Source organism: Clinocottus analis, unplaced genomic scaffold (assembly GCF_023055335.1).
Source record: "Clinocottus analis isolate CAN_PGR_092001 unplaced genomic scaffold, fCliAna1.0.p SCAF_18, whole genome shotgun sequence".
NCBI lineage: Eukaryota > Metazoa > Chordata > Actinopteri > Perciformes > Cottidae > Clinocottus > Clinocottus analis.
In genome coordinates, this window is record NW_027175909.1 from 2911810 (window position 1) to 3040318 (window position 128509).

Here is a 128509-nt window from a genome sequence, read left to right on the forward strand (position 1 = left end):
GCAACCCCGCACACAAAATCTGATCTTCATGTGGAAGCTTTAGTCCGGAGGGGTCTGACTTTACTCATCATTTACGTTATCTCGGCCGACGCTGACTGCGATGACTGACTGTTGCTGGTGTGTACTGTCATTCAGGATTATTAGACTCCAGATAGGATGAGGAAGAAGAAAAGCGAAATGTTTTGAGGGGAAATGGCAAAGACATTGTTCCTGTGTGAATGTCTGACCTGATCTGCCCCCTCGTGGATGTGCTTCTTCATTCAGTTCGTATGATGTCTTCCATAAAAGGTTATTCCACATGTTCTGTGTGTTTCTATGGCTCAGTTTCTGCTTGTTACACACATACAGTCTGCAAAGTACACTTCAGACTTAGGTTAGGCAACAAAACAACGAGGTTAGGTTCAGGAAAGGATTGTGAAATACTTGATCAGGGTGAGGCTACAAAACTACTTGAAGATTGTGGTTTGGGTTCAAATAACTGCAGAAGAGTTGAGGACAGAAGTTATGTGACAAATAAATCAACATTGACTCATTTAACACACGGCAAGAACAGCGGCTTCCTGGGTAAAGGCCAGCGATTGTTTGTCCCCCTTCTGCCAGAATGTGTAATTTTCCTGGTTCGTAAATACTTACGTATGAATTATCTTTGAATTACAGTGCATTGTTTTGCATAAGTATACGTATAAACTACACATGAGAAGCCTGACTTCAGGTCTCAGGGAGACGCAACTCAGAACATCTTCAGCTGTGATGTTTTTGAGCCAAATATATGGGCGAGGTTTAATTATGAGAGTTATACAAATCAAATTGTTCTGCGGAAAAAGTGGGCGTGACTTAGCGATGCAGCGCTGAAGGACTGTTCCAGCAGCACATCCCTCACTCACGTTGTCCGATCACGTGATCATTCACTCATAGGATCCTCAAAAAGAGTGTTTTCACATTGTCATTTCATAAATTATCATAAAAATATTCATGGTGGCCCCTTTTACGGTTGACACATGATTTGAATTTGCAGACTATGCTCTATGAACACCACCATGGTGGCTGTCTCTGCATTACAAGCCGAATGATTCTCAAATATTGGTCTCCTTGAAGACTCTGGATCATTACAATCAATCACTGCACAATTATCCCCATGTGGCTCAATCTAAACATCACTCAATACGTCTCTAAATGCAGCAAACATTGTTCCATAATGCGGAGGCTGAGTTGCGTTAAACGGTGATGTCATGCATGTTTTTGAGAGGCCCGTGTCCTCCAGAGGTGTCCCTTCATCCCCGGCCCCCTCATGAATCTGAATCCCAATCAGCCCATACAGTGATGTTGCTACGCCTGCTCATCCTCCTGAGGTGTCTCCATCCCTGCTCCATTTAGAGCCTGAGCCCGGCTCGGATCGATGCCTTTCTCCAGCCGCCCGACATCAATTATTCACCTGATCAGCCCTGCTGCTCATTAGATGACTAATCTGGGAGGGTGAGGAGAGACGGGACGCTTTGAAACCTGAGACCGAGAGGCAGCAGGGAAGGGAAGGGCGGATCACATCACCAGATCGAGCGAGAGAGAGAGAGAGAGAGAGAGTGAGATGGAGGGAGAGTTCATAGATGTGGGATTACCGATTTGTACATCTAAGTCCTGACATCCAGGAGGGTTGATAAATCTTTGATGAAACCGTAGAATCACTTTGATGAATGTGCACACGTATCACCAACATATCGCATGTGCAGACAGAGGCTTCACGGATGTTAGTGTATTAAGGCTGACTGGCAACTGAGCATGAACGGCGAGAAGTGAGAAGGTGGGAGTGGAGCTTCCGTCAGCCAAAAGATTGCATGTTGCACTCACATTACACCCCACCTAGGTTGTTCTCCAGAACATCTGTGGTCAGTGTGGGTCACATTTTTACTGTCCTATAAATCTCTCCCTGGCATTCTCGCAGTGACGCCACTTTTGTTATTTTCCATCTCCCTCCATGTTGTTTAGCGGTTTCGTTTCCTCCCCGTGAACTCAGTGCGCCGGGGTCAAGATTAAAGAGCTAAACCGGTACACACACACTAAGCGAGCACATTTCTGTTTACACATACCGCTTGTCCCTCACCTTCCTGGCTCCACCTCCATCTTCTTGGGGCTGCGGTTGTGTTGAAGGGGGTGCAAGACCCAGAGAAAGAAAGAGAAAGAGAGCAGTTCTCCTTCTTTCCCACTGATCATGTACAAGCAGGAGGGTAGTGGGGGGGTGTCTTTGATCTCCCCTGTCCCCCTGAGAGCCACGGTGAGGTGGGAGTGCAGTGTGACGGCTGCGGTACGCGTTAGCTCTGATTAAAGGGAAATATGCATCACCGTATAGCGCTTTCCTTTTTATCTGCGCCTGCGATGCGGTGCGATGGCGATGTTAGATTGGGCCCCGATATGTACTGATGTCGCAGCTTTATCTGTGTGTTCCACCGGAGCTGAAAGCCACCTGAAGTGGAGTCACTCTCATTTGAAACCTTTGAGTCCATGTAAAGTAGTTTGAGGAAGTTGAGCAGTCGACGTAAACCTTGCTGAAGTTGTTTTGTGCCGGGGAGTCGCTCCTTTCTCCCGCTCGCTCTCCGCCAGGCTGCCGCTGGTCTGAGCAGCGGCAGAAATCGCACCAGAAGCGCCCTTTGACCTTCGATACAGGGTCATTTGCCTCCAAATCAATTAGAGCTAAGGACCTGCATTCCACACTGCTGTGGCAACGACTACCAGGGCTGGGCCTGCCGTCGAGCAGGGAGCGTTTGGTAGTGACGGCATGGAAACAAATGGACGCACTCTCTCACCAACTTCTTTGTCCCTCGCTGTTGTCTGTGAAGTTGCAGAGCGGGTTTGTTTTTTGCTCTAAATGCATCCTGCAAAGCAGAAAAGAAGTCACGCAGAGGGGGAATGGAGATACTAATGTCATCTCCATCTATAAAATATGAAGCCGTCACAATGCATAAAACCCAAATTGTTTTTGTGCTCATCTCAGAACACAGATGCCTTTCTCTGAACCCACCGCCATGCGCCTACTGAAAGCTAGCTTTTGTAGTCGAGGCTCGTGTGGTTCTCAGCTGGTAAAAGAAACGCAGCGGCGTGCATTCAAATCAAAAAGGTAGAAACACGTTTGAGAATGTTTTGATGCTATAGCAGACAGATGGAAGGACTGTCGGGAGGGGAGGGGCTACAGAGGTACGGCATATGCAGGCTCCTAAAAGCCCTTTGGCTCACCCACTTTGTGTGACCCTTACATACTGCACACACCTTTCCAGTGAAATATCAATTAATTCCATGCTCTGAATCTCTTCTGATGAATACGCAGGGACACGACCCTCCAGTCTGCCTCAGCGCTTCACTCAATCTGTCCTGGTTTGCTGCAGGAGATGAGGCCTTTGCATCTGCAGGGTATTACGCAGGCAATGCGGTTGAGCTGGGGCCCATGGGTGGATGGCGGGGGCCACAGAGAGAGCGGAACGACTGTCAACGTGTCGGACAGAAAACCAAGACCTTTGGAGTGATTCAGATTGACACCTCAGACGTTCGCCTGTGTTCAGACAGGAAGTCACAGAAACTAAAAGGGTTCATTCTGCTACGCGTGGAACTGGAAAAAGCAAAGCCCAGCGCGCCATGTTTCTAACTCAGTAATATCCTTCTACAGAAACTATAGAATCTATGAATAAACTATAAAAAAAAAATCTTTGGAGTTTTCAGATATGCAATGATGATTTCCAGGTAAATACCTTAAAGGCTGAGTGACCGCTACGAGTGTGAAACGCCTTGACAAAGCAGGTCAGGAAAACAGGGAGGTGCGCCTGTGAAGCCGGATGCTGAACAGATATGTGACTCCATCACTTGCTCCTTCGCTCACTTTTGCTTTATCAGGATTTCATTTTTTTTAAAATTCTGGCAAATTAGCGGCATCAAAATAGGAAGACAGTTGTAGTAAAATCCACTTCTTTCTTGATTTGATTGGCGGCCTGGGGCGAACGTGACATTGACAAGCAGTGCAACTCTGCAGAGACGTTGAGAAAATCCAAAAACTTATTTGTGGTGAAAATGGACACAAAATGCAGGAAAACTACGATTTGTAGGCGACATTTCTATCGTTGTGTCTTAGTGTGATTGAGGCTTTAGATCAACTGTGCGACCTTGACCTTTGACCATCAAAATCTATCCAGCTCATCCTGAAGTTCAAGTCGACATTTGTGGCAAATTTGAAGAAATTCTCACTTTGTGTAAATGAGATATTTCATTACAAGAAGGCACCAGACGGACGACCACCTGGAAACATGCCTCGATAGTCCAGGTGAGGTCGAAACACAGCACACACAATGTCCTCAACAAAGCATATATTTATTCTCATAAACATCAGGTTCTTCAGGTACACAAACAGTCACAAACACAAACACTTTCAGTCTTTTTTTCCTTTCTTTTTTGGACACAATCAACGTTAAGTGAGTCAAACACATCACATCACCTAATGTGGGATTTTTCACTTTCCGACTTGTGCTAACAGTGACAGTCATGTATGTTGCTCATCTAACTGAGGAGAAGAAAGAGTCTGACGCTTAATCCTGTCACTTCCTGGTTTGTGGTGAAGGCTTGAAAACAAAGGACAGTTCACTGATGAACACTCAAACATGGCCTTCACCGGACAGCAGTAGGCTGTACGGGAGACGACCCACTCAGTGCGACGCGTACACATCAGTGCTTTGCCCTTCATTCACAGTCCTACGCTTTGTGTCAGACACATAAGGACAGCTCTACATGGCTTTTGTTGCCAGTGTTGGCAATGATAAATGTATCTCTTGTTTGACAGAACACAGCAGCTGATTCACTAGTTACTCTATGTAAATATATATATATATATATGTATTTTTTTCAATATATCTATGTATTCTATCTATGGAATAAGTCTATATAGCATATATATACTTTTGGTAGGGTTTTAAAAACATTCAGGTACATTCACTTGACCCTGTGATGTTCTTTTTTTTCTTCATATGAAAGATAAACACAGACACATGTTAGAGATACTTGCCATGTAGTAATGGCCTCCTATCAGGAAACAAGACATTAAGCATCCCCCAACTTAGAAGAAGCAAATAAAAGTCTCAGTGCCGGCTCTTTAAGGACCAACAACAAACATAAATATACTAAAAGACCCCTGTATTAATCTAGAGTATAAAATAGCATATTTTCTGGACTTGACAACAGTTTATATTTACTCTAATAATAGAGTCTGGGTGCACACAATTCCACAGGTGCATACATAAGCTGGCAACAACAGGTAGGCAATTCGATGGTTTCCTTTGCGTATTGACTAAGTCAACAAAAAGTATTCTGTCAGTGGTTAAAAAGCTTAATGCAAAACTCACTTCTACAATCACTAGTGTGAATAGACCCTTGGCATATCACAGAATACACAAATAGGCATTAATCAACAAGTCAAAGAGTACTCGGCCTGCAGAGGACCACACTGACGGTAAGCCACGCTACGCATGAACACAGATGTTTTTCAGAAGGCCACGAGGATGTCACTTGGGTGCTGGTTAGGAAAGTGTTCCTTCATGGGTCCGGGCTGCCGGAGGACCCCAATACTGCCCTTAAATCGGACTGTGAAAGTTCAAGTCATAACTGAAATATTGATCTTCTGTAACAGGAGCAATGTTACATAAAAGGATTGTGTACACATGCTGAATAGTTTCAAACCGTAAGAATCCAAAGCCAATAGGTTAATTGTCAGTCAGTGTGCCAGTAGACAGTTTGCCCTTGTTATGAGATTGACATTTCTCAGTATTTTAAAAAGGGTCAGTCCACACAAATAAAAAGAACGAACATGTGCTCACTTTCCCCGCGTGCCATCTTGCCGTGGACAATTTGGTAGTTTCAGTTGAGCTAAAGAAGATCTTTGAGATTTCTGCCTCGGGCCCAATAAAAGTGGAATTTAGTTTGTGGTGCTCACAGTATTATACAAAAAATATTTCCTGTGGATAATCCACAGCGACAGGGATACCGTTTCCACAATAAGATGTTGTCATTAACATTTTAACATTTTATTATTGAGGTGGAGGCAGAAATCTCAGCCCAGATCTCAAAAAACCGGTGCTCATAAAATGAGATTTATGAATGTAACTACAGTTCTAGGAGTTCTGGATCACGGTCAGACTCGCATATGGTCAGGTCAAGCTGTCATACCAACAAAGTCCACTGCGACCATCAGATGACGTAGGGTGTACGGCCCAATGCAAAACCCTGATGCCATCGAGGAACCCGTTCCCTCACACCACATACCCCACTCTCGATCCATTTCAATCTTCCTAACCGACAGACGACGGCGCTTTAGCTCCGTATGAATTATACCAGCAAGGTCACGAGGAATCTTTACCGCAGTAAGGAAAGGAAGCCGTTGACAGCATTGCCATTGACGTAGCATGATGAGTAGCCATGCTACTTAATAGTGAGCCAAGTTACACAAAGCCTGCCAGGTTGCAGCTGCACAGATGTCTTTGCGAGACCCCTTTCGAGACGTGGACGCACTTAAGAGTAGTTTGGCACTTCACGTCACTAGGTGCAGGCAGGCCCAGCGACCTATCAGCGCGTAGAATCACATCCACAATCCAATGAAAAAGTCTTGGAAACTACCAGCATCAAACGACGACTGCAGGAAATGCAGAATAATGGCCACTGAGCAGCTCTCTGGTACCTCACCATGTGTTGTGCATCACTTGGGAAAAAACTTCCAGAGATGAGCGGAGAGGAACCCAGTGGAGGGAGCCCTCGACTGGTCATGGGATGACAGGCTTCCACTGGTCAGACAAACACAGCACGAGGTGATTTAGATACGTGTGTGTCACTCTAGATGAGAAAGAAGGAGGCACCACGGCTGCTCATGAAGCGCTTTCAGAAGCAGTGGAAACAACGGCTCAGTCTCACTAGCTCTGGGTGGAGACTCCAGTCTTTCTGTGGCAGCCCTTTGGCCGGAGAGCACATCTACTGCCCTGTTGTGAACGCCTGGGAAAGGAATTGCCCTCAGGTTCAGGTAATGGGGAAAATGGACACGTTGTGACACTGCCTGGGGCTGATATGAGATATGAGAAACTGCTGAAGTGCTGTCTGTCCAGATGAGAACATGCTTGTCCTTCAAAACTGGGAAAAAACGCTGCAGTGCCAGATATTTCTCTGAGCTGGAGCAAGTATATGCGATTTGATCTTTGCTGCACACTCAAATGGCCCTTGAAGGTCCTGCGCTGCCAGACTGCACCACAACCCAATAGAGGAGCGCCGGTCTCCACAACCTCGCAACGTGAAGGGATTACTCCCAAAAGAACCACATTGATCCGGCACAAGGCCTCAATGTCCGGCAACAAAAGCTGGACACCCTGACGTTCTGGCACCGATGCCACGTCGGATCAAAGTGGAGCCCATTGAGCCAGAATTAAAGGGCACACAAGTACAGAAAGACCCTGAGGCACCGAATGACATCAGTTTAAATTGCCCCTGTAAGGCCAACCTCAGGAACTGCCTGTGGTGTAGTGTGTGGGTCTTGAACGTAGGCATCATTAAGATCTATTGACACAAATCAGGACTCCTGTGAAACTGACGGGACAACATCTGCCACCTGCAACATTTGGATTGGTCAAACCTTTCAAAACCTGTTGAACCCCTTCAGTTCTCAGACTGGATGAAACCTTCCTCAGAATAGCACAGCATGAAACAAAAACACCAGTTTTTAGTTAGCGAAGAGCCGCCGGTGTATTCACCGGTCTAACAGTAGTTCAGCATGAACCGTAACGGTGAGGTTTTATATAAAACCGGTCTCTGCTGCACGATGAAAACTAAGCACCAACTCTCAGGTTGTGAAGCAATAAGCGACGAGCCAAATTGACCTGCTATCAGGTCACATAATAGCAAAAAAATAGAAGGAACATATTATTTGATGCTATCAGGGTTTGTACTGGGACGTGCAGCATAGACTATCGCATAAGCACAGGAGGCGTTGTTGGTAGAACGACTCGACCTGCGTATCTGTGAGATCTCCAGTGCTAACACGCTGTCTGCATGGCTAAATACCATAAGACGTAGAATTTGGGAGAAATCACCCTTTGACAGTATTACTGTGTCAGCTAGGTTATAAATTAACCCTTTGACAAGATTTAAATAAGCAGTAGAAAACAATTATCCAACAGGAAATTAAATACATACTTTCAAACAAATTGTCCAAAAACCAAACAGTGCATTGAGAAAAACAAAAAATGAACAATAATATTATCTATAAAATTGAATTCTCTGACCTTGAAAGAATAATCCTTAAGAATTCTAACACTAAGATCAATTCTCACCATTGGCTTCAATACTTTTACTTTTTTTTTAACAAGTCAAATGCCTCAACTGGTGAGAGATGAAGCTAGTGATAAAACACAACAGAAACTCTCCATCCCTGTGATGCTGATTGTTAGGACTGAGTGTGTGTGTGCGAAGGAGTCACTGTAAAGGGCTCAATAAGGGCTAGGCTGGATAATGTGGGCTTGGAGCAGGAGTGTCCAGTTCCCCGTCTGCCTCAGCCTCTTCCTGGCCGGAGAAGGAGCTCAGTGCATCCCACAGGAGGCGGGGCTGCTCACAGTGGTGGCGACTCCTCCAGTGCTCCATAACCCCCTCTTTAGTGTCCAACACCTCGCTGCAAAGCACACAGTTAAAGTCAGCACCTGCTGCAAGGACCCCAAGGCCTCCACCCCTATCTGGTGACGAGAGGATCTCGCCGTCCTCCCCCTCCCTACCATGGTGGTGGGACATGATGTGCCTCTTAAGCTTGGAGAAAGAGAAGAACTCCTCGTCGCAGCTGCCACACTTGACCAGGTTGCGCTTCTCGTTGAGCTGTCGCCAGTAGTGGGCAGCGTGCTTTACGAGCTCATTCTCAGCCTCGCGGCCAACCCGCACCAATTGGCCATCGTGAAGTGGAACCTGGGACTCCTCACCGTGCACATGAAGCAAGTGCATCTTCATGTCGGCAAAAGTGGGAGTGATGGCCTGGCAGCGGCCACATTTAATCTGCAGCTCCACAGGGTCTTCGCGATCCTGCTCTTCTGATGGATTTGGGGAGTTTGCCCTTGTGAGGAAAAACAACAAACAATACTTTGTTTACAACTTTATATAGTTATATTTAGCCATTAAATGTGCATGTTGACATCTCTAAATAAAAGTAGCTATAAAAAAAGGGTAAAGATCACAATGAAGTAGGTGCTTAATCAACAATCTCACCCCTCCATATCCTCATGTTGGCTGATGGACGGCTCCACGGTCAGCACCACCTTGTGGACCTCTCTCAAATGGCTGAAGTAAACCCCTACATATCCAAACGCTTTCTCACAGAACTCGCAGCTCAGGGAGCGACGTGGGCGTACATCGGAGTGGTGAAGCTTCATGTGGGTGCTCAGGCTGCCAGAGTGAGCGTACGCTTTGCGGCAGACTGGGCAGACGTAGGGCCGGCTGTTGGTGTGGCTGTTCATGTGGCTCTGGAGGTGATGCTTGAATTGAAAACAGCGGCTGCAGGTGGGGCAGCGGTGGAGCGGACGGCTGCCGATGAACACTCGCGAATGGGAGGCACCTCTCAGGTGGAGGGTTACTGGGGCTGGTTGGGCAGGACAGTCCAGGGCCTTGGTGGTGGTAGTGGTGGGGAGCTGATGACCAAGAACGAGCTCCTGTTCTTGGCCATCTGGGGTTATGGCAGGCAAACTCACCAGTTGGGGAACTGTCTCCATAACCAACATGGGCTTGGGTCGGATGCTGCGGTACTTCTTTGAAATGTCAACTTCCTTTTGTTTGGAGCCTGCAACGACTGCTGGTGGTTTTTCTGGTACCCTTCGACGAAAGAAAGACAAAGACCTTTTCTTTCTGGCTTCAAATGCTAAGATGTCTTCCATAGTCTTTCTCTTCCTCCCCCTCTTCTTGCCAGGTGGTTTCTGGAGGGTTCCCAACACAGGCATGAGTGTGGTCTTGGCCTGGGGCTGCAGAGTGGATTTTGGCACCTGGTTGTGACCCAAGGCGTCAGCTGTCTCGGGGATCTTGGATGTAGGATCTAGGGGGATGTTGAGTCCGGTCTGGCAAGAGAAACCCTGCTTCTCTGGGGACAAACTGCTGAGCTTGGCAGCTGGGATAAGGGTGCTTTTCATTTTAGAGTAGGGCAGAATGGGCAGTTTACCTTTCGGTGGAGACGGGATAATTTGGACTGCTTTGCTGAAGATGGTCGAGGACAGGACAGTGATACTGCTCTGGGACTGGGCTGCGACTGACTTAGATTGGCACAACCTCAGTGTATTCTTACTTTCTTCCTGGGATTTGACTGGGGAGCCTTTGACAGCAGCAGGGGGGAACTGGAGACTCTGAACAAGACTTGTTGTAGTAGTTCGTTCAGAGCAATCTTGTGCTCGCTCTAACTGAGAACCCGGGTACAGGACAGCATTGTCTGGGAGCACAGCAGTGACAGAGATGTCAGAGGAGGCTGGGTCAATCAGAATGACCTGCTCTGAAGGCTCCTCTTTGGGCACTAGGGTGTCCTTTGTGTGCTTGCACTCTTGCTTTTTTTTCATCACTGTTGATGCCCCACTTACAACTGACATGGTTAGCGCTGTCACAGCAACCTTGGAAGCTGTTTTCACCCTTGCAGATAGTGGTGGTGACTTGACCTTATCGGTGATCCCCTTGCTCCTCACTGACTGGTATCTGGGAATGGGCAACTTGAGGTTATTTTGGGTGTGTTGCTGTGGTTGCTGCGGTGTCTGAGATGACACCGAAGGGGGCAGTGCCACCAGAGAGAATGTGCCATCCTGACCTGCTATTTGCATCAGTGCATAGTTTTGGGTGGGCACAATGATGGACTTGGGGCTGGAGGCGGTGTTAGCCTCAGGGAGGGCAGAGGGAGGCTGGCAAGACAGGACCGCAGGGGAGGGGGAGGGCACCACGGCCGGGGCCTTGGGGGCGATGCTCCGAAACTGAAGGCTCTTCATCTGAAAGGCTGGACTCACTGGCTACCAACTGAAACACAAGCACAAAAGAAACAGTTTTATTAGGTTTTGCAGCGATACCAGATAGCCCTTTCAACCTTAACTTACCATATTAGCCCTAACCCTCTTATCTCAAGTTTCAACATCAATAATAAGTGCCACTATTGTAACACTGTATGATTGCAGTCTTAAAATGTGTTTAATCTAATAGGTATTATTAAGATGGCTACATGACTTCCTCTGGTCTTTTTTTTTTTAAAGCTTCCAAGATCACGACTGTAAATGTGACCCACAGCAAAAGAGTCAGTGTTTTTGATGGCATCGTTACTGTGCAACCCAAGCAGGAGAGAAGCAAACACACTGTCAAAAATACAGGCATCTGCACAAGTGTGACAAGCTGTCCTATTACCCATGTCTCTCTGGTCACACACAGCGTACTCTCTCCCCCAGGCTAAGGACAGACTGCCCCTTTGATTTGGGCTCAGCATGCAGCCGTGGTACATGCTGGGGCTCTGCGGGGCGGGCTCCTTATTGCCCCCCCCCTCCTACCTCACTTCCTGGAGAGATCAGCCAGTGGAGCGTGAAAGCTGCCAAACGGCAGGATCTTTACTAGATGAAGAGGGGCTTCCCTCGCATCTCCCCCTACACTGACCATCACCACAACCTGGCCAGAGGCAATGAGGCTGCCCCCGAAAGAGAAGCAAAAAAGCAACAAAAAAAAGCCCTGGCTTTACTTTATCATCCCCTGTTCACAAATAACTTTTCATGGTTATCCAACGGGGATGAGGCCTTTCCACTCAGTGGATCGGCATTTTGACTGTTGATACAAAATACTGCTGAAGTCTTTGAGGAAACTATAACCTCAGGAGTGAGGTTTTAAACAAGTCTATATTATATAAATCTTCCGTACAGTTTCCATCCATCAATCAAAAGCCACAGGTATGGCTTTAAAAACAAAAAGGCCAATTTCCTTCATTTATATCAATACTGAATCTTTATTTCAAAAGAAGAGCGAGATTACAGAGGAATGCATCAAAGGGCCTAATTGTAAACAGCCTGTGAAGTCTGAACTTCACATTATGACCCGACTTCCAAGAGCAGCGTTTGATACCGGCACTCCACTCTGTAATAACAATCAGCATTAAGTGCAACAATCTGGAGGTGTCACAAAAGGCAAATACTCAACAACAGAATTTTTCAACAGCCTCGCCCCCCCCTCCCTCCTCTCCGCGTATTCACTTTCAAAGCGGTCTGAGAAATACGCTTTATGCATTAAAAAAAAGACTGAGAAGAAAAGAAACTCTGCAATGGGCATATTGTTTAACAGCTGGAAGTGTTTCTGTGCGTAGAGATTATTTATACAGTACCCCTACCGCATTACGACTCCATAAAACTGGAGATATTCCTTCTCTGTGTGGATAGTTGACTCCAGGTTGACTGTGACTTTGGCTGAAGACCGAGTGGAATAAAACCGTGGGATGTGTGTTCCCCTGGGCATTTTATGTGGCTCTAGAAAGTGGGAGTTTGGGGGTAGAGGCAACGCTTTGCGATCCATTCTACCATGTGAAAGTTTACAGTTGGACACGAGGGGGGAGAAAAAAAAGTTGCGTATCAACAGCTGGAGAAGCAGAACCAGTAGGCCTATAATCCTTTTGTCACAGATGATTCAGCAGACGTCACCTGACACCAAGTAACTCCACACAAAAACAAAATCTGTTTTAATATGCCCCTTTGTCTTATTCCACCTGGAAAAGCAGGAATAGTACGCAAGCAGCACGTCTTGTTTGAACTTGGAGACGGCTTAAATTGTAAGAAAATCAATGCCGTTGATGCTAGACAGTAAGATAACGTTGAATTCATCAGCAGAACGGAGGAAGCACTTAAAGCACAAAGCTTGTCCCGCCAATTTTTCTCATTACTATGTAAATGTGTTCAGGAAGGTGATCCCACATCTAATCTGATCATGTACACAGATTGTTTCCATCATGTACTGTCCTTGCGCTGTTGTGTCTACAAGCGTCTGTACACAGACGTGTTTGCTCAGACGGACAGACGCCACCATGACGGGCCTGTAGCAGGAAGTAGAGACGGGAGGAAGTGGACAGACAATATTACTAATCATTTCATTGAACTGATCCTTGACTAATCAAAGTATACATGGACATATGCGACTGTACTGACAATGTTACCAAGCTGATCTTCAGCAGGCTTGTTTGACATGTTCAATATCTTAGTTTAGCATGTTAGCATGCTAACATGTGCTAATAAACACGAAACACAAAAGTACAGCTAAGCTTTAGGTTTTTGGACATGAACTAAAATATTGGGACACTTTACATTTTTTACTTTGAACCAATGTCAATTTGGAAAATGCAATTTTGGAATTTATATAAAAGCTTTTGGATATATTTTTTTGTTTACATAAAGCCATTTTCCAAATGTTTACACGCCTTTGCACAGAAAGAGGAATTAAAACCCGTGGGCCATAACGTTCACTCCCTCACCTTCACTTCCAGGAGCATGTATCGACAAAGGGTTAGAAATAAGATTTAGACACTCTCTAGAGGTTGGTATCTTTACTTGCCTCTGATTTAATAACAAAGAAGGTGGGCCACATCAAGAGTCTCCAAATTCAGGAGTATTTGAGTCTTGAATACATTGCTTAATCATTTGTGAATTCAATATAAAACGTGTACAGCGTAGGACAATCCCAGAATATATGGAAATGATTTGCCTCCATTGAGCCCCATTGTCTCCCAACATGTTAAACTCATATTTGTCTCCTGGTATGGGGTCTCCAGGTAATGTCTTTTATGTCTTCAGTATTCCAATCTATGGACTTAGTTTAGGACCATTGAAAACTGCAAATCTCCCCGCAAGCCTCCTCAAAAAGCCACAATCCTGCCTCCGTTACTCATGTTTTAATGCACATGGGTGTTTTATATTTTTTTTGCATAAATGAGAGCATTGTTGAATGCAGAGATGGACTTACAGTGCTTGATGTTTAACCAAAGGCTGATTTTAGGTTTTCATAAAACTCTGATTATTTCTGAAAAGTGCAGACTTATTAACTGCAGAATCTCTGAAAAAGTTATTCTGCCGATTTGGTGGCAATCCACGCAGTCGCTGCTTTCTCGCAGTCCGGCCTGGTGAAGAGGAAGACCAGCTGACTGCCACTCCTCGAGCCCTTCCGCTCATATGGTTGAAAATAATAAGGGAAGACAACCGAGTAATCCTCAAAACTGTACTTCCATAGGATGGTTCATGACAGGCCGAGAGTGCCTTATTGTGAAGCATAACATTTACTACAAAAGTGTTTCCAAAGTCAGGCTTGGTTTAAAAACGTGTATTGGGAGAAGACTTGGTAGGAAAAAGCTGCGAGGACCGACTGCATCTGTAACTGATCTGGCAGCAGCTGGTATTTTCATAGAAAAGCCTTTCACTGACTCCTGGAGGCCCTGCAGCTTCCAGCTCAACACATCCTCGCTCTCTCTGAGGTCGACCACAGGAAGTACGCCGATACAACAGGTGAGCTCTTCTGTGACGATGATTATGACGATAGAGCATGGGGCAGTTGCGATGAGGATACAGACTGTGTGTGCTTCCATTGCACAATCAGCATATCAAACACTTCTTCTCCAGCTCAGTCCCGTGGGAGATGGTGGATGAAAAGGCCCTATTCACATGAACCAGTACATTGTCATGTACCAGTGAAGGTCAGCATCCTTCTCTGCTCTTCCGAGGTGGTTTCTTGTTCACTGTGAGACTGAGAGGAAAAGAGACGAGCTGTCTGAAAGAAAGACAGAGAGCTGAAGATGCGTCAGAGCCAGGCCTTCAGTGCATCTGAACCGGATGATCGAGACTCAGACGGGAGAACGGCAGAGACGCTGCGGTCAATGCAGACGCGAAGCAAAGGCTCGTATTAAATCAAGAGTCCTCCAAGTGGTGTTTTCCCAAAAAAGCGACAATTCAAAAGAAGACAAAGGGCTGCAGTGGCCTTTATCCTCGCGTTAAGGAGTTCTAAAATAATCTATGCCATCTGTATTTTTCAAAGCCACAAAAATGACAGTGCCATTATTCAGCAGTTTTGAAATGTTTTCAGCTCACAACTTTATTGCAGCGGTTTCCAGAGAGTTCCTCGGACTTGGCTGAGGGTCGGACAGGCCTTGTGGATCGTGACCTGCGTGTGTGTGTGTGTGTGTGTGTGTGTGTGTGCGCTGGACGTTACAGTATATCGCACCGCTGAACGTGCAACGTCTGCAAATTAAAACTTTGTTGCTGCTCGATACTAAACTAAAGCTCTCACGGTTCTCCATGACTCATCTCGTGTTTCTCATTAATTCCCTGCAGTCTAGGTAGGCCCACCACTAATTGTTTATAGGTCTCGCGTCTTAATTTTGCTCCTGAAGTGTGCCAGATTGCTCAAAGGTTTTAGGTGTAAATACCTGTATTTGTTCACATTGTATTTTTTTTCCTTCTGCAACATATTTCAAATTCAGTTTTCCAAATAACGCCCAGTAAATTGAATTAGCCTCCAATTGAGTTTTACAGTATCTAGAGATACAGTATCTTCAGGATAATAAAAGAGTACAAGGTGGACCGACCTCACTTGTGTGCTACATTCTAGAAATTCATATTTCTAAAAACATGTTTTCTCTTGTTAAAGTATGGGTTTCTGTGTGTGGCCAAAAGGGAAAAAAGTACACCTAGTCTATTAAATTTAAAACGCAACATAGCCTCAGAGGACATCGGCCCATTAACCTGTTTCAGGGCCTGAAAAAGCCCTGAAACCTGTGTCTGACCGCCTGCTACTGAGGTCTGACGGGGTACTGAGGGGTATAACACAGCGGGGCGAGGGGAGACATGTGCAGGGAGGTCACAGATGCTACTCAATCTGCCGCTGGATTTGAAACGCCAACCGCTCTAATCTGACTGGGGGCAGAGGTCAGGGCTAGGGTGACGCAAAAACCTGGTTTCTGGAGAGAATGTGAGACTGAGGGAGCGAGAGAAGAAAAACAAGGTGGGGGTGTGATCCACAGAGACAGATTATCAGGTAAAGCCAGAAGGGGTGAGAGGTGAGGATCTGCTGTTTATGCTGGAAACGGGTCAGGGTTGAGGAGGAGGGCAGTGTGGGGACGGACCAGGCATCCACCTGGAATGGAATGAAACACACACACACACACACACACACACACACAACTTCAGCTCACACCCTCAGACCTGGACCAGCGTCACGTGCTGAGGCACTCCTGCCCACACCGATGGGCCGAACCGCCAAAACAACTTGCCTATTGTTAGCCAGTAATGCGATTCAGCGCGAGGCGAAAGGTCCGCTCTGTGAAAGGCAAAAGCACAGAGAGTGTTTTGGTAGAGTCTCACTTTCTGGCCCACTACCGTTTCAACTGCAGGTCCTGCAGTTTGCGCCCACAAAGGTGTATGGGAAGTAGATTGTGGAGAATTTGGGAAGGAAAAAAAAAAAAGAAGAAATAATCAAATGTGAAGTGTTTTTGAGGAAAGCAGAGCAGGGAGCAGAGTAGAGGTTTGTTATCTCCCTTGTAGGTGAGAGCAATGCTCATCTGGGACTCGAAGATAGAGCCTGGAGATGGAGGGGGTCTGGAATGGTGAGTGTGTGTGTGTGTGTGTGTGTGTGTGTGTGTGTGTGAGGGAGGAAGGGCCAAAAAAAAACCCAGCAGAGGCCAAGCTCCCCCAGGTTTTAGCCCAGATGAAAGGCCAGGATCTGGGCTAGATAAGAGGGCAGAACACGGGGGGTCGGGGCCAGCCGGCTGTGAGAAGCCATGTCCAGCGGCCATGTTTCACCAACCACCTCCATTCCTCTCCCTCCCTCCCTCCCTCCCCCTCTCTCTCTCTCTCTCTCTCTCCATCTCCCTCTCACACACACACACACACACACAAACACAACATGTTGGATTACTGAATCTGAGAGATAGAGGTCGTTAAAAAACATCTATTTGTTAAAAAATAAATAAATCTCTCGCCCTTTTCAGGCCTTTATTAATACAACAATAAAAAGGGACATTCAGAGAAGCTTGCCGTCCAAGAGGGAATTAGATCATTCCATTTGTTTTTTTCCTCCCGAGTGAACTTAAGCGTTATCTGTGCTCGATTGCTTCTTCCTGCATGCATGCTAACTGCTCATCTTTGCTCCCCAGCCTAAGGTGTGTTTATGCGAGTGTGTGCGTGTGTGTCTGTGCGTGCGCAGGGGAGCTAGGGGTCTGGAGCGAAGGCGGTCATGGGGAAAATGGAATCACTGTTTGCAGAGGTCCTTGTTTCATCCCAGAGCTCTGCTGAATGTGAGGGCCAAGGAGAGGGAGAGAAGGTGAACACACACACACACACACACACACTTTTTTTTACCCTTTCACTGCGCAACCAACAGTAAAATAAAATAGAACATTACGGCATTTTATGGTATTCATGGCATGCGAGTGCAGACACACGTGCACGCACAAACACGCACACGCAAACAGTCATATGTCATCCACTGTCACCTGAGCAAATCAATGCAACTGAGAAATCCATTCCAATTAGGGTCCCGCTGCTCTGCCCTGCATGTGGATGTAGATTAATCGATAGAGAAATCCCACCGCTAACCTGCCGTCCCTCTTGGAGAATACGCTTAACCGAGACTGCGGCCGCTTTGCTTCTATTGAAATCAAAAAGGAATAAAAAATAAAAAAAGAGTCACTTTTTGTATTTTACCAAGGGAAGGCAAAAACGCCCATCCCTCCATGGCTTAAGGATTTTAGAATCAGCGGTCACTGCAGACAAGCTGGACCCTCGGTTGAAAAAAACAAAAAAAACAGCCTCTTTGAAGGCAGGATGCTGTAAAACCCTGACAACCAACGGCCTTTGACCCCGTGTCCAACAAGGCCATGTGTCCTCCCCGGGAAACTGTAACGTCCTCAATCAACCGTGCTCGCAGATGAACCAAATGAGCGCACACACACACACACACACACACACACACACACACACACACACACAGTGTCACAGTCACGTTGCGCACAGATGACATGGCTGCCGGCTCAGAGCTGAGTGGCGTCGACGTGGAGCGGAGGTGACAGCAGTGTGTCCGAGAGCGCGTGTTCAAGGTCTTTGAGTGTTGACGCGCTCCTCCCACCTCAGGCAGCCAGCACTGTGTTAGCCATGCTCGACACTAAACCTTTACCTGACCTTTCCCTTCGCCATGACATTTGGACCCTTCTGAATAGGTCAAACCGCACTAAAGAGTGGCGGAGAAAAGGGAAGGGAGGTGGAGGAGGAAAGAAAGTATGAGCGCGGGGAGGACTGAGGGCTGTCGGTGCAGGACGGTGACAACCGACGCGGCTTGGGAATAACAACCATCCGTGACTGATGTTTGTCATTCCCAATTCTCAATTATTGCTAAAATTCCACTTTCACAATTAGACCATCAAACAGAAAGGGAGCATTTTCTGCTTGCTTTACTCTCCCATCATTCAGTGTGACAGCTCATGAGGAAGGGCCGTTTAATCTGCTGAACTCCAGTCTGTGAAAAAAAACACTGGCAGAGTCCAGGATTTGGTTTCAGAAATGTGCAGAGTCACTGATGTCAGGAAGCTGCTGCTGAGAGTACATTTTTGTCGAGTGACCAACAGGAACAGGGCGGGAAATGACGATGTGCTGGTTAAGATTGCCCCAGAAGTAGATAACACACATGGAAGAAAGGGGAAACTGGTGGATCTATGACATGCGAGGTGACCTTGGACCATCCGCCTCAGCAGATGAAAACATGCTGAGCTCAGTTGGGTGAAACAATGTGTAAAAAGTAAAAGCAAAAGTGAACAGTGGTTTTTATTTACTTTGAAATAGTGGCCACACATATTTTAACATGGAATGACATTCCTAGGGATGCAATGATGACCTGATTTAACCAGCGGATTTGTGTGGACTTGGACCAATTAATCACCGTCTGAGAGGCGTCACCCGAAACACCAGCACCTTGTTCCCATTCCAGCTGGACAAAACGTCCCCGATACAAATGCTGCGACCACCAGCTGGTTGGAACTATTGGTCACAAAGACCAGCGAGGACAAAAGGAGTCAGTTGCAGCTCGGCCAAACCACAAGGTTTCAAAATCTTGAGGAGGCACGCACAAGGTCAAGTCACACTTGACCCTTCACTAAGCCCCTCGCCCCGCGACTCCGTCTCGTTGTCAGAGCTCCGACGAAGCCCTCACTGTCACAAACTGCACTCTGAAGAAATGTCATCTAGCTTTTTGATGTTGTGACTTTTCCGAGAGAGTCGCCCAGACGTTTATCTAAAACGGCGGGATGTTTCACGTAGGAGTTTCAGCGTGAGAGGTTTGATATCAAATGGACTCTTGGTTTTTCTCATTGGGAAGGCAGAAGGCAGGGGTTTGTAGTTTTGTTTAAAGTCACTGTCCACGCTACCCTTTCTTCATTAGTCTGCCTCTCCACCCAGGTGTCCCATTTACCATGGCAACCAGTGACACACAGGTGTCAAACACACACACGCATGCACATGATGTGCATGTGTGTGTGTGTGTGTGTGTGTTTCACCTTTAACGTCAAACACGGAGATGGGAGGAGCTCACATTTCATATGAACCTGAATGATGTCACAGGTAATATTGGCATAGATAGATAGATAGATAGATAGATAGATAGATAGATAGATAGATAGATAGATAGATAGATAGATAGATAGATAGATAGATAGATAGATAGATAGAGCTATGTCTTTCGGCAGCAGACACATGTTAAAAAATTTCCATTATAAAAAAACTATTATAAAAAAACTAAATCAGCACGTGTAAACAATCAGTGTATGTTCAGTACCTAGCGTAGCTTAGCGGTGCTAACACTCGTTAGCTATGTGCTCGCGCTAATATTCGCTCCACATGTTTCTTTTACAAAGAACGTAACGTTGTAGGAACATATGTTTCTTTGCAACCTCTCCAGGTAACGAATATGACTATGAACAACCCATAACCATGACGAGCTCCAATTCCACTAAATCAGCAGAAAAATGAAGAAAATCTGAAATGACTGCGTGGGAGTCGACGCAGCAGAGCCAGGTAGTTGTCTGGGACAGCCCGCATTGGAGGTCAGCCGCATTGATTACATAATTGTGGAGGTTCGCAATGACGAGAGCAAGTAGCCTGCAAGCAAGTCGACGAGAGCAAAAGGCCTCCACGAGGCCTAAAGGGTACGCTTCATTCAAACTGAAGCTTGTTGAGTGAAGTCTGAACCCCTTTTTGTTGAGAAAGTGGGGGAGTAAGCCGACAAGTTCTGTGACTTTCCAAAACACATAATCCAGGAATCACGCAGCGTCACGGAGGTGTAAAAGTAGTCGGGGTCCTCACTAGCGATGCAACGGATCATCAAACGCACGGTTCAGACTGGATCGCGGATCAGAGTCACGGATCGGATCAGCACAAAAATATTTATAATCTGCTTAGAGTTTAGTGTAAACAGGTCATAATTCATCTCTAATATCCATGTTGCTGTGAAAACCTCCTTCAAACAACTGGATTTATTCAAATTTCTCATCAAATTTATATTTTACGAGATTACATGCAACGTTTGACTTTACCTTGGCTCAATATTAATTTCCACCAAACAGAGCCTGAACGCATCATAATGAAACTGAGTGGAACGAAACCTTTGTTCTCATCCCGCCAGTTTAAACACGGATTGATTGGTTGTTTACATTGTAACATTATCAGAGATCAGAGACGCATACATTATGTCCTGCTCGCATATTTTACTGAATATCGGCGGATTTGAAGCATACAGAGAGCTTGAATCTCAGGTGGTCGTTAACAATGCTTAAAGTGGCACAAGGACACACAAAGTAGGACGGAAGAGTTGACACAAAAACGCATCATGCAGCAGGACCAACACAACAGGTTGAACACCCCGCACAAGAGAGGACCTGTCCATTCCCATCTGGCTCCGCCCTCTTGTCCCGCTTACACAGTGACAAAATGCATTGCCCGCTAAAATTCTCTGATACGTTGACGTTGATTGCAAAATATATATTTTTCCGCCGTGCTGGCCTCGCCAAGCAAGGAGCGATGCCATTGCAACCCTTGACCGGGACGCTAAGATAACACCTGCGTTCCCGGGCCCACCTTAATGATCACTCAACGCGATGGGAGAACTTTAATGGGGGCCCTGGAAGGAAGGAAGCTGCCAGCTTGCTAATTTTAGGCACTCTGCCTTTTCTAGCGTTTCATCTGAGATGCAGAGAGGAGGCGTAGAGAGGCGGGAAAGTTCTCTGTCTCCCACTTTCTCGACTTTCTGCATCATGTCTTTCTAACTATCATTACCCTCTGCATCCACGATGAGAGAGAGTCTCATAGCTCTTTGATTCTCTGAATCATTTCTCCCTCTCTTCCTGTTCCCAGCCCTCTCGCTCACGCTCTCTCCTCTCTCTCTTCCAGGCTTTCTCTGCCTCTTTCCCGACTCCCTTTCATTCTCACCTCCCTCCCCTCCTGTCGGTACCTGAGTAAATAAACAGTGTTGTGTGGGATGCTAATTAGAGCCGGTTCAGGGACGTGACGAGCCCAGAGACGGATAAACAGCAAGGTGAGGGAGGAGAAGAGATGAGATGGAGGGGCGGGGGGGGATTGTGGGGGTGGAGGTGGAGGTAACCCACCCCAAGGGCAACACAGCGCAGACACAAACACGTCAGCTTAGCGGTGAAGGACAGACAGGAGCGGTTTTGGCTTTCAACCCAACTTAGGGCGGCTTTGAAGCGAAGGGCGGCAGCAAGGTAGAGGATTTTGAAGGGGATGCGACGGAGCGAAGGGCACGAGCAGAGAAGGGGGCACGTGGTGGAGCTTCAGCCGCGATTAGAGGAAGAGGGAGCGTCGAGCCAACTTCCTTAATGACGGATGCTCCAAGAGACCGGTGTGAGATCAAAAGAATATGCAGATGATCCCAACCGTTCTTCTCCCGTTGAGGTGAGCCCGGGCTTCCAAAAGCAGGTCAATGTGAGGCGGCTTTACTTCGTTAACATAAGATGGCCTTTCTCGGGGTGGAGGGTACGCTGCTGGTTACTCAGGTGTCAAGGTAGCGGTGAACACAAACAAACATAACTTGTTGTAACCAGGTGGCAACCTACGGCACTGCCAAGTGAAGCTGATGTGGAAGCGTCTTAAAGCTGCATTCTCTCTAATGTCCATCAGGGGGCGACTCCTCTGGCTGCATGAGAAAATGACTACTTCTCTCAAAGTTCAGTAAACATTGTAAACATGAGTTTAAGGTCTAGTTTCAAGTCTTCTTCAATTCAGCAAGAATTGAAGAAGACTTTACTGAATTATGGTCATTTAGAGTCCAATACACCATAAAGCAGGGCACGCTTCAGGCAGGCCGTTTACTTTTTTCTGTTTTATTAATTCTTCGTTCACCAAAGGGTCAGGCAAGAAAAAAATGTTCTTCACCAATTCAAAGTAACACAGGGCGAGTAATTGATATTTGAATGGTAATTTTGGGGTCAAAGTATTTCTTGAATTCTTATACAATAACATTAAACGTGACACTGCAGCAGAACTGCAAACTTCAGACTTGGACTTAAGATACAAATATGAGGACTTGAAACTTGTAGCTCCATTTCACAGCATGAATTTAGCTCAGAACTTTCCATTACCTGAGTCTGTATGAAATATATCAGGCTTTGATACGACTGTGCTTGTATATTGTACATTTTACACTTTAGATGTGCTTAAATAAAAAGGCAAGAGTGCAGACGTCACGTTTGTGTGCTGATGCGTCGGGGAGCAAGGTAATCGTGTCATTTCGACTGTTCGATACCTGAAAGATCTTCGGCTGACTTGCACTCTGCTTCTTCGGACAGGACTTGGACTCAAATAACTTGAATCTGCTCAAAAATACTTGAATCTGCCTGAAGTCAGCCGTACGTTAAAAAACCACAGGAGGCTGCTTTGCTTCAGGTGCGAAGTGGACGGATGGAATAAACCCAGGTGCAGGCAGCTTAATAGACCCGTGAATGTGAAGGCCAGCGTTACATTCAACACACTCCCCCCTTATTCTATTCTAATTATGGTTTCTGCAGATCTTCGGTAGGCCGAGCTCAGCGGCCGACGGTGCTGCGCTTGTATAAAGAGCTCCCGGGGGCGACTGTGTGTTTAACTGTGAATGTAAAACAAGTCTTTACTGGGAAAAACAGCACAAAAGCTCAATCACCTTTTTATCTTGACCCAAACAAACAATTTTTAATCATTCAAAGCAATGTTCATTTGGTGAATCCTTCGTGTCCCCGTCTTTGTCTCAAGTTAATGAATTGAGCATCTGCTCAGGTGTCTTTGTTGAGTTATTAAAACCGTAGGAAACGCTGTCCGGGAGGATCAAAGCCAGCCTTGGACCGTAATGATCACTGATGCTGCTGTTAAATTAACCAGACAGGAGCGCTGTTCACTCTAATGGGGGGTGGGGAGCTCACTCCAGGATGGACCAGGTACAAGAGAGGAGGAGGAAACCTCAGCAAGACAGGACGTTAAGAAGAGAATCGTGTAAACACCGTCTTTAGTGTTACTCATGATGTTTTATGATTAAAAGACATCTTATGATCCCGGATTACGGACAGATTGGTAATGACAGGTGCTGGGGGGCATTGCGGGGGGACCTTGCCGTTACAAGGGCTTGCGTAAGCTTTTAATCTCACGTTAAATCCAGCGCAAACACTGATGGAGAGACAGAGAGGGGAAGGTAGAGTGGATCACGATATATATCTAAGAGATTGCGGAGGAGAAGGGGAAACGGAGGGAAATGAGATGGCTGGATAGATGAGCTATTTTTATAATGAGGTCAGTGTGAGCTGTGGGATTTCATTCTCCTGGGAGACACACACACACACACGCGCACACACACACACACACACACAAGGGAACTGTGGTGATGTATCTCTCCTGAGTGGGGCTGCCTATGTCCACTGGAGGAAGAAGGAGGAGAATATGAGAAGGAGACGGGCAAGAATATGACGAACCCAGATGTCAGAGAGGACTTTAATTTTTGTTTTTAAATTTTATCATAACCGGTCGGAGCGGTTTTATTTCCTCCTCAGGTGCGAGACCGAGAGGGCTGACGTTATCTAACAAACTGACATGTAATCGTCTCGCGTTTTGTGTCCCGACAATAAAACAGATTCCTCCACTCAGATGAAGCCCGCTGCGCCACGTCCTGTAAACGTCACATCATTACAGGAGACGCTGCTTCCATAACGAGTACCTTTTTGTATCCTAAAACAGCTGATGTTCTTTAAAACATTTTTTAAATAAATAAAAAGGGGTTTACCGATTGGATGATCTCCTCAGCTGCTCCCTCGCTCCTCCTCTTTTAGGGTGGTGCCCACGTTGTGGTCCTGTCCCCCTCTCCACACTCCCCCTGCAAAGACATAAAACATTGACCTTTAGACACAAAAATCACAAGGTTATATATTACTCAAGCTATAAATAATACAACTAAAAAAAACTATCACAAAAACTTAAGTCATTGTTATGAAATGTCCAATATTGTTATTTAATTATTTGTCAAAAGTATTGTTATTTCTGAATGACATTTAGTTACAGTTTTAGTTTCATGATGTCAATTTTTCATAACATTGGAGTTCTCATTAGTGCCCGCCCCCTCAGCTTTTTAGCCTCTGTTACCAAAATTAGCCACTTAGCTCCTGATAGCTACAGCAAAAACACCACAAAAGTACTTCTGAATCCAGCAACTAAAGGCTAGTGCTGTAAATACACAGAGAGATATACATACATACACACACAGTTACAATGTACTTAACTTCTCTCAATTGGGCAAAGTATGCTACCTAGCGAGCTAGCTGAATTGCTTAGCACGAGTGTTAGCAGCTGTAGCTAGCTGGTTAGTTCATTGGCGTCTCATTGGCGTTGTGATGCTGAGCATTTTCTCTGTCATTGCGATGAAAATGGGAATGAAAATTGTTTTTCAATGAATTTCCGGTTTCTTCAGTATTTTAAAAACATTGTTTAAATATAGTTAATGATATGATTACCATTAACTATTAATTTATGCTTCAAGTGAAACTTCACCTCTCGAGGCAGCCGCTGAATGAGCAGAGCTGTGACTGTAATTCTTCACTGAGGTTACAAGAGAAGCTAGAAACATGGACGCATGCGGAGAGGCCACTACGAGGTGATGGTATTCTGTTAGTCCTAATCGGTGTCAGAGTCTATGTCAGAGTGGACCTCTCATGGCTGCATCAAGACAGCGGATGGCTCTTTGAGTCAAATTCAATCATTACATATTTTGTATGCAGTTGAATCATTTAGTTCCTAGCTTTAAAAAAAAAAAAAAAGAAGCATGGTGAAGTATGCAATTAATCATGTCTAATCTAGTATCGACATATTTTGGGCTCCATAAACTATTGCCCCCAAAAAATCTGGGACGTCTACTGTAATATTTCTCCCATGCATCCTTCAGAGGATGGAGCAGGATTCCTGGAGGCGCCATTTGAAATAGTTGAAGGGCGTCTCTCGTGTGATCTGTCGCAGCGAGGTATAAAGAGTAACGCGGTGCGACGACAAAGTACATACAGCGGCGACAAGACTCGCACACGATCGAGGCACCGCACGGCCCGTTTTTACAAGCGCACGCAAGCACGCGCACACACATACACACACACACAAAGTCTCCCATGTACCCCTTTTTGCTCTCTCTAAATGCCTGTCGCCTTGGCCCTCCATTAAGCCGAGCGCTCGTTTAGCCAGTGTCTTGGCAGTCGGGGGACTCGGGGCTGCCCACTCAGTCAGATCCAGCCGTATTAAATAAATAAGGAGCGCTCTTCTGTGTAAATTATTCATTTAACACGCCTTATCCTCTTCCAACAACCTTGTTAGAGCAACTCAGGAGTGGAAGGGGGGGGCAAAGAGAGGAGGGGCGCGAGGGTGGAGGTGGTCGGGGGGCAGACACCGCGGCTCATGTGCGACTCAGCAGAACCTGTGGTGCATCTCTAAGCTCTCTGGGCGTTCAGTCGTAGGGGGCCCTAATTCGCCCTGACACCTCCTTTGTTTCAGGCAGGAAAGAGCTGCATACACACAGCCGCACATTTGCCCCGCATGCACACACACACACACACACACACACACACACACACACACACACACACACACACACGCATGCACAAAGTTGAAGAGAAAGAGCACAAGAAAGGGGGTTTTTAGTGCATATTCATAGAATAATCATTCTAGTTGTCTGGATAAATTATTGAGAAACGGGAGTCCAGGACACGCCGTGCTGGAGCCGCGTGCTGTTTTTGTGTGCCGCCTGAACTCAGAAATCAGACAAACGCAGCGAGTCATCCACTCTAGACAAGCGGATTCTAACGAGCCGGGATGGGGTCGCGCACGGGAAAAATGCTCACCGTGAAGAAAACAACCATTCCCCTCGGGGACAAACGCACAGAGCACCTATCGTTTGTGTCAAGTCGGTGACGTCGCTCGGTGTTCCCCGAATGGAAGAATTATTACTATTATTTAAAGAAAACATTTCTTCAAGGGATCCTCAGGTGTACGATAATTAAAAAAATATTATTCTTTTTAAAATATTGTAGATCACGAGGGCAGCTCTTTCATTTTCAGGCAGTTTCAGAAATCAAACTGCAATAAAAAACCTCATTCGTAATACTTGAAAACTGCAGTGATGCTTTCAATGGCAATCGCAAAGGTTTTCATTAAAATAAATGTCTGTTAAGAATCCATCTGTGGCCAAATTAGGTAACACATTGGCGATTGAGCGTATTGCGTTATTTAAATAGTTGCAGGACTACAAATTGGGTTTTTGTGGCGACAAGCGGGGGAAAAAATATGCTGCACTAAATTGCTGCTCAAATGCATTTCACTGGCGAAAATGTGACTTTTATTAGCAGTCACAGTCATGTTGCGCCACATCCACAAGGACTGAGGTCTTGTACTCTGCTTTCGAAAGAGGATGTTGTTCATTCCAGGTAAGAAGAGGGGCGTTAAATGTAAAAGCGTTCACTGCCAAGTCTGAGTACTATGATTTACCTCCAACCTGTAGTGCGATCACATATCACGTTGAAGGTAGTTTGTAGAAAAGGGCATTCAGTAAACATTGTAAACATGAGTCTATGGCCTCAATCTCTAGTTTCACGTCTTCTTCAATACAGCATGATGTTCATTTAGTAAATTATGGTCCAACAGACCATAAAGCAGGGTATGCTTTAGGGAGGGGGTACGCAGTGATCGACAGGGCGCGACCATGACGTTGTCCAGTCTGGGAGTGTGTGTTTTTTTAAGTGTGGTTTCACTTCATGAAAGTAAATTGGAACATTTTTCTAACTTATCCAAACAGCTTTTCATCTAGACTTTCCAATCTAAAAGTCCAGGGCTAAACTGAGGAGAGCTCTGCCTGCAAACCAAAACGGGAAAACAAAATCCCAAAACGCAGCTGAATCAGAAGGGGAGTGTCAATGGTTAAGTTGCAGATCAACCACAGACAGAACCCTCTGTCTCTCTCTCCCTCGCTCGTTCTCTCTCTTTCTACTTCTCCACTGTTCAGCCCCAGAGCGGGAGGTTGTTATGTCAACTCTGACAGTGCTCATTACCAGCCTCTACGCTCTGAATCGGAGTTAACAGGCTTTGGCCCGAGCAGAGGCCAGCTAGACCCGACTGGTACAATGGGATCAGTGTGTGTGTGTTGCGAGTTAATCACAAAACGCTCTTTCATTTCCAAATCACACCCCGAGGCCACTGTACATTACAGAGCCACTGATACCCGATGCACAATGACACATCCAGGGCTTATGTTCATGTTCCCTCACTAACTCCTCCGTACGCGGGCCGATCGCAGCGACCCGCTGCCAAGCGGCTTCTTGTTTCGAGCGCGGTTTCATCACATCTCTCGGCGAGTGGCGCTTGGACTCGCTCCAAGAGTTCGCACATTGGACAATTCTGTGGTCCAGATGATGAAACGTACATTTGGTTATTCTCGTGGTGCAATCTGTGAGCGTGTGTTGGGACACATTTGGCGTCAATGTGTCATCTCTTGGAACTGGGTTGCAAACGGCAGTAAAAGTAAAAAGTACCACGGTGTATAAATACTCTGTTTAAAAGAAGAAGAAGAAGAAGAAGAAGAAGAAGAAGAAGAAGAAGCCCTCATGTAAAAGCACAAAGTAAAAATATACTTAAAAGTACCAAAAGTAAAAGTAGTTTATGTACAGAATGACCAATATACAGTATATCAAAAAGTACCACAGTGTATAAATACTCTGTTTGAAACAAGAAGTCCTCGTGTAAAACACTAAAAAGTAAAAATATACTTAAAAGTGCCAAAGTAAAAGTAGTCAGAGCGACTGTGGCTGGTCAGCATGCCATCTTTCAATCAGGGGATCGGTGGTTCGAGCCCCAGCTCCGCTAGTCTATGTCGTTGCGTCCTTGAGCAAGACACTTAACCCTGACTTGCTCCCTGTTGCTGTGTCTACGGTGTATAGAGCAAAAAATGTAAGTCACTTTGGATAAAAGCGTCAGCTAAATGACATGTAATGTAAAAGTACTTAATGTGGAAAATGATTGATTTTAGAGTAATCACTGCACATCATTGGATTCCAAGTATTCAGTCACATTTTCACTCACCTCCATGTGTTCATCACTTAAATGTTGCAGTGAATTACTGTACTTCTGAGTAGGTTAGGCTACAAGAATACATCGTATTAGCTAAATTATTAGTCTACATTTACAGGCTGCAGATTCATCACAGGAGGGGAGAGGGGGTTTTAAACAACGACACAAATTCTCAGCACTCTTAAAATGGTCACGGCATAAACAATGAGTTCAGTACTTTGCCTTCAGAAGAAAAACAAGTAGAAAGAAAAAAAACACCCCAAGCCGTCTATAGCCTGTCCCAGGAGACGGAGTGTAGCGGTCACACAGTCTTGAGCTTGTCTGGTCTCCTGCTGCTGTCACATGTCCCGCAGGCCTCCATGGTGCCCCTCCCACCCCATTCAGTCTAGTAACCAGCTAGCAATGTCAATGATTACACTTGTGATTAAAGCGTTGCACTTCAAACAGGCCCCTGATATAGCGGCAGGGATAAAGAGCGGCTCGAGCGCCGCGTGTTTGTTTGTTTGCCTGGATGGAGGGAGGATGATTACGCCCAGGCTCTGTGGACAAGCCATCATAATGACACACAGAAGGCCACCCCTCCACCTCCACCTCCACCTACGTGGTGGCCTTACATTCAGAGCCAGTGCAGCGAGGGGACGGATGCATTTCTTCGAGGCTTACTTGAGACCGTTGGTGGTTTTTGCAACGGCCACTGGAAAAGAAATGTTTCTGTCCAATTTCCATGTCCGTGTTTTGTGGGACGAAAAGTCTTCCAATGCCTCAGCAACAGGGTATCAAATATCACTACTACTGTGTGTTTAAGTCTGGGCATGTCCTTTACATCACTTTAAAAACAAGCTGCTTTTTCCATACGTGTATTTCCTTATTTTTTATTTTTCTTTAGGCAGAATAAGAAGCACCAAAGTGTGAGGTGTCCCACAGCTGCAGCACTGCAACCTAAATTAGACCGGGACCACATGAAAAGCTGTCGTCTCTATTCCAGGCCGGGGCGGGAAAATTACAGCCCTGCTCGCTCTACTCTAGCATTAAACCTCAATTAGTGCACAACTACACCGGTGATGTCATCACCGAGGGACCCAGGAGCCTTGAAAATGAGGGGTGCTTCGCTTACCGGCGAGAGAGGCGTTCGTAACCGAACCACCTCAAACTTTCAGGTTCCTCTCGGAGCGGCTCGGCGGCCGTGAGAGGGGTTGTTCATTCAAGCCAGCTGGCGAGAGATAAGGTGATGTTCTTTTGACGCCGCCTGAAAAAACACTGAAAAGCGCAAAAAAAAGCCCTGTGGCCACGTTTGGCGAATTTCACCAAGAATTTTAATCCTGTGTCGTGACTGGAGTTTTCCCAAGAGACGAGAGGTCAGGGAAGTAGGACAAAAAAAACTTCTGTTTGACCTCCAGTGACCTGGCAGGAGACAGAGGAGGAGGAGGAGGAGGGGCCTGGCTCCTGTGTGTCATCTATCTGCCCATCACAAAACCAGAACTATTACACAACAGACTCACATAATCATACGGCGAGGAAATTTCACTTGCTGCAGACGTTGAGCGAAGCTGGAATATACATTTATTTCAATGAATGTGTGTAACTTGGCAGGCACGACCACGAATAGTTCATGATAAATGCACAATATACATGTTTCTTTGTGCGTTGCATGATGGATACGACACGGCGAGTTGACTGACCAATCGCCCCAACAATTTGCATAATCATAACTTAAATTCCCAAAAACCCCCATCAAAACAGTCAAACAAGTCAGTGCTGCAAAAACAATCAATATGTTACCAGATTGCCCATTTTCTCACCGAAAATGTGTTCAGAAACATATTCTAGAGTAATGTTCAGATATCAAATTTGATATTTTGTCACCTAGTTGCCAAAAAAAGATCTCAGCTGATCGCCATGTGAAACTAACTGGACATCATCTTTGACGGATTTTGGCAATTACTTTGCGGAGAACATCCTCATAACCGATTGGAGCAATGGCCAAAAATAGTAAAATAAGTCTTATATCTGTAAGGTAATAAACCTGGATTATCCTTAACCACTGCTCCAGGTTTCTAACAGCAACATAAAAGCCTGAGTAGAGCCCTCCCTGGTTGGGTATTGTAGTCTAATGTAGTCCCTCTTGCTGCGGGGTCACTGTTCCTTCATGTCGTACAAAGGAGGGAGCGACTTCAACGGAGGCTCAGCATGGGAACGCTCCCAGGCACCACCTCGTACCTTTCTCCTCTTTGGATCAGAGCCGCTCCCCACACTGTGTGAATTATGCATCGCGGCTCCCAGCAAACTTCTCACCGGGTTGTTCAAGCGAGCGGCCCGAGGACCACGAGGCCTCTTCGGCGTACGTACCTCCACCTGAAGAGACGGATCGCTCTCACATCTTCAAAGAGAAGTCAATCACGCCATAGATTGTTAGTACCACCCAGTGGGTTTGCAAAACTTTCCCTCGCTCTCTCGCAGGTGCAGAGAAAGGGGATGGGGCCCACATTTCTCAGAAAGTGGAACAGGATTTTCTCTTTTTTTTCCCCTTCTAGAGCTGAGCTCCGACAAAAACTTCGAGCAGAGGGTGGGTGGGGGCGGTTGAGATCAAAAGCCTGCAAGTTCCTGGCGAGCGGACCCAATCAGCCGAGAGGGCCAAGGAGAGGAGGAGAGACAAGCGCTTCCCTTTTAAATTGATCCCACTGAGACCCTCAAGGTTCCCCTAGCAGGACTCGCAGAAAAGCGATAAAAATCTGGCCCTGTGGATCTGACGAGGAACTGGGAGGGGAGAAGGCAAAGAAGAAAGACGGTGTTTGAGGGGGTGGGGGGGAGGCACAGAGAACAGAGGGGAACTGCCGGGGAGGGGAGGGGAGCCGGTTGAGGCAGATCAAGGGAAGACGAGGTAGACGAGAGGGGTGGGCTCGTCCTCCGAGGGCGCATCCAGGGATCGCTGTGTGCCAGCTAAGAGCCGGCGCAGGGAGGGCGCTATCAGCCATCAAACCTGTGTTACACGTCTGATGATGTGCTCAACCGATCAACCGCGGGGGTATCTTTATTCTGCCCGGGTCCCTGGCAGCCGAGACGTTGGACGGGTTCGCGCTGGCCTGAGATCAGACTCTGGACGAGGTTGGTGTCGTTATCCACAGCATGTTGGGGCCCTCAAAGGAACAGGCGCTATCAGAGCAACCCAGAGACCCAGCAGCCTGCCAGACACGCCGCAGACCTGCCCAGCCACCACCAGCAGCACAAACACACAATAAAGCCGCACGTGTGTGTTCGCTCCAATTCCACGGATGTATTTTGCGGTACAAAATGAAGTCATTATCACCGAGGCTCCACAGTCATCAAAAGAGGTAACGCCTGGCGAGGGGCAAGACCAAAGCCAGACGAGCAAATGATCACCGGCAACTGAAATCAAGTGGGATCTTAAAGATACATTTACATCTTCTCAATCATATTCACCAACCGCAATTTTGACATTATAACTCCAACTACTACTAGTTGAACCACTTCCGTGACCTAAAACTGTGATGTCCTTCTGGTTTCTGCATGTTGTTTGTCTTCTCAGATCGTGCTGAAGGGGTAGACAACCAACAGTTGGGCTGCGACAACAAAATGTATTAAAATAGATGAAATACATAACGTAATTATATTAATGTGGAGCACACGCACTCTTGTATTTCTGCAAAAGGGACCTTGCTTTTTTTTCCCCCCTCCTGAATACGCTTTTAGTCAGGAAACATCCGGCATTTACACTTTTCAAAAGGCAGGGTTCAGAAGGTCAAACGCTAGAGTATTTCATAGGTATGGCACTGCGAGGCCGTGTGAGGTCTCAATAGTTGGGGCAGTCTTGTTAAGATCGATCTTTTCACTTGGCACGAAGACCAAAAGTAGCCCAGTATTACAAAAAAAAGGGTAAAAGAAACATTCTTGATTGCTTGATGACACTGCATTGGGGTCAGTTGTTCTGTGCACAACCAAGTGCAACACATTGGAGGTTTTCTTCTGGGAGAAACCATAGAGGTGTCGGCCATGAAGCCCAAAGTACTATATACTTGTAAAGAAGTAGTTCATATGATGTGTTGTTTGACCGTGTGAGGGGTAACAGCTACACATTCAACTTTTGGACAGCTATATAACAATAACTTTTGCCTTTAGAAGCATTTTACAGCCTCGATGGTTCCACGCATACTGAAGATGTAAGAGGAGTTGGTGGGAGGTGAAAGCACCGAAAGAAACAGCAGGCACTTGGTCAGAAGGAGAAATGGCAGGCTAATCGCCAGCATAATAATCCTGCGTTTTGATCTGGATGAATATTACAGTAGTGAATGAACAAAGAGTGTGATTAAGGGATACTCTGGAGTCACTATTCTGCTCAGTGACTGTTGCAGGCTGCGGTGAGCCAGCCGAGCTGTTGCAATTGATAGCCAGCGCTGAGCATGAATAACTTAGGTCCTCATAAATAAGCAGATCTCTACTAATATCATTAAAGTAGCCCCGGGGGCTAACACGCCTCCTTTATCCCCGAGCGCCACCTGCACCAATCAGCCTCCTCTCCCCGTGACAAACGCCCTGAAATCGCGTCGCTATTCAGCGTCAATATTTTGACATTTCATTCAGCTGATTCTCCAGACAGGGCCATTTATTTAACTGGCTGAAAGATAATTGGCAGGAGAGGGCGAAATTCAAAGTTACGTGACCGGGCTCAGTTGCCACAGGTAACCTTTTTGGAGGGACTTAGCGTGGCAAATTGATTGCCGAGAGCGCAGACTCATCATGAGTGCTAATTTTCAGAAGCAGTGCACGGCGGAGCTGGGAAAATAAGAGGCTCTATTTATAACAGAGGGAAAGGGGAGAGGGGGGGATTAGCTTGTCATTAGAATAAAGAGCGCAGAAGAAGAATCAATTTCAGGGGCTTAAAAAGCTGACAAACACAGTTCACTTCTTCTCTCTCTCTCTCCCTCATCCCCTGCCTCTGGCTCTCAGCTCACCTTCTGACAGAGCAGCCTACGGCCGACAAGATAGGAGGCGAACGTTTTTATGGATTTCAACCTTCACCATAGCTCCTCCACGTCGAGTCTAATCGGAAGACTACTCAACGACACAATGGCTTGAAAATGATAGCTAGCTGTACTCCTGCTGCCACGGATGGCTACTACTTCTCAAAATCAACATATCTCTAATTCCTAAATTTCTGAAAAAAAAAGCCTAAATCAATTTACTCCCTGTGGATTATACTAACAAATAGCACTGACACCCAGTTTTCCTTTGTGAATTGTCTCCATGTCTGTCACTTCGTGGTTTGTTTCTGCTGTTAAAGCAGCCTGAGGAACCAAACAATTGCACATCAAGATAATCCGAGCGAGGCCGTCATCATCATTTCAGGGACACGTCCCACGCTGTATCCAGATTCGACTGCTGCACTCGTTCAGGGAAGATGAGGCCCTTTAAACTTTAAAATGCTAAAGATGGCAAAACACTGACTGGCTTTTAAGGAGAGGTCATACAGATGGGGACAGCAGCGACTCTACCGAATTCCTGTGGACGGGACATTGTCATCCACGAAGAGTCCGCTCTGATGATGATGGTTTTTTTTGTCAGATGTGCTTTCTTTCAATAATGGCGAATTCATTTACATGACCTTTTTTCCCCCATTGGCAGTCCACCTGGTGTCACTATTGGTTGGGATTAAAAAAGTGGTTTCCCAGCATGCCTCTGGGAACTAAACCAGGAAGGAAGCTTGGGGCTGATTTTCATGCAGAGAGGCGACCTGTTCACCTTACCACCCCCTCACCGTGAAGTCCTTACCCCCTGACCCGGGCCTTCACGCGCCCGCTGGATAACCTGGGCAAGTATCGGGGACAGGAACCACACAGGAAAAGCTGCAACTCGACACGAACAGAAACTTAAGCAAAATAGGGGGTGGGGTGAGAACTAAATACCAGCCAGTAAACTGTTTCCACGGACCAAACTCAGCTGAGTTTCCTCGGCCGTGGTGCGTTTCTGTCTTCAGCCTGGACTAGGCCCACGTGGAGGAGCTAAGCCGGCTGTAGGAGGCAGCGGCGGAGGGATTTATCATCCAGAAGCAGGCCTCAAAAGCAGGGATAACCTGGAGACAGCCTCCCAGTGTCGCCAGTGGAGGATGCTGCCACGTCTCTTCCCATTACGGATACAGTGACAGGAAAACATATTCAATTAATACACCACGGCGCTGAACTCTCCGATCCAATCCGCTTACAGAACATCTAATAGCATACGAGGTGGAAGGATATTGGGCTAATTTGTCTTGTCTGCGGAGCGCTCTGACAGCCTCATTGATGCCTGCGTCTCCTTAACATGAGGTTAGTGGGTGTTTGGCCTCCCCTCCAGTCGTTTGTGAGCTGCAGAGCCTGGAAATGATTAGGCCTGGGAGGGCAATTAGCCCGAGCAACGCTGGGCTAAATATAGTCCGGCTTGGCCCGGCTCTGCCCCTGGGTCACATCCACAACGCAGCCTCCACGCAGGCGTGTTAGTTCAATCTGGATCCCGTTTGTTTCATGACTGATGCGAAGGCTCCGCTGACTCAGGCAAGATACCATAACTCAGCCGTCGATCAGGTGTCTCGGGAGGGAAGAAAGTGAGTGGGAAGGAGCCGTAGAAGAAAAATATAGAAAAGAAAAAGGGGTGACAGGGAAGCACGAGTTAACCTCGATATCCAAAGAGTGGGAGAGGCTTGTTCATAAAGTTGAATGACTCGTATTTGTTTATTCCCTCGCACTTTAAAATGAGTCTCCCTGGTGGGCCTGATGCCTTCACAACCAAACCTTCAGCTCCAACACATCCTTACTTTGCGAGAAACGCCGTGTCAAAATAACCCTGGTTGGGAAAACATGCTTTCCCACAGCCTTACACCAACCCAACGGAATGCAAAGAAGAAGAAAAAAAAATGCTTTCCCATCCCACGTCTCCCTGCCCCTCCAGTCGCCGTATCTCCCACCCCCTGTGAGAAAAAAGGAGAAAAAAAAAATAAAAATGTACGAGATTTTATCCTTAAAAGCAGGCGGTTCGCCCACTCGTTCACCTGGGACGGCTCTTGGACGGCGGAGGCAAGCTAGAAGGTTATGGGAGCCTGGGAATGTTTAACATGAAGAAAGCAATCAGAACGTAGCCGGAGCTCTGGGAATTGGACAGGAAACGTGGAGAGTAACCCCTTCCTGCCTGAGAGGAAAGACAAGAGGAAGTGATTCGGTTTATGTGACGAATTTAGGCTGCAACCTGAAAGGCCGCCTGTTGGAGTTAATAGGTATACTAGGTTTTTACAACGGCTTAATTTAGCGAGACCTTTTTTAAGACCCTGAAAAGAAACAGTTTCACTTCTCTTGAGTGCAACACTTTTTGGCTTTGTGAGCCTGATCTCTGGCTACATCCTTGCTCACAGAGGTGACGTGTAAAGACCCTGGGCTCAGACGTGATACAAGAAAAGCACTGAAAAAACAGTGAAGAAAAAAAGAGGAAGTGGCCTCTAAACTCAACATGGACTTCCCATCACTGTCTCGACCTGGTGTGTCTTCCGACAGAGCGTATGGACCGAGGTGAAACATAAGTGGAAATGTTCCGTCGCTGCCCCGCGCTCAGCACAAATTGCACAAGACAGCTCAGGAAACAGGAGTTTGCTTTGTACCCTGAGCGGAGAAGCAGTTCGGTTCCACTGTGAGAGGCCTATTCCTGCGCTGTCCTCCGACCCAGACACACAAGTTAAGCCATGGTTACATACAGGCGGTCGGCCAGACTTATGATTACAGACATGGTGCATGCATACACATATTTACTGCACCTAGGTTACTGCAGAACATGCAAACAATATCATCAATCATACATTATTTAAGTTAAAGGCTGTGATAAACATATGTTCAGGGCTTTTATTGTGAAAGGTAAAAAGAAAATATTCACACAGTGTATTTATGAAAAGAAGTAAAATAAAATATAGCGCAAGTGCAAATTAATCGCACAGAAACAAAACCCGGTGTGCTAATGGTATTTGTGAATTATAATTTTCAGCCTCTTGGCATCAACATCTGTAAAAACATGGCTTTCACCCGCTGACATGCACCCTACCCCTCACTGAGCCAAGGAGGAGGGGCCAACTTCAAATGTTGTTTACAAACCGCAACCGACAAATCCTACCCATTGGCAATCCATCCAATAGTCGCAGGGATATTATGATTAGGTCTCCAGTGTTCATCCTCAAGAACCACAAAACTCAAATTTTATGAATGGAGAACATGTTCTCGCTCATTGGGTGAAACCGCTGACCTGCTAGTGGCATTACAGGAAAAGGTCAGGGGCTCATTAGGATTCATCCTCTCGGGCACATGAATGTCGGAGAAAAATGTCACGGTAATCCATCCAACGAGACGTCAACGGAAGCAGCACGGCTCCAGAGTAATGGACTGACCCACTGACCAACAAACATTGCCATCCCTAAAAAAAGACTGGACTGTGGCTATTTTAAAGTGGCTCCAATAGGGGCTTCTTTGTGGGAACCCAACACCGACACGACATGAGAGAGCGCTGCAGCACTTCTCCAAAGTCCAATGGAGCATCCTGCTCATGGAGCGGCACGGGGAAAAGGTGCAGCGTTTAAAACGCCAGCACAGTAATGACAGCACCACTTAAATACTGACTACCAGAAAAAGAACCCGCTGGACGTAATCCCAGCCATAAATCGCATCCACCCCCTATATGAAATTCCCAGTAAGCCCCAACATTATGGCCATACCCACAGATATCCCCACAGCTTGTAGCAGCAGAATAAACCTGGAAAATACATCCATCATGAAGGGAGGTTATTCTGGCAGTGTGCGCTGCTGGTGATAAAACGGTGGACAAGCTCAGCGCCCTGTTTATAAACTGTTTGTTAATCTATCATTCGCCACAAGAGGAACGAGATAACAATACGGTGTGGCTTACAGTCAGCACGGGACCCGCCGCCGAAAGATCGAAGCGTGTCCTTGGAGTGACATTATTTATTTAAATAAATTCACTCTGGCTGAAATATGTATAGCGAATGCATTATGAACAGTGCTGCTGATGGAGCGGCGAGGGCTTTAACTCGCCGTAACACTGGCTCTCTCTTTTTCAACAGATGTCCCTTGTGTGACACGCGGAGAGGAGAGGGCCCGGGCGCTTTAATTTGCCCCCTTTCATGAATAGAAGGGATTTCCGTTTGAAGCCCTATTTGAACGTATAGACAATTTAGAGTCCTCCTCCGAGCAGAGATTTCGATCTTAATTACTTCGTTAATTAGCCGTGATTCACGGGGAAAGGCCTCACCCTATCCACGGTCCCCCCCCGCCTTGCTAAGAAGCCCTCACATCCTTTTTTAGAGCAACAATCCTGCACTTGTGACACTGATTTGCAAATCTCGCTTTGCTGAAGGTGGGCTTTTTTTCTTTTTTTTTTTAAATCAATTGTCAGCAAACCCTATAGAGCGCCGGCTCTCTAGTTTCTACCGGCCCGAAGAGAGCGGTGTGGATCAGGCCTCTTCACCGCTCCCCCTCCCTCCAAGTCGACTTATATCACATGGACGCATTTCCCAGATTTACGTTCATCGTTTCACCGATGAAAAGAGGTCCGGCCGGTGCAGCATCCTGCTCGCTGCGTGATAAATATGTCTCCCTCGCTCCGGCTGCCTCAACCTGGCGGATCGATCCGGCGTTTAGCTAATCACAAAGCAAAGCCACAGAATTAAAAATATATTTTTTTAAAGTGTGTGTCGCAGGATGAACTATGGCGCTTTTCATTTTGCGTCGCAGCGAGGCCTCGGAGTTGTGGCTCATCGAGGCGACTCGAGCGCGTTGCTCACCAACACCTGCGCCGGTTGGTCTTTCGGACCGGCTAGCGCGGCGCTTGAGCACAGGTTGGTGTTTTGGCGTAGCTTGAGAGAACAGCAGGCTGACAGAAAGGAAAAAGGTGAGGTCCAGCCGAGGCAGCTGCTTGCCATTACTCCACCTCACTCCCTCCCCTCCTGCGCTGGCAGGAAATAAGCAATCATTTAGTACTGACAGGTACATGCTGAACCGCTGCTATCTCTGCTCCCAAACCAACCAAATAATGGATTACAGCAGTTTAGCATCAACTCTAAGCCTCTCAAGTATCTTCGCCAAGGTTTGTCAGCGTCGTACCTTTACGGAGAGTGGGCGTATACTTTCCCCAGTGGGATCAGACATTAAGTTTTACTGGTGTGGCGCGTACACATGCAAGAGTTTACTCTCCACGAGCAAAGATATAAGATGTGCAAACCATTTCTGTCTGTGTGTACTCGTAGTTGCCACCGAGAAAAAAAAAAATCCCCTCAAACATGTGAGGTCCTTTTTTGCTCGTGAAAAGCAGTAATTTAGAGGTCTCTGGTGAGCTGTAGAGGGCTTAGCGTGTCCAACTGGATCTGGAGTGTAGCTGCAGGCCGGCCTTAATGCACCGCCAGGTCACCTTTGCCGTGTGAAAGCGACAATATAACCAGTTAGCTGCTTGAAGCGTCGAGCACGTAAACAAGGTGGCAGGACAAGCTGAGAGCTAAGAAAATATAAATATAGACACAAATGTACTGACTGCCACTGCTCTTGGTGCTTGTACCACTCAAGCCCTGTGTTCAGCCAGGACCACCAGAGGTAAGACGTTTATCTACATGACTGAGTGCTATAAAACCTAAACCATGTCAGGGTGCAGCCATAAACCAAAACAAATGTTGCTGGATAAAACTGTGGGACGGTGCGAGAAAGAAGAGGCGCTGAAGGCACATTGGAACACAGGGGCTGCTCCAATTTAAGGGGAACATAATGTTCTGGCGTTTAGTAGTGTTGCACAGCGTGCCGATACCAGAAGGGTATCGCAATACACTGCTGTTTAAAAAAATACTATATCCGATTTCATTAGTACTGGTACTTTAGGAATACAATACGATTTGTTGACATACTAAATCAATAAAGCAATGTTGATTGTTTTATTAATTATTTGTCCCCCCCCCCCTCACAATAATTGTGACAACACTAGTAATTGGTGTGGTCCATATCTGCTTAAGTCTTACTGAGCAACACACTTCCTCCCTGCTCCTGATTACTTGGTCTGCTATGCCAGGGAGGGCCATAACTCATCTGACTGAGTTGTTCCTCTCACAGAGTATCAAACACTGATAAAGTACTTTGATGTGACTTCGTGAGGTTTGAAGAGCTCGTGGGCTCAACTCCAATCCCCTCCAGAAGAAACAAAAACATCTGAAAAGTTCCGTGCCAACATCTGTCTCCACAACGAGTTCTCACAACGGATCACAGCGAGGTCTGTGGATTTTCATGGTGGTTTTGGGCACCGCAAGTCGCACCTAAGACAACATGCAGAAACACCTAAGGTTGGGGGAAGAGGATGAACATACATTTTATTGTTATTTGCTCACAAAAGGGCCGCTGACCGTGAGATTGTGCTGTGGAACTGCGACAGTGTGGCTGACCTCTGACACCACACGCCCCGGTGTCAGCCTGCGCGCTGCAGCTACAAGACTTTTGTTCAGTGCGCAAAGATAAGCTGGACTTGTGTTCGTGTCGTGTAACATGTGTTTTTCTACCCTCGTAATGGGGAAAAACAGAAACAGGACTTGGATGTGTAATAACTTAAGCAGTGGCAGCTCCACATCTTATACAGAGGAGATGACGGACAACGTGAGCCTAATGTTAGTCGTCTCTTTCTCCCTGCCTTTCCTCTGAAGTAGCCTTACCCTTGGCCTGAATGTTAGTATTCCTTCCAACATTGCTGTGACGATGGAGACTAGTGTTGCTGAGACAGAACAAAAACACCACGTACAGACAGGAGTAAACACGCAGTCAGCTCTGTTGTTCCGTCTGTGACAGCCCTGTAAGCCCTCGAGCCTTTCCCCCTCTACAAACAGCTCTCCAGATACGTCTCATTACTGTAAAACAAGCAGAGGGGACGAGCGTCGCACGACCCACTTGCCTCCAAAAATCGCTGCATCCCTTTCAATTAGAGGAGATTAGCCCAGCCTGAGCGGGCCCGTGATGCGCTAGCCGTGCACCGAAGAGGAAGAACATACATTATACAGGACGCACACACACACGTCGGACCCTAAATAAATTACTGAGGAGCCCAGAGCTTGGCGGGAGCAGCGGGTGGAGTTATGGCTCCACTAGAGTGCACGACAGGCTTAATAGGAGGAGGATGCTGTAGCCTCTATAAAAGTTGACACCCTCCGAAAGGGCGCGGGTCGGAGAGACGCAGGTATACACCTTCGCTGGCTCTCGTAAATTACACCGATAGGACCCCGCGCAGATTTAGCAGTTTTCACTCACCGGGCGTTAATCAAGCAATAAAGCCCAGTCAGTGGAATTTCTGCAGTGTCATGCCACCTGTACGCAGCTCCACCCACGTGCCCCTGACACGCGCCGCATGGGGAACCAGGCCGCCCACGGGATAACGCCACAGCCTGCATCACTCACTTTTATGGGAACGGGGCGGCGTGGGAGGGGGGGTTTAACAAGAGGTTTTACTCGTCAAGGGGAACCGGCATTACATAACCATAAAAACGAGAGAGGGCCCACAAATCACAACCGGTGACGCATGGCACACGGAAGGGGCCTGGCTGGTTGTTGCTGCTGTTGTTGTTGTTGTTGTTGTGGTGCGGCCCCCGGTGGTACGCACTGTTGGGTGTAACCCATTTGTCCTGCAGTAAAGGAGTTGCCTTCCCCCCACGTGAAATTGAAAGTACAGCTTGAAAACTGCAGCTAACCCCTGGTCCTATGCATCATTTTCCAGGCAGTCCGTGCCATAGCTGGAGCGACTCCACTGACCAGGGGCGTCTGTGGTTGAGCTGCGGTTCGGAGAGGCAGGCGGGCTCCGCTACGCCTGACATGGAGCACCGTCGCGGGGGGAACGACTGAGTAATGGCAGGGTAACATGATCCCGGGCCGGAGGGAGGGAGTGGGTGCAACCCTGACGCCAAAATCTGCTGTGGGATGGAGAGAGAGGGAGAGAAAGAGAGAGGAGGGGGAGACACACAAATGTGTTTGGAAGAAAGATACGCGGAAGAAAGCAGGGAGGGAGGTGGATGAGAGGCTACACGGTATATTTGGGAAGTGGCCAAATGACGGATGGGGGGGGGGGGGATGAAAGTGAACGCCTCTCTGCTGCCTGTCACGCACGTGCTGCCGTGGGAGGGACCGCGGAGGAGCGCCGTGGAGTGGGCTCGGGTTTCCAATTCGCAGGGCTGTCTCAGACAGAATAAACCCGCGTGGGCCCAAAACCTCTTGGATCATCCCTAACGTCTGAAGCTAATTGAGAAAATTTAAGGCTGGCAGACAGAAATAAACGCACACCTCTACATAGCGGCCGAAAGCAGGAATTAGCCCCTTACTGCATCCGGAGCCGACCTTCGATTTCATTTCTCGTACGGATTTTGTTACACTTTTTGCTCTTTTTTTTGCATGCTATTGCAGATTAACCCTAAAAGCGATGAAACTTGGGCGTCGTGAGCTTCAATAAAAAGTAAAAAGAAGATGGGAACTAAATGACTTCCATATCTCCTGGTGTCGTACGAGCTACAGTGTCCCGACCACACCATTCCTGACATGATAAGGACATCTTAAGTTGGATCCAGCTGATCGCAGGATGTTGATACTGTGTCAAAAAGAAGAAAAGAGAAAAATCTGCCTCAAGTCTGATGTGAACATGAAGAAACATGTTTTGTTTCATTTTCCTAAAAGGATTCATTGATTGTCTTAATTGCTGCCGTTTCATTTTCTGTGGATTATTCCATTAATTCTATTTAGTAATTATTTTTTTTAAACGATAGAAATGAGTAAAGTTAAAACATTATTAAAATGCAAAGTTTCAGTTTCAGTTACTGCAACATGTATACGTTTGGTTTCCCTGTAGAGCTTTGAAAAAGTTCCCCATCAAAAAAAATGAATCAAAACAATCCCAAAGTATCACTGCGTAGAAATTTAAAATAACTTGCACAAAAATAGGAAACAATGACAGCAAAGCGTGACTGAACTCCTCCAGCAGGGCCTGTCATGATCGCGGTTGAACACTACTTCCCCGTTTGCTTTTTTTAAAGCTTTTATTCACTTCAGCACAAAAGCTGTGAGGAAGTGCCAGCTCCACGCTTTGGACTTCCTTCTTATCTGCTGCTGGGACAGCTTGGGGGTTAAGGGGACTTGCTCAAAGGCACCTCGGCAGGGGCTGCTCTCTCACTTCCCCAACCGGATTTGGAAAAGCCCCCCCCGCAGTTTAAAAACCGTCTTAACTTCTATTCTACTGGAAACGTATGATGTGCCCGCACAGTGAAAGGACTAGCCGCCGGGTTGAAGCGACCGCACTTGTCCGATGCTCCGGTCTACTCATTACGGGACCACGCGGCGGCACATGACGACCCAGACACGCCAAGACGGTTTGCAAAGAGTAGAACGCAGCCGAGAACTACGCTGATGCTCCGGGAGCGGCCTAATATAATAACATGCCTCCGGCCGCGTGCAGTTTCCAAATCCGGGGAAGAAAAAAAAAAAAAAAAAAGGAAAGAAAAAAACTCATGTCATTAGGCTTCACGTGTAATTTTCATTCACTTATCTTGGAAGCAAGAGAGTCTGGTAAGACCAACAATTTAGCAGAGAGAGAGAGCGATGTTCACCAGACTATTACTGAACCACATCCTCCCATTTTTCCAGAACACAATATGCTCTGCATTCATTATTCAGACTGGAGATGCACTTTCCTTGTTCTTCTGCTCTCCGCTCATGACATCTTCGGGCGGCACTTAACAGACGGTGATGCATATCGGCTGCTAATAATTCAGGTGTAACGCGAATGAATGTGAAGAAAAGAAGAACAAAAAAGACCACTTCAATGGTTTTAATCAATTAGACTTAAAGTACGCTGATGGACTTTGTAATTTCGTAGCGGAACTCATCAAAACTTGCGGCAGAGGATTCGGCCTTTGAATGCCTCGCTGAATTAGCCCTCGTGTTCATGTTTTTACCATTACCCATGTGGAGATGACATAATTGGAAAAAGTAGGCCAAGCCTGGGCGAAAAATGTCCCAACGAACTCCTATGCAGAACGTTCGGCCGCATTATCACGCCCCCCTTTTGTATTGCCGATTCCTTCACCTCAAAGCCTGGAATGTTATGGTAACACCATCTCGGGTTCTGATTGAACGGAAATGTTTGACAAGCATCGAAGTTTCCTCTGCACTACTTCCAACCTCCTCGTCCCGCCACATGTGAAACCACGCCGGAGCTGCTCGGCGGGCCAAAGAAAACGCTCACGGCGCTCACGTGACGCATTTCGGCGCCGGAGGCCAGCCGCCGGGCGCGCCGGCCCCTTAAACTGGTATTCTGGGGAGGAACGCCGTCGCGATCGCTACTCCATTCTTGCACTCCCGGTCGTCGTATTCTTTCACGGCAAAGCTAAAAGCGACACACACACAAGGCCGTCGCAGTCAAACTGTGTGTGTGTGTGTGTGTGTGTGTGTGTGTGTGTGAGAGACAGAGAGTGTAGGAAGGGAGGGTGTTCCTCATACTGCAAGAGCTACGGGTCTGCAAAAAATATAATGTATAAACGAATAAAATTATATATATATATATATATATATATATATATATATATATATATATATATATATATATATATATATATATATATATAGTTGTGGATGCTAATCCGTTTTCCAAGGGAGCAGCTTTTGAAAGGAGGAGTAAAAAGGAACGGGAGCCAGAATGAAAGCAGACTTGTGTGTATGATGAGCTTCCAAACTGGCGAGGTCACCCGCTCTGGGAATTACCTGACATGAACCATTTGGTGTGTTTATTCTGCCATAGCTGAAGTGACCTGCACTTGCACAACGTGACACACACTCACGAGGCAAACAGAGAAGCCACTTACAGCAAAGTGGGGCATTTTATCAAAGAATTAAGAAAACACATATTCTGCCACTTAGTTTTAGTGGTGCGTCTAGTCATGAATGCATGTTTGGTTTAGAAATATTCCCCTCCGAGTTTCCTGCAGCCTCCACAACTTACGTGTTTTTTGTAATCTGCAACACAATGCCGGCGGTTTTCATTCGGTCTGCCGCTTATGATTATTGTCATTATCGCGTAATCTGCCAGTTATTTTCTCAATTGAAGCTAGGGTTTGGGAATCTCGAAAAACATGCGTGAGATTTGAAAGAAAAATCCGGCCCAGTGTTGCCAACTCTCTTCCAGTGAAAGCAGCTAGCAGCGCTACGCTGACAGCCTGCCTCCATAGCTCCTCCCCCAAGATCATCATAATGGATGTAAACAACCAACATGGCCACCGTTGGTACTCACAGCGTTAGGCTAGCAGCTTGATGAGGACTGCGGTGACACCAATGAGTGCACGGGCAGAGGGAGCGCATGTCGGCAGGAAGACAGGGAGGTAGACAGCTAGGTAAGTAGCCAGGTAGGTATGTAGCCAGACAGGTAGGTATATAAGTGGGTAGACAGGCAAGTAGATCGGTAGGTAGGCAGGTAAGTGTGTAGACAGGTAAGTAGGCAGGTAGATCGCCCGTCCAATCCTTAGATTTGCCGATACCGTATTTTTTTCTTGTTATTTGTTTTTGTCAGAGAACTGGATTTGTTGATTTCTGTCAGGATGCAATGAGAAATTCAACACATGACAAAAAAAAGGTTTCCTGGAAGATTACCCTCGCTTTAAATTGTTTTTACATCAGTAAATTGCCTCAAATAACTAGCACAACATTCAGGACACTGTGGGAGAAAGTAGCAGTGAAAACCAGGGCCAGTGGGAGGACTTTACAAATGCTGAGGTCAAAAAGTCCAGGCTCACTTTGTAGTGCACCTGGACTTGATTTCTGGAAGGACATTTGACTGTTAAATATGGGCCCTACTTTTTAATACTGGCCCTTTAAGCTATTCTATTTTGGAGGAGTTTACGAGGTGTTTTTTTGAGAGCCAACCAATCACGACACACAAAAAGCAGGATTCCCCACAGATGACGACAACCGCAATCAAACTGGAGCGCGTGGGGAAAGGGGGGTTATTTGTCGACTACGATAACCAAGAGCCGGCATGGAGTAGGTGTCGGCTGTGCCGTGGGAGTTTCTGTTATGAGTGTGAAAGTTTTTACCGAATGCGAAAGAGCGTTCCCTTTTTTGTCTGGCCTGCTTTCCATCATCAGCAAAAAAAAGAATAGTGCTGAGACAGCAATGTTTTCTACAGCACAAAAAAAATTAAAAAGATGCGACAGTGAATGTGATTTTCTCTCTTGGTCCCAAAAATGTTGCCTCATCATGAGTCAGAGCTTTGTCAGTCTGACCAGATTACGCCAACGTTGACACCAGACCCCTTGAGCCCCAAAGGCTCAGAATTATTTATTTATTTGTTTTTAATGTTTGTACTGGGTTCTAAATTTGGCACAACTAAAAAAGAAGAAGTGAAACTATAGTTTAAGCAAACAGTTTACAGTGGACTTTTTCTGAATGAAGACGTGAAAAAAATGTGGCTAGGGAGATGTTTCTCTTCATCTTTCATGGGACAAAAACTGCCCATTGCAGAGTGAAAATAATGAATTGTTGCATCTGGAAAGGAAAACCCAAGAACACTCTCTGAAACACTGTCCGCCACGGTGAAAGAGAGAGAGATTGGGCGGACTGGAGGGGAATTTTTTCCTTCACCACAGTCCGTCTTCATTTCACCACAGCGGATCGCATTCCTACTTTTTAAACTTCTTAGGAGGTGTTTTAATCTAAATGCGCGACCCGATTCAAACACCTCGGGTGGGACGCCGAATTGTCACGCGGCCTGTTCGCTAACACTAGATCAGCACTCCAAATAAAATAAAAAAATGTAAAAGCCATATGAACTCGGGCTCATAGAGCTCTCAGGGTGGCTTGCATGGAGCAACAAGCCACAAAAACAACATTACAGAAGAGAGCTGTCCCGAAGCCACCTGCTGACCTTTGACCTCCCGACAGAAAAATGCCAGCAACACACGAAGCAACAACGTAAACAAGTAGGGTCAGAACTTGCACTACCACAGGCTGGTGCTGGTGCTAGCAACACAGCGATTGCGTCAAAAGCATAATCATAAGCGCCGCCCTACATGCGTGAGCTATTGCAGATCTGAATGCAACACATTTGCAATAATTAACACACACACAAAAAACAGTGTCCCATATTATATCAATACCTTGAAACTAACTATGCCACAATCAGAGAACACGAGTCAAAGAAGTTCAAAGTTAGATAAGTAGTTAGATAAATACTTTATTAATCCCTAAGGAGAAATTTGTTGTCAAAGTAGCAGCTGAAAAAATGAGGGCCCTTTACTGGTGGGTGATACCAGAACAATCTTCCGACACAGTCTATCTGAATAAATAATTTTAATGTTTAGTATAATCCAGGACACATTTTGTCATCAAATTGCCTAAACATCGGACCTTGTCTGCCTACATTTAATAATAATAAAAATAGAAAATGAAATAAGCTTGTTTTATTGGGACTTGCATTCCTGCTTGAGGGGGGGCAACAGGTGTTTGTTGTCATATCCACAGTTAGAAATGACCCCCATGTTGATGATAACTACGTTTGTGGCAAATACAGATGATCTCTCACCCCATGCACAGCGTCTTCTAACAGGGCACGAAACCAAAACGTGGGTGTCACGTGCGCTTTAAGGCACAGGTGCACAGCCAGCACTGCTGACATGCAAGAGGAGGGTTGTGGGCTGGGGGCGCGCGCGCGCCAAAAGGGAGATAACAGGTAACAGTCAGAAGCAAGTCTGTCATCTGCACGTCTTCTCTCAGACGTTTGTGTGCAGCCATCACTGCGGGGAGCCAGAGTCTAATGACGTATTAATGCGATGAGAGCACAGCTGCAGGGTTAGCCACAGGCCTGCGCTGCGTTAGCTATACACACACACAAACACACACTCAGCCATACGTTCATGTCGCCGCTGTTTGTTGCGCGTGCACCTGCACGCAAAGCCCGCCACTCGGCGCGGGATTGCGCTTTGATTTTGAAGCCACTGTTCGTCCTGCAAATGCACAGCCAAGCTAAAGCTCCTAGCTGCTGCATGTACATGCTATCGTGACAACATTGCAAACGAGCGTCGCTCGGCTTCGTTTCGCCTCTCGTAGCAGCAGCGGGCCGGGTGTTAAACGCTGGATTAACTTTAAACGTGGCTCACCTGGATCCCCAGTTATGTGGAGGAAGCGCCTTCAAGCTACGACGCGCTCATTTTGTCGTAAATACCTGGTAAAATCGTCGATCCTCATAACTGTTTCTCTCCAGCCATTTTTTGAGCTAAACCGTCAACTTGAATCGGGCGGGTGGAACCACTTTGACTAAGTTATTAATCTATGACAGTTTCTAATTTTAATGCATCGTAGAATGATTAAATGTATTTAAATACAAGTTAAATGATGTGCCGGTAAGCAATGTGTGGTTCAGGCGGATGGCGAAGTAATATTCAGCGGTCTCTATGTCCCCGGGTACCCCCGTGTTGGTAGAAATGGTACGGCTGTTAAAATCCCGGGGACCTACTTCGCTCCGCTCGGTCAGTGCAGCCAATGAGCGTCTGCGTAGTAACCTGTAGCTGCACATCACTGTGCTGTCACGGGCGGACAGCTGAGAGCACGTCAGAAACGTCACAGGGCCTGGTGCATGGTTATTTCAAGACGTTATAACAATAATGTGACGTAGCTGTGGGCATACACACATACGTACATACATATAAATGCATATTTACTTGCATGACGCCAGAATAATACAAACAAGAAGCAGTGAAAAAAGTGTTCGGTTCGTTTATTACAGTAAAAGGAATACCGCGTCTCAAAAATACATCACTGATGGGAAATGTCCTGCTTTTAAATTATTAAATGAAAGAGGCTCTCCTGTGACTTCACGACTTTACGAATTATTTTCTGTTCAAGACAAGACCCCGTTTCTGACTTTATGGAAGTACTTTACAGTGCTGCGGAAGTGGTGAGAGAGAGAGAAACGCATTTTGGTTGATTAAACCCGGAAGTAAACAATGAGATTCTTAGATTAGATTTGAAATCGAATGCACAAAATAAGCTCTGTGGCAAACACAAGCTTATGATACACAATTTGGACAGCAAGATCATCTTTAAAAATATTTATACTATTCACTGATGTATTGTATGTTGTACATCAAAACATTAAAACATCTGAAGCTTGTGTTAACCACATACTTTACTTTAGGCATCTAACAACAAAACACGTTTTTAAAAAAACACCGACTTTGAGACGAGGGAAAGTTAAGTGACTCATTTCTGTGTTTCAGGACTGAGTGTTCATTAACTGGAGTACCTCCTTTAAGAAAGTAGTACTACAGACCATGAAGTGAAAAAACCCTGCTCCTTATGCACGATAAATGGCCTCTGTCAGTGTTATGTCATTATATACTGATGACTGTATTTTTTATTGGCGATGCATCAGTTGCTTGTCGGTGCTGTTCAAGATGGAGCTCATTTTAAGCAGGGATCTACCGATCAATCTATTCTTCTCCTGATGCTGAGTCCAGCATCAGGCACAGATTAGATAGCAACCCCTTTTTCCCACATATTCAAAAATGATAAATATGTGTGCCTCGCTGTATAGAAATCATTGGCACTGATGTTTGTGTCTAAAAACTGAGACGGAGAAGCACATGGCTGGATAGAGGAAACACTGAATATATTATAATGACGTGTCATTGTAAACTGCTATTGTCACATAGACTATTGTGTTCTCTAATGGGGTAACTATTTATGTTCACAATCCAGTGTATCTGCTCCGTGCATCCAAGTAGTTACCTTACGGTTGGGTGATGTAGTTCCCAATATACCAAGTTCCCAATATACCAAGTATACCAATATTACCAAGCAGATAAAAAAAAACTGCATGCCAAAAGACTGGGAAAAAATGGCACAAAAAGCCCCAGTCAATTGATTATTATAATTACATTTATTGCAGATTTGCCTTATTAAAATACAACTTAAACTGAGGCAATATTGGAGGTATTACTTAGTAGATGACCCTTCTTGTCCCAAATCCTACACATGTTCATGTCTCACATTAACAGCCTCTACACAAGACATATGGTCATATACACAAACCTACTCTGCATTCATGCTCCCGACATGAATCTCCGATTTATTTATGCCGATTTACCGCCTTCACTTGCCCACCTGTTATTTACGGTAGTTTGGTCTTTTTTTTCTTCTTCCCCGAATGCATCCCACAAAGACCCGCCCTACTCTGCCTCTGATTGGCCAGTACACGTTGCATCTTTTGCAGAATTTGTTCTGTGTATTGCTGATAAACATAACTGGTGAAAAGTCGGCCGGGGTTAAGATGACAACTCAGATGTGGATGTTCTCATCAGGATGGCGGCCTTCTTGTAGAGCGCTCTCTGAGAAAATTATTATTATTATATATTAGTATTTTTAATTTGCTTTATGTACGTTGGCTGTACGGATGAAATAAATTACAGATCGGTTATGACACAAATGCATACCCACAAGCACAAGCATTTAGACATGCATGTGAATTGACAATAACACACATACACACACACACGCCCTTTTTACTGGTATTTCACACCGCGTTCTTGGTGCAATGAAGCATGGTGTTGTTAGTTTTGCAATTTGAGTCACCTGGGGCTACACATGTCCTGTTCTGTTAACCGCTGTCACAGTCCTCACTGTATAGTCTGTGGCAGGTGTTTGTTTGTGCACGTGTGTGTGTGTGTGTGTGTGTGTGTGTGTGTGTGTGTGTGTGTGTGTGTGGATGACAAACGGACAGAAAATGATGTATTCAGTTTCCTGCTGCTCAGGATTTCTGTGTCTTCCTCTGTCTGTCTCCAGCAGCAGCAGCAGTCGTCAGAAGCCCCGAGAACAAAGACACACAATCAGGAACTGCAGTACAGGTGTTGTCACCGCTGCGTTTCTGAAGGGCCCGTTTCATCGTTTCATGCTGATGGCGCTCGGCGAGTTATATCAACATTTCTCATCTCCCAAAACAGGATATGAAAGAGATTTTTTTTTCTTCTTCTTCTTCTTTTCTGTTACCCTTGATCACTCACTAGCATTCGGGCCTTATGACTGTAACACTTGGTTGAATCCTCAGGTGTCATACTGAAACACATGTTTGAACATTCAAAACGCTACTCGAGCTTTCTGCAGTGGCTGCGTATTGAGCTATAAGGAGCTTCTTTTTTTGCACAACGTCTTAACTCCAGAAAAAAAGTAGTTGTGGCATCCCTACTTTGTGATCAATACAAGGATCTTTAGCTCAGGGCCAAATAGAATTAAGAATTGCTTTAGGATAATGACAGTATCGACCAGCGCTCAGTAAAGCGTTTCAAGCTGTGGCAGGTTAATTCCCCATCTATGAAGGTGTTCAGGGAGCCCGTCTGAGTCAGGTTTTGACGGTCAAAGTAATTCTCCCTGCTGTTGCAGCACTATGCACAGCACCTACTTCTTTCTCCCCCTCCCATGTACCACACAGCCATTTTAAAAGCTATAATTTACAAGCTATTCTTCGGAAACTCAGACATATGAGAGCGTCGATGCCATCACAGAAATGGAGAAAAAAGCTGGCGCTCGCGCGGACCACACTAGTAAAAGCTCAACTGCGGCAACGTTATGGAACAATTTATCCTCTCCGTTGGCATGCGACTGCATATCCGTAAACCCAAAAAGTCCTCCGGCGACTCACGGATGACATGTCGTGAATTACAGGTCAGTATGAGTTATGGTCGGATCAGGCTACAAAGCATTAAGGCTGACGTCGTAATATAACATAATAACACAATTACAGCTTTGCAAAAAAAGAAAGAAATGGCTAGGCAAACAATCATAGGAAAGAATTAGCTCTTTATTTTTTTGCATGTTAAAACGGCCGTTTCCTCCGAGGAGACAAAGAATTCTGGCAAAACACTCAGAAGTGTTATGAGTTCCCCTCTTCCTCTCAAGATTATCTATTTTTTAAGCAAGGTGCTTTGAGTGAGCACTCCTTGTTGCCTATTCCCTCTGTGAATAGAACTAATTTACCTTGCTCATTATGTGAGACGTTGAGGTGTTTTGATGTTTGGAGATGAAAATGCTTTGAGATGAAATATTCATTTTTTTCTAGTTGGCTTAATTATGTATGTGTCCACTGTCAAGTTGAAAACTCACTGCTCCTGTGAGGGATGTTTCAAGCGTACCTTTTTGCCATTGGCACAGAATACATTACCTCCTTATTACAGGGATTGCCTGGCATACACTCATATGCAACCTTATGGAAATATTAAATGAAGAGGCTGCACACCTCAGTGGACACACTGAATAAGCATGAGCGTCTCTGGTTCGTGACTCATAACGTGAAGGTTGGGCTGATTGTCGTGTTTTGCTCGTTTGCTGCGTCGTCTGTCGTTTTAGCCACGACTCTGTTCCTGGACGAAGAATAAACCTGTACTCTTTGTCCTTTTATTTAAACATAAACTTACTCCAACAGTGATGTAATGAGTTAATGCGCTGGATTATGAGCAGATGGTAGAGGTGCCTTAGGTGTAATTTGTCCAACATCATGAAAGTCGTGTGTGTGTGTGTGTGTGTGTGTGTGTGTGTGTGTGTGTGTGTGTGTGTGTATGTGTGTGTGTCAGTGTATGTGTGTGGCTTTATGGTCATGTGAGAATCAGCATGTCAAGCTGGGGGTATTCTCAGAGGCCATGAAAAAGGAATGCCAACACTTTGGGTACACTCAAATTGATAGTGACTGGAGAAGATTGATACCACACTCATGTTTGTACAGTAAACATGAAGCCACAGCTAGCAGCTAGTTAGCTTAGCATTAAGGTTGGAAACATGGGGGGAAAGGCTAAAACAATGGAGTTTTATAGGTGCTTGTAGGTCTTTTTTTTACCCGAGAACAATCCCAAAATAACTGCTTTCAACTGTTTTCAGTCTTTATGTTAAGCTAAGCTAACCACCTGCTAGCTCTCGCTTCAAGCTGGAAGTATTTTCACAGCAACCATGCCAAAGTTATAGGTCAACACCTTGAGAAACACTGAAAATGATAGAGACACGAGGAGATTGATACCACATTCATGTCTGTACAGTGAACATGAAGCTACAGCTGGCAGACAGTTAGCTTAGCATTAAGGTTGGAAACGTTGGGAAAAGGATAACACAAAGATAAAACATGTCAAGTGGTAAGCTTTATTGGTGCTTTTTGGTGAATTTGTTATCCCAGAACAAAGCAAGGATAACAAAACAAGTATAACCCGGTTCCCAGTCTTTATGTTAAGCTAAGCTAGCTCTCACTTGAAATTGCAATTGTATGAACTAACTAGCTGGCAGGTTAGCTGTTTCACCTCTATATCCAATATTACTGCTAAGCTAGGCTAAGCATGTATTGACTCCAACTTCTTACTCAAAGGAATAGTTAGACATTTTAAGAAATACACTTTGCTCTCTTGTTGGAAGTTAGATACCTGTTCAAAATATATAAAGTTAATAAAGTTAGCATAGTTTAAAATAAAGACTCAATAGAAAGAAGTGGTGAAACGTCTGGTATGGCTCTGTCCAAAGATAAAATCAAATGTGTTTACCAACACCTCTAAAGCTCACTCATTAGCACGCAATAGGCTGTTTGTTTAATCTGTACAAAAACGGAAGTGTCAAAATAGCAGTTTGTGGTTTTACTGGGGATTACACGCTGGGTTTACTGGAGTCTCTGCTGGTTGTTTGGCAACCTTACGGTGACAGAGCTATCTCGTGGGAAGAAAGAAAATAAGTGTATTCCCCAACATTTCAAACTAAACACTCAAATTTAACCCAGATTTATATACATTTACTCATGTCAAGTCTTTCAAAGAAAATAGATTCTTTTAAACAGCTACTTCTATTGAACATGTGGGGTAGAGAAGTCGGCTGAAACATCTGCTAAGTGAAGAAAGGTATTAATTACGTTCAGTATTTCCTTTCAGCATGTGTGTGTCCTCGCATTTCTAACGGTGTGTTTGGATGTGGGGTTTCCACCAGCCTGGCCTTGATACTCTTTGGACTTCTTCTCATTTCCAAGCCACAAAATCAAGTCCCTCTCGCTCTTTCCAAAGTTGTAAAACATGAAAATGAAACACTTGCCTATCTCACTTTCAGTTTTGTCCAGATGTCAGATTCAATATGTGATGCCCTCCGCATGTTTGCAATATAGGGACTTTTGGTGCGCACTCGGCTCACGCCTCCGGAGTGAATGCTCGAGAGGGGATCCGGGTAGAAAACAGTCATAATACACATGTACATATCTGAGTAAAATTCCCACACTTATACCTGAAAGGTCACTTTGGCAAAGCATGTAAATACTGTCCTTTATCAACATCTGTATCATTTTGTTCAACAAACAGTATGAGCTTCGTCCCATGTTCTTTACATAATACTGTCTGTAAACCTCGCCAGGAAACGCTTTAGAGGAATTCAGTAATTGAACAAAATCTTGGAATGCATCTCTGATCATTTCCACACTGTAACTGCAAGAATCCCACTTGATTTCTGTAAACCTTTCCACACCCAATAAGCGCTCACTGCAGAGCGTTCTCCCCGTCCCCAACACTTCATTACGAAAACCCTCAACGAGGGCTATCTCTGTACATGTTTATTTCCAAAAGCCTTATTGGCTGTTGTGCTGTTATTGCAGTCATTTCCTGTGCTGGAATTTCATTTTGGGGCTCCCCGTTCGCTCCTAAAACTTCCTAGCGGCCTGTCACCCTTTCAGCGCCTCTCGCTGGCTCTTGTAAAGGTGTGGGTGGCCGTGGTTGGACCCTGAAGTGGCTGCACGGACGCTGAGCTGTGAAATTACATTAAGCCGCCAGCCTAAGGCCCATGGCAATCCTCCCTTAATGAAAACTGTTTCACAGCGCGGGCTGCTCGGAGCACCGGAGACAATCTGTTTGACAACCGGGGCTTAATATGGAGAGGTTGAGTAAAGGGACACCATAGTAATTGGCTGGCATTTTGGATGTTCATTTATAGTGCTCCGCCGCTATTCGTGTACAGAGAAGAAGGGGAAAAAAATGCTCTGATGTTCTGTGAGTGTGTGTGGGAAAAGAGTAGGTGTGCGGCATTCATATTCATCCAGTGAAAACAGCAGTGGCCTATCACAGGATGAAACATAAGCACATACACAAACATAAACCACCCACGCACTATTCGCTCACAGAGCCGCACCATTGTACCCGTATCGCCACACCGTCTCAGAAATGTTTCCTTGTAATGGAAATGAGCCGTACAGACAAATGCTCTCATATGGGGGAATGTAACCTGTTAATGTGCATCAAAAGGTCACGTTATTCATCAATGAAAAGTGCGCTTCATCTATTTTTTTGTGTGTGTGTGTGTGTGTGTGTGTTGTTTTTTGTTTTGAAGTGGAGCTTGTTTTTTCTCTGGAGATTTGTGCCTCCAATGAAATGAAGAATAATGGAATTTCCTTTGTGGTGCGCAACGTTTTGACAAACACATTTAACGCTGCACAAAGTCGTTGTTGTTTTTGTAATAGCGGCTCAAATTAATACCTGTAACGTGAAATGAGTGGCTCTAAGTGACAAACCCACAGAGAACTATTATCCAACTTTGCGGTACTTCTCAGTTCTTCTTTCTTGCTTCTTTTCAGCTTTTGGTTTTGGCCGCTTGGCCCACGCTTAACCTTCTTTACACTGCTGTACACCCCCAGCTCCAACACGCAGACAGACCGTGTTACCAATTAGCGGATGGACAAGATGGAGCTTTTACCAAATGAAGAATCCAACGTTTCCCTCAAGAGTCGGAGGAGACCAAAAGCAGAGCTGAAAGGAGAGCGTACACTGTATTTACAGTCACCAGGTGGTGAGAAAGTCAACTCTAAATGAATGGAAATGTTTCTCTGTGTCTAACGGATGCGTAAATATACAATTATTTGCTAGCACATTTAGCGTAACAACTTTATAGGTGATTATATGTCAGTTTGGGTGTTTTCACTTCGCTCTGCTGCCCCCAAGAGGCCTACAAATAAAATAAATGACAATCTGGTGGAATGGTCTTCACTGGGAATGTGCAAGATGCAGGGTTGGTATTTTCTGATGTACAGAACAAGGCAGTTCCAGACAAGTCTGTACCTTTATAAAATACCTAAAAATACTCAAATTTTAGGTCCAATAATTGGCTTGGATTTCAGGTCGGACAGATTGAGTATATTTTAAAAAGGCCCTTCGTCATGGAACGATCCGGAGACTCGATCTAGAGTCCTTCTTCCCTCGAGCCAGTTGAAAACTAAAGTTAACCCAAGTTTTAACCACAAACTGTTCTTGCAAACTTGCTTCACAATTGCATCATGTGTTGTTGCCTTTTGATCTTCTTCACTATCTGTGTGTGTTACCTATTCTGTTGATTCCTGAATTTTAGTTTTACTCTGTAATTAATTGTTTGTTGTTTTACTGTTTGCATAAAATTGATCCGCGTTAGTTTAACTGTGCCTGCCCTCCAGGTCACCCGCGTACTTTATTTTTTTTACCACCAGCAGCTCTTTACAGGAGGTTCTTTGAGAGAAAGTAGTTTCACTGAGCGTCTCACCGTGAGCTCGCTGTGTCACACCTTTAGTGATGAGCGTGACGTCCCACTCACCTTCACCACAGAGACAGAAATCTCAAACCCTGAGCAAATGAAACCCGAACTATCTGCGAGGCCTCAACACTCCAAAATAGGCATTTTTTCTTCTCTTTTTCTTTTTTTAACAGGGTGTCAGGACCGTTTAACCATGCAGAATCATAACTGCCACGTCCAATCTGAATTGCGTACAGGCAGGAATTGGACAAACATTTGAAAGACAGCAGTCTGCGAAGCAGCTCGTCACTGCAGCACCACCTCAGGCAACACGTATCGCTTTAGCTGCTCACTGTTTTCATAACGGCGAGCGAAGACGCCTCCAAAAACAACGCCTCGATGTCTCCGCGGCGTGCAAATGCCGTTCCAGCCGCAGGGACAAATGCACAGTAAAATGCAACGGGCGCTCCAATGAATACAGTATAAAATTACACAGGGCTTTCCAGAGGATGGATGTCTCCTTTTTTTGACAGTCGCAAGAGGAGGGAGAAGACCGTGGCGAGCCTGTCTGGAGCAGAGTGTGTGTTCACGTGTATGTGTACACACACACACACACACACACAGACAGACACACACACGTACAGCTAGCCAAAACAAGTATATATCTTGGCCTGCAGCGGAGACGGGCAGCGTTACGTTCACCCACAGGTCAGGAGCTCTCATCCCCGTGGCCATCCACCCCCGTGGAATCATGGGAGTGTGTGTGGGAGTGGGGTGTGGGTGTGTGTGTGTTTGTTTGTGTAACTCTGAGCATCAGAGGGGGCTTCTTCGCCCCCCTGTCGTGCGCCGATCCTCCCTTTAAAAGTTATTATCTCACGTTGATTTTTCTTTTACCCCTGAGGTCTTCCCCTAAAAAAAGATAGAAAGGAAGATAAATTGGGTTCCTGTCAGTTTTGCCTCGGATTAAAAGGTGCATTACACAGATTATACGGCCGCAGATCTATTTATTTGTCATGAGGATTCCCACGCAGCCTGTGGAGCCCTGATGATGTCGTGAGGGTTATCTCAGGTCGTCTTGAGGCTTTGTGTTTGACAGCGTCGCAGCGTAATGCTCATGCTTGCAGCGTTGCAAAGTTTGAAAGACACGGGTGTTTATTAGGGAGATTGTAGGGCCTGCAGGGCCACGCCAGCTGCTTGATGACGATTGGCTGGTTGCTCTGTGGGCCCCCTGAGCCAATCACATCCTTTGTACTTCCATAACAAAGACACATTTAGTCAGAATCAAAGCAGTGTAGGAACAAAATCTAATAAAGGATGTGACTTTTACCCCCTATGAACCATAGAACTTACACTTCCCAGAATGCAATTTGATTGCATTTTGAATTATATCCAATATTCAGTATGTTTACTCGAGAAGAAAAATATTTTTTTTAAATCCAGGATAAGTAAAACTCTCTCATTCTTACTTAAGTCTAAAGATATAAGTGTGAAATGTACCCAAAGTATCAAAAGTAAAAGTACTCCCCTTTATTATCACATATATTAGGATATCATCTGAATATTTGTATCGATGTGTTGTCACGGTGTATTAAGGCAAAGCAATTTTATTTAAATAGCACATTTCAATCTTAATGTGGAGCTGAGTTTTAAGTGTATTATACACTTTTGCGTACTGTCATCTATTCATTTATGATAAGCCTATTATGTGTTTGTGTGTTGAATCTTAACCTGTAAAGTGACTAGTAACCAGAGCTGTTCAATATAAAAAAATGTAATATTTTCCTCTGAATTGTAAAGAAGCAGAAGTAAATACTGAAGTGCTATACAAGGAAATTGAAGTGTTTCAGTACTTTGTTTGAGTTGAGTGTAACATTCCTTCATGCTTACGCTTTGTAAAGCAGGCGTTCTGTTAAAAACGTTTGAGTCTCTAAGTCCAAACCTGATAACATCAACAGGGTAGATTTCTTTTTTAGACTTTGGAGCGCGGATTAGTGCTCCTCATGACAGGTAAACATAATCTGTGGAGTCGCCCTGGGATACAGGAGGAGCACTCAAATACTCTGGGATGTCCGACCCATTCCCCTTTTATCCCCTGACTCAGATGTTTGGGGTGCGGCTCCCTCCAGCCAGCGTGTCAGCCACTTCCTGTCTCGAGACGAATCCATAGAAGAAGACGGAAGCGAGTTGCCCGGTGGAGGGAAAGCGAGAGATCGGCATCTCGTCCTCCAAACATTGCATTGTTGGGTTTTGGGACTCTCAGACAGCGCGCATTCAACTGCTGCCGAATACTTTGGCTGACATTTGTTTCAACCCCTTCCCCCAAGGGGGGCGACTCGACCTCAAGAGAGAGAGAGAGAGAGACATGGGAACATTCTCAGGCTCGCAATGAGATCTGTTTATTCGCCCGCGAGCCAGATTATAAGCAGCGGAATTTATAAATAAATAAAAAAATACACATTTTACTCATTCTCGCTACTCTTTTTTTGTCATTTCGAGGCTGAAATTGATCTTTCCTCCACAGTATCAGTTGCACTGTAGCCTCTACCGGAGCACTTTAAAAGTGTGTGTGTGTGTGTGTGTGTGTGTGTGTGTGTGTGTGTGTGTGTGTGTGTGTGTGTGTGAAAGTGTATCTTTTAGCTGGATGACCGCAGCTGAACAGAGTGCCATGCCGGTGATCGTGGGGGGGTTGTTGCCGGTCTGTGCAAAAGGGGGAGGAGGACCTCACATTTAGCCGCCGTCCCTTGGGACAGATTAAGCAGTTTAGTCTTTGCCGTGTCTCTCTCTCTATCACTGCCTCTCTCTCTCTTTGCTCTGGGGGGGGGCATCTCTTCCCCCCGTCGTCCTCCCTCTGCACTTTCTGTTCCTCTCCTCTGCTCTCGTTTCCTCCGCTCCGCTCGCTTCCTTTCCATTTGTCCCGCCCGCTCCTCGCACACTTTCGCTTCTCCTCCCAGACTGTTTCTGTTTGACGCCCGCCTCCCTCTCGCCTTCCCCCTCCTTTTCTTTTTAAGCCCCCCCCCCCCCCCCTCGCCTCCTGGACATCCCAGCTGATTCTCCTAGCCGACAGCCCAGATGGCACAGAGCTGGCGTGGTCGGTTGGATGTGTAGGAACCCCCTCCACCCGCACCACACCACCACCACCCCCACCCCTAACCCCTCAGCTGCACACCAGCCACTCTGTCCCCAATCACCCGATAGGCTGCTTCGGCTCGGCCGTCCCACTGAGTTGACCCCCCCCCCCCTCCTCACCCCCTCCTCACCCCCACCCCCTGGTCCCGCGTGGAGCACCGCGGAGCTCAACCGCTACTCACATTAATCTCCTAAACGATCCCGGACCTAAGAGGATCAATACTCATTTTCAGGGAGCAGCATGATCCCTTAATGTAGTGGAGGATGGCTGCTTATCCCTCACTCTCTCTCTCTCCCTCTCTCTCTCTCTCTCTCTCTCTCTCTCCCCTCGCATCAGTTTCAGCTCCCCGTAGGATGAGCAGGAGTCAGGCTTTTGATTCTATTTCAAGGCCCACCTTACTCAAGACAATATCTCCCTTTTACCGCTCATGCCAGTGGACGGCACCATATGACCTCTTTGGGGGGAGTTTGCGGGGCCTTCACAATAATAAAAAAAAAGAAACGCCGTCTTTATGGCCTGAGGTATTAGAGTGAGGTGGTCGTTTCTTTTTTATGACTTCAAATGATTGACCTCTCTGACCGTGCATTCATCCACATCATAGAGGCATCACCGGGACGCCTGTGTGTATCCAACAGCGAAACCAGCTCCACGTATTACTCATTCTCCGCTGTGTGTGAATTCGCTCCGATGCAAAAACGCACAGTACATTTTGCCAGAGAAAATAAATGCCCCCCTCCACCCTCTCCCTGCCCCCCCACCGTCGCCCCCCACAGTTTTACTCCAGCTCCCTGTCGAAACACCGCGGAGACGTCTTCAGGCTGTTCAAGTATAGCGGTCGTGTGATTGTTATTCTTTGTTTTCCACAGACGCTGGAAAAGGACCCCGCGCTATAACAGCGGCGGGATCCAAGGAAAATGGGAGAGAATCGGACTTTCCATTGGATAACAAGCATCCCGGTTTTTCCAGCCGGCGACTGCACGGTTAGCAGAGCGTCTCGTCATTGATCTTTGCTGATGTCGACTGTTTCTGGGGCCTTTCTCATCAAGGGGAAGGCAGAGAGAGAGAGAGAGAGAGAGTCTGGGGCACCCTCCCCTCAACCACGTCCCTCTCAGGCCGGCTGTCTATTGGTGGGAGGCCACCTGGAGCAGGTTTGGAGGTGTTGTTTATGCTCGAGCTATTACTCTCTGTCTGGGCAGCCTGCCCCGAGAAGCCGGACTGCTCCACTGCTACTGAATTATTCAGCCCGGAGATCTGCCGTCTTATGTACACAAGCTGTCACACGTCGCTGAATGATAAGCTGATTGTCCCGTAAAGGGGAGCGTGTCGCTGAACCGGAGTGGAACGGCCTGATTCACATAGTGCGCCCGTGACTCGGTATCTAAGGCTGCGTGGCGAAATCTTGGAGCCGTGATCCGAGTGCATCCCGCAGGAGCACAGAGACGTCAAAGCCCTCTGTTTGCTCCCTGGAGCGTTCCCAGTGGTCGAGGAATGCCACGGCCCGGTTTCACAGTCAATAGAGGACACACAACTTGAGGGGGAACTGGGTTACATAGTCGCTCCGGCTTCGACAGGCCGACTGATGACAACACCTCGCATATCAGAGGTCCAGGCAGCAGACACACGTGACAGCCGGTGTAGTGACCGCCGCTCCTCCGGCCCATGATTGCCTGTCATGGGATCTCGTTCCGCTCGGTGCTGAGTTTTGTAAACTTCATCTTTCCTTGTCACTCTAGGTTTCCAGGAGAAATTCACCTCAAACATGTGATCCTGGATTCTTGTCTATTTACACAGAGCCTACTTTGATAAGTGGTGTGTGTGTGTGTGTGTGTGTGTGTGTGTGTGTGTGTGTGTGTGTGTGTGTGTGTGTGTGCGTGTGTGTGTGTGTGTGTGTGTGTGTGTGTGTGCGAGCAGTGGTTAGTACACGTCCCCTGTTGCAAGCTCGGCTCAGGAGAACAGCAGAGTTTTTCTTTAGGTGGAGGATCGAATCGGTAATGGCAGTCTCATGACCTCGCTCTTCCTCTCTCTAACACAAACACACACACACACACACAGGCTCTGTTTTGTCTGCTGCGTTTCTAACCCACTGTGCTATACACATAGGCGCACACACACACACACACACACACACACACACACACACACAGACACACACACACACACAGACACACACACACATGACGTAAACAACAGGTCAGAAGGTCAAAGCTGGGTAGCAAGATGACATACTTCAAGGTGGTTATAATACAATAATGTGCAGAAATTATATAATGGAATAATTCATCTTCAACCACTTACGTGTGTGTGTGCGTAAGAGAGATAAAGTGATAAAATACCTTTCTCTTTTTTTTCTTTTTTTCTTTCTTATAAAACAGATAAAAAATAAGTTAAAAAAACAGTATTTTTTTTTTCTTTTACGTTATAACAAATGTAAACTACCATAAACACAAATCACTATCACCTATAGACCAATACCTTCTTACTTCTACCAAAAAGACAGCGCGAGCTCGTGTTTTTAGCGCGTGACACATCAGTAAAGACAGGACAGGTACGGCGCTCGTGCACTCACCCCTTCTCACTTCCAGCACATTTCATGAAACAGTACTGGCAGCGTGGGTCGGGGAGGTGCGGGAAGGTGATGTCGTAAAGCTGAGTGTCGTAAACCAGGTGCGGAGAAGGGGAGGTGAAGGGGAGGGATGAGGAGGGGGGGGGGGAGAGGGGGTGAGAGAGGAGGTGACTCTCCGGCAGCATTTAGACACAGCGAAAGGATCATGGCGGATGGCCCCAGGTGTAAGCGCAGAAAGCAGGCAAACCCGAGGAGGAACAACGGTGAGTTGAGCGACTTCCGACGCGGGGCTTTTCTGTCGGGGGAACCGCGTGGAGGCTGTTCTGTCTCCCGGTAATTTCGGCGAAAAGTTTGGCAGCCCACGAGTCCGTTTTTTTAGTGACCGAAAGTGCTGGGAAGTAGCAAGTGAGCGCTGTATTGCAGCCTATGTGGTGGACCGTTATACCTGGGTCGCGTCTCTCCCTCCGCCTAGCGGTCCGCTGCGCTGGAGACCGTTATACGCACCTCACCCTGCTGGGAGCGGACCAGCTCCGTGTCTGCACTTAAATACTTCTTTACACGCTTTTAATACACTTTTAGCCGCCTCGCAGAGTCTGCGTTCATTTATTTTTGTTTCATTTTGTCGAGTTTGTGAGCTCGCCACTGAACTCGGACCTGTTTCTGCGGGGCTACCTGATTGTTATTGCGGACCTCGACAGACGGGTTGTCTTTCACGGTTTGGTTTATGGAAAACAGCAAAAACATGATGTGTAGCTTTGCCTTTTTCGCTTATGTGTTTTGAAGCAGAGCGAACGCAACTGTTTGTTATTTCTTTCTTTCTTTCTTTCTTTCTTTGGCTCACTGGGAGCAGGTAGCGGCAGGACACTGTTGCTGCACCGCCCGGGCGGACGCAACGCCTCTCCGCCCGCTTCACGTTAGCTTTATATCAAACACGACAAGCCCTCATGCGTTAGCGGCAAAGGAGAAAAGAAAAGCTGAGAGCACGGGTCTCCCTTTTCTTCATCCTCCCAACTTATTGCTCTGTTTGAGTTCAGCGCGGCTCACGCCGTTCATGTTTTCACGGTTTAGACCCGGGTCTTTGGTGGGGGGGTCGGCGGCGGGGACGCGGTGGTCCGGGAGCAGCGAGAGGTTCCGGAGAACGAGCGATATCTCACGCGCTGTTTGTGCGAGCAGGGCGAGCGCAGCCCATATAAGGACAGCGGATCCCCTCTCTCTCTCTCTCTCTCCCTCTCTATCTCCCCCCTCTCCCTTGTCGCGAGCTGGGAACCCTGATTCTGGTACGACCTGGTGGTGGATGAGGGGTGTGGGGGGGGGGTCGCGAGCGAACCTTTGAACGCTCTCCGGTTTTCTCACTGCCTATTTCAATACACTTTGTGTACTGTACGACACAAGTGTACGACATTATGTGCGCTCCGGTATGCGAAGCTCAACGGGGCTTTCGCCCACCTCACCGCGGCGTCGAAATAAATAGTGTTCATGCGGTTGGACTCTCTTTTTAAGGGCACTTAGTCCCTGGATATCTCTCGTGCGTCTATTAGCCACCTGCGTGTTCATTTAGCTTGATGTCAATGTAAACCTCAAAGACTTTTGCGAGTTGTTACCCCCCCGCCCCCATGTGTATTTATGTCGGGGACTGCTGTGAAACTGGAGAGCGACAATTTACCACGGTCCTTACTGTTTTTAATTATTTTATTGCAAAAGAAATCTTTTGTTTCGTTGTTTGGTTTTGTTATCTTGTTGTTGTGGCGGGTCTGACTATTGTCCATCAACTCGTCGTGCTCTTGTGTTGTGCCACCCAGTGTAGCTTTGAGGAACTGGGCTAACGCCGCAAATGCGTCGTTGATGTGGTCAAAACAAACACGCGGACGGACCGCGGAGCGCCGCTCGACGGCGGCCGCGCGCGGACAAAACGGGGGTTACTCGCAGTGTGGTGTGACTTTTCTGTGTATACAAGAAGAGTGATGTAAAGAGTGGCATGTTGTTGTTGTGTTTTTGTTGTTTTCCTCGGTGGGTGCTATCAATGTTTTCCACCGTCATGCCTTTTCTTTGCGGGGTGTGTCGCTCTGCGTTGCTTCCCTGGAGCGGCTGTGCAGTTTAACACGCGCAAGGTGTGGACACACCTTAAATAACGGTCCTGCTGTCATGGTGTGGGTCGCTGTCCTCCGCGGTCCTTGTGAGAGAAATAAAGGGCGTCTTACTTGCTCTGGAGAGACTTTTAACATGTTTTACATATTTTTAATCTACCTTCATTTGTTGCGTTTCCCCCTTTTTAACTAAACATGTTTTTTTTTATTAAATAATGCCAGTCCTGTTGATATTTTAAAGTCGCTTCCTCAACCAAACAGATGTGTTCCCTGTTACTTTGGCTCATTTGCATTTGCTTCAAAGAGCTGCCACAGTCTGCTTTTAAGTCCTCACTTCCTGCCACCTCCTGACAACACTGCAGATCTGTCATGTAAATCAACATCTCCGCTTTTTTTGTTGTTGAAGGGAATTCCTCAGTATAGCTAGATTGAAGGCTGACCTTGCATGTTTACCATACTTCTTACTTTTGTCACAATGTCAAAAACAACTTAACATTTTAATGTCTAATTAATTGTCTTTGCTGAGTCCGTGGCTACTTTTTTAAATATGCTAAATAGTTTCAATAGCCGTTGCTCAGGCTCTTATAATTAAGAAAGCCCTCAAGTTGTGCCCAGCTTGTTATGGTCAGTGGCTTTGCCAGGTCCCCGGTGAGCAGGGTGGGGGTTGAGATCAAGGTGAGCTTCATTCCCTGCTGTAAACAGAGAGGTGTTAACAGCCCGCAGGACGACAGGTGTTTGCAATCGGCGGGATACTACAGCTTCCTTTGTCGCTTCTCCCCAGCCAGCTCCCCTAAGGAATAGCAGCCGTTCCCTGCAACGGTAATTTAACACAGCAATTTGGGAATAGAGGAATGCGCCCGGTGTTAACATTCTTTGCAAAAATAAACAGGCCCGAGCTGGGACGGCTTTGCAACCGCGCTCGGGAGCCGGGGGATGATGTTTTCGGAGCGGTGTTACCGAGCCTGCTTGAAGCGAGGGTGCGCATGCTAGGATTTCTATTTATTTGACAATATCACACGGGTCATTTGTCTCATCCCCTGAACTGTCTTTCTCACTTCGCTCTCCCTCCCTCCCCTCTATCTATTCTCACACACACTTGCACCTTGATGAATCATCCATCAAATAGGGAAAATGAGGTTGCGGGCTTGGTGCTTGGCAACAACTCATGTGATGTTGAAGAACATGTTTATTGGCCTGGTAAAACTATACTTAAACTACACTTAGTTGCCCCTGGACTCTCTCAGCCTGTCGAGAAACTATTGACTGCAACCACATGCTCTACGTTTGTGGGAGAAAAATAAAACAAAACAATGGTTTCGCTCCAGTTTGCGAGGTGAAACAAGCCGTGTCTTCGGGCTACAGAGGAGGCTCCCGAGAAGCTGGGGATCGGCCCTGTGGCTCCGCATGCCACTTCGGTGTTTTAAAAGACATCTGTTTACATTTAAAAGGTCCACCCCTGTTGTGCGAAGAGTTTAGCGGAGGAGGACATTTTTCATTTACCTCGGCCCTTTTCACCAACTTCCTCGGCAGTTCCATTTAAAAGTGCCAAGTAAGAAGAGAAATTCACCCCCGCCTCAGCTCCTCTCTGCCCCTCTCGCTCCTCCCTTGCCAGAGCTTGTCCTTTATTTCGGGGGGTTAAGACACAGTAGCCAGGGGTGCTGTTGATTGCCCCCTGACCTAGGCACCCATGCGTGCCTAGAGTATGACTTCACTTTCCCCCCCCTGTGCCATTGTGAGGCTTCCAGCATGTCCAATTGTGTTTGTGTTAAAGTCTGTTCAATGAAAAGAGGAGAGAGGAGGAGGAGGAGGAAGAGAGGGAGGGAGGTTGAAGCTGCAGCTTTTTTCTCCGCTCCCTCCAACTCCCCGTCCACTCCTCCCTGACCCCTTAAACCGTGGGCTCTATGTTCCCTGTGGAGCCGGAGGGAGGAGGGGAGGAGTTGGTGAGAAGTGGCGGAGGTGACTAGAACATTTTACAACAGGTGACATCTGAGGGGCTGTTGCTGGCAGATGAAAAGCATGAAACACATGGCAGCTATCTCCCAGACCTGTACGGATTGTAGGGTCAAGACTGTAGGAGTATGTTTTGCACTTTGCAAGTTAATCCATGCAGGTAAAGATTCCAAACTTTTTACCCGTCGTTTTTTTGCTAATTATCTGGAGGAAAAAAAAAGAAAGAACGCAAAAAGTTTTTTTGAGGGTCTAAACTTCATCCCTCAACACGTCCATCCGGGTGGGAAAAGGCCCGTCCTCATCTGACCATTCGGCAGAATTAAAATGATGTGATGTACGACCACACTCCCACCACTGTTAAGGCGGCTTAATGATTAGCTGCTCCCATGGAGGCTGAGAGCATTAGCCTATAAAAAAAGGTGCTCTCCCTCCGTAAAGCAGGAGTTTTAAACCCAGAGTCAGTTTCAGTAACCCCCTTAACTGCGCTTGGATGTGCTTTATTGGGGTTTGCGTGGCTGAATGCTTAAATGAACCATTGTGTGTTTGGGCTTTAGTGAGAAAGCCCGAGGAGAAAGAGCCTAGTTACCTTTGCAGTTTGCCTGCTCTACCTCATACACTTTCAGCGGCAGAAGAAAAGGCCCATTCAGCGGGCCCGGCATGGGGAGGGAGAGCCCTTTTCACACTCGGCTTGTGGGAAACTTCTCCTCCATACTGTGCATGCCATTTGCATATGACCCATTCTTTTGCCAAAGGTCCCCGCGAGGGAGGAATCTGCGGAACGTTCGCAGAATTCATCAAATCCCTCTCTCACGCAGCCCTGCGGGCCCTCAAGAGCCTGCTTCGCAGCCCCCCGTTTGACATTTTTTTTTGCCTCGGAAGCGCAGCTTACGCCCGCGTCACGGTTGCTCGCTTAAACGTTAACGCCGACGCATCCCCCCGTGGCATTTTGTGCACCGCGTGTTCTGAAGTGGCGACGTGCTACCCAGTATGCTATTTTTAATGTCAGGGTGAAGGCTTAATTTGGCACTGCCGGCAGGAGTTTCCCCCGAATCCTCCTGCAATGACGGGCCACGAGGGGTCCATCTGCACGGCAGGACAATGTGACGGGGGCGGCGCGCCTCGGAGGCTCCCTAACTGACGCTGATTGTCCCAACACTCTTTCTGAAAGGACACAAATATTGAGCATAGGGTGTAATGCAGGGACGAGGCGGTGGAGCTCAGTAAACTGTACAAAAACACCCCCCCCTCTCCCATTTGTCCAAGAAGAGCAGCCCGAGCTGCCTCTCGCCAACGTTGAAAATCATTTAGGCACCACAGGAACCAGAACCGCACGCTAGCATGCTTGTTGTTGCCGAGTGAGAGTCGGGTCGGTCTGCAACAGCTCTGTAAGCCTTGACCCCGGCGCACTGATACTGACACGGAAAGCGGTGGAGGCGAGTATTTGTTGCCGTGCAATGTAGGGAGGAGAGCTCAGGAAAGTGTATCGTGTTAGCCAACTGAGCAGAAAAGCCTCCCCTCCCGACTCCAGAGCAGTGAGTCACGGGCAGACAGGTGTGTTGGCGAGATGACTTCAACCTTGCGAACTCTCCAATCACGCGCTTCTTTTCTTTCACCCCTTTTCTTACACATTAACTGTCCCCTTGTTTCCCCCTTGGTCTCTCCCGCCTTCTCAGCCCCTCTCCACAAGTGTGGGTGGGTGAAGGGGGAGGGTGGGAGGTAATATTCTCCAGCAGTGTGTATACTTGAGGGAGAGATTACCTCTAAATTGCCGTCCTGGCGGAGGTAAATATTGTGCATGGCGTAGCCGAACGCCACCTGCTGATGTGTGTTTTTAATCAGGCATTCGGTGGCTTCTCTTCAGGACCACGACGGGTCCCTTTGGGTCCGTCTGCAGACCCTCTCTGTTTGACACCGCCCCACCCGCCATCCCTGCCGCCGCCACCACCACCTCCTCCTCCTTCCCGCCCATCTATCTCCTCCCTTGTGGTCCTCAGTGGAGCGGTTAATGAAAAAGACTGGACTGACACAATAGGCAGAAGGCGGGCCCGGTAAGGGGCTCTTACGCCAGCTTGTGTTTATGGCTAAAACTCATCGGGGCTAACCTCTGCTGGAGCTTCACCTCAGACCACCTGACCAGTTTATTGCCTCTTTTTTTTGACATAGATGTTGGATGTCTAGTGCATTTTAAATGTGCTTGACCTTACCACAGTCCCTTAGTGTCTCCCTTCTACAGGGATGAAATTAGATGACATCAGATGAGGAGTAATCCGCCGCCATGCACTGTGCTTTGAACACAGCCTAGTGGCTGGCTCTCCGCCAGCCCGTTATGATGACCATATTGATTTTCCACTCCGTAGCACACAGAACTGATAATGGCCCTCCTGAGGGGGTACACATTCATACTTGCATACTGATTCTGTGACGTGACTGACTCTGTGCATTGAGCCGGCTAGGCTAGGCTAGCCCTGGGATAGCTCCTGCAGGAAAAAAAACAAAAACAAAAAAGAATCGCCTTAGTCACCTTGTATGTTAGTCAGAGAGAAGGCCGGCTGCTATGTTGAATGTCAACATGGATAAACATCCACACGGGATTAATGAGGGGAGAATGGCCGGTCTGAGAGCAGAGGGGAGGGCAATAGAAGAGGGAGGCATGGAGCATCCGCATCGCCTCATTTAACTCATGAGGGTTTTGTTGGGCTCCCCATGACCCCGCTACTGTGACCTAACCGGAGCAGGCGGCAAAGCCCAGACCCACTCGTTGACTGTTAGAGGAACAGATACAGGATGTCTTTGTGAAGGCAAAATGCAAGGAATAACCTTATGTGCAGCCTGGACTGAATTTACACCGTCTCTAGTGGGGTTAAACAGATCAAAGTAAAGACAGGAAGTAGTTTCTTTTCATTCAGTACTGAGGGTAACCTCAGAAATATCCTGCATTTCCTAACTATGTAAGAACAGTTGTGTATTTCTTGCAGTTTGGGTGCTGTTTTGTTAAGTTCCTCTTTTAGGGCTGGCCCCACGTGACAAATGCCTCTTCACAAACAGTGTATTCCATTATTACTCCACTCCACATGTTTCTCACTTCTACCACTGTCTTATCTTAGATATTGCTGGGACACCAAGTTGGTGTCTCGTTCAACCTTGTGGATTGGATGTCCTGTACAGTGCAGATAGGTCCATGTTCCCGCTCTTGTTGGCCCTCACCTGTGGCCATGAGCTTTGGATAGGAACCAAAAGAAATGTGATTGCAGATACTACGGTTTGATTCCTTTAGGTCTGCATTTTGTTTGTCGCTATCTTGGTGTTCTAGTGGGCGCCCTCTGTGAGACACGATCCATACTCTCTTGGAGCAAAGTGTACAGTGTTTTAGTTTAGTTTAGTTTTACTCTGGGTCTTTCTGTTTCTGGGAACTGGAACTAAGCCAGAGACCTTTGACCCCCGTATCAGCCCACCTGTCCTGGCTCAGCTCACCGCTACGAGTGTCCAGGTGTTTACAGTCAAAACACACCGCCCCCCTCACCCCCGAGCATGTGACGCAATCAGGAGCGTGGGTGTATTGTGTGTGTAGCGTGTAGTGAAGGCAGTAGATACTCTCGGCTCCCCGCAGCCAGGCGGCCATACATCTGTCTCCGTGCTCGCGCTGACAGGGCCCTCCAGTCTCTCGTTACACCGGCGCCTCAGTCAATGAGGCGCGGCCTTTAATTGATCGCGTTTGGAGTCGTACGACACTATCAATTAGCGCTCGCTCATCACTTGTTTGTTTGTTTTGTCCCGCTGTTCCAATCAACACAGCATCCTCAGTAGTTGCCTGTCCCGTTAGCTTTAGCCAGTGCGCTAACAAACGCTGCGCGCTATTCTCCTTAATGTCAATTTTAAAGTCTCTCTTTCTCATGACGACTCTCACTCTTTCACTCCTTCCTGTTTGCAGTCTCTCCCCCACCCTCTCTCTCTCTATTTCTCTCTCTCTCTCTCTCTCTCTCTCTCTCTCTCTGTCTCTCTCTCTCTCTGGCAGCTGCATTGGCTCTGATTCTCCAACACCAGCAGGTGCTGTATGTATGCAGCAATTCAGCTATACGGGACTCATAAATAACACCTGACAAAAAAGTAGGAGAGAGCCGGAGAGAGGTAGAGATTGAAAGTTTCCTCTGGCAGGAGAACAGGGTGTGGCTCACGGTCAAATGCCAGCCTTCTCAAGAAGGACATGTTCAGAATAGAGAGAGAGAGAGAGAGAGAGAGAGAGAGAGACAGAGACAGAGAGACAGAGAGACAGAGAGAGAGAATGTGTGAGAGCGGCAGAGACAAAGAGTAGGAATGCAAGCGGTTCTTCGCTGTAAATGTGCAAACGCGTCGCCTGCTCTCGTGAAGTTCCCGTCCCTCCTCAATGCCAACTTTTCAATAAAGCGCTTTCATGCAAATTTCCCGTAAATGGATCTTTTTGAACACAAGGCCAGCTCTAAGTGACTGGTTAAGGAGGAACTTGAATTTGAAGGAAGGGAGCGTTATCTTTTCTGTAATTAGGGTGTAAGAGCTTGGAACAACGTTAATTGTGCCCTAAAAGCAAATGAAGAGGTCAGGAAAGAAATTATACGCACACTTTTATAATCATCATCCGTAATGAACCAGCACTCGGAATAAATGAACCCATAAATCATCCCGGATCGAGGACTGTTAATGAACACGGCTCAAAACCAAACCGTGCCTTTGTCATTTTGCACTCTTCAAATCCACGGCAACGTCAGAGACACATCCTGTCTCATCAGCAGCTATCGATCAGCCTCTCGGGGCGAAGGTTAGTCTGTCGTCTTCTCTCGGCCTCACCGGGAACAAAACCTGGAAGTGTGTGAGAGATTACGGCCCAGGATGCAACCTGAAAGCCCTTTATATCTGTGAAAACAAGAGGCTTCCTGTGGTCCTGCTCCCATCCAGGCCACGAACCCCCCCTTCCTTCACCTACCCAGCACCTGTGGCAGCCTATTTAAGGCTCCTCATCAGGGGCTGCGGAGACCACAAACTGGGAGCGGGAAAAAAAACATGAAAGCCTGGGAAACGAATCGCACACAGAGGGCAAAGAAAAACAGCATCTCTTTTCAGACACATTAAAAAGATTTGGCTCCGTGCATTTCAGTGTGAGCCAGTAAAAGAAAGGCCAGCTTTTTTGTTTCTTCGTGCAGAGCATCGTTTCCCATTGAGTCCAAAGAGCGCTGCCTGCCACAGTCACTTCTGCAAAGAGTTCCTGGACTTAGTATCTGTAAGGAGAAAAATAGCCTCGTCATGTCAGTGTCACTCTTATGAGGAAGTTCATGACATTAACCAGCCTGCTTGTGTGCTCCTTTTGTTCAGCTTTAGAGAAACAGTTGCCCAAACTTCTGAAGGATTCCCTCCTCTCCATTTTCAACGTTAGACTCCACCTCATCTCATCTGGTATTTCTGATGAGGGAAACAATCACAATCTTGTGGCTTACCTAACGTGTTGCGTTGCTAACTCAAAAACCCTCAGCCTAAGAAAGCTCTCCCTTCTCCATTGAGTTGCCGCCACAGCTGGCAAGGGTGGTTTGTCTTGACAGTGTCCTGCGTTGAATTTCAATGAACTCCCCCACCCGTCCTCCCCATCCTCCTCCTGGTCTTATTATGCCATCGCTGCTAACTGGCTCCTATTCACCGCAGTGTCCTGACTTCCCAGAGGGGCCTATATAAACAAGGGCTATTCACTGGCTGAAAAGCCCGCCCCCTGCTAGCCTCGGCCTCTCCGCGCGTCGGCGCCAGGCCGCGGCGCGTCTCGCTCGGCTGAATCGACGCCAGCAGCGGCGGGCTCCGTGCCACCGATTTTGTTCCACGCCGCGCAGCGCACTCTCAGAAAGATTAAAACTTTAGACTTTGACCGCGGTGACTGATGAATGGCTTCGGCCGACACGGCGCACGGATGACGAGGGAAGGCCGGTGCTGTGGGTGAAAAAGAGGGAGCAGCTATCTGGAGGTGTGCGGTGTGGTGTGATGTTACAAGCCAGGCTGACTTCCTGTTGTTCTCGTCCATCAGGGTAGCTCAGGGGCAGGGTGGAGGGGGGATGCTCCCATGAGACTACCCCGTGAGAGTCACATGGTCCGGCTGCAATGCATTTAAAGGCCATGTTTTACTGTGTGTGTGTGTGTGTGTGTGTGTGTGGCTCAGTGTGCTGAGCGTGGTTTGGGAGTGCATTCCCAAACCACCTGAATTCTGACCCGAGTGTGAACTGTCTCTCCCCGGCTCTTCCTCTCCTTTTTTTTTTTTCCTTTTCTTTTTTTCTTCATTTATTGCCTTTCCCTCCACGCTTCCTCCCAATCAACAGATCTCAGAGGAAAACCACACATCTCCCCAGGGTGCCTCTCTCTATCTCTCCCGACCAGATGTTTAAAAAGCTGTTTGTTTGTTTATCCAGCGGAAGTCACATTGATTGATGCCTCCCGTAAAACGGGGCCGGCACGCACACGGACGCCACATTCCTCTGCGGCAGAGGCAAATGTCTTGAAAAGAGAATCATATAAATTGTTGCTGAAATGTCGGCGACTGCGGTGCCATTGGTAAGCAGGGTGGGGGGGGCGGTGTCCCTTAGACACTAGTAATGGCCCTCCTGTCCAGCCCGCCTCTGTCATTCCCTGACTCGCCTGCTAATTTAGAGCGGTGACCTTCTAATCGAACGGGCTGTCTGATAAATCTCTGAATCAGGACAGACGTCCGGCGGGGCGTGGCGGTGACACAGCGTCTAGACGGCCTGAGAGGTGAGCGGACGATACCTCTGCGAAGGAATCTCATCCCCCTGCTCTCCGTCACAAGCGGCCGCTCGTCTCCGCTGGCGTGGAGCGGCCTTTTGGCCAAATTCGTTCCACCCGAGCGTCCGAGCGGGTCAAAGTCCTCCGCAGTACGGTCAGAGTTTATTGTGGACGACGACTCTAAAGTACACTCTCAGAAATAACATTAGGGTTGATTGAGGCGTGTATTATGGTAACAACGTAACAGGCTTGTATTTGGGTCAGGCTTTATCTAGCCCTGTTTTTCGGGGGAAAAAAGGCCCGGGGCTGAATTCCACCTAATAATTGTATTGCCCCGTGACAGATAACATTGATGTAAAGCTGTTTACTGTTGATGACGAGTCTATTGAGCCCAGCCACGCTCTTCCCCTTGTCCTTGGGGAGCTTATCCCTCCGGCAGGGCTGCTCCTGTTTTCATTAAGGCCCAGGTTTGAATGGCCCAGGTCCTCTGATCGACAAGCAGATTAACAACTAATAAAACATACATCATCAATATATATATATATATATATATATATATATATATATATATATATATATATATATATATATATATATATATATATAAAGATACATAGCCCCCCCCCCCCCCCCCCTTGAAACTCTATTAATACACAAATATGGAGGATTACTGTCTGCTCGTCTCCATGGCCGTGGAGAGGGGATTAGGGTCCCGGTCCAGACAGATTGGATTTAATGTGTGTGTAAGACTAAGCGATTGCTGTACTACAAAAGCCCTCATGCATACACACTGATCTCTGCTCTCCGGCTGAGACGTCATGACATCTCGTTGTGTTTGTGGATCACTTACATTACATTTGTCAGCTTTGAGAGAGAAACATATTACCATACCAGCTCGTTAGTCATCTGCAATTCTCCATTTTTCTGCTTCACAGCCGACACAAACCTTATTTCCAGTATTATGTAACACTTGTTTGCTCAACCAAACATGCAGGTTTGCGGGAAGAATTTGCCTCATATTTGCAGTGTAATATATATATATATATATATATATATATATATATATATATATATATATATATATATATATATATATATATATCACAGCCGTAATATATTGATGGAAATATATTAAATCATAACCCCTGCCAAAACACATTTCCCTGAATTAAACTTCCTGCATAATCATTTATAGTATCAACATGTGTCAGCTGCAAATGTGCCCTTAAGTATGGCCACCTGTCCCACAATGTCCCTTGTTGCATGCAGTATGTGTGCGTGTGGGTGTGTGTGTGCGTGCGCGTGTGTTTTGTCGAGCTTTGTAGATAGTCAGTACACCTCGCACCACAACGATGCCCATGTTTGTACGTACCTTTGCTGTTCGAGTTACCGAAACTGAAATAGTTTATGGCAACTCAGTGACAGAGGATCAAACTGAAAGGAGCTAAACATACACATGTTTGCACACTGCGCACAAAGCGCATGCCAGCAAATAGAAAGTAAAATGTCCCTCTTAACTCAACAATCAACAATTTCATAGTCTGCAGCATGCGCGACACTGAGGAATTAGCCCCAGCCTGACGTACGAATTGTTCACTCGAGCATCTAATGCGACGCCATTTCAGCCTGACGCACTACTGAATTGGCAAATTACTACACAATGCACCAAATGAGGTTCCTTCAAAAGCACAGACTTTGATGAGAAGAGAACGTCTCTCTGTTTCCAGTCAGGAAAGGTACCGCGTGCCGGGAAGCTCGGGGATGCCCATCCTCACATCGCGCAGAAGTAGTGTTTTAGACTTCTTCTCTCCGAGTCCCCAATCCATCTCCCTCAGCATTAAACCGTGTCGCCTTGGGGGAGTCCTCATAAAGACAAACGTAGATCGTTAAGGGGAGATGGATTAATGCGCACACACCGATTGGCGAAGACTGGGAAATTCTCCGCGACTATAACGGACCGAAGCTACAACCGCTGGAAAGTGAAAGCACGTGTCATATCCTATCCCACAGACGTCCTAGAGATATCGCTCGGTGTGTGTCCTGTTTTAACATGCGGCCCACACAGAAACACACACACACACACACACACTCACAAACCCTGGGCTGTTTATCCCCAAGGGCGCCCGGCTAAAGGAGAGAGAGACCCTTAATCATGTCCCTGTCTCACGTCCTCGTTATCAGCCACGATTAATGAGCTCTCCATTAATGAAAAAAAAAGAAAGAAAGAAAAAAGAAAAAGAAACAGGAGGTGCCAACCCCTCCTGCTGGAGAGCGAGACGAGGGGTGTGTGCGTTTGTGTGTGTGTGTTTGTGTGTGTGTGAGTGTGATGCTCCCTATCCAGGTGCAATGACATCACCCTCCAAGGTGGATATGATAACTGTCACAGCTCGCTTTTGTTCAGAATGACAGGGCATGTGTGTTTGTTTAAGTCTGTGTGTGTGTGTGTGCCCGTGTGTGTGTGTACATGTGTGTGTGTGTGTACATGTGGCCTCACGCGCAACTCTGTGTTTTGATTGTTCAAACCCAACCTCTTGGGTCTAATCCGTTTTGCCTTTGTATGTCCGTCTGCCTCTTTTGTCTGTGGTGGCTATACGGCGTGAGGGAGGGAGGGAGGGAGGGAAAAGGAGCGCTTGATGAGACACTGGACGTGGAGGAGAGGGAGGAGGAAGAGGAGGAGGAGAGGGCGGCAGGTGCAACGGACACCCGGCGCAATCACCGGCGCTCGGCAAAAGCGGCGACAGGAAATCAAGGTTGTCTTGGCAACCGGGCACTATCGATTAAGCGCGGCCGTCTCCGGGCTCGCATCAGAGTCCCGGTGGACATGGTGATGTGCTGGGCCTCGAGGAGAGGAGAGGGGGAGCTGATGATGGGACTAAGAGCGGAAGGAAAAAGGGGAGGAGAGGAAGGATTGGACAGCGATGACTACAGGTGTCTCTCCAGCACTTTGTTTAGTCCTCACTAACTGGACATCCACATCAGCCCGGGACCCCCCCCCTCTCCACATACTACATACATATATATATATTCAGCTCTCTTAGTTCACATTGTGCGGCGTGATTTAAGGACCCCGGGACACACAAGAGGAGTTTATTAGTCCGGTCTCTGCAGGGCGAGCGGGTCCACAGCCATTTCGCCACAGTTGTACACTGAGGCGTTGATGTTGCATAAGCCCTGCTGCAGAAGTAATCGATGCACACTATTGACTTGTTAGGAGGAGTATTTTTGGCTGATACTGCACTCAGTCGGTGTATCTTCGACAGGCCACGTCTCTTTCTTTCTTTCTTTCCTTCTTTCTGTCTCCTGACAGAAGGTGGATTGCCCCCCCGCATGCCAAATCCCCCGGCGATCCGTCCTCTCTCTCTGTCTTTCCTCTTTTATTACCAATTGCCCTTTTTTGTTCTTATTCAACAGCCCCGTCCATCACCCGAACCGAATGCCGTTCCCCACCTACACTGTGCACGAAACACTTGTTAGAATTGGGAAACTGCGTTGCCGGAGGAGATCCACCGCTATCTTCTGATTGGAAGGACAGCAGTACAAAACTCTCCCTGTCTCCATCCCTCCCTCACCGGCTTCCTCCCACCCCCCGCGGCCAGTTGAACACAGAGCCGTCCTCTGTCCTGCCATCATGTGGGTGTTGCAGCCTGGTTAACCCGTAGCTATCTGCTGAGCCAGGCTCTGTATTGTTACACTCTGTTTCATTTAGTGAGCGCAGGAAGTCTTTTTTTCGCTCAGGCACTTGCAGAAATACTTTAAGAGTTTGGGGAATATTCTTATTTGCGTTCTTGCCGGGAGGTTAGAAGAGAAAATCGACACCACTTCTCGTGACTATTTGGAAATATAAAAATGAGCTCCAGCTAGAGGCCAGTTAGCTGAGCTGAGAATAAAGACTGAAAATGTGGGGGAACAGCTAGCCTGGCCTCTGTCCAAAGGTAACAAAATATGTCTAATAACATCCCTACAGCTCACAAATTAACATGAAATATCTAATTTGTTTAATCAGCACAGAAAAGTGTACGGGAAGCTATGTGCCGGACTATTTTTTGGGGCGGGGCGGGATTTCATAGTGTCCCCGGTCACAACTCCAGGACACAAGCTCCTGGTTGTGGCTCCATGCTTACTGTACAGACATAACAACGGTATCACTATTCTCTTCTAACCCAAGTAGATAAACATATTTCCCAAGACACTGGACTGCTCCTTTAAACTCTTGCCGTAACAACGTTAGCTGCTCATTATTCTGTCTCGTTATTGCTGCTTGTGAAGTCATAAAGCCTGCTTTAAAAAAATATGGTACCTTCTCATCAGTGTGGAAATGCTGAAGGCTATGTTTCTCAGCTTGCTCCTCTGCTCTATCAGCACAAACGGCACAGATAATCCGACCGGCGCCATCGCCCCACTGCATCATGGGTGGGTTACATTATGTCCCATCAGAGTCGATTCACACTCTTGATGATTTGTGCAAAGCGGGCGATCCGTAGACATTTCCACTGGGTCCATAACTGCTCTGTCCTTATTGTCCCAGTTCAGTCTTTGAATCGTTACTTTCTACAGAAATCCGCGAGTGGCTATTCATTTGTTGATATGTACACTTAAATGATGTTTCCTGTATGAACCAGTAGAGTTTAGCATCACTTAAAAGCCACAACAACTCCACAGGCAGGACGTGGTGCAGTTCCCAACAAGGTTGTTACAACGGTGGCTGACTTGATGCTAAAAGGAATGCTAAATCTAACTTTAAGTGAACACACTGACGGGTGAGGGCAGAGCTGAACTGAACACAGCCGAACCGCGACATGGCCCGGAGTAATGTCTTACAAGACTGTGGGGGCGCCTAACGTCCCGACTACCATACCGCTCTCATCCCTCTCTATTTGGCCGCTATTCTGGGCAGGACTAATGTGGCGGCGGCGCTGCGCGCTGAGTGAGTCAGCGGTCATTAGAGTGTGCAGACAGCACTCTTGCCCAGAGGCCACAGGAGCCAGTCAGTCTAATGATGAGGCCGGGGACCTGAGCGTTCAGGACGTCCTATTAGCTCCATCCAATTAGCCATTTCTGGGCGCGCCCATAGCCGCCGTTACTTTGACCGCGCAGGACAGCCGAGAGACGAGCATTGAGGTCTCCTCCATTGTTGAAAAAAGAAGTGGCTCACGGTGCATGTTGAAGTGTACCCGTCATGTTACTGACTTGAGCCATGAGAGAGAGAGAGAGAGAAAGAGAGAGAGAGAGAGAGAGAGAGAGAGAGAGAGAGGCTCAGCCACAGTGCTCAGATCCAGTCAGCCTCCCCTGGGTGAGGCTGACTGAACAGGAATGTAAACATGGCAGCTAAATAAACTGCTGTGTGGGACACAGGAGAGAGAGAGAGAGAGAGAGAGAGAGAGAGAGAGAGAGAGAATAAGAAGACAGAGAGGGAGCAAGAGACAGATTGTTACAGGCTACAAGTGGAACATATATCAGCGTAAACGGTCTGAACCGCGACGAACGCAGCGAGGGGATTTTCCTCGACCGTTAGCTTGCAGCGGTCGTAGTCAAAGAATTGAACCTGGGAGGTTAGACGACATCGGAGGCTCACAAGGACAGCTTTCCAGCATTCCTCCCCCCCTCCTCTCCTCTCCTTTTAACACCTTATCTCAACCTCTCACTCTAAAATAAGATGCACTCTCACCGTGTCACATGGCACCAGACATCACCCGCAGCTCCTCAAATACTCAAGCCCACTTTGAAAGCTTTGAAAGTGCCGGTCTGCATTTGTATGCGAGTATGAGGTGAGAGGCTGTCTATACTTATGATACAAAGCTAAAGATCATTTGGTTTGCCCCATCCCAGTGTCGGCGGTCCCCTTTTCCACTGGTTCCCATTGCAGGAGAGAAAAGCACCCTGAAAAGTCTGGAGCCCCCCACCCCTTTCAACTCTGCTTCCAGTAGTGGTCTCATCCGTCTGGCTCGTTCTTGACGTGGCGATCTGATGGATCGGCACAGGTGCCGCCGGCCTTGCTAGTACCCAGGGCAGGTGGCAGCCATTACCGTTCCGCTCCGGCTGGTTTAGCCATCGTCGTCCCACAGCCGGCCCCGGCCTCTCGGTGTCCCCTTCCTACCTCCTACCATAAAATCAGCGGCACTTCTTTGCGCCGATCCGGTCTCAGGTCTGTGTTCTTTCTTGTTTTGCTTTTGGTTTTTTTCCCCCCTCTCCCTTTCTCAAAGCCTTTCATTTTCTCCCCAAGTTGGATCAAAGAGACGAGGTCTGTGGAGGCGTTTGGAACCAGACTCAGTGTCAACATGAAGCTTTCTCTGCTTCGTACTGAGCTGGAGTTTGCTGTGGACGTTCCTTTTTTTTTCTTTTTTCCCTAGGATTTCTCACTGAGAGCCGGTGCACCTCTATGCCACAATGTCCTCTTCTTGCGCCACGTTACAATCAAGCCATTAACACATCCACGCCATCAGCCACCGGCTCATCAGTGCACCCCACTATTCAACCTGATGCCGTCCTCTCAACCGCATCTTTGTCCTCCGCTGTCGTCGCCCCCCCCCCCCCCCCACCCTCCGCGTCCCCGCCTCCAACCAACGCTGGGCGCCGGGCCAGAGGTGCTAAACGGCGTCTTAACCCCGGTGTCTGAGACTCCACTCATCCTTTATTCATTCCCATTAAAGGAGCAGGAGAGTTGTTCTCTGCCTGTAGTCGTTGCTGCTCCCCCCATTAGAAAGACAAACGGCCGCAGTGTATCTACCTCGTCGTACCAACGTAACTGGCGGACGTGGGGGAGTGAAATATGTAATGTTTTTATGTCTCTTGATTCAGTTCAGATCCACGTTGAGTTTTACTCCTGTAATTGTTTTCTTGTTTATTAAATTTGGTCTCAAGCTACTTTAAATATGTGGGGGGGAACAACTTGAAATCCTCATTTGAGGAGGCTCGCAATAATCTCAAAGTAGTCACACTGTTAAACAAAGGCACAAAGGCACAAAAACAATACCACACACACTCGCAGAATACACACACACACACACACACACACAAACGCCTCCAATGGTGCCATTTAGCTGGCAGTGAGCCAAAATCTTCCTTACGATATAAGCCCCAAGGCTAGAGTACTTCATGTAGGGTACACACACTCACACACACACACACACACACACACACACACACACACACACAGGCCAAACAATATCAGCATCTCCCACCTTTACAACCTTGTTTCCCGGCAAGGGGGGCTGTTTGAAGCAAAAGGAGAGATAAAGAGAGGAGGACGGGAGGAGAGGAGGGAGATAAAGGTTAGGAACGGCGATGAAAATGGAGAAAAGTGCTACGCCAGCGACTGTGGCTGGCGTGGGGTGGTGGGGTGTGGGGCGGGGGGGAGACAGACAGACGGGAGTGAACATTTCTGCCCCGCTGGTGGAATTTCGTGTGTGTGTTGTGCAGGGGCAGGTAAATCGTATATCAGCATATCTTGTGTGGACCGTCCTCCTCTCCGTCTCTCTTCACTTCTCGCCGGCTGCGCTTGCTGCATTGCCATCAGTCGACGTAAAGCTACAACGTGTTGGAGACCCCCGTGGGAACTGGCAAGTGTATTTACTGGATAGGTTCGATGTTGGAGCCATTTGGAAAACTGTGTTTTTTATATATATGAAATAAACACAAATTATAGTCATTATAGTTAGACTGGCAGCAGAGTCACGTCACCGCACGAATGTATCCCTCAGAAAGAAAAAAACAAACTGTTGTAGCTTTTTCAAATACCCACCATTGTGTTGATTCACAGAGACCTCTCTCATTAATCAAAAGCTATTGTATGTATACTGTATCTCCAGATGAGCCGCAAACAACTACACACACACACACACACACACACACACACACTCACACACACTCCAGCCCCAGGATAAAGGGCATTACAGTAAAGTAGCAGGTGCCTGTCCATCACGGGCCGATTTGATGGTAATCTATAATCTGCAAGGCTTTGATGCCGCCGCCGCCGCGCTTATCGGCCATGATTGTTTGGCCAGGTTTGTTTGGCCGGGCTCGCGGCGCTGGTTTTAACAGGGCGACGAGCGTCGCGCGATTAACCGTTTGACGCTTTATACATTTTTTAAACAGCTTCACAGGTCCGTTGGCCCTGCACAGGCATTTTAGTGCGGGGAGGTTGTTTTTTTTGGCTGATGTGTTTCGTTACATTACAGAAAAAGACAATCTCTCATCATGAGTCATTTGGGCTTGATTTGAGGCCTTATTTTAAATCCTTCCCTGTGCTGTCTGTTTGGTCCGACAGGATAGCCGTCTGTGCTGGTTACTCCGAGTTAAACACTATGGCAGGCTGCCTCCTATACATTATACATGAGAAGGCACTGTTGATTTCATTTGTCTTTCTGCTATTCATCCATCCCCCACCCCTTTGCATCCTCCACTACCATATTGTGTATCCACTATAGCTGTGGTAATAATCCAACTTTTGCTGGTGTTCCTCGGCGCAGGCTGAACGCAGCAGACATTGGGGCTGTCGGCGGTGACACGCACAGCTCACATGGCGCCAGCTGCTTTTATTGGACAATAACGGGAGGCTGCCCCGGATGACTTACAGGGACTCGCCCGCAACCTTCCATGTGGAGTCTTTTTTTTTTTTATTTGAACACAGGCCGCTTGGTGCGCAGCGGTGCTGTAGCGCATGTGAAGCGCCGTGTGATGTACGTTCTGTTCTGACCCTCTAATGCTTCCCACAGCAACACCTATGATGAACTGTGAGTGGGTGTTGGCCGTGTGATTGATTGTGTTTGTGCCTCATGGTGGAAGATTGTGCATGCTGTAGAACAGCGCTGTGGGATATTTGTGGGAATACATTTGTTGGTTCCTTTTTATGCTTTCACGTGCTTGTGTTTGTGAGTCTATTTAACCCTTGTTTGTGACACACCCCGTAAATCCTTCATGGCGCTTCAAAAGTCCCGCTTCCTGTGATTGTGGCAGGATGATCTGACGCAGCAGTCAAAGCTATACCTACGAAAAATGAATGCACTGTAATTCAAAGATAACCAACAGATTCTAATGATATTAATTCCACATAATCATGAACCAAGAGGGTTAAAAAAAATGCTAAAATTGTCTTTCAATCAGGAGGCCACTGTTTTTTTCCCCCAAGACACCGCTGATTTATTACTTCATGTGACTTCCATTCTTAAGTTACACCACCCTGTACCTATTTTTAACTAAACTAGGATCTTTTCCTAAACCCTAACTAATTAATTGTTTTGCCTAAACCCGAGCTTAAACCTAACTAAGTAACTGTATTACTTAAACCTAGCTCAGTAGTGTTCAGTAAACCTACTGAAGCAGCCCATCAGTTCATTAAGAGGTCTTGGGCTGATGGGAGTCAGCTAATGAGTTCACAGTGTTAGCGTCTCAGCATAACCTAGCATGACCGCACCGAGCGTTAAAGCATAGATTTACACAGTCGCTTGGTACTTTCTTTTTTATTTTTGGCAAAATAAACAGAATGAGAATAATTGTGCGTTTCCGGGTCACACTTCAGGGGTCATCTGGTCTCACCTTTAGCTCACTGGCTGTGTTTGTGCGAGTCACAGTCTGTCTGCCGTGACTCGCAGTGAGCAGTCACCATCCTGTCTCCTCCGGCAGCTCCTGGAAGTGTCGCGTCAGCTCTGTGATCGCCCCTTCAACTTCCTCCTTCTCCTAAGATTAAACTCGCTCAGCAGGGGAACACGCAGGTATCAGAATACGGTTTTAGTTGTGCAGCGACACATGGAGGTTTGGGCTAATTATAAACTTAAGAAAAACACCAGAGTTTTTCATGTTCCTCTGGAGAGCCTCTCTCTCTCCTTCCCTCTGCCGATGTCCAGTTGGAGCACCTGGGAGGAAGCAGCTGTAGGTGGTGATTACAGTTCAGAGACTCCAAAATAACCTCTCCTCCTCCCTTGCCTGCTCTCTCCCTCCATTCTCTCCTTCTTAGCCGCCCTCTCCCGCCCTCCTTCTCTCTGAGTCACTCCATCATCCATATAACAAACATAAGACGTCCACAATAAAGAAAAAAAGAGGAAGACAAAAGAAAAAAAAGCTCTAAATTGCCTCCATTCTTGGCTCTTTTGTGCGTATTCCCATTTGCGTGTGTGTGTGTGTGTGTGTTGCCATGTAAATAAAGTGACTAATACACACTGCCTGGCTCATCAATATGGGGAGCGGTGGGCTCGGCCCTCACAGATGAGCACGAGATGAATAATGTTAGCCCAGCATTGCTGCCTATGACCATCCTTTCTTCCCCAACCCACCTCCATTGTGGGTATGTGTGTGTGAGCGTGTGTGTGTGCGTGTGAGTGTGCATACGTGCGTGCATGTGTTTGCTGTGCTAAAGCTCCCATCAATCACACGCCCAGGACCTTTCAGCAGGCTACATCCACACACCAAGACACTGACACATACACACTCCTGCTGAGTTTATTAAAAGCCAGAGTGTTATCTCTGATCTGTCTGACAACAGCTGCACGCACACACACACACACACACCCGCACACACACACATATATATACAGTCAGCTCTAACACACCCATCAACACAAGTCACACTCATGTTGGCGGCGGGACGAGAAGAGCAAGTCCTAGGACAGATCTGTCTTTCTTTTCCACTTCCTCTCGGCTACGGAGCGCATCACCGCGGTCGAACAGGAAGGCCAGTGTTCAGGGTCACGCACCGCCCAGTGGAATTCCCCTCCTGCACCACAGGGAGCACACAAGGCAAGAACATAGCTCTGGATTGACCCAGTTCAGCCACCGTAGTGTCAGGGAGACAAAGAGCAAGCCCCTCTGCTGTCCGCGCTGGTTTTCTTTGAGTGAATTACTCTTTTGCAATTTTCTGACCTGCAGATTCAGATTGCCTCTCTGCGAATTTAAATTGACAGATTTATAGAAAAGCAGTAGTTAAGGGCTAGTATTAGGAAGTTATAGATCTATTTCATATTGATGGGAAAACGTCGTCAAATGATTACGTTTAAACACATCATGACAACTCTATCATTTATATAATCACAATGCAAGTTACGCCAAACTCAGTTCATGTTGACGTTAGCTGTTAGCTCCATTAGCTCCATTAGCCTATTGATTGGTGCATCTCGATGTCCATCCTTGCTGGAAGTTGACAACCAGAAGGGCTATTTTCCCACATTCATTAAAAAACAGAATCAGATCAGAAGCACAGGTCACTCGTTCACCAGGAAATAGTGCGCCGTGATCGTTGTAGCTGTGGGTTTGCCCCCTGGGAATACATCTGTTATCAGATATATGTTTTAAGTGTTTCTGCTTGGGGATATTTGACATGAAAAAGAGGGGAGGCCCTATCCGGAGAGAACATCTGGCCGCTCCCTGTTGAATGACTTCACGGTATGGGTGACATCACACGGGATAGTCCCGGGAGTCCCGTCCAACGATTGCAGTGTGCTTGGGTAATCCACGTCCCACCCTGTTGGCCCGTGGCGTACAACAAACCCTGATCTGGCCTCCATCTCTCAGCCCCAAAGAGCAGCGACCAGGCACCGGACCAGAGCGGGGAAGAACGCCACCGAGCCGAATGAGGGAACGGGAAAAAAGAACATCTTTATTCGGCTCGCAGTTGCTATCGTCCAAACCATTCTCACACAATCAATCAGATCGGCATTGGAGTCCGGCTGACTCACTCTCAAAAGCAACAGTTCATTTTCCCCCTGTTTACAGTGGTGGGAGTAGCTGAGCCGTGTGATATAACAGAGGGCCCCAGAGTCCCACAGCAGCAGTGTTTGACTCACTGTAGGCCCATTACCATAGATGGCAGAGGGGAGTGAGAGATCTGCGCCCATCGATTGCCCCCAGCTGCACCGTCGATACTACCCTCCGAATTCTGACACGGCGGACTAATGGTCTCCCGGGGGCCGGTGGCAACCAGACGCACGCCCACGCGCCATTCCCAGCACCTCTGGGCGTAATGGACAAGCGAGCACCCTCGTCAATACGTCAATACGTGCCGGCCCCGCGCGTTCACCTGCTGCCTCAGCCATTTCGGGCAATCAGCGCCCGCGCTAACGATGCCGCCGCGCGCTCGGCCTGTGATTTTTCACCTGTCCGCCCCGCGTTTCTGCAAATCATAGTTTGCGCGTTAGTCCTTGCAGCCGTAGCTAAAAGGAGGAGGCGACGAGCTCGAAGAGGGGCGCGGTGGACTAGTTTGACCCCCTCATACACACACTTGAGGTGAGGTTTTGCAACATGTGTACACACATGCGCTCTTGCTGTCTCGCCTGGTTTGGCGAGACAGATTTTCGCTGCCGTCTGCCCGCCGGGCCGCACACAGTCCGCCCCCCCGAGGTCGTTTAACAGCAGGGTAATTGTGTGATCGGTACCGGTTGACTGCTCTTCAGCCGCAGTGGCCCTGGAGGCTGGTGTTGTGGGGAGAAGGGGCTAACCCTTCCTGATCACACGGGGGTGAAAGCCACTTTGACTGAGGAGAAAGGAAAGGACATAAGGAGGTGGGGGGAGGGTTGTTAGTGGAGGACCGAGGTGACAAAAGAGCTTTTGTGGATGTAGGTTTAACGGCGTTAACCCCTTTTTCTCCCTGCTTCACATGACTAACAAGAAACCACTGTGACAACTGAGCAACAGCCCCCGGGGCCGTGCGTTCGATTATGCGTTGTGTGTCAGGGGTTGTCCAGGACGTTTGGCCCTCGGCAGTCTTGTGACAGAGCTGACATTCTGTAGAAATGAAAGAGTGGTCAGCTGTTGTCAAACTGCCACAAAAAGGAGGATTTTTTATTGCAAAAAAAAAAAAGAGGAAAAAAAGGAAAGAGCCCTCGCTGCACTTTTGCTCGTTAGTGTCAGAATTAGTGAAGCCACAGTAGGCTGTCGACCTGGATCTGCTGCTGAGGCTTCACCGAGGTGTGCTGACCCGCTGATTGCTATAAATGGGGAACTTGCAACGGTTTTAAAATTAGACGCGACCAATAAACAAAAAGGCACTACTGGGTTATTTCTGCACTTCCACCTGTCCACGAATGTGTGTGTGTGTGTGTGTGTGTGTGTGTGTGTGTGTGTGTGTGCGTGTGTACGGCCTGTTGCCCTGTGGCCTGTCCCCTCACTGAGACATCTGTCAGGCTTCAACCGCTGACCTTTACGCCAGCGCAACTGTTGTCCCTCGCTCTTTTTGTTTCTACCTCTTGCTTCCTCCTCCTCGTCTCATACCTTCACTTTACCGATCACTTGCTTTTTCCTCTTTTGACCCCCGTTTTCAAACCGTTTCACATCTCCGTCTCCGCCCCAGCCTCCATCTCTCTCCCCTGTGCGTTCGCTCCTTTACCCTCGGCCCCTCTGACAGTTTGTGACACCTCCTCCCTGGGGCCGCCATCAGTCCAGACGAGCATCGCGTGTGACAGGCCAGCTTTGTCTTTTTAAGCCATTAGCGGCTCCTCTCCTCCCACCTTTCCACCGCTCCCCGTTTACCTTTTCTGCCCTCTTCTGTGTGTTTGTATGCGCACGTCTCCCGCTGCTGACTTTGTATTAATCTGCATAGCAAACACCGCCTCGACTCGAGTGAGGAATTGACGAGTGCAAAAGACACGTGACGGGCGGCGGGGATGTTCAGTCCTCCTTTAATGAACTGATGCGTCGGGCGGACTGGACAGACGTCTTTGAGCAATCTGTGCAGTAAGGTATACTTCACAGGTAAGCGGGATTTAATGAGATTTTCCAGTTGGAGGATTGTTTGCCTGCGCACCTCCCTTCCTCTCTCCCTCCCTCCTCCTCGTAGGCCAGTGTAACTCTCCCTGCTCTGTACTCCCCCACAGTAAACTGTCAAGCCTAATACAGGCAGGAATGTCCAGTCACCTGCTCCTAAAATGCAACAGCCCTGTGCTACACTAACCTAATATAGACCTGCGCCACACACAAGCAGGTTGGATAACACCGTTGTTGCTCATTGCGTATATTTAAACACACCATCTCGGCCCAGCTGCTGGGCCACAATGCACACGGCGAGGAAAACTGAAGTCAGAGTACAAATGAGTGGTATTTACAATCCCTACATTAAGGAAGGACTGCTAGCATTTGAAGCCTCCTGACTGTATCTATGACAGAGTTGGATCAGGCTGTGAAATCGGACTCTGTCTGACAACAGAGAGCAGGCTTGAACAGTCTTGGCCTCGGCGTTTGACAAATGATTATCACACACCTCTGAATGCGTCTGCGTATTGTCCGGCGCCGTAATGCGCGAGCGGGCGATTCCAACACATGTGGGGCTCAAACAGCACCAGGCGGCGCAGGCCGGGACAGGCTGAAGCAACGTGATGAAGTTTGATGCTACTGATGTAACGGACTACATTTAAACGTGGCCGAATACCTTTCGGCTCTAATAATATCCCCACAGAGCCTCCGCTCAGAATGTCACAAACACAAGACACAAACCGGCCAAATCCCAGCAGAGAAAGAGCGTTATTATGCCCTGAATGGAGTCTGACAGCAGAGGTAACGGGGAGCGTTTCATTGTGCTTTGCCCGCTAACGGAGGGGGAAACAACTGCCGAGGCCTTCCTGTGAAGGTGGAATACTTCTGTTGCCGTGCGGTTGTTGTTTCTGTGTTTTGAGGTGATTTCCAGTGCAGGCGTGCGTGAATAATATCAAGCACGGAGCTCCGGTGACATAGTTTGCTATAACTCGCTGTACAGGCCCGATAGAGGATGTGAGATACGTGTGGGACAAAGCGGAGACAACAGGGACAGATCAACCGTAAAAGCATAAACACAGAGCTAACGAGGAGCATTAACTGCAGCTTTTCTGGGTTTTACCAGAAAGCAGGTTTTCCCCCTCTCTCTCTCGCTCTCTCTCTCGCTCTCTCTCTCTCTTTGTCACCCCCACCCACCTTCTACATCACTGCTTTCTCAGTCACCTGCCTGTACTGTGCGTTGCTGGACTGGTTCACTGGGTGGGCATTCTTTCACCAAAGACTTGCTGAGTGTTGGAGAAGTGGAGCAGGCCTTTTCACTGGTGGAGGGAGGGAGAGAGGGAGGGAGGGAGGGAGGGAAGGATGGTGCATAGATACTGTAAGTGGGTAGCCAAGGGTTTAGGTGCATGTGTTTGTTGGAGGTTTTGTGGTCTTTTTGGACTTTGTTTTACATCAGGTTAATTGTTTTAGTAGTTCCTCGTGGCGCTAGATACAATGGATGGATGTACCCACAGCGACCAAAAAGCCCTTTACACAGCGAGCGTGCCTTCAGGCGGCTGAACGCACACACTCTTCGCTCTCACTTAGGTGTACCGCTGTTACTGCCGTGGATGGGGATGTCTCACCTCCAACATAAACATGGCTCGAACAGACAAGTGTAAACTTGGTGGCGGGGGCAGTGCAGATGTATGTGTGTGCGTGTGTGTGTGTGTGTGTGTGTGTGTGTGTGTGTGATTGCACCCTCCTGTCCCTACCAGCCCACTGGCCTTATTTAGAAGAGCCGAGAGGAGCCAGATGCAGCAACTCTCCGAGGACGCCCGGTGCAACAGAATGTGTGTGTGTTTGTGTGTGTGTGTGTGTGTGTGTGTGTGTGTTTGGCTCATCACTGTGCTCATTAGCCCCACAGAGAAATACCATCGCCTGGCACTGTGATTCCTTCCCAGAACAGCCTTTTGACCTCACCTCGGTAGCAAACGCAGCCTATTATCCAGGTGTCATTGAGGCACAGCAGCACCATCGGGACTAGAGCAATACAACCACGTGGGCTACTAAGCAAAGCACATAATAGACGCACTTTAGTCAATTTCTCTTTTGAGACACATTCCGCAATCTCGGAGGGGCAGTTAAGTCCTTTTCTTTTTTGCTTTTCCTTACGCTCATTACCAACCGCTGACTTCCTTTACACTTGGAAGTGTGATCATGCAGATTAAGGGAACAATAGCCACCATTAGCATTAGTGTTATCATGGAAAGTGCTCATCAGATGGGAGATGAGTGACCCATGGAGACCCATTAGCTCACGTGCTAAAACCTTGATCAGCGTCATTAGGAAGACAAGAGCCTATTGTCTCCACAGCTCACCTCTGAAATGAGTCACATGGAGAGCCCAGCTCCACAGGTTGGAGAAGTGCTTTGTAATAATCTCAACCGCTGTGTTGCTATTCGCTGCCCGGATCCAGTGGAACGTTTGCCAGTTTTGTGGTCGCGCGCAGATCCAGAACGGCATCAAAAGTGACTAATTCACAGGACTCTGAGCGCTTCTGCTTTTAGCCCCTCCCAGCCAAACTTAGAACGATGAATAAGAGTTGCTGGATGTCGTTTTGGGGAGTTTTTGGAGCTGAATGTTGTGCTGTGTATCCATGGAGAAGCTGTCCAGGATATGACTGGTCGTAGATGTCACTGTCCTCCTCTGCTCGGGCTGGCAGACTCTCAGGAAACAGTCTCTTGGGACCCCTAGTGCCCTCTCCGGCTAACTGACTGTGAGGGGATGCGGCGCCGTTATACCTCTGAACGACTGGAGCCGACTTGTCTTTGCCTGACCCAAACGGCCGAGCTTGCGAGTTTCGAGGCGGCCTGCAAACAAGCCAACCATGAAACAAAAATCCCCAATTCTTTTGTTTTGTTACAGGCACTCGAGCTGACCTTCCTGACTCTGTGGGAGGACGGCTGTTGTTTTAACAAAACCGGCAGCGTTTACCTCGGCGCTGAATGAGGCACCTCACCTTGAGACGGCATACTTGAGGTTTTGAATGGCACGGCTTTGTTTTACTTTGGTTTGAGCTGTTTTTTTCTTTTTCTTTTTTTGTAGTGGTTGGCTTCCCTGAGAGAGAGAAAAAAAAGGCATTGCAGAGCAGCAAGGGCAGACTTTGTGACGACAGGGTTCTGTAAGTCCTCGAGGATGTCTGCGGTTGTTTGAGCTCTGAATGAGATAAGTGGCGTACCTCAAAGAAGGGAGACTGCACAGGCTAAATATAGAGACAAAAGAGAGGTAGAAGTTGCAGACAAAAACTGTGGCTGCCGCTTTTGATGATGAGTCAATGTGTCTAATCACAACCAGAACTCCAGCAGACCTCAGGATATATGTCAGTCGGTTGGCTGAAATTAGCAGCAGGGAGAGCGCACACCCTTTGATCTGTCTCTGTAAGACGGGGAAAAGTGTTTTGGTTGAGCATTCCAGACATGCCTCCCACGCTTTCTGGTCGGGGGGCTGCGCGTACAACGTATAGGTTTGCTGATGCCCTCGCAGGTGATGGATCAAGATAGAGCTCACCCCGGACGGTAATCTGTTTGTTCGCAGGCTCCATAGGTTGCTCTGTGTCCTCGACCAAAGCTTGGTTATTACGCCAAGTCACTCACACCTCGAGGGCCTCAGAGATAGCTCACTCCCACAGAGGTTGAGATACTGCCATTCCTATCTGGCGCGCCCCGGCGTATGAAAGCACAAACCAGGCCATCTGCTGTTGAACAAACACGACTTTGCGTGATTTTTAGGTTCCCAATGTCTCCTTATCCATCAATCAGGCCGGGATCAAAAGAGCAGGCCCCTAAAAAATCAGTGTCAGACTTTACATCATTATAAATCGACAAAATGAACCCTCGTCGAGGGGCCATGTGGCGCTTAGATATCCTGCGCAGACGGATCGACAATGATATGTCCACCAAGGTGATCCGTCCAACGTTTTTGGGAGTAACCCACCCAGTCACTCATTCCTTTGCCAGTAATTGATACAGCCTGGCAGGTGTCATAACAACACAGCCCCTCTCCCCCGGGACAGCACATGGAAGTGTGGCTGAGATGGGCTGTCTTGCAATGGACTCTGGGAACTTTGCAAAGGGGTGAGGAGTGACGGTCAGGGGGGAGGGATTCAAGCAGCTTTGGAATCACTCATTAACTGAGGAGACCCTCGGGCGCTCCACCTTGTGCACGTGTGGCCGGTCACAAAAGATGTGTAGCTGAAAAGCAAATGAGGAACTGTCCTCTCACAGCTCGTACAAGTCGGATGCGTTAGATCTCCCGAGGTAAAGGCTTTCAATCAAGCGTGTTGCAATGAACAATTCTATGCCTCGCATAGAATTTGCCCTATTACCCAGATCCAGCAGGCGTTTGTGTGTGGGAGGGCACCGCAAAGGTGTGATCCGGGGCCAGGGGGTGAACATAAAGCCAAAGCCATGGGTCACGCCGGGCTTTTATTTTCCCAGGTGTTCCCAAACACACTGCAACCTCAGAAAAAGAGCAAACTTCTTAGAAGTAAGCTCTACACCTCCTCCACCTACAAGTGCTCTCTCTCTCTCTCTCTCTCTCTCTCTCTCTCTCTCTCTTTCTCTCTCCCATTCGCGTAGGAGTCGTCCTCCTGTTGTGCGCTAGCATGTTAGCGCTAATGAGGCCAGCTGTCCAAACGCTCAGCCGGTCAGCCAGAAGGGACCGCGGCCTTTGTTGACGCGAGGTGTTATATCTCCTGTCGGAGCACACATTCTTGTCGCAACACCGCCAACCATTTGGCACAGGAAGGCCGTCCTCCGTCCACCTCCCCCACCTGGAGCCGCCCGCCCATCCTTTACTCTTTTTGTACTTTGCAGTTCCCTGCTTTTATTGTCTGGCTTGGCCGTGGCCGCCTTCCTCTTCTGCACACAGCAGCACATCGGCTCTCCCTCTGCAGCCTTTATATCTGATCATTTTTCTCCCGACACACCGCGGACGGAGAGTGTCGCCGTTGCAATCGCTGACCTCAGCTCCACACCTGAGTGGCTCTTGCCCTAAACAGCCTCTCAGATTCATCCTGAAGCGCTTTCTGAAGTGCTGCACCCTGTTCGGGCTGCTGAATGGACAATACATCACCTGGCAGTCTCTCTGGTGGAAAAGAGAGGTGGAGGGTATAGGGAGAGAGAGAGAGAGAGAGAGAGAGAGAGAGAGAGAGAGAGAGGTGGAGTGAGGCAGACACACTAGTTTATAGTCTCGCAATGCGATATGAATCCAATTAATTATGCGTTTATTAAAATGGGAGGGCTCCCAGGTCCTCAATTGTTCTATTGGCCCGTCTGGTTACAAAGGACGTGCGTCACCTCTGATTTTTTTCTTTTTCTTTTGGACGCTACAATGTGGTGGCGGTCCCATCGTATTAAAAGGGAGAAAAGAGCCGATATTGCGGCGTGAGGGACAAGGAAAGCGGTTGAGAATGAAATAGCTCTCCTGATGAGCCCCGATAGGATTTCGCAGCTGCGGCACAGCGGTGTTGACCCTGCGAGCGACTCGCCAAATAACCGTGCTTCTCCCTCCACCTCCTCCTCCTCCGCCACCTTTCATCCCTCCGCCCCCGCACCTCCTCCCCCCGCCCATCCCCTCCCTTCCCCCAAGCCCGATCCCTGCACGTCTATAGAGTTTGCACGAGGACCCGACCGGTTGTAGTGACCTGTAGCGATGCGGAGAGAAAGGGAGAGACCTCACAGAAACAATCCTCATTGATTGAAACTGAAGATCATGATTCTCCCAGATACGCCTCCTCCCGACAACAAAACCAGAAAAAAAACACTTCAGAAAGAAGTGGGCGGGTGGGGTTGGGGTGACTGAAGAAAAATGTTCAGGTGCTTTGTACTGCCAGTGTGCACTCAGTGTGTGTGTGTGTGTGTGTGTGTGCGTGTGCGCATTGTGTATGATGTGCGATAAAGTAGCTGGAGAGGTAGTTTCAGTGCCGGGCCCTCTGCTGACTGGGCTGCTCTCACTGGAGGATTGATTTGGCCTCCGAGAGGATCTGTAGCTCTCTCTGTGGAGCAGAGGGATGGAGGGATGGAGGGGGGGTTTAGAAATGGAAGGAGAGTGGGTGGAAGTAACACAGGTGGAATTGAGAGGTGGTAGGAACTGGGTGGAAAATGAAAAGAAGACACGGGAACACACACTCGCGCACATCTGAGGCAGACAGTCGGTCAGTGAAATTTACTCCCCGTAATAACCCTCTCTGCGGGGCCGGCTGTCTCTGTTGTCTCCTGGCTCCTTCTGCCCATAACACAACCCGACCAGGTCACACAGACTCCCACACACAAGCGCTCACACACACACACACACACACACACACACACACAAGCAAATACACACACACAACCACCACTTCAGCCTGCAATCTAATGATCTCACACGCTGGTGCTGCATGTGTTGTCTGCAAGTGCGAATGTTCTGGGTTTTTTGTTGTTTTCTGTTTTCTTTGCTGTTTCCGGAGCTTGTATTCACTCTGGATTCACGTCCTTCTCGAATGTTGCATACTTCTACTTCATTGAGGCAACCGAATCGTCAGCTGCGGTGTTTTTTAACGGCCATCCCTCCCTTCTGTTGTTCGTGCCCAAGCTGTTTTATTCTCTCCCGCTTTAACAACCCACTCCCTCCCCCCCATGGGGATCCTTTAAAGTTCCATCGCGTTAGGCCGTGGTCTGTTTGATTGGTGTTTTCAGCTCCTTACCCCCTTCAACCATTCCCTTTAATAGTTTTGACATTTAATTGATGGTACATATGTTTAACCTCTCTGACTCGTGGCCTTTCACATTCAGTGCTCACAATCGAGAAGCCCATAGTTATGGAGCCTCCCGTTATCTTTATCAAGGATGGAAACACTAAATGATCTCCTTTCCAGACTAAGAAAAAGAGATAGACCCGTCATCTTAACCTCCCTTCCTTGTGTCCCCGTGCAGTGACTAACTACAACAATGCGGTGGAGGCCGGTTCGGACTCGGATGACGAGGACAAGCTGCACATCGCGGAGGAGGAAGGCAGCCTGGCGGACGGGGCCGACTGCGACAGCACCCCGGCGGACGACAAGCACCCCATGGAGCGCTGCTGGGACGGAGGTGAGCCCAGACGCATTGTTATGGTCACAAACACACACTCATGTATTTCAAATCACGCCAGTGGGCGACAACAGCACTTGATGCACTGTCCCCCCCAACAAAAATGTCTCTTGTTTATTGAGACAAGGCACAGCGAGGTCCTTCATGCCACGAGTATCGCCCACTCTCTGTCTCCTCTCTCCGTCGGCGCTGCCACCGTTTGTCTCCTAAAGAGGATAAGAGCTGTGTCACGCCGCCCCTTTATTTACTGCGGCGACGTAGCCTGTTTGAGCGGCGCTGCCTTGTTCCGACCTCGGCTGACGTGGGGCAGGCTAAGTAAAGAAGTGCCCCGCTGACGTCGGAGGCACAGTCAAGTGCCAGGCTTTTGTCTCATTGTGAAAAACGCAGAGTGCGAGGAAACAGGTACTACACGCGGTTGGGTTTCCAACTGTGGCAGGAAGGGCGATATCAAACGGAGACAATGCCAACACAGGGAGAGACCTTCAAGCTCAGAAGCTAGCCCCACGCAGGCAGGAGAGCTTTACGGCCGTGGTGGGCATTGAAGAGGGGGGTGAAGGGGCACCGTGCACTTATTCTTTACCTCAGACCGCGTGGAAGTGACATCAGAGCCACAGGAAGGGCTGACGTCACCCCTCCAACCCCACAGCCCCCTTTTACAAAACAACAATTGCAGGTGCTGAAGGATGTCGGTGCTCCAACCTGGGCCCAAGGCCTGCGCACCGCTCTCCTGATCTCACATACATCTGTGTGTGTGTGTGTGTGTGTGTGTGTGTGTGTGTGTGTGTGTGTGTGTGAGACGCTGTTAGTTCGGGGCCTGCGCCAAGTACAGCATGTGCAACACTTGTGACAGCTCTGTATGAAATGTAATTAGATATTCAGCCACATGGATATTTATTTTAGGGTGTTCCTCCCTTTTGCAGATTTCGGTAAATTGTTCATGGGTGAGAGATGTGTGAGGGGCGGGGGGGGTGGGGGGGTGGGGGATTTAGCAAGAGATGAGTTTGCGGAAATGTCCAGTGACCTCTCACTTTCAGTTAAAGTAGGTTTTTTTTCACTGATTTATTTTAGAAATTCCTCTCCAGCGACTTTCAGCTCAGTCAGTTTTAATTTTAGTTTCAGTTTCGACGAGAGGTTTCGGTTGCTCGTACACACACACGTAGACCACCGACTGCCCGGGCCGCGGCGTCACATTCACCGCTGCTCTCCTTGCATAAAGGAAAAGAAGGAAGAATAATGTCATTGGTTTTGGCCGGGGCTCTCGAACATTAAACACTTCACAAGCATGAGTTACACTGAAACCGCTCAGTGAGCTGGCTGCGCTCCACACTTATGCCTGATCAGGCATATTTTTCTTTTGGCCTTCACTCATGAGCACACGCACACACACACACACACATACACACACACCTCTCTTTCTCACTGCCCCCAGCCCTCATATCATGCATCAAGCAACATCTTTCTTGTCACTCCGAATCAGGCTGGCGAGACGCGTGGAAAGCCACGGCCCTGCGAACAAGAGCTCCTCCCTTGGTCCCTCCCTCTGTTGGCTTCCCTCCTGAGAACGGAGCAGTCTCACGGGCCTAGCCTTGAACAGTGACCGCCGCCCGCTAATCTTCTCCTCGGCGTAGCCCAGCTTGTTTCAAATTAAAACCCCAAAAAAACCTTGACACCCCCTCCTCCTGAGACGCGCTCCACAACCAACACAGCGTTTTTTTCTTCAGCGGCGCTTTCGCCATCTCCCCTTTCCTCCCTGCTCCGTCCTCTCTCGCCGGCTTCCTCTTGTTCTGAATCATTCCTCTTGATTACATGGTATCACAGGCGCCCTGCTCGCTGTCATTACTCATTCACTCCTAAATGATTATGTAGTGCCTGAGTGGCCAAGTGTTGGTGCAGTAAACTGCAGCCTGAGTAACTCCAGGATCCATAAAAAAAAAAGAAACGGTAGAGAGAGCAGTGACCTGGGAGGGCTTCTCCTTCACATGTGACGAGCATGGTTACAGCTGGTTGTTTGTGGAGTGTGTTTGGCGGGCTCTCGCGCTCTGCTGCACTATTCCAACCGCCGGCGAATTTGCTCCTTTATCTCGTGCATCAACGGCACTTTACCTTTTCCTCACCGCTGCTCCCCTGACGCGCTGCGATGACACATGATGTCCATAACAATCAAATCCTTGTTGGATCGCTTGTTTCGGGCTGGACACACGGGAACACCTACATTCCTGCGTGCCTTATGTCACCACATGACGTTAAAACTGAGCCAGTCTTCTGGACAGGAAAGGAAGAATCACCCAGAGAGCTGGGGAGATTGTCTAGCGGAGACACAAAGCACAAATACTTGATTACACAAAGCCAAGGATAAGCGAGTCCTTGTAGATTTTGTAATTACTCCACATGTGTTCTGGGACTTCCCTCCTGTTGATGGGAGATAAAGCGCAACGTCTCTGCTAATGACCGCGGCGTGCTTTGAGCTGTTTGTGCGTAAATCCGTATCGCCGGTCCGTCTCCCCCATCCGAGAGAGAACATCCATGTACAACCACAGGAAGCGGTGGGGGTTTGTGGGGGGCAAAGGTCGGGCCCGGGGCAGGAAATGCAACATGGGATGCCGCTGTATCACATTGCAGAGAGGTGGGCAGAGAGTGATGAGAAAGGAGCGAGCGAAAGAGAGGAGCGAGTGGGTGGTCTGCTGATATAGTTGTACTATAGTTAGATTACACTGTAAAATAAAGAAGGAAAGATAAGAGTCAACAACAGAGAGTCCTGTCGCAGCCTCACAGGGCCTTCGTTCGGGGTTTTTTTTTTTTTTTTCAAACCGATTTTCCACTTGTGCAGCGGTGCGTGCTCGTCCCTGCGTCAGCACTTTAATGGCCTGTGTGATGTTTCATGTCAGGGGAGCAGCCTGATAACACGGAGCCGCCGCAGCGAGGCTGCGAACCTCTCTGGCCTCGCTCTGTACTCAACAAAGAGCTGAGACACACACACACACACACACACACACACACACACACACACACACACACACACGCGAGAAGAGAAGACAACAGCTTATCATTCCGTTGCACCGCAGACCCCCAACCGGGACTCGACTTCACACACATGCTCAACATTTAGTAGCCTTGAGGTGTGTTTGGATGCTGCCTTTGAGCAGCGGAGGGAAGCTCAGCGCAGTCACATCAGCACTTTCCCACATGCAACAGCGTTCGACAATGTCTCGTCAACAGCCGACAGAGGCATTGAGAGCATTTTTTTATTGCCTCCACGTGGCTCTCAACATGGCGACGTCTGTGCCCCCTCGGCCGGCCGCTCACAGCGCCACCGGCGCTGACAAAGCTAACACTGTTTACCCGAAGGGGGAGCCGGAGGGCGCTGCGCTTTCCACGGGACGGCGTTATCAGCCGCAACCGCCGTTAGAGCGCGTTCAGGGGGCGGCGGCCATGCGCGCTCACACGTGCTAGCGTGCACGAAAAGCACGCGCGGCTATGTCATCAACAAGAAAAAGCAAAGAGGCGCTCCCGTTGCAACACACAGAGGGCAAGCTTCCCCCTCTGCTCACACAGACTTTATAGGTAATAATTATTTACTGCTACGTCAAGGCTCTGAATATCATTTAAAGGCCCAAGAGCTATTTATCGCAGATGAAATATGTAGCAAACATGTGTTGCGTGTTAGCAGCCCCTAATGTGTTCCTGACTGTCAATTTCTTGATGAGAATTCAACAATTCAACTTTCTCAGCTCCCGCTGTTGGCGTCTGCTCTACACGCCTGTTCACCAACAAGCAGACACTTTCCTTTCTTCTTTTTCTCCTTCTTCAATACCACGAGTAACAAACGAGTGATATTGTTTTGCTGCTTTGTTGAGGTGCACCAGAGGAAGCCGGAGCGGGGCTGTGTGTAAGAGCACTGGTATTCACTGTGCGCCGTTGAGTCAGGAAGCGCTACACCTGTTCCCGTCTCCGAGGAGAACACAGCTCTCTCTCTCGCTCTCTCTCTCCCTCACCCCTTTTCTCTTTCAACACACACTATGATTCACAAAGCACAATTCTCAGATCCCCTCCATGCTGGAGGAGTGCTTGAATCTGTGAAACATCTGCCCGGTTAACACTGCAAAGGCCTAACTTTGCTTTTAGCTGACGGCTCACCCTCAGTACCATCCTCTGTAATGATGCACACAGGCGCGCTAACGTATCCGCAGAGGGTTTTAATCGCAGACACACCACACTCTGTTCCGGTATCCACTTCAGGGAAGCTCTGGGAGAGCAGAGACGGAAACAGGGAAAGGAAGCTTCCCGCGCATCCTAAACGCCGTCCTCGGGTTACACTCCCTGTAAGCCGCAGCTTGCTAATTAGTGCTCGTTAGGCTAGCTAGCCGGGCTCGTGTGATGTGGAAAATGAGGAGAAAGGGGAAGAAAAAAAACTAAACTAAAAACTTACTCGTCTCCCACGTGCAGACTCTCATTTGCTGGGATATTAAGCACAGTCTGAAGGCCAAGCCTCTCCAGAGAGCAGAGCGTGTGCGCGTGTGTGTCTGTGTGTGTGTGTGTGTGTGTACACGCATCCTTTGCTGTGTGATATCTATCCGCCGCAATACATCAGGACAAGATTCATCACCTAATTATCAGTCGCAGTCTCAACAAGCACCTTACCTAACATGGTGAAAAAGGGCTCGCCATTCAGTTCCTAACAAAGAGCTCGATGCTCATACAGTAGCCTGTGGCCTTTGATGCTAATTAGTTTTCTCATCCTATTGTGAACAACAGCATTCAGGATGTTTTCTTTTCTCTCTCCCCCCCTCCCTTTGGCGCCACATGCCTCATTTCAGGCTGGTGAACATGTCATGATCAAGGGCCCCGACTGTAAGATCCAATTCAGCTGTAATGACAGTGACATTATTGGATTATCATATTACAGAGGTTAGGGTTTCATACGCATCGATGGGAAAACATGTATACGACTGGAAATAAGGGGCTGATCGATGACACCTGTTATCCCTGTGACTAACCGGTGCGCGTGTTTGTCCCCTCTGCAGTGAAGGAGGATTGCGCGTCGGACGGCGAGGACGACGGCAGCACGGACGCCCTTGTGGAGGAGATGCTGCAGCAAGGAGACACGGCCGTCATCTACCCAGAGGCCCCGGAGGACGAGCTGCAGCGCCAGGGCACCCCCGACGCGGGCGTCCACGACGAGAACGGTAGGAGACATCACCGCAAAGGGGTTCCCAGCACATTCATGGAAACCAACCAAAAAAAACTAACACTCTTTGATATTTTTTCTATTTTCTTTGACTGCTTTAAATGTCATTCGTATCCCTATTAGAAGTGCAGACGCAAGCCAGGTGTATTGTCCCTAAATAACACACACACGCACACGCTGAAACACACACCAGCGTATCAACCCGAGAGCTCTCTCACACTCTCACTGCACCCACCCAGTAATTACCCCCGTCCCCGGGGGACGGCTCTACCTGCTCTCCCGTCACACCTTTAGGTGTTAACACCCCCCTTATTAACGCCACTCTCCGACATCATTACACACGCTGCTGTTTGTTAAGTGCAGCACACCGGGGCCCTTTATTGCTCTCGGGCCTTTTTGCCTTTTACCTGCTGCCACAGAGGAGGAGGGAGGAGGTGAGGGCCCCACGGGGAGAGGGGAGGAAGAGAAACTGCAACACCTGAGCAAATTTGTCACGTCCGCATGAGCTCTTGGCTCACAGCTACCTGGGCGATAATGTGTGTGCATTCCCATCCCGAGGCCCTCACCAATACATCACCTGTTAACGAATTAATGCTTCACCTGTGTGGGAGCCGGGCAACCGAGACCCTCTGTCAGCCCGGCGCGGATCTCTGCAGGCGGCGGCTGTTTACCCAGCTCACTTTTCCTTACATGCGTGGGTGTTTTCTGAAAGGCTCCGAGCGCACAATGGGCAATCAAATGACGGAATTTCAGGCGTGCGAAAGCTGTAATTGCTGGACAAGAAGTACAAAAGCAACATTATTTACGGCCCCGCATCGGCAGCCGAGCACATTATTTCCACAAGGACAGGGAGGCGGTTACTATGGATCACTAATCAGCGTTTATCCATTTGGTTACCTGGGTGCTGTTTACCTGTGGGGGAGGATCTCTCAGTGATTGGTGAAGTCGCAGAGGAGTGTTACTGTGGCAGGCCTTGTGCAACATCAAAGAGCCCTCCCTATTGATCGAGTGTGCTTTAACCCCCCCTCCCCTCTTCACTCTCACATATGTCCTCACAACACTCTCCTCTTGCGGGTTGTTTTTTCAGGAACTCCTGATTCGTTCTCTCAGCTGCTCACCTGCCCGTACTGCGCACGAGGCTACAAGCGTTACAGCTCCCTGAAGGAGCACATCAAGTACCGGCACGAGAAGACGGAAGAGAGCTTCAACTGCCCCGAGTGCAGCTACAGCTTCGCATACCGCGCTCAGCTGGAGCGGCACATGACGGTCCACAAGGGCGGACGGGATCAGGTAAGAAAAGCAACAGCTGGACACTGATAAAAACACCTTTACGGGTTACTGAAAAGTCTACCTTTCTGGTATATTTGAATATTCTGGTGATTTTATTTTGTTTTTTTCTTATCTTAGTGTCGTTATTAAGTTGTTGAAATGCAATTTTCTTTTTTACTGGATATTTTTCTTATCCTAATCCCTACTCTGGTGCAACATTTTGCAAGATTTACTGAAACTGGTAGTGAGAAAGTAGACTTTTGTATGTATGCTTTGTAGGACAGATACTGTGTGCTTCAGTTTAATATTCAGATATGTATCACTTTATACCAATAGTCAGCGTGGCTGGATCGGTCGGCCGGAAGGTTTCAGTAGCGCGCGGCGGTAATTACGCACCGACAAAGTGATCCTAAATTATGCAAACCTACACGGAAGCTTTGTCTCCAGCAGCTCGCTTCCAAACACGATAAATAAACATGAACTTTTGCCCCCCGATTGATTAATGACACTACGACGGGAATTAGCAGCAGTTCAAAGGTTGTGTTTTCATGATGCATCCCGCTAAACGTGCCCCTCTCTCCTCTCGTCTGACAGAGACACATCACACAGTCGGGAGGCAATCGTAAATTCAAGTGCACTGAATGTGGCAAAGCATTTAAATACAAGCACCATCTGAAGGAGCACCTACGCATCCACAGCGGTGAGTGGACAACCCCTGTCACCATGGCAGCATTCCACCCGTGTGTGTGTGTGTGTGTATGGGTGTGTGCGTGCACGTGATACTGTACACGCCTTTGCCACGACTCTGTTGGCCGCAGATCTTTCCATTGAACCAATATTGATGTTTTATTTATGTTTTTGCCAATTCCCTGTCTTAAGGTATCCTTCATTGTGTTTCAGTCCTCGTGTGCGCTCCCTTGATGTGCCATGATTGTGTTTCTTTTGGCGTTATGGGACAGCAATTAGAGAGGGGCCTTTCCCAACGGTGCCATTACATCAGCGTTTAAGCATCATTGAAATGCATTAGAGCTTTTTCCTACCGCACTGCTCATAGCCTAGCTCGCTCATTTAGCTTCATTCACTAATGGAAATCTGTTTCTCCCCCTCCTCCCCCTTTCTTTCTCTCGCTGTTCCACACATTTTATTCAGGAGAGAAACCCTACGAGTGCTCCAACTGCAAGAAGCGCTTCTCTCACTCAGGCTCATACAGCTCCCACATCAGCAGTAAGAAGTGCATCAGTGTCATCTCAGTCAACGGCAGACCACGCTTGGGGAACGCCAAAACCCAGACCCAGGGGCCATCGCCGGGGCTGCCTACGTCGCCCTCGGCCCTCCGCACCCACATCAGGGAGAAGCTGGAGCACAGCAAGCCCCTGCAGGAGCAGCTGCCCCTCAATCAGATCAAGACCGAGCCAGTGGACTACGAATACAAGCCGACGTTGATAACATCCCCATCCATGGCCGCCATGAACGGTGGGGTTTTCAATGGAGGTGCTGCGGCTCCTCTGCAGGGCACAGTGCAGGCCGTGGTCCTGCCCACAATGGGCCTGATGTCTCCCATCAGCATCAACCTGGCAGACCTGCAGAATGCTCTCAAAGTGGCGGTGGACGGTAACGTCATTCGTCAAGTGCTGGAAAGCAACGCCAAAGGCCAGGCGCAGATGAACTCGGGGTTAACCACTGGAATGCTCCATCCCGGACAGCAGCAACTCATCTCAGCCATCAGTCTGCCCATTGTGGGCCAGGATGGAAATGCAAAAATCATAATAAACTACAGTTTGGACCCCAACCAGGGCCAGCTCATGGCCCATAACCTGAAGAAAGAGCCTGAGCCCACATCACCAGGCCAGACCACCACTGACAACTTCAAGTCCCAGAAACTCCCTGAGGATCTCACCATCAAAGGTGCCAGGCCCAATGAAACAAAAGAAAAAGAGGAAAAGACCACTAAAACTTGTCTCCTGTGTGATAACTGTCCCGGTGGGCTGGAAGCACTCCATGCCCTCAAGCACTGCAAGAAGGACGGTCTCCGGCTGAACGGAGCGGGCCTGGATAAGTCAGAGTCTGATGTCGCTGCCTTGCTGTCAGAGGGAAGAATCTGTAACCAGCCAAAGAACCTCTTGTCCCTGCTCAAGGCCTACTTTGCCTTAAATGCAGAGCCCACCAAGGACGAGCTGGCGAAGATCTCTGACTCGGTCAGCCTGCCAATCCATGTGGTTAAGAAGTGGTTTGACAAAATGCAGGAGGGTCAGATATCACTGGGTGCCCCAACACCTCCCTCGGAGGAGGAGGACACCTGTGAGGCGAGCAGCGTGGTGTCTCTGGTCCCAGGGAAGGACACGGCCAATATGAGCCCTTCCGGGACACAGGGCAGCCCGACAGAAGCCACCCCGGCCGAGGTCAACGGCACTCACAGCACGCCGGCCTCTCCCTCACCACTAAACCTGACAGCTGGAGGTCCTGTCCCAGCCCCGCCCCCCCAGAGCACTGAGGGACCCCTAGACCTGTCGCTGCCAAAGCCCGCCAGAGAGGAGGCGGAGAGAGTCGTGGCTGTAGCCCGCGTTTACCCCTCCCTTTCCTCTGGCTCTACCAATGCGGATGAACCCCTAAACTTAACTTGCACAAAGAAAGAGGCATCGCCACTCTCAGCCATGGGCGTCAGCCCCATCGCACTGTACGCCAGCCAGCCAGGTGCCAAACACCTCGACATTGCGACCACAATGCAATGCCTTCGGGCACTCGCCACTAACAACAAACAGACTATCCTGATCCCCCAGCTGGCTTACACCTATACCACTACAGCAAGCAGCCCTGCTGGGACCGAGACGCAGGAAACCATCCACCTCAACGGAGTGAAGGTGCGCAACCATCTTTGTTAAATGCATAGTTTGACATTTGGGATGCTACTCTCATATTTGCATGCTAAACATCAGGCTGCACTCAGTCAGCCTACATGTAGCTTAGCACAAAGACTGAAAACAGGGAAACAGTAAACCGGGCTTTGTCCAAAGTTTACAAAACCCGCCAACCAGCACCTCCAAAGCTCACTAATGTCATAACTAACTTCTTTTACTGGATCCACACAAAAAGTAAAACAACACACTGTAGTGTTATGGATAGTTGCCTGCTGGATTAGTTTAAGATTACTTGGCAATCAGTGGATACTACTACTTGTTAATCAGCCGGATTTAGAGGTGCTGGTCAGCTGATTGTATTATATACATATAATATGCAGATAGATGGATAGACAGATAGAGCCAGACTAGCTGTTTTGTGCTAAGCTAAGACAAGTGGCTGGCTGTAGCTTGATAGTTACTGTACAGAAATGAGAGTGGTATCAATCTTATCGTCTGACGCTTGCCAAGAAAGCGCAGAAGCAAAGCATACTATTACTTTGATTCAACCTGTGCGCACTCTCCAGCCGCTGTATACAAGGGAGGATGTTATTTTTTAAATGCTCACAGCTTTATTTGCCTCGTCAGCATTTCAGAGGTTTTGACACCCTGGTTTCATTGGCACAGGTCTGACCGTACAGTTGCTCTTTACACTACTGTGATGCTGAAGTTGGGTCGGCTACAGCAAACAGGTTTGACTTAGATGCAGGAAAGAATTCACTGACTAACCCGGTAGCCATTTTGAGAAGCAAGTGGTTTGGAATCAAGTTGTCTTTTTCCCTCTCTAGGAGCGATCACTCAAACCCCTTCAGTCCAGATCATTACTTCCCATTGTTCAAAATCTACCAGGACATAATAGATAGTGTGAAACCATCCAAAATGTAATCAATAAGTCAAATATAGAAACGTCAGAATTCAGCCCTTTGTAAAAAAAAAAAAGAGAAATGATGTCTCTGAACAGTTCTTCATTGTGCCGACGCCTAATGATGGATGTAGATCTCTCCGGGTGTGTGAGTGATCTTCCCGGGCTGTCACCCAGAGGACATGAGGCTGCACTTTACTGCAGAGCCCCTATTGATCTGCTGGAATCTGTTTAAACGGCACACCTCTGCCTGCCTCATTGATTTATTGTTGTTGTATTATACTTCCGTGTTAAGTGGATTGGCATAGACCTGCCTTGTAAAACGAAAGAGCTCTGTGTATATATCATCTCCTTAATATTGCCCCACATCCTCTTCCGCTGCATCAGTAGATGAGTTTTACCAGCCCGGGGACAGCAGGGAACGCTACGTGTGCTCGTAAGTGAACAGGATGCGTTGTGTCTCGAGCCAAGGAAAAGATTGCTCACCCATATTCAGAAAACTCAGAGATTTAACTTTTGAAAAAGTGCCTCTAAAAGAGAGCTTTAAGCAGGATATGACACGGCATATCACACACAAGTTGTTCATTTGCATTGGTACATTTCTGAGTCATTCTTCGTCGAAACACTTTGAATACATGTGTGATTTTTCACATCCCTCAGGTGGAGAAGCCGGACACGGGCTCAGAGGGCGTTTACACCGCGGAGGAGCAGAACGACTCGGACTCGGGCCCCGCGCGGAAGAAGATGAAGAAGACGGACGGCGGCATGTACGCCTGCGACCTCTGCGACAAGATCTTCCAGAAGAGCAGCTCGCTGCTGAGACACAAATACGAACACACGGGTAAACACAACCTCCCTCGTGCGTTCCCCACACTCGCACCCAAACACCAGCCCCAGAAAAAGTCCCCAGCAGACCCGTAACCTGTCTCACCAGCACTCACTCGCTGCTAGTTTTCGGGAAAGATGAATCAGAGTATGAGTGAAAGGGGGATTTTGAGCTGCCGCGTGAAGAAGGGTGGACACCTCCATTCCAGCAGGTATTACTCAACACGCGCAGAAGAGGTCTGAGAATTTCTTTCCGCCAACTCCCCACCTCTGCACTGCCAGCTTCTCATGTGAAGCAGTGTTGCAACAGGCGAGCTCTGGTAGTGATTTGAATCGCTCTGGGATGATGATGATGATGATGATGATTCCGTGGCCAAGTGCAGGTCAATGCTCTCAGAGGCGTTTATTTTTTTTTCTTACTCTTGATACCTGGCTTGCAACCGTAGTTTTCAGCTCCAAATGACCTCATCCCTAGGTAAAAAAAAAAAGGCAGCTCCCTGCCTGGATAAAGTTTCCTTGAAGGTTTGCGAGCACGATCGCTGTGATTCCGTTGTATTGTTTTGTAATGCCGTCCTTGGAAACCTTGATGATAGATACTGTTACGGGCCTCTCAGCCTCTTGCGCTGGAGTGTTTATTGTCTGCCTCCCATGTCTGTGCCTTCTTAACTCAACAGCGTTTTCACTCCTTAATGTTGACGCATATCTCATTGTCTCCTTCCCCCGCAGGGAAGCGACCTCACGAGTGCGGCATCTGCACCAAGGCCTTCAAACACAAGCACCACTTGATCGAACACATGCGTCTCCACTCGGGGGAGAAGCCCTACCAGTGCGACAAGTGCGGCAAGCGCTTCTCGCACTCGGGCTCCTACTCCCAGCACATGAACCACCGCTACTCCTACTGCAAGAAGGAGACGCAGGGCCAAGGCGAAGGCCGGGAGAGCCCCGAGGAGGACAGCGAGGCCCGGGCCGAGATGGAGGCACTAAGCCGGCTGGAGCGGCTCCTGGCGCCCTCCCAGCTGGACCTGGACGAGCGGGGGAGCAGCACGAGGGAGGACGAGGAGAGCGAGGAGGAGGCCGCGGTGGACATGGATGACATCCAGGTGGTGCAGATAGGGGACGAAGGAGGGGAGGAAGAGGAGGAGGAGGAAGAGGAGGAGGAGGAACAGATGAATGAAGAGGAGACGGAAAGAGTATTGGAGGAGGGACAAGGGGAGGTGGAGAGGAATGAGGAGGAGACGGAGAGAGAATTGGTGGAGGCAGGTGGAGAGGAGGAGAGCAATGAGATGGAGACTGAGAGAGAGTCGGTGGACGGAGGAGTAGAGGACAAAATGGAGCGAGCATCGGTGGAGGAAAGAGGTGAGGACGAGGAGAAGACAGCGATGGTGGCGGAAGAGGAAGACGAGAAGGAAGACGAGGAGGCTGACTCAAGACGGGAGGAGGTGCTCGAGAGCATTCAGGAAGAGGAGGAAACCAAGGAGGAGGAAGATGAGGCGATGGATGCAGAGGAAGGGGTGACGGAAGAGGGGGAAGCGGAGGGGGAGGTCACAGAGGAGAGTGAAGGAGACACGCTTTCTGGAGAGCCGAACCAGACGCTGGAGGAGAAAGCAGATACTGACTGAAAGAGGAATCCGACTCCTCCACGAGACACAATCAGATTCCTCCCCCCCTCTGTGCGGTGGAAGAACGCGGGAGATGATGTCCGGTCACTCTGACAGTTCGTTTCAGTTCACTACTGTGTAGAAATCCAGGTGTGCCTGAAAAAAATACTAGTGACTTTTTTTTTTCGCGGGAGAGCAGTTTTCTCGCTGTCCGAAAAAAAAAAAAAATCAATTTGTAAAGAAAAAGATGAAGACGAACAAAAATTTTAACAAACGAAGGAAATGCATTATACAGACTTTGGAAGCTAGAGCCGACACGTTTTAGATAATGTTTTATTACTAAAACACCTTGGGTCATTTCTTTTTATCAGTGTTACTAATTTTATCACTCATATTTTAACCTTTAAAAGCTGTACAGTTGGGAGATATTTCTATACCTTTTTATTGCCAATGAACAAAAAAAAAGTCAGTATTTTATTAAGTTGGAAGGAAAATAAGACAAATCCTGTGCACTACAAGTGGCTTGGTTTACCTATGGATTGAGCAGTTGAGTTGTGTTGTCCACCCTTCAGTATTACCGCACTAGATATACCGCGCCCCCCGCTAGCAGATGTTAGCTTTACGTTTCCTTTTGATGTTCTCTTGGTTGGATTGTGAGCCTTAAGAAGAAAAACAATGGAGAGCGAACGGGTCGTTTCAGTCATTGACTTCCTTTCAGACTTTTAGACTCAGTGTTGTCAAAGTTCCTTCAAAGACCAGTGTTTTATTGTTAATAGTTTGACATTTTGGGAAAGAAACCCAGTTATTTTCTTGAGGAGAGTTGAAGAAGAGGTGAAAAGAACCCACATATCTGTCCGATAAATATACGGCTACAGCCAGCAGCTGCTCGACTTGACTTAGCTTAATTTAGCTTTGTTTAGCTTAACTTAGTTTAACCTGGCTTAGCTAAATTTAGCTGTATATGAGGACCAGAACAGAGGGGGAAAAAGCTAGCTTAAGCTCAATCTAACGCTGCTAAAGCTAGCAGTTATGTCCTCCTCATCTACTGTTCCACACTCCAGTCCAGCAATGCATGCTGGACTATTTCTGACCTCCAGACAGAGGCAGGCTAGCTAACGAGGCTAATCATCTCCTGGCTTTAGCTGCATATTTACAGACCGATAAGTGTGTAGTGTCCATTTCTCTCATCAAAATGCTCATCCAGAAGGCCAAGAAGGGTATTTTCTTTAAATGTGTTCTTAAAACTACTGCTTTAAGTGTTCAGAGCGCGCAGAAAGATGATCAAGCAAACTGTCTGACCCTCCCTATGCCTACCCCCTACTCCGAGCCATATGCAAAAACAAAATCAAACGAAACAAGAGAAACATGCATATCAAAAGTGCCATTGAATATTGCTGTTGAAGCTTAGCAGCTATGATCAGGTATTGCCGGGTCCCAGATCAACCAATAAGCCGGAATACTGTTGACTTTGGCTCGCCACCACACCTGAGAGTAGAGTGGGGTCTATTCACGACCCCGAGATGTTGGAGAAGTTGCTTTTTATTTCTAATCTGAGCAGCTACAAGAGATACGATGCACATGCGTTCAAATGGATGATGAAGTATGATTTGTAAATGCTAACTGTGTCCTGCCTTTTCAAAGCTCATTCAGTGCACTTGTTTATTAACACACCATGAAACGCTCAGATGTCTCTTCAGGTAACAAAATGTAGGCAAATATGAATCCCAGGAGTTTAATTCAACAATGTTTTTACCTGTCAGTATTATTTTTTTTTGTCTCTTATGTTGTGTTATGTTTTGGTTCCTTGTGTGTACTGTATGTTTTCATCAATGGCAGTATTATCCCCACCCCGAGGAGATGGGTATGTCTGTTTAGTCATAGAGAACTTTTATATTTATGTGTCTTATTTTTTATATTTCTTTATGGTTATTTATTACACGATGTAGTGTACAAGACTGTAGTTTGTATTAATACGATAATATATTTTAGTATGGAAAACAAAGGCAAATAACTACGAGCCTGGAAATATGAGACTCCAGCATACTGAAGTATGTTTTTCGAACAAATAAAAATGATGTTTTTCTTCGGAAAAAGAAAACAACTCGCACCCTGCAAGCCTGAAAATTGGAACCTATGACCTCTGTGCATCCATTCTCATGTTAGTTTTCTTTCCCCTCTCTAATATGAAGCTACTGAACTTTTGGAAACTAATCGTATGTCTAATAGCATGAGTGTGTGCTGTTTTATTGAAGGATTACCCTTAACCACACAAACTGTCCTTTTTGCCAAGCCAAAATAATATTGACATTTGTTTTTATGTTTTTATTTGTGCCAATTTGTTACTTTATGTCAGTGTCAAGACCACGCCCACTTTTATATACCCCTCCCATCTTTTAACACCCTCATCTTTTTTTATAGTGATTTATTTTTGTTTGTTTTTGTTCATTTTTTTATGACTCCCCATCTCACAATAAAATACATCAATTACAAGCTGCTGGGTTTGTGATGATATTGTTGTTGAGAGTTTTCAAATCACACGATATTAAATTGTTGCTTACGCTGCAACAATGAAGTTACTGTTACAATAGGAAGAAATCCATAAAGGACCACTTTGAAAATGTACAAAAGAAAGAGATATGATTATTGTCAATATCATACAATTATTGTTAATAATATAATGTTGATATAATATCGTTAATGTTTATATTTGTTCATGCAAAACCTACACAGCATAAAAAACAGTTGATACTTCCTCATTTGGTGTCATAATACTTTATGCTTATTTACACATAATTGTCCGCACATTTCCAATGACGCAGTAAAGCCAAAGTCATCAGAGCTTAAAGGGTTAAAGAAATGCTTTCACACTATTGTGCTTAACAGATTGCTTAGCTTAGCTTAGCATAAGGGCTGGAAACGGGGGAAAGCTGTCTGAAGAGCAGATCCTCCCACTCGCGCCTCTAAACCAGGAAGTGACTGCATCCGACCAAGAAGCTCTCTTTTATCTTTCTAGCGGTTTCCAGCTGCCAGCTCGGTTAAGCTAACTGAGCTAACTTCTTACTTCCTTGAACACTTTTCCTTTCCCCCCAGCTTCTTCTTTAGTTTACACACGTTGGTCCTCTCATATAAATCTAAAGAAAGCAAATAAGCGAACGTCAAGAAGAAATCAAGCCACTCTTTTGAACTGGACGAGCACATAACCCTCAGCGATAGATCAGTCACAACACTCCTTCCCATCCAGCCCGCCTGCAGCCCAGCCCAAGGTCAACCCTATTGATCCGGATCAGGTTTCCAGGAGGGTCGACCCTTCCCCCTCACCCCCTCACCCCGCCCCCTCCACCAGCATTAATTAGTAATGGAGTGGACTAAAAATCCATAGTCTGTTGAGCAGCTGAAAATGATACAATAGCTGGTGAACATATTTGATAGTTCTCTCTCTCTGTGTCTTCCCAGAAGCACAGACTCCCTCTTTCTCCAAAGGAGGGGGAGTACTTAAGTCTTAAGAAGGAAAAGAACCAGATTCAAAGTAGCTGGAGCTGAAGAATAACCACCTGAGCTCACAGAGGAGTGTGTTGGTGATGTGCGTTGGTGATGTGCGTTGGTGATGTGCGTTGGGGGCTCAGTGTGACAGAGGCGGTTTGACTGCCATCATGTTGAATGAGTCCCCGGGGACAAGTGGAGGATAAAATAAGGGGGGGGGGGTGTTACCGGTGGAATAATGCTTTATAGGACAGCTCGCCATAACATTACTGTGTCAAACCGCTCTGACGGCGTGGTGTAATTGTGCCTATTACGAACGTCCCCAACGGTGGCCGCGGAGGCGCCGCGGAGGAGACTCCGGGAAAAAGGTCAAGGAGTGCGTCGCCCTTGGCGGCGCGTTTTCGGGGCGCGGGGCCGTTTTTACAGGCCTTCGGTCCAATCCGCGACGCAGGAGCCAAGATATTGCCATATGTTCTGCTGGGCTCAGCATTTCAAAGGAAAATTGAAAAGCTATAACTGCTAAGAGGATATGGAGTGCTCTTGCCAATAATGGTGCAAAAGCCTGATGAAGTATCATGGCTGCCGGGGCTCTGACACCGAGCCAAACCCAGGGGGCTGAAGCTCCCCAGGGAAATTTAGAGGAAAGCCGGCAGGAGGAGGAGGAGGAGGAGGAGGAGGAGGAGGAGGAGGAGGAAGGGGAAAGAAAAGCCTGCTCTCAGGAAATAGCAGTCACTTAAATATCATGTTCATTTACTCAACCACTAAATAGCAGAACGTACACAGAGACATTATATATACGAGTGTGTGTGTGTGTGTGTGTGTGTGTGTGTGTGTGTGTGTGTGTGTAAATGGGAGGGTTAATATGTCACTTCATGTGACAAACGGCTGTTTCAGAGCTCCATTTGAACCCGCTGGTCAGCATAAGCTCAGCCGCTTGTGAACATCTATGTATTTACACGTGTAACCTGAGAGACGTCAAAGCAACAATCACACACTCGAGTCCCCTCATACATCAGCTCTCCATGATGAAAGCATACAGCATGATCTACTGGGATATGGAGAGACACATAAACACAACAAATATATAAGTATATCATTAGAAATGTTATAACTTGCAACAATCGGTGGACTTCTTATAGATTTCACGCGTGTGAATCATGAAGGAGCCTGGTTTAACGTTAACGTGACGTTAAGCTTAACATCAAGCGCAGCTGATAAAAAGAAACGTATGATATCAATTAACATGAAACATAATGAACCATATGATGCAGCAAAGTCCAGCAGACAAAGCATGACATCATGTATGTTGATCCGTGACGCTTCACATAAGTACACGGGAGGAGATGTCGAGGGGCAAAAGGTCGTCGGTCGGCCCAACATGCAAATCTAATCGCTCGTTATGAAAAACATGAAGGAATGTGCAGCATGTGGCGCCTGGCTCCGGCTCGCTTCAGGACGGTCTGTTAAAATTCCACCGTACACATACACACAACACCTCGCCAGGCTTTAAGCTTCTGACACACAAGTGTGTCGTCCAGACCCAAAACACACAAGTGTGCGTCCGACTGCAGCGGTCAGAGGACTCCAGGGTCAACAATGGAGGAGGTCAGTGAGAACATCCCTGTGTGTGTGTGTGTGTGTGTGTGTGTGCGTGTATGTGTGTGTGTCTGTACCAAAGGGTTGATTGGATTGTCATTGTGCTGTATTTAGCTGGTACCATAAACATCTCCCAGGAGAATTACCCTTCAGCTTCAGTAATGTGAAGCCGATCGTTAACTCATGCCGAGATCCACGCAGGTTTTAGGTGTCCTTGTTTTAACAGGGATTCATTATCCAGAGTCCTGGTCACCTTTTTAACCAATCACCTCAATCACAACTGTAGCTTCACTTCTCTCTATAACACACACACACACACACACACACACACACACACACACACACACACACACACACACACACACACACACACACGTCTTTCTTCTCTTTCCTTCCAGCTGAATCCTATTATAGTGTTTCTCAGAGATAAGCTCCGGTGAAATCTATCCATAAATGAAATTTATGCATCATTGTTTAAGCTTGTAATTGCTCGGCGACTCTTTTCATTTCATTAGGCCCAACGTCTCCTCTGGAGCAGCAGAGCGCCTGCTAGTGCCGTGTTGGTTTGTCCTGCTTCTGTGCACTTTGGGTTGCTTTGCAATACGGACAGTGAGTTGATAGCTTCACACGTGACACACACACACACACACACACACATATAGATATTTAGTACTAATGCTCTGGCAGTTTCATGCTTTCTTTTCAGGGTGAGGTTCAGGGCTGACTTTCACCACTTCCCCTCCTCGTTACCACATCGGGACTCGAGTTGCGCTAGAAAAACACCAGCGCAACCACAATCACCTCACAACCCCTGACTCCACACACACACGCACACACACACACACACACACACACACACGGACGGACGGAGTGCAAAAACTCGCCAGTGTTTGCAGGTACGGCCGGCCCTCCCACACTGCTGGGACAACACAAGGAGGCTCTCAGTCATGACTAGAATAACAAGGAGCTGCACAGAATTCAATTAAATGGTCTGCTCTTTGAAAAGCTACCACCCACCTGCCTGCACACACACACGCACGCGCACAAACACACACACACACACTGCACTCTGTTGAAAGTAACACACCTTTACCCAACTACCCACTCTTGTATGCTTTGGTCCTCCCACGTACAGGAAAGCATGCATGAACACACAAACACACGCAAATATCTATTTCTCCTCTCCCCTGTGTGTGTGTGTGTGTGTGTGTGTGTGTGTGTGTGTTTGTGTGTGTATGTGTGTGTGTAATCCCATTGTCCCGTCCTCAGAGGAGCCAGACCTTCAAACGTCGTCTTCAAACCTGCCACTTGATTGGCTGCTTGAGGTCAGTGGATAAGCTCATAAAAAGAAGGCGTGACATCTCTTTACACCCCCTTAGATGTTCACCTTGTTGTCCTGACAGGGCCGGCGTGCTACAAGGACTCCAGCTCACCGCTTTTGAGTCGTTCACTTCGTGAGGGTCTGCGGTGGCAATTGAGACAAATGTTCTCTCTGCTGCAGGCAAACGAAATATTCTCCGCCCTTCAGGGCTTCTGCTTCTCTGAGAGCTGAGGCCTCAGCCAGGAATTCAACACCAGTTTCTGAGAAAGACCCGGCCGAAACAGCTGCGCTACATCTTTGCAGCCTCACACATCTTCCTCTTTCTCTTTCTCGGCTGAAACGATGGACATTCTTCCAAAAAGAAAACGAGCACCAAACCCTAAATCTCATATGAATATAGAACCAAATGGTTTAACCAACAGTTGTAATGTTTGTAAGTTGGGGACTGACTTGTTGGGGAGATTGATTGACGTTTACGGGAGACTGCGATGCTCCTGCTAAATTCGTCAGTAGCTACTATGATAACAGGAGAGAGCTGAGGGGTTCAGTTTGTCTCAATCTGCGACCTCACCACATGATGCCACTAAATCTTGCGCACTGTTCCTTTAAATACTGTAACGGCTCCTGCGCAGTTTAAAAGGTGGAAATGTGCTCGTTACCGCAGGGGATTTCTAGATTTGCAGTTTCTACACTGGTTTATTAACCTCAGTGTGGCCGTCTCATGCCAGCACGTGATCACTGGAATAATCATAAATCATATTGCAAGACAACAAGGCACGTTGGTAGGTATAAATAAATAAATAAATAATGAGTGAATGAGCCCTCGCTGTGCCAGCTGTAAGCAAAGGACGCATGGAGACGTCTGAGTGTGTGCCAAACAAACAAAAAGAACTAAGAGCTATCAGAACCAAGTCACACCCTCTCCTGTCAAACAAGAGCTTCTGCTCCTGGTGGGACAACAGGTTTCTGATTGATTATTTATAGATTAGTGATTGATGGAGTTACACCGCTGTATCGAGCAGGATCAGTTGGAGTGTGTACCTTTTCTTTCTTCTTGAGGCTTTGCATAGGCGACACCTGTCTATCGGCCAAAGTCTGCCTATTATAAAAATGAATGACAAAATAAATAGAAGTGAGAAAAAAATATGATTTATTATTACATTATTTTATTTACAATATTTCTAATCCACACGTCAGCTGTTGGCGCAACACGTCTCAACTTGACTTGAATGCTGCTTCCGGGTCGATCGAGTGAGGGAGGTGCAGCGAGCCGCTCAGGAAGCAACCTCTGAAACACGTAACGCTGCAAACGCCGAGCGCACGAAACGTTGTAGCAACGGGTTATAAAATCATTTAAAATATTGTCGACAAAAATAAGCCAAGTGCGCAGAAAGGAAAGGCCACGACCACGTGCTCGGACAGGCAAAGAAAAGCTCGGCTGGAGGAGTAGAGTAGTAATTTCAGCCAAATTTGAAGCCTCCCTCTTGTAGGTACTGTTCCCTGAGAGGACACGAGGACACAAGGACACAAGGACACGAGGACACGAGGCTCATAAACTCTTGCAGTGAGCTCGTCAACGAGCACAGCTAAGTCCAACCTTTTTAAGCTAGGGCTAAAGTTGAGGCTCCGCCCCCCAGCTGTGCTTTAATTTGTAAGGTTAGCGGTACATTGAGCACTAATTTGACACAGCAGAAGAAGTGACTGCATATCGGCTGTTTCAAATAAGCTCCTTCATGTTATGTGTGTTTACAAATCAAAGCTTTCAGTATATTTCTTATTTACACTTTGCCTCCTCTCTTATTCTGTGGACTGTACGTGGCGTTTGGAGGCAGCCTGACTAACCTTCATGCTGTGTTAACGCAGCAAAAAAAAGAAGCCAAACCTTCCACCCGTCTCTTTGGAAGACAGCAAATCCAAACACAATCATATGGTGGAAAAGACGCAATGCTCCACGTCTGTATCTCAAGTTGTGACGCTGCCATTTGAAACTGTTCCAATGGTTTGGTCCAGTCAGCTCGTTGAAATGCAGATGTCGTTGCAGCAGGCACATGTTGCACACATGTGCTTTGATGACTCACTGTTGACAAATCTGAATGACTTACAGGGAAAAGCCTCATTTATGTAACAAGCAGCTACATTGGAATAAAACAGCCAATAACTGTGAATCCAGTCCGGGGGGACGATGGAAGAGTCTCCGGGTTTGTCCAGATCCTGCTTATGTTTGTTTCTTCACTTTCCAGTGTCGATGCTAGCTATAATACTATACATTCATGTTTCAATGGTATGTGGTTTGTACTTAAACCGTCAGTTGTGTTGCATTTTAAGACGTGTTTTTATTTGTCACACACTTTTAGAGATGCGGCCTCGATGGATGACATCAGTGAAAAAGAGGAATAAAACCTTTAACACCTCCTCTGAGCTGAAGCTCTGAAACAGGAAGTCGGAAGTATCACCATCTAGCTGAATGTTTAATAAGAAAAATGTACTAAATGTCTTAAATTCAGTGACCTCTTCAGCTTCATGATGAACTTCTTGTGATATGGTCTGTAACAGACGTGAACATTCAAACATCTTTCAGCTGGATCGATGCGTCCTCACACTGTCGTTGGCTCTGAGGTGCAGAGCATCAGAGCACCTGAAGCCGTCACCTCAGATCATTTGAGGAGCTCTTTGGTGAAGAGGTGCTGAAGGAAGAGCAGCCGGCAAGATTGAGACATCAAGAAGAGGAGAAGAGGAGAAGAGGAGCGGTGTAAAACAGTCTGCACACAGTTTGTACACCAGGTCGTAGTCACAGCCTGGTCGTAGTGCTCGTGCTACACACAGAGGTGTGTGACGCTGATGTCTCTTCTTTTGTTGCCCAGGAGGTTGCCTGTGAGAGGAAACGTGAGGTTATACAGTACACTGTGACATAAGTCATGCTATGGTTTAATATGCAGAAAACTGTATTTGCATCGTATGTTGAAATAATTTGTAAAAAGCCATATATTTTGTCCAAAAAGTCACACTATAATATTCATTAAAAAAGCTACAGTATGTTGATTGCTGTGGTTTATTATGCCCAATTATGTCTTCAAAATTTGTAAAAAAAATAAATAAATAAAAAAGAAGAAGCTATAGACGTATGTTTATAAAACTTTGTGAAAAGTCTTAGAAGATATATTTTAAATCCAGAATAAAGTCATCGTATACAAAAGGAGAGCACACAGGTTAAAGTAATACATTACATTTATTTAAACAATAAAAATGATTTAACAAACCACGTGGAAAGTGAGTAATCGGTTATGTAAGCATGTGCAAAGGTTCGTGAAAATGTCAAACAAACAAGACTAAACCGCAGCGGCGTCATCAGAAGAAGAGACGTGAAGCTTCACCTGCTCAGGTGTCACTCAGCTGACGACCAAAGAGAAGAAAGAAAAGCCATGAAACACAAACCCAGAGCACTGAGGGGCGTCAGTGTGTCCACAAAAAGTTACAGAACAGTCACAGTATGGAGGTTGAAAAAGTCTGAGTATTGTGTCATAAAAAAAAGTTCAATATAATATACACTATAATAGAATATAATGTTTCGTACACTATACAATAAAACATTCTTGGCATACCATACAATGACATTTATTGTGATTTTTGTTATGCCGTGCTTAACCCTTTTTTATATTTACTATGGTATGACATGCTAGATTATTATGTTTTGCTATAGCAATTAAAAAAAACATGTTTATGAAATACTGCACTGTGACTTTTTTTAATGACTTGTAACTCTTATTCGCTAACAAAGGAAGTGTGTTCAGGTCCGCCTCTCCAGCACGCTGCCAGATCTATTCTTTCTGTAACGACAAACACAAAGAGATTCTATTAATAACCACAGACACCAGAGCCCTACACGTCCTCTCAATTCAATAATTGTTTTTTTACTTTTGTATTATTACCACCTGGCTGGTATTAATCATTATAACTCATATTATTCAGTGAGGTGATGCGCAGCAAGGCTCTAGTGCAGCAAGCACACTGCATGCACTGCTGTGAGATTTATAATAATAATAATAATATTCATAGTCACAAAACTGTGGAGCTGCACCAGCGCTGCTGTCAGTGACTTCCGGCAGCCAGGGGGGCGTGGCCAGCGAGTGACGTTGGCGCAGTGGCAGCAGGCTATGACGTCATTAGTTAACGTTCTAATTCATGCAAGATATGGATGTTCTAAGAGCTTCTGGAGAACATGCGTGTTCCTATAAGGGAACCGTGGTCCTCGTCTTCCTCATTGCGCTTGAAGACTAACCGACTAGCAGCTAACCTGAACTCCTCCTGAAGAACAGCACTCAGGCACCTAAGCTAGCTCGCTAAGCTAACTCTCCTTCAGTGAACAACAAGCTAAAGACTCAACCAGCTTATTAGCCAAGTAGCAACGTGTGCAAGCTAAACACTCATGAAGTTGATTTTATTATCTCTTTACTGAGATATATTTCCTCTGGTCTGTGAATTGTCAAATTGTTCACCTTGTTGAATAAAGTAAAGAATTCATCAACATGAAGCAGCAGCAGCTATTTACATGATCTGCGTTTGTCTTCATGATCATTTGTTCTCGTGAACGGTCCAGGGGTTCCTATGCTAAAGGGGCTAAGTTAGGAAGCATTGAAGCTACTTTCCTTTACATTTTGGGAATTGAACCAGCACTCTTCATGACAGCCACTTAGGTACTCCAAAGAATAGTTTTTATTGCTGTAAAGCATGTCAAATCTCTGTTGTTACGTTTTCACAACAATAATAAGAGAAAAAAAATGCATCTGTGAAGGAAAACAAGTCTGCAACGCGTCTACAGGCGACGACCAGCGCAGTACATATGTGATCAACATCAATTTCACAGGAACCGTAAACACTCTGAAGTCACTGTAAGTTTTACTAGAACATCCTATGACCTCGGCTTATCTAAAAGCGTTGCTGCCTGTGAGGCGGCGGTGCTGTGTCATGGCACAAACGTCCAGATTTGGTCCGTGAGTCACTCAGCTGAGCTCCCGTCCAGGTCGCCGGCGCCTCTTCGTCCTCCATCGCCTCCATTAGTAATGTGCCCGCTGTGCTCGACCTTTGGTTCCTCCCTCGGTGAACGCGCCTCGGCAGAGGTGACCTTTCACCTTGGCCTTTGTGCGACTCCGCTGGGAGATGGCGATGTGCGTGCAAGTTCACGTTTCATGTGAGCAGAGGTTAAAAGAGGGGACGTTCTGTGCTTCGGCCACCTCGGTCATCACTACACGACCCCCCCACCCCACCTCCACCTCCAGCAATACCCAAGCTTCTATCCTCCATCTGCCTCTGTGTACACAGCCAGCTCCATCCCTCCCTCACAGACTCCTCCTCCTCTGAAGCTTGGACAGCACCTGTTGTTTCAAATCCAGCGGTTATCAACAGTTTTGCCCCCTCTCCTCGTCCTGGGAACAGCTCCGGCTGTTCTGTTGTGATTTTTACATAACAGTGTAAAAAAGTGCAGATTTGATAATGAAAAGGAGTCTCCGTTCGGTAATCAGAGGCAGAAACAACAAAAAGGAGTCTCGTTTGTGATCATTTCGTCACCTCTGGGTGAGTACCTCAACAACAACAACAAAAAACATCCGAATGGAGGAGCCCGAGTGGGTTTCTTGGTGGGATGATAATCTGCTTTTAAGTAGCTGTTGGATGCGTTCTCTCGGTCTTGCTGAGACGTGGAACAATGTTCTCACGCACTACACGGACCACATGGGAAAAAAGTAGCAATTTGAGCCGGTGAGTGGAGCCAGACTCGGTTGTTCCTCCACCAGCATCCACACGGCGAGCCCGGCGGGCTCAGAACAGAGCCGGCTGGTCACGTGACTTGTGCCAGGGTGACCATGCTTAACATGGCGTCCGCCCTGGAGCCACGTACTCCTGTATGGTGATGAATAGATTTACGCTCGAGGTTTACAGAAGTCGTGATCGTTACCGCTGGTTGAATTGACGAGTTTGCTTTTTAACGGCGTCATGATGCCGGAGGGGAGGGAGACGCGGGAGGACCAGGACTCAGCGGGGCTGACGGTCACACCCTGCTGTGGCTTTCTGAAAGAGACTCTGCTGCACGGAAACACCACCGCGTTCGTCCACAGGGGGCGCCAGAGCAACACGGTTCATCACCAGCGGCGGAGGAAGTATTGTGACCCTTGACCCGACTAAAAGTACTAACACCGCTCTGTGAAAATACTCACAAGTTCTGCTGGAGAATTTTGGTAAAATCATAAATCATGAAAATTTGCTTCAGGTATTAAAAGTAAAAGTACTTAGTAATATTTAATTAAATCATCATGACTCATAAAATCAGAATCGTACGGATGTCGCCTAAAGTGACACCGTCGGTACAAAATGCTTAAAGATAAATCAAAAGGATTAAAATAATTAAAAAAGGAAGCAAATCCTCACATCTATGAAGCTGAAACTATAAAATATGATTCATTATGAGGTTAATACACTCATCATCATGCGCCCCGAAACCCGGAACCGGTTCTCCACACACACACACACACACACACACACACACACACACACACACACACACACACACACACACACACACACACACACACACACACACACACACACACACACACACAATGCACTTAGTTACATTCCACCAGTGTTCATCACTACGGCTCACATGAGTGTGCTAGGAGGTATTTTAAAACACTCAAACTGCGTACTAAGTGTACTTGTACCTCAGGTTGCAGTAACATGTTTTCTGCCTCGGCTTCGCTTCCCCCTCACCTTGGCGGACTTGAGCCAGTCGTGTGTTTGAAAGTGTATATTTAAGAAAATGTTTGCAGGGATGTTCGACACAGAAATGTGAAATCTTACTTGGACTCGTCCCCCCCCCCCCCCGCTCCTTCAAAAACGAAGAGAAAAGAGCCAAAATATGAATTACGAGGCTTCCACGCATCAGTACTCGCTCTGCATCAGAGAGGGCGCGTCCTGACTGTGATCCCCGTGTTCAAAATACACTGAAGTGACTCCATCATCACTCACAGTATTGATCACACAGACACACTTCATTTGTTTTTCATATTATAACCTTTAAAATGACCCCAGAAATGAGGCTTCCAGTCAGGGGAAGGGCGACAGAGGGAAATTAAGTGAGGGGGGGATTAAGCTTGATGATGAGCAGGATACTAATCAGTGCAGGCAGCATCCTTCTCTCCTTCTGTCTCTGTCTGTCTGCATTTCCTGCAGCTCTTTTCATTAAGACGCCGGAGGCTTCGTTTCTGCGCCGGCGTCCATCAGCACCACTGACCTCCTGATCCCCGCCGGGGCCCCTGTGTGAGGCTGCAGACGTGTGCGTGTGTGTGTGTGTCGTCTTTGGGTTGGCTGGAGGCTCTGCCATGCCTTCTGTCCCCATCATCAGTCACTGGATGTGAGGGGCATTGTGGGCCACGAGGGGGAGGGGAGGTGGAAACCAGTACACCGGATGGGTGTAAATGATCCAGAAGACGACGACGCAGAGGAAGACACACTTTGTCCTCAACCAAGGTGAGTAGAATATAAGAGAAAGGAGATATCATAAAATCCCAAGGTGTGTGTTTGTGTGTGTGTGTGTGTGTGTAATCCAACCCTTCTCTCCTGATGCCCCCCCCCACCCCCCAGGAAGGAGAACAGGTTGGAGCCCCATCTCTTCTGTGCCAGATGGCTCCACATTGACAAATCAATTAGGCTCCACCTCATCACCGGGAGGGACCGGGGCTACAAACCTGCCCGCCTCCGCCCCCACCACCCCGGGGCCCTCGGTCGACCACTCCTCCATCTCTCCTCGCCCTAATCACAACCCCCCTCCCCTCCCTCTCGATCCCCAGAAAGCTTTGCCCGGATAAAGAGGGCGAGGAGGCCAGGAGGAAAAAAACAAAAAAAACAAAGAGGCTGGCAGCACATGAATCACCTAGCATCAATATGGATGACTTCCATGCTAATGCAGAGGGGACGGGAGAGGAACAGTGGCAAAAGCTTGTTTGTGTGTGTGTTTGTGTGCGTGTGTGTGTGTTCGTATGTGTGTACACAAGCTCAGTCAGAGCAGATTTGCCGTGTGCTGAAGAGCCAAGTGTCTCTAGTTGTTTTCCCTTCACTGTGTGGAGGTGGGAGGAGGAGGAAGAGGAAGATGAAGAGGAGGAGGAGGAGGGTGGACGTTCGGGGATGTTAATCCAAGGAGAATAAACAGCGCAGCCTGGAGCAGGTATGCATCTGGGTCGGGGAGGCGGGTGAATCCGTGTTCTTCACTACACCCTAGTGGGAGAGGACGGGCACAGCAGGAGGAAGAGGCGCGAGCTGCTGGACATTAAGAGTTGGAGAAAGTCCTGGTTGGATCGGGTTTCAGACGTGCGATCGCAAACAGAAATACATTTAAGCTAAAGTCCTGTATCACATCATACTGAACCTGGAGCGCTGACGAAGACTCGGAGACGCTGTGAGAAAGCCAGAGAAAAGGTTTGTACGTGGACTTTGACTTCCAGACTTTAGCACACGTGACTCCATTAAGTAAAAATAAAGTAAACTCACTTTCTATATCACAGTTGATGATGATAAACATATACAATGAACGGATAAGTACCAGGAAATAGGATCTATTTAAAATACACAAAGTAACATAACTTGTAGATGAAATGTTAAAGCGCTCTGTGGACCTCCAGGCAGACCAGGTCTACTTAAAGCCGGCGCACTAAACTGGTATTTTAATGTGCTGTTGATGAGACTGTATTGTTCCACATTAGTGCACACAGGAAATAAAGGGCGTACTCACAGCTGGAAGAAAAATGTAAACGTTGACATGGCTCCAAACATCTTGGAAAACAAAAATGAAGTATGACTATTACCTTTCAGATCTTGCTTTCTCTTTGTTTGCTGCATTGTAATTTAAACTGTAAATCAGCAGCAGCTTTTTTTCCTTTTACAATACTGCATTTATTTTGTACTGCAGGGAAAGCACAACAAGTTGTTAACACACCGTGATGCTCTTACACTTTATAAAGTCGACGTGCTAACAAAGTTCAGCCGGAACGACCCTTCATTTGTTGTCGTGTTTGTTTCCACCTGATGAGTGCGATTCCAATACTCACACGCTTTTAGCTCTGCTTTGGCCTCCACCAGCTCCCGAGGTGGAAATACCTGACTCTTCATCTGTTAAATGCTCCACTTTGTTCAGCCACTTTCCGTTTCATAAATGCTGCAACTCATTTACCCGAAGACACCGCCCCCGACATCCGGCTGAAGAGGTCATGTCTGTTGCTAGCGCTCTCGCCTCCTATTCAGAGTCGAGAAACGGAGCATCGTGTACTAAAGGAACAATGTACACGGGGATAAATGAATAGAGAAGTAGAGTCATTTATATAGACTTCTATACAACCAGAGGAGTCGCCCCCTGGTGGCCATTAGAGAGAATGCAGGTTGAAGACACCTCTGCATCAGCTTGCCTTTGACGTTACCTCAAGGCCACCGTAGTTTTCTACACTTTTGGAAAGTGAGAGGTGATCAGAGTCCCAGACGCTGGCCCTTTAAGTGCAGTACAGGTCCTCTGCTGTTTGGTGCCGAGCACGTAAAGTGGATCTTTAGATGTTTTGTGTGAAAACAGACGCTGACAGAAACAGGGCCGATGAGAGCTGAAAGATTCAACCAAAACCTAAAAGTTGCAGGTAAAACCAAAACAATGAGCTGACAGACAGTCAGGTAACCCATTGTTTACCGCAAAATAGTGTCGTGTGAAGATTAGTGCGGCTTTGAAGTTTGTGAAATCTTCAGTCTGCGAGTGCAGAATCACAAGTTGAGGCCCCCGAGCTCCTGAGAGGGAGGGAGGGAGGGAGTGAGGGGGAGGCAGGCTCACGTCGGGAGGGGCGGTGGGGTGACGGAGAGATGTGTGGGTGCCCTCCTGGCTCGCCTCAATCCCTGCGTCCCTTTACTCATCCGATCTGGGGGCAGCGTCGGGAGAGAAAGAGAGAGCTGATGCCGAGACCCCTGGGGAGAGATTAGCGCTGACAGCACAACAAAGAAGAATGATGCCAGCGGCTCTCAGCTCCTCGACAAATTCAAATGTAATGTATGGCTCTAACTGCGCCAAGAGGATCAACATAATATATGATCGACCCACTTTGCGGTGCGCTCCGTTGGCAGTGATGTAAAAGCGATTTATGCCCGTAAAAATCTGCAGGCTAATTAAGTAAGACGTTGGCACGGGAGCAAATCCAATGAGCTTATGAGAGCGCTGGCAAAGTAGTCCGGGCCCTCCCTCGGAAAAGGTCTACCTGCGGTGAGGGGAAGACAAACTTCTTCCCCACTTGAGCGACGCTCGCGATGGACGTAGACGTCCACGTGTTGATCCTTTTGATTAAATTCTTGTTTGTGAATCGCTCGGAGCTCCCCGCCCCTCCCCTCTGGCTGCATCGGGGGGCCCGGGGCCTCTGTAATTACGTATCGGGCCTTTCCTCCAATCAGACAGCCGTGGTGAAAAAAGGCTGCGCAAGAAATGTCCTAATTACTGCCTCGGTGGAGAGGCTCCACCAGGGGAATACATGCGCTGTTAGCTAACAGATTCTGGAGCCAACCGTGTTAATGAGACCAGGAGGTACAAAAAAAAAAACTAGACAGCCCCCCTTTCACATTAATCAGAGCACCTAGTTCTTCCTGTCTCACTGTCAGTTCTTATCATGGCCAACCTCAACCTCACATCTCCATCCAGGTTGGAGGATCGCTTCAGTGCCGCTCTCATTTCCAAACTCCGGCTTTTTTTGCCGTTGGTTGCACCTCGTACCTCCATCGGTCTTCATCAAAAGAAGTAAACAGAGCACTTTCTGGGTGTAATCATCACTTAATGGCCCCCCTCCAAAAGAATAAAGGAAGAAAAAAAAAAAAAACGAGCTGCCACCAACACATAATCCCAGGGTCCTCTGGGGGAGAGAGTGTGTTTGGTGCAGTCAGCCAGCTCAGCCCATTTCTCTAATGAGCTGCTGAGCAGCCGTGTCAGAGACCGACAGAGGCTAACTACCACCTCAGGCCCCAGCGCTCCACTTCATGGGGGGAAAAAAGGCAGACAGTGTATTTGATGTTAATATTCCAGCCTGGAGGGGAAAGATGTCATAACCACCAGTTGAACAAAGCCAAAGAAGGTGATTGAAGTCCTCCCCTCCTCTTCCTCCACCTCTGCATATGTACAGCACGGTGCTGTTGTCTTTGTGCCCTCACTCTCTGCCTGCACTTAATTTCCCCAGACCCCCATAGCAGCTGCTGCAGGTAGACCTCGGAGAGGTGGAACTCGGGCCCCCGTCTCTCCGCTCTCCTACGCGGGGCCCTCCTTTGCTCACGCGCCAGCCCGCTTCAATACTCAATCACGGCGGGAAACCAAACCACACAGGACCGAGGTTGTCAAAGCTTCTCGCGCAGGTGAAGAAGAAAAGGATGCCGACGCGGGCTGTAGCGCTACAACAGCCGCTGGAACTGTCCACGGGTAAATAAATAGATATTCTGGAGAGGGGCCATTATCTGTCACGGAGCGCTCATACGGTCTTGCTTTGTATTTATTGCCTACTTAATGGACTTGATTGTATTACTGAAGGTAAGGAGGGGAAAAAAAACTACCAATGCCAGCAACAAGGTACTTTCAGCATCCTGCAATTACCTTATGTAAATCCTGGGCTGGAATGTTGATCCACTGCTATTTAAAATGCATTGAATTTCCATGGAAAATGATCCACTCCTGCCGCCCGGAGCTCATTAATAACAACGATGAGCCGGGCTGACATTTGGAATACTTACACGCTTACTTAGCATTGCCGTGCATGCGAGAGCCCCGTCTGCCATGCGCCGCGGCTACGACAGCACACTCGGCGGGCGGGAAGAAAGGGGACGGCGGTTAAATAAAGCGCGCCAGGCGAAGGAGTTATTTTTTGCAACCGGAGCCGGTTCTTCTTCTCGCACATGACGCGAGGCTTGTAAGTGCTCACGCCATCTTTGATCATGCGGAGAGGGGAGCGCAGGGAAGTGTGTGTGCAGAAACAGCTTCATTACCCTGAATCCAACCAGTATGTTGACACGACTGGCACACTGGCACTCAGTTGTTGCTGTTGGACTGAACAGTTCACACAAACAATAAAAGAGCGTCGGTCTCTAAAGGCGGGCGGCCGTGAGATAGTTTTGGTTTTATGGGTCCAAAGTTTTGACTTCTATCAGCCCAAGAAAGAAAAGAGATGAAAGGCAATCGCAAATGTAATTCCATTCACCTCCATTGCTTTAGGAAGCATTTCAAAAGGGCCACTTTACAGGCCACTCACATTTAAAGGGCCACTCTGAAGGGGTCCTCATGGACAGAAGTGTACATGTCACAAGGAGCAGAACTTCATCGATGAAAGTAGTCGTGTGTCTCCTGAAGCAGAGGAGCAGCTTTTTCAACGCGTGAGGAAATCCCTCTGATCATGTCAACAGGGCCGTCTCAGATTAGACTTGAGAGCCTGAATATTTGACAGATAACCTGTGTTGTGACCTCTGGGCTCACACGGGGAACCGAAACCTCCCTGGCTGGACGCAAGAGACTTGACTTCATTTGGATGAAAGGCCCTTCACAGGTTGCTGAGATGCTCCTGCTGCACAGAACGACTCGCTGTGGATGGAAAGCAGTCGACCCTCACACCATCACTGACTCACAGCAAGTGGACTGAACCATGCGGGCCCTCTCTGCATCTGCTGGACGGCACATCGGGCCCGCTAAGCGTTCGCAGTGCGGTCCAGTCGCCATCGGAGACCAAGACCAGCTGGCAGTGGTGTGGCAAGAGAGAGCCGGGATGCGCAGGAGCGAGTGGAGCATCGGTCGCGTGGAGCTCGGAGGTCGGGTATCGGCCGAGGCTCGAGCTTCTAAGAGCTGAACGTCAGGCTGCCAAAGCAGTTAATGTGTCAAATGAAATATCACAAACACTTTATTAGCATCTCACACTAATGCGAGGTAATGTGGCGTCGTCTGGTTGCACTGCCTTCATGTCAAACTTCTGTGTTTAAAGCTGCACTCATCAACACTTCACATTAACAATGGAGAACATGATGATGTGTAATGTGAAGGTCTCACTTGCGTTGATGAATTATAATCCATTTCTGCAGTTCCTTTGAGCTACACGGAGTGTTTTACTGTTTTATAACCTTTTGTTTACGTTTCAACGCGCTTATGAACCTTGTTTAAAGCATCGCCCCCCAAAAAAACACTGATAAACCGACTGTGCCTCATGTGTTCAGCAGATTTAAAGGGAACGTGCAGCATTTAGCAGCTAAAGAGATCATTTCAACGGAAGTTGGTGGAGACCAAAAGCAGAGCGAGCAGAGTTGATATTGGATTTGCATTCATCAGGTGGACACAAACATGATTCAAAATGGCGGCTAATGTCGCTCAGTAACCGCTAACAAAGTTGTGTGGTTCCTTAATTTGTAATTCCTAGTGTTCCAAAACGCAGCGTCAGCACTGCTGCATCGTCCCAAACCAGATCTCTTGGATGAGCAGTCATTTGCTCAGTGAGCGAGGAGTAAAAGAGTGAAAAACCTTCCCAACCGTTTTGTTCCCCGTGCAGCCACTTTGCCCACCTGCACATGAAGCCGCGGGGCGGGGGGGCACTGAGGAGCCGTAAATCTTTTATGCTCCGTAATGGCTTGTTCACATTACCTGCCCACACCTCAGCCTCCACGGAGCAGGTCGGGCCAGCGCCGAGCAGACCTGGAAACCACCGAGAGCATATGGAGCACTTCAAACACTCAGCCTGCCCGAGCTGCGGTCGCACCCATGAATTATAGAAATGATCTAATTGTTTTCTCATTTGGAAATACCGGGGGCCCTCCTCTCCGGGTCTCACATTTAACGGCCTGTGGTTTTCAACGGGGCACATGATTCAGTGCTGCCTACCTCCGACAAGTTTGTTGACTCCAAGGTGGTCCATCCCGTCAAAACAGAGCCGGAGCGGAGGCCCGGCCGCCGAGACGGACCTGTAGCTGTACAGGAACAAGCTGCAGCAGCGTGGAGCAGCTCCTCTGTGACTTCAGACAGGAGGGCGGAGCACATGCGGTGGTGAACACACATGAAACAGACCTGGGGATTGGATCAAGACGTCCTGGATGTCCATGCCAAGGAAGGAGAGATGGTTGAAACCTTAGGGATGACTGAAGCAGAATACTCACGAGGGGAATATTGTGAGATACTTAGGTCAACTTTAGGAGTTTAGAAGTCAAGAAATCTGGATTTATAAATGTAAATATGAGAAAAGCAAACTTAATTGTTGAGGATTCTGCACCCCGATTACACACCCTGGACATTCATCAGGTAAAAATGTATCTGACCTACAATTATGAGAGGTAATGTTACAATTATGAGATAACAAGTCAAAACCATGACCAATATGAAGTTGGCAATACAAAAAAAGTGAAATACTTATGAATGAAATTTATGATTCCAAGTCAAACGTTTGATTTTCTGAGTTTAGTCACGACCGCTTTATTAGTCAAAATGACTCTTTTAAATGAACTACTATTAAATGGTTTAGTCAAAATTATAGACAATATAACAATAAACTCTGAATAACTCATCATTTAAGCGTCTCTCAATGTTGAGTATTGATGTCATTGATTTGACTTGGAGGGTTCGAGGGTCAGACGGTCCGTTACTGAAGCAGCAAGAGGACATTTAAGCTGGAATAACGAGTGGATTAACCACGTGGTCCCAAACAGCAGGGGAGATGTGACAGAACAGCTGCATGTGTTTTAACACCTGTCTTTCTTTGAAAAGAGGATGGATTATCACTATGTTAAAATAAATACTATGTTAAAAGAAAATGAGCTTTTCATTGTATAGAATAACAAAGTTGTTTTTTGTTTGTTTGTCAATCAGCTGTGCAATAGGCGCGGATCGGTCTGTGTCTACAGCGGGGTTGTGTCCAATGTGTCAAATGATGAAGACCTGTATTTAAGGATCAAACGTTCTAACAATTTAGTCTTGGACCTCAACATGTTGATGATCCTCACGTTGCTCCACTGGCTTATAATAATGAATTTGTGTCTTGACGTTGTCCTCATGAGCCTCTTTCCCATCAATCCTGACTTTAAACCAGCTTTTTGTTTGGCAGAAACGGCTTCTTCACCCTTCAGTGATGCTGGAGCAGATCCCCCAACACAAACACAACCTGCAGGATGAAGAACCCTAAAGCGAAGCCGAATGGATGCTTTCACTAAGTGCTGCCTGCGAGCGAGCACAAGCAGCTTTGCTCAGCACTCGTGCTTCTTAATCAAAACTGGCACCGTGGCAATTACCTAATTAGACATCAATTAATCCACACCCTTCAGGTCTGCAGCCAGGTTTGACCTGCGGAGTAATGACACAAAATGCCTTCAAAGAAAACGGAGGAATCAGATTAATGGAAGCCGAGCGGCGCATTGGAGGAATCTCCAGAAATATACGGCGGCTCATTTCATAATTAACAGGTAGGAATATAATTGATTGAGACGTGAAAGCTTAATCACTCAATTCAATAAGCAGGATATCGGCGGCGAGTAGATTAATTCAATTCAGTAATTAAAGCCGAGGGAAAGGTGGCGCTTGAGTTGATTGAAGGTTAAACAGCGGACTCACCTCGCGCTTTCTTTTATCGCCGCGGCCATTCAGCTCCAACTCACACCTCAGGGGCCCTGAACCTTTAGTTCGTCTCTTTTATTAGACATAGCAGTTTCACAAACAGCAGTTAGCCTGAAAATTACATTCAGAATGTGCAGCTGACCATGCGCCAACACTCCAGATACACCTTCAAAGAAAACAGTTCATCACGTGTTTCTTTTTTTTTTCCTTTCTTTTTTTTTTTCCTTCACCTGTGTGTCGTCATTCAAAATTTACAAATTCATCTTTCACTAGTTCACCACCAACGCATACACACCTCGGTCACGAGAACACATAGACAGCTAGTTCTTGTCTCTGTACATTTCAGCTTCTCAAAGGTTTTAAAGGCTCCTCTTTGCTGCCGTCCGTCCCGTCTGATGCGCTCAGTGACGGGAATATTAGCTTATAGGCGAGGACG

At 47.5% G+C, this 128509-nt stretch overlaps 2 protein-coding genes across 6 annotated transcripts; one reads left to right on the forward strand and one right to left on the reverse strand.

Annotated features, from left to right (window-relative positions):
* Positions 1 to 4325: 4325 nt before the first annotated feature.
* Positions 4326 to 48013, reverse strand: znf438 (zinc finger protein 438). 3 transcript variants are annotated; one of them, XM_068581993.1, is made up of 4 exons: positions 47806 to 48013; positions 24313 to 24402; positions 9250 to 11022; positions 4326 to 9097 (listed from the first exon to the last, which is right to left on the reverse strand). In XM_068581993.1, the coding sequence occupies exons 3-4, from the start codon at positions 10992 to 10994 to the stop codon at positions 8500 to 8502; spliced, it is 2343 nt and encodes a 780-aa protein (XP_068438094.1). In that variant the 5' UTR covers positions 10995 to 11022; positions 24313 to 24402; positions 47806 to 48013; the 3' UTR covers positions 4326 to 8499. The 3 variants fall into 3 exon arrangements, with proteins under 3 accessions (XP_068438094.1, XP_068438095.1, XP_068438096.1); XM_068581994.1 differs by having other exon boundaries at positions 47871 to 47899; XM_068581995.1 differs by lacking the exons at positions 24313 to 24402; positions 47806 to 48013 and having other exon boundaries at positions 9250 to 10710; positions 10820 to 10876.
* A 14026-nt stretch (positions 48014 to 62039) lies between these two features.
* Positions 62040 to 108547, forward strand: zeb1b (zinc finger E-box binding homeobox 1b). Of its 3 annotated transcripts, none has more exons than XM_068581392.1 (8): positions 62040 to 62132; positions 93269 to 93424; positions 98446 to 98607; positions 99697 to 99899; positions 100473 to 100578; positions 101028 to 102736; positions 104295 to 104475; positions 105186 to 108547. In XM_068581392.1, the coding sequence occupies exons 1-8, from the start codon at positions 62075 to 62077 to the stop codon at positions 106076 to 106078; spliced, it is 3468 nt and encodes a 1155-aa protein (XP_068437493.1). In that variant the 5' UTR covers positions 62040 to 62074; the 3' UTR covers positions 106079 to 108547. The 3 variants fall into 3 exon arrangements, with proteins under 3 accessions (XP_068437493.1, XP_068437495.1, XP_068437494.1); XM_068581394.1 differs by lacking the exon at positions 62040 to 62132 and adding an exon at positions 63137 to 63146; XM_068581393.1 differs by lacking the exon at positions 62040 to 62132 and adding an exon at positions 76515 to 76579.
* The last annotated feature ends 19962 nt before the right edge of the window (positions 108548 to 128509 follow it).

Bases quoted from the DNA above. Each gene is read 5' to 3' on its own strand.
- zeb1b (XM_068581392.1), top strand. From the start codon at position 62,075: ATGGCGGATGGCCCCAGGTGTAAGCGCAGAAAGCAGGCAAACCCGAGG. The intron at 99,900-100,472 runs GTAAGAAAAGCA...CTCGTCTGACAG, and splicing joins ACAAGGGCGGACGGGATCAG to AGACACATCACACAGTCGGG. The intron at 104,476-105,185 runs GTAAACACAACC...CTTCCCCCGCAG, and splicing joins ACACAAATACGAACACACGG to GGAAGCGACCTCACGAGTGC.
- znf438 (XM_068581993.1), bottom strand. From the start codon at position 10,994: ATGAAGAGCCTTCAGTTTCGGAGCATCGCCCCCAAGGCCCCGGCCGTG. The intron at 9,098-9,249 runs GTGAGATTGTTG...TTTCCTCACAAG, and splicing joins CAACATGAGGATATGGAGGG to GGCAAACTCCCCAAATCCAT.